This window comes from Hemiscyllium ocellatum, chromosome 29 (genome assembly GCF_020745735.1).
Source record: "Hemiscyllium ocellatum isolate sHemOce1 chromosome 29, sHemOce1.pat.X.cur, whole genome shotgun sequence".
NCBI lineage: Eukaryota > Metazoa > Chordata > Chondrichthyes > Orectolobiformes > Hemiscylliidae > Hemiscyllium > Hemiscyllium ocellatum.
Window position 1 is genome coordinate 23,527,574 of NC_083429.1, and position 144,179 is coordinate 23,671,752.

Here is a 144,179-nt window from a genome sequence, read left to right on the forward strand (position 1 = left end):
TGTCATTTAAAAAGTTTCAATTGATTATTACAATATTTGCAATAAAATTCAGCGCTGCATCTAGTCGATAAGAATAGACTTACAATTTACAAAATATATTCTATGGCAGACTTACAACCTAAGGGCAAAAAAAGGCCCATATTTCACTGATGTGCTTCTTTACATTTTCAATACTGTTGTCTTACAACGTGCATTCTTTGTTAATATTTTGATTTTTTATTTCAAAAATATACTTCATAAAAATCATGTTAATATTTTGATTGTATTAGAGTTTGGGGGGACGGTACCCCCAACTAGTTTCAATTCTGGAATTTGCTTTCTTACCTTGAAGTCCGTCTTTAAAACCAACCTCTGACTAAAATTCGAGTTAGTTGCCTGTAATTGTGTGGCAAATATTGTCCGATTGAACAGGCTTCGACTCTCCTTAAGGGCGCTACATAAATGCACGTTGCTCCTTTCTCTCTGCAAGTTAGCAAAATGCATTGGAAAATTTGCATTTTAGGCATGTCTCTGAGAACCTGGAGGACGGGGGAAGGGGTGTTGGAGCTGACAGCTTTGGGGTTGGAACTCCAGTGAGCGTCAGTCGGACGGATGAGGAAGTAGTGGAGTAAGCTGGGTTGGCGTCTGCCTCGCCAGTGGATATGTGCGTGTGTGTATGTGTATCCGGCTCCGGATCCTGCCCGGGGAATAAGCGGATGGGGTGATACCGACAATTCCCCCTCTTCCCCAACCCTATGGGAACCAGCAGCACCGGGCATAACCCCCCGGCGGGGGAGCTCAGTCCGCCCCTGGAGGCGTGGACTTGTGGCTACTGCGGGAAGGACTCGTTCTGCGCTCAGGGTAAGAGACACAGACCGACAGAGAGAGAGAGAGAGAGAGAGAGGTACAATCCCGGTGAAAAGTCTGGTCAACAGGACAAGGACCGTGAGTGGGAGTTACAAGCCAAAAAAAATATGGGCGAGCAATCGTTACATCTTAATTGTATCTGTTCACTTGATACTTTGTATTTTGAAACAAACACAATGTATCCAACAACTGAAAGTGAAAATGCTCCAGTCACTGTTGGCTTGCTGGCATGGATTTGCCCTTGTTGTTAAGATTCTGTGTATTATCATGCTAATGACACCAGGTTATCGGTCTTGTGGACCTGTTGATTTCAGTTGCTACATGACAGGATGTGTTCTTCACCTTTTCCTGTTGCTCTTCTTCAGACTGTCCTCTTTTCTGTTTTGGCATCCGTTTCAGGATAGGAACTGAAGTCTGCAGTGACTTTCGCCCATAGGTCGAGTTCTTTTTTTCTCTCTCTCTGCGAAATGCCAAGAATATTTTCCATGTTTTCTTTTGTACTTATTTATTTTTATTTTTGCTCAGGTTTCCATGAGAACGTGCTTTTTTGTCGCGAGAGTAAACGCGAATGACGGTTTATGGCGTTCCACTGACATTTGCTGGTTGTATTTCAACTATGGGTTGAAGTAATGAAACATTATTTCAAAGCAGTGGATTTGCATCTTTGGTATGTTTGGATTACTCCCATTGTGGTTCTATCTTGTCCCCCCAGCTTTGAGAGCTGCAGATTTTCAGTGTGGAGTGAGGCTTGGTTGGCAGTCATACAAGTAGTGCCCTCGCTGAGCCCTGAACAGCAGTTTTGGTGTTCGTTTCTGTCTAATACTGTCGCCTGTCACGCTCTATCCTCCTAATGTCCTGATTTTTTAAAATCAGAAGTTGTGGGGACATTATCATTTGTACTCACCTTTTGTTGCATTGGCCAGATGCTGATAAATCTTAAAAAAAAGTATCTTTTTAAGGCAGAGCTGTGGAGATTTACGTTTTTTTTCTGAGGGTTGCTAACCTGTGGAATTCTCTTCCTCAGACAGATTAGAGGCTTGCTTATTACATTAATTCAAGGTTGAGTTAGATTCTCATTAGGTGAGAGAGCTATAGAGCTGTTCAGCATGAAACAATCCAACTGGTCCATGTCGATCAGATATCCTGACCTAATCCAGTCCCATTTGCCAACATTTGGCCCATATCCCTTTAAACCTTTTAAATGCATGTACCCATTCAAATGCCTTTTAAATGTTGTAATTATACCGGCCTCCACCACTTCCTCTGGCAGTCTGTTCTATACACATAATCTCTCTCTGCATGAAAAAGTTGCCCTTAGGTCCCTTTTAAATCTTTCCCCTCTCACCTTAAACCTATGTTCTCTAATTTTGGATTCCCCTACTTTGGGGAAAAGGATTTGTCTATTTATCTTATCGTTGCCTCTCATGATTTTATAAACCTCTATAAAATCACCCCTTAGCCCAAAGTTTGGGAGAAGATTTGTAGCTCGGGTGCTCGTTGTGGTTCTGTTCGCCAAGCTGGGAATTTGTATTGCAGACGTTTGGTCCCCTGTCTAGGTGACATCCTCAGTGCTTGGGAGCCTCCCAAGCACTGAGGATGTCACCTAGACAGGGGATGAAACGCCTGCAACACAAATTCCCAGCTCGGCGAACAGAACCACAAACTCCCCTTAGCCTCCACTCCGGGGAAAATAGCTCCAGCCTATTCGGCCTCTCCCTATAGCTCAAATCCTCCAACTCTGGCAACATTCTTATAAATCTTTTCTGAACACTTTCAAGTTTCACAACATCTTTCTGAGATGTATTTCAAAAGTGGCTTGTACAGCCACAACATGACCTCCCAACTCCAATACTCAATGCACTGACCAATAAAGATAAGCATATCAAGTGCTTGCTTCACTATCCTATATACCTGCGACTTCACTTTCAAGGAACTATGAACTTGCACTCCAAGGCGTCTTTGTTCGACAACATTCCACATCAGTCCCACCCTGATTTGCCTTAGCAAACTGCAACACCTCACATTTACTTAAATTAAACTCCATCTACTACTCCTCTGCCCACTGGCCCATCTGTTGTATTCTGAAATATCATTTTTTGCTGTGCATTACACCTCTGATTTTGGTGTCATCTGTCAACTTGCTAGGCATACCTCCTATGTTCACATTCATATCACTTATATAAATGACAATAAGTTGGGGGTTACATGGGACAGGCCAGAAAGTGTGGAGTAAAGCCCATAAGTAGATTGCTCATGATCTCTGTTCCATATATGTTCCTATGATGAGCCTTCATCCTGGTCTGACATTACAGTGGATTACCTGAGTGGATTTCTACTACACATCAGAGCACTGTTCAGATTCAACCACACTGGTTGAGGACTGGAATCACATAGAGGTCCAGACAGGGTAATCATGTCAGGTCACCTTCCTTTTAGAGAACTTCAGTGTTTTAAACAATTCAATATTTTCACTGTGATTTTTTATTGAGACCAGTTTTATTCTGTTCTTTAGATATTTTTCTAAACAACAGTTTAAAAATCTGACTTTAATTGAGTCAGAATTAAACTTGCATCATCTGGATTCTTGGACCTGGTCAGTTAATGTTACCACTGCACTATAATATCCTTCCATTTGTGTTCTTGCATGTTGAGTGTGAATAGACAATTGAACTGTAGTGCAGTGTTGAAGCCAAGCCAAATTCTGTCTCCATTCAATATTTAAATCCTTGCCTCTGTGTTGAGTATTGCTGAAGAGCTATCAGAAATTTTTATGGTTGTTTCACATTCCGCCAGGCAGAACGACTTTAATTGCAGCTCAGCTACTAAAAATAGGCCCATGTATTTGGGGGTTTCTATGGCTCAGTTGCTTGCTAATTGGTACTCTCTAATAAGATGATGCATGACTAATGGGTTGGTATCTATGTTGCCCATTGTTACCCAACCACATCATTCATTAGGGCAAGTGACCCCAATGTGTCACTGCACTGTAAGACCTTCTGAAACCTTACCTTTTGCCAATATGATTTTCATCTCCAATGAAACTCAAAGCTGAGTAGAGTTCACAAGAAATCCCAAGCAAAAACCCACCAAAGGCCTACTGTAAAAGATTGAAAACGGCAAGAACTGTGGATGCTGTAAATCAAAAACCAGAAATTGCTGGCAAAGCTCAGCAGGTCTGGCAGGATCTATGGAGCGAAATCAGAGTTAACATTTGGGGTCAAGTTCTGAGGAAGGAATTCTGATTTCTTTCCATAAATCCTGCCAGATCTGTTGAACTTTTCCAGCAATTTCTGCTTTGATTCAAGTGTAAAAGATTCCTGGCTTTGATGTCCACAAAACATTAAAGACATCTGCACAAACCTTACGCAAGTGTAGACTTTTTTAAAAAAAAAATTCTAGTGTGTGCCTGTGGTCACCCAAAGCAGGCTCTGCAGTATAAAATGAATCAAAGCCTGATTCACAAATAAGGAAACAGTCCACTGTCACTGCTGCAATTATCCAGATTAACCACTGAGCTGGGGGATTATATTAGTTGCTGTAAATTTTATATCAGTCAGAAACAAGGAACAAGACCACTCTGCACTTGCAAACATAAAGTCCCTGCAGTGACAGACAAATACCCCATATTTTGGCTCTAAGTTACAATTATGATTAAAGTGATGAAGTCTGAAATTAGAAAGATATCATGTCAAATACAAAGTCCTTTAATAAAGGAAGCAAAGTTCTGAATTTCATTTCCTTTTGATAGTTAGAAAGTAAAATGTTCATTGTTTAATTTTGAAATTGATGGACAAAAGTTTTGTTGGGAAAAGTGTAGAGTTTTATGTCTTCAGTTGATTTGTATTTTAAACATGTTTTTAATGGTTCTTTGTAATGTTTCATCATTGCTCAATGACATATGGTTGTCTCTCCTCAACCTCATTGATTTATAACAGGGTACACAAGTTGTATTGAGTTCAAAGGGTTTATTGAAACTACTGGTTAAATCTGCCTGTGTTAGACTGATTGCTCATTCTTGCTTCATTTATGTTTCAAGTTCAAGATGTAGTGAAACTTAGGATTATGTTTATTTAGCCTTGAAATATTTTCTTTCCATATTCCTGTACAACATACAATCCAGGCATTATTTGTCAGTGATGATGATCTCATTGAACAGCTGAATAGACCAGGAGGTATCACTGGGCATTGGGTCTCCCAGTTAATTGTTAAATTTTTTTATTCATTCTTGGGATCTGGATGTCAGTGATTAGGCCAGCATTTATTGCCCATTCCTAATTGCCTGGAGGCAGTAGTAAGAGGGAACTACATTGGTGTAGGCCAGACCCACATATAGACATCTGTTTCCTTCCCTAAAGGACATTAGTGAACCAGGTGGTCTTAGTTTCCTTATCCCTGATTGCATTTGACATGGTGGTGATGAACTGCCTTCCTGAACTGTTGTAGACCATTTGCTGAAGGTACACAATGCCATTAGGGTCGGAGTTACAGGATTTTTGCCCAGTGACCCTGACGAAACAGGGACATACTTCCAAGTCAGACTGTTGAGTAGCTTGGAGGGGAACTTACAGTTGGTAGCGTTCCCAAGCATCTACTCCCTTATTTAGATGATAGTGATCATAAGTTTGGAAGGGACACCTTAAGAAACTTTATCTTCTGGATAAGCATCGGTGGTGGAGGGAGTGGATATTTGTGGATGTGGTACCAATCAAGCGGACTGCTTTGTTTTTGATAGTGTCAAGCTTCTTGGGTATTTTGGGCATTGCACTCATTCAGGCAAGTTTTTGTCAGATTCCTGATCATCTTACGGGCAGGATTTGGGGAAATCAATAAGTAAATAACTTTATTGCAGGATATCTAGTCGCTGACATGCACTTGTAGCCACTGTCTTTATATGGCCAGACCAGTCAGTTGTTGATCAATGATAACTCCCAGGATGTTGGTAGTGGAGGATTCGGTGATGGTGATGTCATCGAATGTCAAAGGGCAATGGTTAGATTCTGTCTTTTTGCAGACGGTCACTACTTAGCACTTGCTAGCCAGAACGTTGATCTTGCCCAGGTCTTGCTGCATTCGGAAAGGACTGGTTTAGAAGACAGGCAGGAGGCTGGAAGAACACAGCAAGCTAGGCAGCATCAGGAGGTGCAGAAGTTGCTGCTTTGGGTGTAACCTTTCTTCAGGACCTGAAGTAGCATTGTACAATCTTCAATAAGCATTCCCTTTTCTGAACTTATGATGGAGGGGAGGTCACTGCAGCTGAAGATGGTTAGGCCTAAGAAACGTCCCTGAGAAACTCCTGCAGAGATGTCCTGGAGCTGAGATGACTGACCTCCAACAACCACAGCCATCTTTTCTGCTCGGTACGATTCCCATTGATTCCAGTTTTGCTCAGGCTTCTTGATGCCATTCTCAGACAAATGCAGCTTTGATGTGAAGAGGAATCACTTTTCCCTCACCTTTGGAATTCGGCTGTTTCGTCCATGTTTTGAGCTAAGACTCAATGAGATTAGGAGTTGAGTGATCCTGGTGGAACCCAAACTGAACATCAGCGAGCAGCTTATTGCTGAACCAGTTGCTGCTTGATAGCTCTGTTAATGATACTTTCTATCACTTTATGGCTGAGTAGACCAATGGGGCAGTAATTGGCAAGGTCGGATTTGTTCTGCTCTTTACCGAATCGAGCACACCACAGTCATTTTCCACATTGTTGAGTAGATGCCAATGTTGGAAGTGTTTGGCGAGGTGTGCAACAAATGATGGAGCACAAGTCTTCAGTACTATTAATGGAATGTTGTCAGGACCCATAGCTTTGGCAGCATCTGATGCCTCCAGGCATTTATTGATATCACATGGAGTGAATCGAATTAGTTGAAAACTGACATCTGTGATACTAGTTACCTCTAGAAGTGCACAATGCAATGAACCGCAGATACTCAAAGCACTCAGTAAATAAGAACTTTCTTGGCATCCTCTCAAAAAATAGTCAACAACTCTCTACTGCAGTAGATAGGGGGAGGCAATGGCCTAGTGGCATTATCATTAGATTACTAATCTAGAAACTCCAGTACTGATCTGAGGATCCTGGTTCACATCCCACCATGGCCAATAGTGCAATTTGGATTCCATTTAAAAATCTGGAATTAAGAATCTAATGTCCATGAAACGAACGTTGATTGACTGAAAAACCCATCTTGTTCACAAATGTGCTTTAGAGAAGGAAAAGCCACCCTTACTTAGTCTGGCCTACTATTGAATTTTCAGACCTGCAGCAATGTGGTGGGCAATAAATGCTGACCTAGCCAGTGACATCTACATCCCATGAATGAATTTTAAAAAGAAATGACTCCCTGGATGATGGTTAGTAAACTGGACGAATGCTGGTTGTTTTATGTTCAGCAATTCCTCTATCCTTTCTGCAAATCCTGGGATATATCATGGGTAACCTGGCCTGCTTAAATAGGTCTCCACTCCATTCCCTCACACTCTCTTTTTTTCCATGATGATAACTGTGCAGATGGAAACAAAAATAAAATCCACAGGCTTTTGGTTATTTATTATAGTCTGATTCCATTAAGTGCACACTTTATTTTGTTTGTTCTGTTCGTTTAATTCCTCCTTTGTCCTTCATGTTTGAGAGAAAGCTTCCAGCAGCAGCACAATGGAAAGAGAGGGAAAGGTATGGCTGATTTCTTATGAGTCAAACCTGTTCCTCATTATCTAAAAGCATTCTCACTAAATTTGTAATAAATGCTCCTGGTCACTCTACCTTCTGACTAAGTTTGGTGGTGTTGATGTGCAGGCCTCCTTCATAATTGCGAATAAAAGTCGCATTGTTGTGTCAAAAGTATGTCTTTCTTGGGGGGTGGGTCTCGCCTGTGTCTGAAATGTCATCTGTTAAAATATATAATTGCTAGACCATGGCATTTCACGCTGCCTCCAATGGAGATCTTCCTATTGCAGCCATGTCCTCTGAGCCCACATGTTATAATAGATTAGATTCGCTACAGTGTGGAAACAGGCCCTTCTGGCCCAACAAATCCACACCGACCCTCAGAGTATCCCACACAGCCCCATTTCCCTCTGACTAATGCGTCTAACACTATGGGCAATTTAGCATGGCCATTTCACCTAACTGGCACATCATGGGATTGTGGGAGGAAATCGGAGCACCCGGAGGAAACCTACACAGACACAGGGAGAATGTGCACATTCCACATAGACAGTCGCCCGAGGCTGGGATAGAACCCGGATCCCTGGTGCTGTGAGGCAGCAGTGCTTACCACTGAGCCACTGTGCTGCCCTAATGTCACCCAATATCACCCAATGGGTCAATTTTCGTGTTAAGTGAATTTGTGCTGAATGAGTTAAAATGTCACACAATGCACAGAAACCTATTTGTTCAAGACACACTTGTAGATTTCAGCACAATGTTTTAGGCTGACATTTCAGTGCATTGTGCTGCAATACCTCCGTAATCAGGTGTACTGACTTGTGAGTAAAACTGAGGTTTCGCTTGTCCTGTCGGGTTCCTGAAAGGTCTTGGGTACAATTTCAAAGTATAGCAGGATAATTCCCCCAGCTTCCTGGCTAATCTCTCTGTCTGTCTGTCTATCTATCTCTTATCTCTCTCTCTCTCTCTCTCTCTCATCAGCCAGCACCTGTAAAACCAGCTGATACTGTCACTATCACGTTGCTATTGGAAGCTTGTTATGTGCAAACTAACCTGCTCCATTTCCCACGTTTCAATATTAACTATAATGTCATTGGCTGTGCATGCTGTAATGAATCCTGTGATTGTGAAAAGAGCTATATAAATGCAAGCCTTTCTTCCGTAAACCATGGGAGCATTTACCCCAACCTAGATTACAACGGAGTGAGATAGTCATAGGAAACAGTCCAACTAGTCCGTGCTGAACATAATCTCAAACTGGACTATTCCTGTCTAACTACTCCTGACCCATATCCTTCCAATTCCTTCCTATTCATGTACTTATTAAATGTCTTCTAAATGATGTAACTGTGCCCATATCCACCCCTTCCTTAGGAAGTTTATTCCACATACAAATCACTGTGTTTTTAAAAAAAAATGCCCTCACTTTTTTTTAACAATCTCCCTTCTCTCACTTTTAAAAATGCATTCCATGTATTTTTGAAATCCCCATCTTAGGGAAAAGGTACCTGCCATGGACCCTAGCCGTACCTGTCATGATTTACAAATCTCTATCAGGCCACCTTGCAAACTCCTACGCTCCAGTGAAAATTGTCCTAACGTGTCCAGCTTTTGTTTATAACTGAAAACTTCCATACTCTGCAATATCCTGGTAAATCTCTTCTGAACCAGCTCCTGCTTAATAATATCCTTCCTATAATTGGGTGACCAGAACTGGGCATAATATTCCAGAAGAGATCTCACCACTACCCGGTACAACCTCAACATGACTTCCCAACCTCTATACTCAAAGGGCTGAGCATTGAAGGCCAGCCCGCTAAATGCCTTTTTATATCACCCTACCTACATGTGATGCAAACTTCAAAGAATTATGTGCTTGAACTCCGAGGTGTCTCTGCTCAATAACACTATCCAAGTGTCTAACATTAATTGAAATTGAAGGAGGGAACTTTGCTGGAGAAGACCTCTCTGCATTTCCCAGTGACAATTAGTGTGCATTCCAGTGACATATGGGCCAAACCCAGTTTGTGTGCGTGGGCTCTGCTACCAACAACACAAACTAGTTTTGAGGTGTGATGCTGATAAAATGTTTCAGTTTTTTAGATATAGAGAAACTATTTCCTGTGCTTGGGACATTCTGAATGACCAGGCACAATCTTAAGAATGGAGTTCAGTCATTCAGAAATAAAAGCAGAAAGCTCACTTGGATGCAGTTGCTAATAAGAATCTCCAACTGTGGCTGTTGGATCAATTGAAAATTTCAAAATAGAGATTAATAGATGATTTCTTGGTAAGAATATCAAGGGATATGAAGAGAATAAAATTGATTACAGTTTATCAGTGACCTAAATGATTAATTGCTGGACCAGGTCTGAGGAGCTGTTCTTGTCTCAGTGCCTCTGTGTAGAAATATGGGCTTCTTGCTCTTTTTAAAATAGTGAACTTGAATCTTTAACAGGCAGTTGTGACCACAGAACATAGGGGAAAAAGCGATGACTGCACATGACGGAGATCAGAGTCGGTGGAGGGCTTATGTCAGAAACATCGACTCTCCTGTTCCTCGGATGCTGCCTGACCTGCTGTGCTTTCCCAGCACCACATTCTTGACTGCAGGACAGGCCAAGTTATGGAGTCGTTGGGACCTCTTGTGCATAGTTGTTTTGGATTTATAGCAAGAACGCAATTGTACCTTTTGTTATAGGGTATCAAACATTCTCAACCATTCATTGTAATGCCACATACATTCCTTTGGTCATGATGATGACACGTTACAACACTCCTTTTTTCTGTTACCAACAATTCTGTATTCTGACAGTTGTTTCTGTAAAAGACATTTCTCTTGATCACATTCCTTTACTGTGTCCATTTTTACATCGAAGACCCCTTAGACTTTACAACCAATGGAAATATATTTCCTTATTACCTCCCAAAAGTCTTGCTAATTCAAAAAGCCTCTGAGTCTGCTGTGCCTTCATTTTCTCCTTGAAGATAATCCAGTATTTTGCATCTTTTCTCATAATTGCCAATTACTGTTCTTGATAGATTTAATCAGAATTATAAGCTATCCATTCCCTGAAGTTTGATATCTTTCTAAAATGGGATACCTATCTGTAGCGTAACCATTGTCTATTGCAAGTTTTATCATTATCCTTTCGTAAAATACTCAGCACTTCTATTTATAAAACTCTGATATTATTGATCATTCCATAATCTAGTCGATCTGCACTCTGTCACCTGGGGGAGCTGCGTGGTGGGATCCCATAGAAAATACCTCTTTTGACCATCAGTAGCTTTCCGTTGATTATACCTGTGCGTACGTTTGTGAGAAACAACTTGAATTTATAGAGCAGCTTCCATTATGTCTGCACAGCAGTTTACTGCCAATGAAGTATCTTTTGAAATGTAAACGCTGTTTTAATGCGGGGTGGAAGAAGGGGGAATGGGCCAGCCAAACTGCATGGAGCAAAGTTCACAAAAGCAGACAGGAGGTTCATGTGCAAGTTGGCCATTTTAATGATGCTGGCTAGCCAGGATATTGGTACACTCTCCTCTAAATTGTACCACAGGATGTTTTAATGAGGACAAATATGACATCACTTTCTCATCTGAAAGGTGGTTCCAAGCCCCTGCAAGTACCGGCCAAGATTTTGTTGTCAAGGCTTATAATGTGGCTTGAACACACAACCTACCAAATCCCCTGGGGCAATACTCTAGTGGCATCAAAGACTGATAAAACACAATGTGAGAGTGAATGCGAGAGTGAATTCAGGATGAGCTGTAAACCAGAGAAAATAGTGTCAATGGGAATAGAAGGCTGCTGGAGGGGTTACTCGCTGGTTTGACCCAGTAGGAACCTGCCACTCATTTCCATGGGGAATCAGACTGGTCAGCTTCTTAATGGCAGGAGACCATCTCCAACAACATTAGTGAATTGGATGGGGTTCTACACCAATTAAAGCTTCATTGTCACCATCACAGGGATAAGCTTTCAATTCCAGACTTATTTATTGAACTTCAATTCCAGGAGCTACCAGAGTGGAGTTTGCATCTATATTCTGAGGATATTAGCGTGGGCCTATGGGATTGGGAGCAGCTGCTGCTAAGGTGCTCTGGGGAACGATCATCATCTACTGAAATTAAATGGGGATTATCAGACCTTCTGACTGCCTCAAATATGCAAATATAATCTTGCTGGATAGAGTCAAACTCTGATGTTTGTTTGTTTCTCCAGATGCTACTGTACAGAACTGAACTGTCACTATGTACATACATATAAAGTTAATTTTATGAATAAAGTATATTTTTGAAATAACAAAATAAAAGCATGAACCTTTTGATTGCTCGTCTAATGATAAGCGATAGCTAATAATGATCAGAAATTTTTTTTTCAAAACGTTTTGTTAGTTTGATTGAAGAGAGAAAAGCAGACCACCAATACTTGAAGCTGTATGAAGAGCTTTGTTGTAACTTTCTTTTCTGAAAGGTTGCCATGATCCATACAGCAGGAAATTGTTATGGTTCCATTTCTATGTCACTACTCTGCTGCAGTTAGTCTGCTGTGTATGTACATGTATAGGCCTGTGGGCACATGTGGGTGTGTAGTATTAAAAGCTGTTTCATCTCCAATACAGTTTTTAGATGTTTGAGATGCCATGGTGTCAGTCATCTGTCGGCAGGAAGTACAGGGAGAGATAGACTGTCCCTTTAAGACATATAATTTTAATCTCTAACCACAAAATCGAATCCTTTTTGAAAGCACTTAAGCAGGTGTCATTGCTCCTCCTACTTCTTGCAAAAATCATGTTCTCCTGAAGTTTTGGCTCCCTCATTTTCAATTCCATTTTTTTCATGAACTGGAGGACATGTCTTGATTTTGTTAGTTTCTGAAATAAGCTTTTATATGATTTATTGGAGTCAGTAAGCTTTTATTTTTCAATATCTTCCCAACTTTTTGAAGAGTATTGATCTTGCTGACTGATGTCAAATAAGCAGAATCAGAATCCCTACAGTGTGGAAACAGGCCCTTCGGCCCAACAAGTCTACACCGACCCACCCAGGCCCACTCCTCTAACCTATATTTATCCCTGACTGCACATCTAACCTGCACATCTTTGTGACTGTGGGACGAAACTGGAGCATCTGGAGAAAACCCATGCAGGTACTGGGAGAATGTGCAAACTCCACACAGACAGTCGCCTGAGGCTGGAATCGAATCCGGGTCCCTGGCTCTGTGAGGCAGCAGTGCTAACCACTGAGCCACCAGATGATGTAATGCACGGAGGAGTAGGGGCCTGAGATAGTTGGTGGGGGGGGGGAACTAGGGATAGATTGTGGAGTCCAGTGCCTCAGTGACTTGGCATTTATACTTTGTGGCCTCCAAAAAAAAATTTCTTCTTGTAAGGTCTCTTAACCTCTGAAGTCTTTAGTTCTTTCTCGTGGCTTTAACTCCATACTTTTGATCTCTAGTGTACTTGAACACTTTTCAGCATATAGCACTTTTCAGTGTTTAGAATTGTAGTCATCACTTTAATGTGGGTAATGCAATAGTCAATTTGCACACAGTGAGTTCCTGCAAACAACAATGAGAGAAAGACTGAATAATTTGCATTAAGGTTGTTGATTGAAGGATAAATATTGGCCAGCACGCAGAGGATAACTCTCCTCTGCTTTTTCAAAATTATGTCATTGAAACTTTAACTAGAGAGGATAGATGCGGCTTCAGTATAATGTCATGTCAGGAGAGTCCCTTCCAATTTCGTCACTGGCTGCACAGACCTCCGAGATCCATACACTGGAAGTCAGTGCTGCAATCTGCGTGCTAATGCCAATTGCTGTGCGTGAAGGGAGCATTGACCATCAGGATTTCCAACAATGTTGCACTCCCTCAGCACTACACTGGAAAACCAAATTGGATTATAGGCCCAAGTCTCTGGAACACTGATTGCACATACACTGGCTTATGGTAATGGTCTTTGTTGCTGATCAAGTGGGGAATATCTCGTGAAAATATAAAGTTCTGAATGTAGTGAAAGCAGTGCAGAGTGCCGCTTGATGCATTTTACTCAGTAGCTGTACTTTGTTCTGCAGGTCTCATGGCTCACAAGTTGTCTGTCCACGATTACCAGCTGCTGCTGAACAAAGGCTGGGTCAGGTGAGTGACTGACTGTTGGTGAATTGAAATCCAGAACATTTAAAACCCCGAACCTGATGCAGAGCAAGTTTTCTTTGAAATCAGTCATGGGATGAGGGCATTGCTGACTGGATTTGCATTTATTGCCTGTCGCAGAGGACAGCTAAGAGTCTGGAGTTGCATGTTGTCCAGTCTAGGTAAGGATGGCAGTTTCCTTCCCTAAAGGACACTCGTGAACCAGATGGGGTTTTTATTCAACAATTGAATAAAATTAAACTCTTAATTCCAGATTTTTGTTATTGAATTCAAATTCCATCATTTGCCATGATGGGATTTGAACTTGGGTTCTCAGAACATTACCTGGGTCTCTGGATTAACAATCCAGTGATAATATCACTTGGCCATTGCCTTCCCTATTAAATTAAAGTTACTTAGAGTTGATGTTTCCTAAAACAATGTCTATCTTTATTCTTTCTGATAATCCCACATACTGTCTGGATGTTCAGTGAGAAGCACATTGTCCTGCACAGCACTGAAAAATAAGGGCTGCAGAAGTCTTCTAGTTAATACTCTGTCTATACTCAGCTTGGCAATCTTGGTTGAGATGATGCAGGTAATATCAGTGATCTTGGCAGGATTCCTGCTCTCAAATGAGTAACCTAGCAACCCCTGTGATCCCTTATGATCCAGTACATTGCTAATCTGTATGTACCTTTCTGTCTGTTGACTGTGAATGTTTGGACCAAGCTAGTTTAGTTTCTCACCTAATGTCAAAGATACAAGGGTCAACACGCTGTGTCCAAGCGTGACTAGCATTTGTTGGAAGTGAAATACTCTGAGCGCCTACAGTCATGATCAATGTGACTCATTGAGTAGAACAGATTGTATTTGCATTTGTGTTGCAGCTTAGGGAATTATTTAAGTGTCTTTAAGGATTTTAAAGAATCTGATAAATCAAGCAGAAAGAAACTGGTTTGAATGGAATCCATTAAAAGTAGGGAATTTTAAGGTTATTAAAATGAGAGCTTAGGCGCTTGATGTTATGAAACATTTCTTCTCACAGTGGTGTAATCTGGAACTCTTTCCCACTTTTAAAAACAAATCTCTTATGTTAACTGGAAGTATCGAACTCGGACTTGTACTGTATTAGGGAAGGTTGTTAAAGGACCTGGAACCAAGGCAAGGTAAATGGACATATGAATAGGATCATATTAAGTGGTAGGACAGGCTAGAGGAGCTGAAAAGATTTTCCATTCCCTCCCACACCCAAGAACTTCAGACCCTGGAACAATCTTATTGTTATGTTACAGAGCTGCACATCACAGAACATAAATAGCAGAGTGTGGGCAGACTTAGGGTAGACAGGAACACACCAAGTTATTCAGGTCTGGAAAGGTGGAGAGCACTCCTGGAAATGAACACCAAAAGATAAATTAGTTCTTTGCTTATGTAATTATAAGCTCAGTCTGGTGTATCTATGATTTACCAGCTACGGTAATATTCAGTGTTAATGCACAGTAAAAAGTAACTTTGAAGTCTGAACCTCAAGACCTCCTCCTCATCCAGTCTGTCTTTGCACCAAGCTGTGCTGTTTCAAACCACTCAACAAAATGCCCCTATTCCTATATTCTTGGTTCCTCATGGGATGAACTGTTACTGGAAAAAGAGCTAATCTCTGAAATAAGGAAGAAGTCTCCCTCTCAAATATCTCTAGGCTTTCGTAGGGTTATTGACTGATGACAGACTGGGACAAATGGTTAAGTTAAAATATTTTTAGAAATAAAATTATTATAGGCAAACAAATTTCTGTCAATTAACTGGTGTCCTTTGTGGGTTAGAATTATATGCTGTTCCTGATCTCCAACTTCCTGTCCTAAGTCTCTCAGAATCTTTGATATAGAAAAACAAGACCATATATTTAGTAGAGGATAAATCCTGCGACTCTGGCACCTCATGGTAAAATATGCAGCACCAGACTTTGGGTACACGGTTGTTTTCACTTTTGAGGCTAATTGCTGTCAGACTGTCTTCCTAGTATTTGAGCATTTGAAAGTCAGTTGGAGTAGGGATGTGCACTTTGGGTCTGATGAATGCTCCTTCTCATGAAACTGTGGCCAGGGATGGAGTCTTGCGAAGCAATCTCTGTGGCCTGCTTTAATTCTAGGAAGCTCTGAACATCTACAGCAAACAGTCTGGATTGTGGATTCTGTCTGATTTTTCTCAGTGTGCTGCTAAGCTTCATCCAGTTTCATATCATTCTCTCCTCTTTCCACACCCACTTTTGCCCTTTCTTTCTCGAACTCTCTGTTGCCAGATATTTCTGTTTCCCTCTCTCTGTCTCTCTCCCTCCCTCGCTGTCTCTCTCTCTCTTTTCCCCCCACCTCTCCATTTCTCTCTCTCTCTCTCTCTCTCTCTCTCTCTCTCTCTCTCTCTCTCTCTCTTTTCCCCCTACCTCTCCATTCCCCTCTCTGTCTTTGTCCGTCTCTGTGTCTTCCCCTCTCTCTCTGTCGCTCTCCCGCTCTTTGTCTCTACATCTCTGTTGTTCTCTGTGTCTCACGGCTCTGTCTCCCTCTCTGCTGTGTCTCCCTCTTTTGCAAGTAGTGTATAACTGATGTACAGTGCTTCTTAGATTTTCTAACTTGCTTTACCTTCTACAACCTGACCAGATTTGTTCTACTCCGTAAGAGAGTTTTTGATAATAGGTCAGCAATGATTTTGAAGTCAGAAGCAGACTGTAAATTTTGGAAAGATCAGGGAAAGACCATTTTCCACTGAAACTTGAACATTTTACAATCCAGGTTAACTCATTACAATTGCTGCAGGGTGTTATCTGGATAGGCTGGGAATTTAATTTCCTTGGAGTGTAGGTTGTTGAGGGGTGATCTTACAGAGGTTTATAAATTCATGAGAGTTTTCGATAAGGTGAATAGCAAAGGTCTTTTTCTGAGGATAGGGGAGTTCAAATCTAGGGGGCATTGGATTAAGGTGAGATGAGAAGGATTTTAAAAAGGACCTGAGGGGCAGCTTTTTCAAGCAAAGGGTGGTGTGTTTATGGAATGAACTGCCAGAGGAAAGTGGTGAAAGCAGGTACAATTACAACAAAAAAAACACTGCATTTTACTCCGAGCACTGTTAGTCAGCCAGCACCACGAGAAATCACGACTGAGGAGTTTCAATCCAATTACAAATCTGAAATCTACAGCTAATACCGATGCAATGTTTAGCAATTCAGAAACTGACCTGTAAATCTTTTTGTTACACTTTTATCTTTTTGGACTCCCCTTTCATTTTTAGTCTGTGGATGGTATATTGTATTACTGAACTGTACTTGGCAACACACTGAGAAAAGATAGACAAAATCCACAATCCAAACTGTTTGCTGAGGATGTTCAGAGCTTCCTAGAATTAAAGCAGGACACAGAGATCATTTTGCAAATTGGACCATATGGCCTGTTTCCACACTATAGTGATTCTACAATCTATAAACATTTAAAAGGCATTTGAATATGTCCATGAATATTGGTGGCTCAGTGGTTAGCTCTGTTGCCTCAGAGTGCCAGGGACCCGGGTTTGATTCCATTCTGGGGTGGTTAGCACTGCTACCCCTAGTGCCAGGGACTTGGGTTTGATTCCACCTCTAGTGACTGTCTGTGTGGAGTTTGCACATTCTCTCAGCATCTGCCTGGGTTTTCTCTGGGTGCTCCAGTTTCCTCCCTCAGTCCAAAGGTGTGCAGGTTAGGGTGAACTGATCATGCTAAATTGCCCATCATTTTCAGGAATGTGTAGGTTAGGTGCATTGGTCAAGGGTAAAATATTGGGTAGGGGGAATGGGTCTGTGTGGGTTACTCTTCAGAGGGTCAGTGTGGACTTGTTGGGCCAAAGGGCCTGTTTCCACATTGTCAGGATTCTATGATCTATGAATATTTAAAAGGCATTTGAATATGTACGTGAGTAGGAAAGGTTTAGAGGGATGTAGGCCAAATGCAGGCAAGTGGGTTTAGTTTTTTTCAGGAAACATGTTGACATGTACTGGTTGGACCGAAGGATCTGTTTCCATGCTGTTTGGCTCTATAGTCAAAAGAAGTGGCGCTGGAAAAGCACAGCAGGTCAGGCAGCATTTTTGATAAGGGCTTATGTCTGAAACATTGATTCTCCTGCTCCTAGGATGCTGCCTGACTTGCTGTGCTTTTCCAGCACCGCACTCTCCGACTCTGACTCTCCAGTATCTGCAGTCCACACTTTTTCTGACTCTGTAAGTTAAGACCAGTTCCCGGTGAGATTTCCCAAGTTGTTGTGATGCTAGGCTGGCTACATCAAACTGTAAAGCTCCGGGTAAGGACAGCTGTAATAGGTCCCCTTGGTTATTCACACAACACATCCACTTGGTTTCGAGAATTTTAAAAGGATCCCTTTCCTTTGTGGATATATTTTTTTTCTCCCAGATCCATATGAACCCATATCTTAAAAGAAGCCAATCTTATTGAACTTTCATAAATTAATAAATGTGCATATATTCATTATTTAACATGAGAATCCTTCAGGAATTAGATAACAAGAATCCAGAGAAAGTATATTCCTGTCAGGGTGAAAGGGAAGGCTGGTAGGTATAGGGAATGCTGGATGACTAAAGAAATTGAGGATTTGGTTAAGAAAAAGAAGGAAGCATATGTCAGGTATAGACAGGATAGATTGAGTGAATCCTTAGAGTATAAAGGAAGTAGGAGTATACTTAAGAGGGAAATCAGGAGGGCAAAAAAGGGACATGAGATAGCGTTGGCACATAGAATTAAGGAGAATCGAAGGGTTTTTACAAATATATTAAGGACAAAAGGGTAACTAGGGAGAGAATAGAGCCCCTCAAAGATCAGCAAGGCGGCCTCTGTGTGAAGCCGCAGAAAATGGAGGAGATACTAAATAAATATTTTGCATCAGTATTTACTGTGGAAAAGGATATGGAAGATATAGACTGTAGGAAAATAGATGGTGACATCTTGCAAAATGTCCAGATTACAGAGGAGGAAGTGCTGGATGTCTTGAAACGGTTAAAGGTGGATATATCTCCAGGACCTGATCAGGTGTACCCGAGAACGTTGTGGGAAGCTAGAGAAGTGATTGCTGGGCCTCTTGCTGAGATAGTTGTATCATCGATAGTCACAGGTGAAGTGCCAGAAGACTGGAGGTTGGCAAACGTGGTGCCACTGTTTTAAGAAGGGCGGTAAAGACAAGCCAGGGAATGAGAGACCAGTGAGCCTGACCTCAGTGGTGATCAAGTTGTTGTAGGGAATCCTGAGGGACAGGATGTACATGTATTTGGAAAGGCAAGGACTAATTAGGGATAGTCAACATGGCTTTGTGCGTAGGAAATCATGTCTCATAAACTTGATTGAGTTTTTTGAAGAAGTAACAAAGAAGATTGATGAGGGCAGAGTAATAGATGTGATCCATATGGACTTCAGTAAGGTGTTCGACAAGGTTCCCCATGGGGACTGATTAGCAAGGTTAGATAGACAATAGACAATAGGTGCAGGAGTAGGCCATTCTGCCCTTCGAGCCTGCACCACCATCAATATGATCATGGCTGATCATCCTTAATCAGTATCCTGTTCCTGCCTTATTTCCATAACCCTTGATTCCACTATCCTTGAGAGCTCTATCCAACTCTTTCTTAAATGAATCCAGAGACTGGACCTCCACTACCCTCTGGGGCAGAGCATTCCACACAGCCACCACTCTCTGGGTGAAGAAGTGTCTCCTCATCTCTGTCCTAAATGGTCTACCCCGTATTTTTAAGCTATGTCCTCTGGTTCGGCACTCACCCATAAGTGGAAACATGTTTCCTGCTGCTAGAGTGTCCAATCCTTTAATAATCTGATATGTCTCAATCAGATCACCTCTCAGTCTTCTAAACTCAAGGGTATACAAGCCCAGTCGCTCCAGTCTTTCAGCGTGAGATAGTCCCGCCATTCCAGGAATTGACATCGTGAACCTACGCTGCACTCCCTCAATAGCCAGAATGTCTTTCCTCAAATTTGGAGACCAGAACTGCACATAGTACTCCAGGTGTGGTCTCACCAGGGCCCTGTACAGTTGCAGAAGAAACTCTTTGCTTCTGTACTCAATCCCTCTTGTTATGAAGGCCAGCATGCTATTAGCCTTCTTCACTACCTGCTGTACCTGCATGCTTACCTTCATTGACTGATGTACAAGAACACCCAGATCTCTCTGTACTGTCCATTTACCTAAATTGATTCCATTTAGGTAGTAATCTGCCTTCCTGTTCTTGCCACCAAAGTGGATAACCATATATTTATCCACATTAGACTGCATCTGACCAATCACCTAGCCTATCCTCCTCACATTTCATCCTGCCACCCAGCTTAGTATCATCAGCAAATTTGCAAATGTTATTACTAATACCATCTTCTATATCATTAACATATATTGTAAAAAGCTGCGGTCCCAGCACTGATCCCTGCGGTACCCCACTGGTCACTGCCTGCCATTCCGAAATGGAGCCGTTTATCACTACTATTTGTTTCCTATCAGCCAACCAACTTTCAATCCAAGTTAGTACTTTGCTCCCAATACCATGCACCCTAGTTTTGCTCACTAACCTTAAATGTGGGACTTTATCAAAAGCTTTCTGAAAGTCCAGGTACACTACATCTACTGGATCTCCCTCGTCCATCTTCAGAGTTATATCCTCAAAAAATTTCAGATTAGTCAAGCATGATTTCCCCTTCATAAATCCATGCTGACTCTGACCTATCCTGTTACTACTATACAAATGTGTCGTAATTTCATCCTTTATAATAGACTCCAGCATCTTTCCCACCACTGAGGTCAGACTAACTAGTCTATAATTTCCTGCTTTCTCTCTCCCACCTTTCTTAAAACATGGTACAACATTAGCCACCCTCCAATCTGCAGGAACTGATCCCGAATCTATCGAACTCTGGAAAATAATCACCAACGCATCCACAATTTCTCGAACCACCTCCTTCAGTACCCTGGGATGTAGACCTCCTTCAATACCCAGGGACTTATCGACCTTCAGACCGAACAGTCTCTCCAACACCAATTCCTGGCAAATATAAATTCCCTTCGGTTCAGGTCCTTCAGTCACTGTTACCTCGAGGAAATTGCTTGTGTCTTCCCCAGTGAACACAGATCTGAAGTACCAATTTAATTCTTCTGCCATTTCTTTGTTCCCTGTAGTATATTCCCCTGTTTCTGTCTTCAAGGGCTCAATTTTAGTCTTAACCATTTTTTTTGCCTTTCACATACCTAAAAAAACTTTTACAATCCTCCTTTATATTTTTGGAATCTCATGGAATTAAGGTAGAACTAGCTATTTGGATACAGAACTGGCTCAAAGGTAGAAGACAGTGGGTGGTGGTGGAAGGTTGTTTTTCAGACTGGAGGCCTGTGACCAGTGAAGTGCCACAAGGATCGGTGCTGGGTCCTCTACTTTGTGTCATTTACATAAATGATTTGGATGCGAGCATAAGAGGTACAGTTAGTAAATTTGCAGATGACACCAAAATTGGAGGTGTAGTGGACAGCGAAGAGGGTTACCTCAGATTAGAACAGGATCTGGACCAGATGGGCCACTGGGCTGAGAAGTGGCAGATGGAGTTTAATTCGGATAAATGCGAGGTGCTGCATTTTTGGAAAGGAAATCTTAGCAGGACTTATAACTTAGTGGTATGGTCCTAGGGAGTTTTGCTGAACAAAGAGACCTTAGAGTGCAGGTTCATAGCCCCTTGAAAGTAGAGTCGCAGGTAAATAGGATAGTGAAGAAGGCGTTTGGTATGCTTTCCTTTATTGGTCAGAGTATTGAGGTCATGTTGCGGCTGTACAGGACATTGGTTAGGCCACTGTTGGAATATTGCCTGCAATTCTGATCTCCTTCCTGTAGGAAAGATGTTGAGAAACTGGCAAGGGTTCGGCCCATTGGCCCATCTGGTCAAGATCCTGTTGTAATCTGAGGTAACTCCATTGGTCACAGGCCTCCAGTCTGAAAAACAGCCCTCCACCACCACCCTCTGCCTTCTACCTTTGAGCCAGTTCTGTATCCAAATGGCTAGTTCTCCCTGTATTCGGTGGAATCTAACCTTGCTAACCAGTCTCCCATGGGGAACCTTGTCGAACACCTTACTGAAGTCCATATAGATCACGTCTACTGCTCTGCCCTCATCAATCTTCTTTGTTACTTCTCAAAAAACTCAATCAAGTTTGTGAGACATGATTTCTACACACAAAGCCATATTGACTGCCCCTAATCAGCCCTTGCCTTCTCAAATACATGTACATCCTGTCCCTCAGGATTCTCTCCAACAACTTGCCCACCACCGACGTCAGGCTCAATGGTCTATAGTTCCCTGGCTTGTCCTTACGACCTTTCTTAAACAGTGATACCACGTTAGCCAACCTCCAGTCTCCAGCACCTCACCTGTGACTATCCATGATACAAATATCTCAGCAAGAGTCCCAGCAATCACTTCCCAAGCTTCCCACAGAGTTCAAGGATACACCTGATCAGGTCCTGGGGATTTATCTACCTTTAACCGTTTCAAGACATCCGGCATGTCTTCCTCTGTAATCTGGACATTTTGCAAGATGTCACCATCTATTTCCCTACAGTCTATATCTTCCATATCCTTTTCCACAGTAAATACTGAAGCAAAATACTCATTTAGTATCTTCCCCATTTTTTGCAGCTCCTCACAAAGGCCGCTTTGCTGTTCTTTGAGGGGCCCTATTCTCTCCCTAGTTACCCTTTTGTCCTTAATATATTTGTAAAACCACTTTTGGATTCTCCTTAATTCTATTTGCCAAAGCTATCTCATGTCCCCGTTTTGCCCGCCTGATTTCCCCCTTAAGTATAATCCTACTTCCTTTATACTCTTCTAAGGATTCACTTGATCTATCCTGTCTATATCTGACATATGCTTCCTTCTTTTTCTTAACCAAACTCTCAATTTCTTTAGTCATCCAGCATTCCTTATATCTACCAGCCTTCCCTTTCACCCTGACAGGAATATACTTTCTCTGGATTCTCGTTATCTCATTCCTGAAGGCTTCCCATTTTCCAGCCGTCCCTTTACATGCAAACAACTGCCCCCAATCATCTTTTGAAAATTCTTGCCTAATACCATCAAAATTGGCCTTTCTCCAGTTTAGAACTTCAAATTTTAGATCCGGTCTACCCTTTTCCATCACTATTTTAAATCCAACAGAATTATGGTCGCTGGCCCCAAAGTGCTCCCCCACTGACACCTCAGTCACATGTCCTGCCTTATTTCCCAAGAGTCGGTCAAGTTTTGCACCTTCTCTTATAGGTGCATCGACATACTGAATCAGAACATTTTGTTGTACACACTTAAGAAGTTCCTCTCCATCTAAACCTTAACACTATGGCAGTCCCAGTCGATGTTTGGAAAGTTAAAATCCCCTATCATAACCACCCTAGTATTTTTACAGATAGCTGAGACCTCCTTACAAGTTTATTTCTCAATTTCCCTCTGACTTTTAAGGGGTTGCTTGTGCATCTTTTATTGAAATGGGAAAAAGTGTAATGAAAGTTCAATAGACTCATAGATCCAAGGGAATAATAGCATTCAAACTGATGGAAAATGAAACTGGTCTATTTTATGTCAAGAGATTTGAAAATTGAAAGGTTGTTTTTGCAACCAATGTGAGGGAGCATTAGTAGTTCTGTGAGGATGTGAAATGTTTACAGTCTTCTTCATGGCATGATGTTTCACATCAAGGTGAACTACAAACCATTCCATAAGTATCAAAAGGGATCTTCATGTATTCAACTACTCAGGCTCAGTCTCATGGGATATGACTGTGGAATATTACAGGCAAGGTGCAAATAACATTGGGTACACTCTCTCAAGGGCACCAGTGGATTGAGTAGCAAAAGAAGGTCTTATTCTTCTGGTGATAACTAACACTGAGGAAAATCTCAGGGATTTTTGTGCAGCTCTGTAATCTGACCAGGAGTGGACAATGGTCAGAAAATGCTGTCAACAAAGGTGGTTGAAATGTGTTTCAGGCCAGAAGAAATGCTGGACAATAGCCAAAGGCTTTATCGAAGTACAACTACAATGGTCATTCCACAGTCAATGCAAAGTGAAATCCTACAGAAACTCCATGAGGTGATATCTCCGCTATTATAAAGTATAGAGCAAAACCTCAATGATCAGTGTGGTGACCAGATATTTCAAATAACGTTACAGCATTATATTTTGTCTGATGGACGAAATGCCGACAGAACCAATGGATTCATCAAAATTTTCCAAAAGGCCAGAAACAGAATCTTTAGAGCAAAGCTGTGTTTAGTTCTATTAACGATGGATTGAGGTAGCAAGACTTTGTTCAGTCACTGCAGTGACCAAAGTGCGGCAAGGACTTTAGTGCCCAGTTTCCTGGAAGAGTCGAATATCAGACAATGTACCTCAATTTGTGAATGAACATTTCAGGAAATACATTTTGGATGCTGATATCAACCCAATGACAAGTTCTCTGCTCTATCTTCAGTGGAGTGGAGAGATGGAAAATGCAGTCAGTCTGTGAAATTAATTTTATAAGAATCCAGACTGGGAATTAGCTCTTCTCCATTTATTGAGTAATGGGTCCCCATTGGCAGGACTGTTAAGGGAGACAAGATTAAAAAACATGTACCAGTCTTAGATTGCGACCTGAAGTCAAACACAGCCTCTCAAGACTGTGAGACAGTTAATCCATTGGAGAAAAGCAACAGTAAAAAGCAACTGAGCTGTCGGTTGAAAACCCCATCAAACTCCAAGCCAAGGCAGAAAATCTGGTTGAGAGTGTGGAAGTCCAGAGGTCAGCAGAAAATTAGATCAGCCAAGACATTTTATATTGTCAGAATGCCCAGAGGGACAAAAGGAACAGGAAGGCATTGATCTCACTTGATTTAAGAAGTGAACCAGCATGATTATTACAGAAACCAGAACAGAAATTGCTGGGAAAATTTGAGCAGATCCGGCAGCATCTGTGGAGAGAGATCAGAAGTAATGTTTCAGATCGAGTGACCTTTCTTCAGAACTGATTTCCAATATCTGCAGTTCTTTTGCTGCTTTCTTTTTAATGGTTATTGCAGAATATGGGACAATCCGATCTAAGCGACGTTGGGCAGTGATACGTACAGAGTGGTACGACCAATCCAGACATGGTCTACAAGACCAAAATCTAGAGCCAAACTCCCTTCAAAATCCATTCATGACATTTCAGCTTGGCAGCTCACCTTGACATGTGAGATTGTAGGGAGAGGCAAATGGGGATAACATGGTAATCATAAGACTACTAACAGTCTGTGTAATCCTTGACACCATAAGTAAATGTTTGGAATAATGCCCACCAAGTAGAGAGAAACATAGAAGAAGATGTGGTGTAAAGAAATTAAGGGAGGGATGGTGTGGTTTGGGAATTTCAACTGACTCCCTCCATTGCTGGGAGAAAGTGAGGACTGCAGATGCTGGAGATCAGAGTCAAAAGGTGCAGCACTGGAAAAGCACAGCTGGTCAGGCAGCATCCGAGGAGCAGGAGAATCGACGTTTAGAGCGTAAGCTCTTTAAAAGGAAAGAACATTCCTTATGCTCAAAACGTTGACTCTCTTACTCCTCAGATGCTGCCTGACTGGCTGTGCTTTTCAGTGCCACATGTTTTGACTCCTTCTATTACTGCACTCAGCATTACTTAATGACAGTGACAGGTATGGTACTGTGCTGATTCAGGGTGCTCAGGGTCACAGCACTGCGGTACAAACTGGAATTCATCACAAGGGTGCAAGTGCTTTCTTCTGATTTACCTCCGAATGAGGCGGAGGGGTATAGGTAATACCACGATTTATGTTAAAGGGCAAACTCTTCAGAGAAACAGTGTTCCAGTTCTAGAATATCTTTTAAAATATATTTTTGAAAAATGTTGAATCTGCAAAAGGGCCAAACAGCTTTTAGATTGGAATAAAAACGCAACTGGTTCCCTAATGTTCTGTTCAATATACTTTAGATTAAAAAAAATCCCAAAGTATACCTAAAAGGACCATGGTTAATTTCTAACTACTCAGTCAACCACAACCTTCTCCCATTAACTAGTGATTGACAGTAAATATCACCAATGTCTGCATTCTTAGACTAAACATTTGTTCTAGATTGGGATAAGAAAGTTCAGACAACTCATAGATGGGAAGAATTAATTAATCTGCCCGTTCTCACTGTAGTTTTATTTCTTAACAAAAAAGGGATTTGGTTTGTTTCATTGGCAGAATGGCAGGTTTGTGATGCAAATAGCATTTCGCCCCTTTGCCTAAGGTGCTGTCCCCCTCAGGTTAAACCACTGCTAGTTGTTTCTCACGTGAGAGAGCAATCCTACGGTCCTGTAAGACTATGGTGACTTTGCCATTTTTAATAAAATATTATATAATACTAGCTTTATAAATAGTAGTACAATATTTAAGAGTATGATATTAAATTATTTTCTACTTTGTCTAGGAGTGGAAAATATCTGTACAAAGCCGCGATGCCTATTACATGTTGTCCTACCTACCCCATGAGGTAAGCACAGATTTAACCATCTGTATCTGTGTTCTCACTCTCCAGCCTTCTACACTACTTTAAGAGATCTTTTTCAGTTGGTCTGAATTTTCAACTCCTCAAATATGAAGCACATCGATGCTAGAAAGTGAGACAGTTATTTCAACAAGTGAGTCAACCAACTCTCTCCCAGATTGGTGGCATGGTGGCTCAGTGGTTAGCACTGCTGTCTCACAGTGCCAGGGATCTGGGTTCAATTCCAGACTTGGGTGACTGTTTGCCTGTGTGGAGTTTGCACATTCTCCCTGAGTCTGCGCAGGTTTCTGCCGGATGCTCCGGTTTCCTTCCACAGTCCAAAGATTTTAAAGTTAGATGGATTAGCCAGGCTGGAAAAAAAACTTGCCTCATCATGTCCAGGGATGTGCAGAATGTCAGGGTTAGCTATGGGAAATGCAGGGTGATGGGGTGTGGCTCTGGGATGGGATGCTCAATGGGCTGAATGGCTTCTTTCTGCATTGTAAGGATTCTAGGTCAAGGAAGTTAAAGATCACACAACACCAGGTTATAGTCCAACAGGTTTATTTGGAAGTATTAGCTTTCAGAGTGCTGCTCCTTCAGGTAGTTATGGAGCAGCATCATTAGACAGAGTTTATAGCCAAAGATTACAGTGTCATGCATGCAACTGATTTGATATATTGAACAAACCTGGATTGCTTTTAAGTCTTTCATCTTTTGGAATGGGCTGCAGGTTTCGGTTCATTAATATGTAAATTCCAGAACTACTTTCAAATCACATTCTCGAGATAACTAAAGGCTTTATAATAAAAAGTGACATCTCAGCTCAGACAATGCGTTAAAGGTGTGAGGTTAGAATCTGTCTGTCTCCCAAAGTAGGAATTTATAAAATGTTACTTGGATTGACTGCCTGCAAATTGTGTGTTTTTTCAAACAAAGTAAAATGAATCTGCAATCTCTCTCTCTCTCTCTCGCTCTCTCTCACACACACACACACACACACACACACACACACACACATGCTTGCACACACACAAAAGTCTGTTGGGTGAATTTATATTTGCAGAATTGAAATTGCAGATGCATTCTATTTTGTTCAAAAAACATATAATCTGTAGGCAGTCAATCCATGTAACCATTTATAAATTCCTACTTTGGAATTGAACCAGTCTGATTCAAGATTGGGGTACAGACAGATTCTAACCTCACACCTTTCATGCGTTGCTTGAGTTGAAATGTCACCTTTTTTTAATAAAACCTTAAGTTATCTCGCGTATTCGATTTGAAAGAAAGTTGTGAGATTTACATATTAATGAACCGAAACATGCAACCCAGTCCAACACCGGTACCTCCACATTAACTCAAGGGAAATAGAATTAATGTTCAAAATGTCCTCTTTCCACATTGCTACATTAAACACTCATGAGTCAATTACCCTGTTTATAGCCAATTCCCAATAATGTGTTTCTACTTTTTAATGTGGTTTGTAAATTAGAGAAGTTCCCAAAAAAATGTATTTTTGGTTTTGTTCAGTTCCTGTGAGTGCCCAGTCTGTTTGAAAACATTGTTATCTTATCCACCCCCCCCCCAGTCTCCAATGTCCTCTCCTACTCCCTCTCTCTGCTTCCTGCTGTCTCCCTCTTCAACCACTTCCTAATTCCTGCTTGGCAGCGGGGTGGGGAGACAGAGTGAGAAGGGCCACAACTCAGATGGAGGGGAGTACAGCTGTTTTCAGAAAGAGGCTGTGATGTTGGGGAAGGAGGGAAGAGCAAGAGGATCGTGGGAAATTGATGAGTGGCAAACCAGAAGTAAGCAGAAACTGCTCGTTGATAAGAGGCCAATAGGTCCGAGATATGCTCGAGTACTTTAATGCAAAATCTACCCACCAGAAGCACAACTCACTCTCTATTTGCTTAAGGGTAAGTGATTGTTTAGCATGTCTTTTTAGGAACACAGTAGGAATACTAACTAAAGGATAGGTTTATAGCACAGTAACTGCAGAGTAAGGACTCCTGGTACATTGTTCCATTAGCACTTTCACAATAGGCATAGCAATGACTAGATATAGAACAATCCTCTCTCACCATCAAATATTGCAGGGCACAGATAATGGATAAAGTTCCAGTTGAGTATATATTGAAAATTGTTTTGAGACAACGATTCGGTCTATTGAATATGTTGAACTAATTCTGTTCTCATTTTGATTCATGCAAATTTTAGAGATTTCCTTTCCCTCCATATCAGCTGATGACTTCTTCCAAGTAATAAACTTTCAAAATGAAATGAATCTCTTCATTTAAATTCCAGAAAGGTAAATTGGTGACACCCTCCCTGGCCTTTGGTAACCACAGAGTAGAGATCCCCACTTTTCAGAAGCAGAAACTGTCCATTGGTGCAGCATATAGAGTGGTTTGCTCATGGGTCCATCTACATTGTGGACTGAGCAGATACAGCAGCAAGGGAACAGTGTTTTATGTGATGGAACCATTTGGTCTTTCTATTATATAGGTAGGTGTGAGCAGAGCTACAGTTTGAAAATTGTGGAGCTGATTCTGCCATGTCTGGTGATTGAACCATTCAGTTGTTCCAGGATATTGACCCAAGTCTTCCAATCAGCGTCAGAACTGACATTGATCACTGTGCACTTATATTTAAATGGATAGGGTATCGGCGTTCAATGGAACAACAAACAGCCCTCTCAGCATTGCAATCCTCGCAAGAGGATTGAAGCAGAAGCTGTACCTCATTTTTCTGACACTAGCTGCCATCATTAAGCTTTAACTGTCCTGAAGTGCCTGCTGAGATTGCCTCTTTGAGCTGGAGATTGATCATCTCCTGATTGAGATGTTAAGATCTGCCGCTGAGCCACGATTAACACACTAGCTTCATCAAAGCCCAAACAGTGCCAGAATAAAGTATGCTTCCTCTTCCCATCCTCAGGAACAAGCTGGGGGTCGTTGAGTCATACAGCGCACAGACAGACCCTTTGGCCCAACCAGTCCATGCCAACCAGTTCTCTAAACTGAACCAGTCCTGTCTGCCTGTATTTGGCCCGTATTGCTCTTAACTACTCCTTTCCATGTACCTGTCCAAATGTCTTTTAAATGTGCCTGCTCTGAGATTGAATTGAGTGAATGGGTGTGGATGGCATGGTAGGTATGACAGTGGGGGTTCCAGGGAGTTGTGGGCTTGGTGAGAATCACAACTGCAAATGGGAAACTGGGACTCGGGGAGACTGGAGGCAAGGATTCAGCAGACACCGAGGCAAAGTTCAAGGGGGTGGATGAGAACCGAGCTACAAATTTGAGAATGCAGGCTTAAAGGGACAGTGCTCAGTTCCAGTAATATAACTACCCTTGGGACTGCAGACTCATCACTCAAATATTTTTTGATCCAATTTTCAGTCTGATTTGTTATATTTTGACAGTGTGCCTGAATCCATTACTGAGATAAATGGATCAGATAGAGACTCTGTGCACAGTGAACAACAGATCTCCATGAACACATTACTACTTAGTGGCTCAGCCTGACTGATTTTATTTTCCCTGAGTTTAATTGGCATAACTGTTGGTTATTCTTCATAGAATCCTTACAATGTGGAAGCAGGCTATTTGGCCCATTGTTCCACACCGACCCACCAAACAGCTTCCCACCCAGACCCATCCCCCTACCTTATCCCTGCATTTCCCATGGCTAACCCACCTGACTTGCACATTCCTGGATACCAAGGGCAATTTAGTTTGGCCAATCCACCTAACCTGCACATCTTTGGACTGAGAGAGGAAACCGGAGCACCTGGAGAAAACCTGCACAGGGAAAATGTACAAACTCCACGCAATTGCCTGAGGGTGGAATTGAACCCAGGCCCCTGGCATTATGAGGCAGTAGTGCTAATCACTGAGACACCATGCTGCCCATTCTCTAACTTACTGTAGATAGTTAAAACAGCATTAATGGTCTGCAGGACACCATTATTTCTGTTCAATTACAATTTACTTGTTAATAAGGCTGTTTCTCAGTCTATTGCGTTACCCTTAGTCCAATAAAGTATTGGGATATTAGTTAAGATTAATTGATTACAGTGTGATGCAGAACGCTGTTAGTAATGGAAGTTCAATCCCTGTAGCTTTTTTACTCCTGGCTTCCAAGTTGAGAAATGTCCATCAGGACAGTTTCTGGATTGCAGGACCCAAGATGTGCCCTGGGAAGCCCCAATGTGCAGATCCCCATGGGGGAATTGCCCTAATTACTATTAGGCAAACACCCTGCTCCCCAGGACCCTTTACATTAGTGAAAAAAATTGAAGAGACTGCTTTGTTTAAACACTGGACTTGCTTCACATTCCTGGAAGTTGGGAAGGTCAATGGATTAAGGGCTTGTTACCAGACTGGTTGAAAGTGCTAAAATTGTCAAAACTTTCAGTAAGGCATTCGATAAGGTTCCCCACAGTAGGCTCATTCAGAAAGTTAGGAGGTATGGAATACCGGGAAATTTGGTTGTCTGGATACAGAATTGGCTGGCCCATAGAAGACAGCAAATGGTTATGATGGATGATATTCTGCCTGGAGGTCAGTGACCAGTGAGGCAAGGGCCTGTTCTTGGGCCTCTGCTCTTTGTAGTTTTAATAAATGACTTGGACAAAGAAGTGGAAGGGTGGGTTAGTAAGTTTGCTGATGACACAAAGGTCGGTGGTGTCTTAGATAGTGTGAAGGGCTGTTGCAGGGTGCAGAGCTGCAATATTGAAGGGATGCAGAGCTGGGTTGAGAAGTGGCGAATGGAGTTCAACCTGGATAAATGCGAAGTGATTCATTTTGGAAGGTAGAATTTGAAAGCTGAATGCAGGGTTAAAGGTTCTTGGCAATGTGGAGGAACAGTGGGATCTTGGGGTCCATGTACATAAATCCCTCAAAGTTGATAACCAAGTTGATAAGGTGAAGAAGGCATATGGTATTTTGGCTTTCATTAACAGGGGGATCGAGTTTAACAGCAGTGAGATTTTGCTGCAGCTCTACAAAACCCAGATGAGACCACACTTGGAATACTGTAACCATTTCTGGTCGCCCTATTATAGGAAAGATGTAGAGGCTTTGGTGACGGTGCAGAGGAGATTCACCAGGATGCTGCCTGGACTGGAGGGCATGTCTTATGAAGAGAGGTTGAGTGAGCTAGGTCTTTTCACACTGGAGAGAAAAAGAGAGGTGACGTGATAAAGGTGTACAAGGTAATGAGAGACGTAGAGTAGGTAGCCAGAGACTTTTCCCCAGAGCAGAAATGGCTATCACAAGGGGTCATAATTTTGTGGTGATTGGAGGAAGGTTTGGGGGAGATGTCAGAGGTAGGTTCTGTATGCGGGTGCGTGGAATGTACTGCCAGCAGCTGTAGTAGAGTTAGATACATTTGAGATATATAAGCGACTGCTGGACAAGCACATGGATGGCAGTAAATTGAGGGGTGTGTAGGTTAGGTTGATCTTAGATTAAGATAAATGTTAAGCACAACATCGTGGGCCGAAGGGACTGTACTCTGCTGTACTATTCTATGTTTACCACAATGTAGGTGACCCAAACAATTGAAGCACACCAACAATGGTAAACCCCAATTCAGCATAAGGAGCCTGGAGCTAATTTACCTACAACAGAAAAGGCTGCAAGACCCCTGACAAAGGCCTTTAATATAATGACAGGATTCAATAAAACATACAAGGAGTTTCCACTTGCGGGAGAATCCCAAACTATAGAACCTATAAATATAAGAGTTATCACTAACAAAGCAGAAACCTTATTTCATTCCGAGGTGACCTTTTGTAGAGGTTTATAAAACCATGGGTGTACAGATAAAGTGAATGGCAGGTGTTTTTTCCCAAGAATGAGGGATTTCAAGTCTAGGGGGACATATTTTTAAGGTGAGAGGAGACAGGTTTAAAAAAGACATGAGAGGCAACTTTTTTTTATACAGAGTGGTTTATGTATGAATGGACTTCCAGAAGAAGTGGTAACTGTAGCAGATTCAGTTACATCATTTGATAGACATTTAGAGAAGTAGATGAATAAGAAATGTTCGGAGGATGATGAGACAAGAGCAGGCAGGTGGGGCTAGTTTAGTTTGAGTCTTATGTTTAGTCAGCATGGACTGGTTGGACTGAAAGGTCTGTTTCTGTGCTTTATGACTCTAAGTAAGATAAATGTAGGACTAATTCTCAAGCAGAATGGTTAAGGCAAATGGTAGTTGTATAAGTACATAGAGTCATAGAGATGTACAGCATGGAAACAGATCCTTCGGTCCAACCTGTCCATGCCGACCAGATATCCCAACCCAATCTAGTCCCACCTGCCAGCACCCAACCCATATCCCTCCAAACCCTTCCTATTTATATACCTGTCCCAAATGCCTCTTCAATGTTGCAGTTGTACCAGCCTCCACCAAATCCACTGGCAGCTCATTCCATACACGTACCATCCTCTGCGTGAAAAAGTTGCCCCTTAGATCTCTTTTATATCTTTCCCCTCTCACCCTAAACCTATGCCCTCTAGTTCTGGACTCCCCGACCCCAGGGAAAAGACTTTGCCTATTTATACTATACATGCCCCTCATAATTTTGTAAACCTCTATAAGGTCACCCCTCAGCCATGTAGCAGAAAGGACTAGAGGTAAGTCTGAGAGGCAATGAAATAAGGTCAGAGGGGATTGGTCTAGAATGCACAGACCAGTTGGGCTGATGGTAGAATTTGTAACAGAAACTATCTAATAGAAACATAGAAGCCAGGAGGAGGCCATTCAGCCCTTCAGGTTTGCTCCACCATTCATCACAATCGTGGCTGATTGTCCAGCTCAATAGCCGAATCCTGCTTTCTCCCCATAATCTTTGATCCCATTTGTCCCAAGTGTATATCTAGCCACCTGTTGAATACATTCAATGTTTTGGCATCAACTACTTCCTGTAGTAATGAATCCTACAGGCTCACCACTCTTTGGGTGTAGAAATGTCTCCTCATCTCCGTTCTAAACGGTCCACCTCAAACCCTCAGGCTGTGACCCCTGGTTCTGGACACACCCCACCACCAGGAACATCCTCCCTGCATTCACCCTGTCTAGTCCTGTTAGAATTCTATAAATCTCTTAGATCCCCCCCCATTCGTTTGAACTCCAGTGAAAACAATCCCAACCTAGTCAACCTCTCCTCCATACATAAGTCCCGCCAACCCTGGAATCGACCTGGTGAACCTTCGCTGCCCTCCTGAGAGAGAGAGAGAGAGCGAGAGCATCCTTCCTCCGAAAAGGAGACCAAAACACCTCCCTGTCCCTCTAAATGTACAGTCAAGTTTCCATTGCCCCACGCTGTGAGTCATTTTGCTACTGTTTCAGGTGCCATGTCTTGGACTTTCGGATATCCAGATCACAACGGCGAGTTCTAAAGAAAATGAGGAAACTTTTAACAAGTACGGGTGGTTTAGTGAAGGAAACAGCTGGTAAGTATGCCACAGACGTTTGTACGTTCCTGTGTAACTGGAAACCAATGCCCAATCAATAGGAAAGAATGATCTGTGTATGGGAAGTGTTGTGTGCAATGCAAAGACTTCCTGATTGCATTTTTGATTCATTTAGCCATTCTGATTATTTCAATAACTGCGGTTATTGTGTTATCTCCCTCCTGAAGCAGCATCTTCATTGCTTCCATTCAACTGTAGAGTGGCTCAGTCCCCAGCTGGAGAGCCGGTGGTAATTCCATTTCCAGGTTCTCCAGTGACATTGAATCCCAATCACTCCATTGAGCTGCCCAGCTTCCCGTCTCCAAACGCCACCTTGTTCTCAGCAGCACCACTCGGTGGCTACTGCTGGGAATGCACAAAACTCCGGGTCAGGAGCAGACAGGGGTCCCACGGCAGATATAAGCAGGGTGGGCTTTATCTGGGGCCAGTAGGGCATCCCTAAGCAAACAGGAAAGTGGGTGGGGGAATGATGAGTAGGCAGGATTCTCTCGCAAGTATGTTTCATTCTGCCTCTGTTTGGGTGATGATGAAGCAATCGCGTTAACTCTTGGCTCAGTGGTTGGTCTCTTGACATGTTGATCAGGTGTTTGTCGGTCTTGGGCACCACTTAACTCGAACAGGCACTTCACTGCACTGCACTGAGGGTCACTTTGCCAAGCCTGCTGTCTTCCAGACAAATGCAAAACCAAAACCACGTCGGCTTGTTTCAAGGGAGGCTCCGTATCCCTTGGCACTGTTCAGAGAAAAGCAGGAAATCCTCCTGGTGCCATGAATCTTGACTAACAACATGAATTGTTTCTTATTTACTGTCAGTGGAACCTTTACTTATTTACAATGTAGCTGCTGCAGCTATTTATAATCACGAGTTTGTTCTTCCATGCTCGGTAGGTGTAGGAAGCAAAGGAAGGCTAACGTTTAGACCATGACTTCAGGATATTCCTGAACATTAAATTTTGTTACAAATGTACAGTTTTTAAAAATCGGGCAATTTGTGCAGAGCAGCTCCCACAAGCATGATAATCACAAGATCATGTTTTTATCAAAATCATCATAGAATCCATACAGTGTGGAAAGAGGCCATTTGGCCCATTTGAGTCCCCACCAACCCTCTAAAGAGCATCCCACCCCCTACCCTATCCCTGAAACCCTGCATTCCCCTCAGCCAATCCACGTAGCCTGCATATCCCTGGGCACTATGGGGCAATTTACCATGACCAGTCCCCCTAACCTGCACGTATTTGGATTGTGGGAGGAAACCAGAGCACCCTGAGGAAACCCATACAGACACAGGAAGGCTGTGCAAACTCCTCACAGACAGTCACCTGAGGGTGGAATCGAGCCTGGGTCCCCAGCGCTGAGGTAATGTTGGTCAAGAGATAAAAGGTTGAATGAGTGTTTTTTTTTAAATGTCAACCTGAGATGGCAAAAGGGGTCCCAGTTCGATATTCATGCCAGAAAGTGTTTTCACTAACAGTGCAATACTCCCTCAGTGCAGCATGGAGTGTTAGCCTCAAATCTGTGCTCATGGCTCATGACTTGGAACCTACAGCCTTCCGAATCGTAAGTGAGAGAGGAAAGCTGACATCTGATTGGTTTAGCAAGTAGTGATTCAAGGGATGCCATTTGATGAATCCCAATACATGGAGTAGGACGTCGCACTGATTCTCCCCTACAAGAGGCAACTTTGATTTTTGTAACATGAATGAAACTGAATTGGCAGCTATTTTGACATCTCTCCCCAGATTTGTCTGTTAAAGCGATCTGCTGATTTTTACATTGCCATGTTGCCACGATTCACAGGGGTGGTGCATTGGAAAGCAAGCCCTGCTATTCTGAGTCCTCATAAATATTTATATATTTGAAGGGAAAACGTAAAATCCCTATGACGATGCTGCTCCTTTAACAAGGTTATGTTGTCCTTTGCTTCTTTTTTCCCAGAGGTTGTAAAAAGCAGTGATTCCACAATATCTAAGTTTGGAGCGTTTTCGGGCCAATTTGAAGATAGCTAACAAATACGGCCCCAGACAGTATTTGTACAATGAAAGGGGAATGGCCAGTTGTCCCAGCTCAGCTTTTCTCCGGTTTGGTTTGGTTTGGTTTTTAGTAGTCTGGCTAATCATTGAGAGCAGGCCGTCTTGAGGCTGCTGGTCTAAGAAACAGCTTATGAAAGGTCTCTGACTTAATTGAAGTCACAACTTGCAGCATCTGCTGTAGAGAAGGTCCACCACTTTACTTCGTGTTTAAAGTGGCTTACTGCAGAAAACAGAGGGGGAGAGCAAGAGTTTTTTTTGCTGCAGGACATAATTTTCCTTTTGGACACTGGATCCTACTGGACTCAAACCTCTATTTCTCTCTCCACAGATGCTGCACACCTGCTGAGTTTCTCCATCATTCTTTTGTGTTTAGGGCAGCACGGTGGCACAGTGGTTAGCACTGCTGCCTCACAGCGCCAGAGACCCGGGTTCAGTTCCCACCTCAGGCGACAGTGTGGAGTTTGCACATTCTCCCTCTGTCTGCGTGGGTTTCCTCCGGGTGCTCCGGTTTCCTCCCACAATCCAAAGATGTGCAGGTTAGGTGGATTGGCCATGCTAAATTGCCCGTAGCCTTAGGTGAAGGGGTATGTGCAGGAGTACGGGTCTGGGTGGTATACGCTTCGGCGGGTCGGTGTGGACTTGTTGGGCCGAAGGGCCTGTTTCCATACTGTAAGTAATCTAATCTAATCTAATTCCTCCCCTTCTTGACCCAGCAGAGTCCAGAGTGAAACTTCTGTGTGGCTCAATCTCGCCACTGTACTTTGCATTTCTCCTCTGCTAAAGAGACCCACATAAACAAGCACCAATTGAGAGCAGATTTTTAAATGTTTATGAATTAATACATTTTTTTAAAAAGAAAACTCCTTAAATTTACATTGACTGAAGAAACATTATGTTGTTTTCTCTTTTGGAAGACTCCAGTGCTGTAAAAAGAGGCAATAGAGAAAATATCAACCAAGCCGTTTAATGTCGAAGGGAATAAAATCATTTCGATGTTTAAAACTGGCATCTGGATTGCTATCACATTAAGTCAAAATGATCTCTAAGTTTTCACTGCAAGTATAACCAATCGTAATTTCTAACTGTAAATTTTATTCCAGGAAACCAAATGACAAAGGAGCATGTATTAGAATTTTTTTGTTAATTATTGCTACATTGAAAGAGACTTCTCATGTATTTGCCATGGTTGTGACTTTGTGTGTTTATTCATTCTTTCCTATTCTCACTGTAATCTGAACTGCCATTTCTTTGTGAAGGGGTTAGCTCCGAGGAGGATACCAGGTGCCATAATGGGAAGCAAGTCCCTGAAGCTGCACCGGGCAAGTCGAGCACTGGGCAGACCACGTTGGCATTGGCCGACAGCGCTGAGGAGCAATGGTCAGAGGGAAACAGAGTGTCAGACCAGCGGAGTGTGAGCAGCAGCCAGACCTGGCCTGGTAAGCTTCAGTCCATCATAAGCAGGCAAATGGGACTAGATTAGTTTCGGAAACTTGGTCAGCTTGGACAGGTTAAACCGAAGGGTCTGTTTCTGAGCTGCGTGACTCTCTGTGCAAAATGAACTGCAACAGGGGAATGGGGTGTCTACCTCCATCTTAACAGACATCAATGAGCTGGGTGTAAAGGAAATCTTGCAGGTGAAATCTGACTGGAAGCCTGTGACCAGTTGTGTGCCGCAATGATCGATGCTGGGTCCACTGCTCTTTGTCATTTATGTAAATAATTTGGATGTGCATATAAGAGGAAGGGTTAGTAAGTTTGCAGATGACACTAAAATCAGTGGTGTAGTAGACAGTGAAGATGGTTATCTCAAAGTATAATGGGACTTTGATCAGATGGGCTGATGGGCTGTGGAGTGGGAGATGGAGTTTAATTTTGGTGTTTGTGAGGTGTTGCAGTTTGGAAAGGCAAATCGGGGCAGGATGTATACACCTAATGGGAAGGTTTGGGGAGTGTTGCCAAACAAAGAGACCTTGGGCTGCAGGTTTCACTCCTTGAAAGTGGAGTGGCTGGGTCGTGAAGAAGGCATTCGGTACTTTCCTTTATTGATCAGTGCATCGAGCATAGGAGTTGGGATGCTACGTTGTGACTATACAGGACATTGGTTAGGCCACTTTTTGGAATACTGCATTCAATTCTAGTCTCCCTGCTATAGGAAGGATATTGTGAAACTTGAAAGGGTTCAGAAAAGATTTACAAGGATGTTGCCAGAGTTGAAGGGGTTGAGCTAAAGGAGAGGCTGAGTAGGCTGGGGCTACTTTTCCTGGAGCATTGGGGGCTAAGAGTTGACCTTGTAGAGGTTTATAAAGTCATGAGGGGCATGGATAGGTTAAATAGTCAAGGTCTTCTCCCAGGGGTGGGGGAGACCAAAACTAGAGGGCATGGGTTTAAGGTGAGAGGGGAAAGATTTAAAAGTGACCTAAAGGGCAACTTTTTCACCACCATGAGGGTAGTGCATGTTTAGAATGAGCTGTCAGAGGAAGTGATGGAGGCTGGTACAATTGCCCAAATTTAAAAGACATCTGGATGGGTATATGAATAGGAAGCATTTAGAGGGGTATGGGCCAAATGCTAGCAAATGGGACTAGGTTAATTTAGATATCTGGTCGGCATGGACAAGTTGGAGTGAAGGGTCTGTTTCTGTGCTGTACAGCTCTGACTCTTAAGTCAGAAGGTTGCAGAGGTTGATAGATTTGGTGAGTGGGAACTTGGAGCTTGATTTGGAGCAAGCACAAGGTATCCCACTTTGAAGAAAGGAGAGGCAGATCAGAATATATTCTAGTGCTGGGAAGTCAGGAGCTGTAGTTTAACAGAAATCCAAGGGTTCAATCACAGATATCAGTCAAAGCTCGTAGCCAGGTAAAAGGAAACCATTTGGTGGGTTACAAATGGTTGGAAGCTACGTTACAGCTGTATAGGACTGTGGTTAGACCCCATCTAGAGTTCTGTGCTTAAATTTGGTACCACAGCTCAGGAAGGATATATGATCTTCGAACAGGTACAGTACAAATACATCAGAATGATGCAGAACAGATTGCAGAGACTAGATTTGTATTCCCTTAGTTTAAAAAAGAATTAAGTGATTTAATTGACTTAAATCTCCACTTGTTGGATTCGTGCCTATCCCAAAGGAAGAGAGTTGTAGTCTTGGGGTCAGTCATCTCAGCTCCAGGACATCTCTACCCCGAGGAACTCCTGCAGTGTCTTAGGCCCAATCATCTTCAACTGCTTCATCAATGACCTTCCCTCCATCATAAGGTCAGAATTGGGGATATTCACTGATGATTGCGTAATATTAGCACTATTCATGATTCCTCAGATACTGGATACATGTCCAAATGCAGAAAAACCTGACAATATCTAGGTTTGGGCTGATAAGTGGCAAGTAACATTCCTGCCAGACACTGACCATCTCCAACGAGAGAATCTAACCGTTGCCCCTTGACAGTCGCTATTATCACTCAATTCCCAATATCAACATTCTGGGGGCTTACAATTGACCAGAAACTCAACTGGAATAGCCATATAAATATTGTGGCTACAAATGCAGGTCGGAGGCTATGAATCCTGCAGCAAGTAACTCCCCAAAACCTGTCCACCATCTACAAGGCACAAGTCAGGAGTGTGATGGAATGCCCCCCACTTGCCTGGATGGGGGCAGCTCTAAAAACACTCAAAAAAAACTTGACACAATCCAGGCCAATTGGCATCTCATCCACAAGCATGCATTCCATCCACCACTGATACTCAGTAGCAGCAGGGTATACTATCTACAAGATGAACTACAGAAAATCATCTAGTCTGCTTAGACAGCACAGTCCAAATTCATGACCTCTGTCATTTAGAAGGACAAGGGCCGTCAGCTGCCTGTTAACTTCCAAGTCACTCACCATCCAGACTTAGAAAATATATCCCTGTTTCCTCACTCATGGGATGAAAATCCTGGAGCTCCCTCCCTAACGGCATTGAGGGCGTACCACTGCCACCTTGAGGACAATTAGGGATGGGCAACCAAAACTGTTTCAGCCAAGAAAGCCTACATCCCATGAATGCTTTTTTTAAAAAATAAAATGGTCAAATTCAAAACCGTTTTCCTGATTTACGATTACTAATTTTCCGGATTCCATCTGTAAAATGCTCACTGTTTGAAATAACTCCACAGAGGCCAGTATCCTATCACCAAGTCATTCGTTATTTACACTTGGAGAGCCCTTGACACTGGTCCGGCTCCCTCAGAGCCAGCTCTCAAAGTGAACAGAACATCTGATACTCCTGTTTATCTTTTTTTATTATTGAATTTCCACCACCAGGAAGATAGGAAAACACCCGAGTGGCCAGTGAAATCTCCTATTTATTTATTTTTTTTCCTGGTTTTTTTTTTCTCCTTTTTTTTTGCTTTTTTTTATTTTTCCCCACACTACCGCCTAACTGCGGTAGTGCTTATTTTCCCCAGCACCCATGGTGTATGTGTGCAGGTGTGAGACACAGTGAGAGACACAAAGTGCACAAATTTTAAATTTCCACCACCAGGAAGAAAGGAAACACCCGAGTGGCCTGTGACAAGCAGTGCCCTTCACATCAAAGGGCATCTCCTGGTTATTTTTTTTTTACCCCCACACTACCGCCTAACTGCGGTAGTGCTTATTATTTTTATCCCCAGCACCCATCGTGTGTGTGCAGCTGTGAGACACAGTGAGAGACAAGGTGTACAAATCTTTATTCAATTTCCACCACCAGGAAAAGAAAGGAAACACCCGAGTGGCCTGTGACAAGCAGTGCCCTTCACATCAAAGGGCAATGCTGTGTGAACTCCTGTTTATATCTGTCAGCCAGGGCTCCCTGATTGGGGCTGTTAATCTGGTCCAATCAGGGAATCTCATTCTATAAGATCCACCTGGCTGACCTCATTACAATCACGACAGTGTTAACTTTACCATTTTAAATAATATGTATAGAAACGTTTTTCACCTGTAGCTAACGTTCCCTGGCACTTTAATTTTACCCTCTTTATTAATTTTTGTCATTCTTTGCTTTTTTATATGTTGTCTAATATTCTCAAATGCCTCCATTTGCAAGTTGTACACCTTTTTTCTTTTAATCTTTTATTTATATAATCCCTACAGTGTGGAAGCAGGCCATTTGGCCCATTGAGTCCATAACGACCCTCCAGAGAGCATCCCACCCACGCCCACCACCACCCCTTTCCCCAACCCCACCCCCCACCCCCCATCCTATCCCTGTAACCTTGCATCTCCCATGGCTAACCCACCTAGCCTGCACATCTCTGGACTGTGTGAAGAAACCAGAGCACCCAGAGGAAACCCACGCAGTTATGGGGAGAATGGACAAACTCCACACAGATAGTCACCCAAGGGTGGAACCGAACCTGGGCTCTGGAGCTGTGAGGCAGCAGTACATACCACTGAGCCACATTATTATATTTAACTTTTTAAAATAACCACGGATGGTGGATCTTCCTGCTAGAATGGCTCTTTTTTGTTGGAATGTACCTATTTTGTGTAATCTGAAAAACACCTTAAATGTCACTACAGTTTCTATTGATCTGTTTCTTAATCTAATTTGCAAGTTAAGTCTTTTCACACCCTCCTTATTGCCCTTGTTTAAGTTGAAAATGCTAATCTTGGACCCACTCTTCTGTTTACTGAAACCTGAGTTAAAACAGAAGGTATTACCTAGCAGCACTTCAAGATCATTAATCCTACCTTATTGGGCACACTATCAGATCTAATATAACCTGTTGCCTGGTTACTTCTAGAATGTGCTGCACTAAGGAGCTACCCTGACAATATTATTGGAGCTTCTCATCTAGGTTTCGTTTTGCACCTTCATCTATGATTGTGTTTCATACCTTCCTAACCAGATCCAATTATTTCTCCCTCTATCTTAACGTGTTGTTACTCTTGGGGATCTGTACATCACTCCCTGAAGTCACTTTCTTGTTTTTTTTAATTTCTGTACTTGACTAAAACTGCTGCTACAATGTGGTTTACTGATGTTGGGCTGTCCATCTCTATTGTATTAAGGCATCATTTGCAGCGTGTTCATTCCCTCCACTGAACTCCTGTCCTCTTAAATGCCATGCACTCTTCATTGTGTAGGTCTTAATCCATGTCTCAGTAATTATACTTATTTACTGTTCTTTGCACGATATACTTTTTATTTTGTTTTGAGTGCTGTGTAAGTTCAAATACAGAATCTTAAACCTTGTCCTTTATTATTTTTGAAACCTCTAACTTTATCTATAATGTTACTTTTGTACTCTGTTCCCCTTCCTAACATAGTCCCATATTAATACCTTTCTCTCTTACCTTGTCTCTATTCTTTGATATACCACCCAAAGCTTCCCAAATGTTATCCCACCTCCTGTTCCGTGTAAGCTGTATGCCTCACTCTGTCTAAGAAACCTATGATCCATATGTCTTTGCTTACTGTGATCTGTCTATATTGCTCGCAAACAAAGCTTTTCACTGTACTTGGATATATGTGACTACGATAAATCTGATCAAATCCAATCAAAATCTTGTCCCCTCATTTTAGTTTAAAACTCTTTTTTTTTTCTATTTTCTCAGTTATGAGGCTTTCTAGAACATTGTTCCCAATGCAGGTCAGGTGTCCACTATCCCAACCATATGGTCCTTATTCTCCCTACTGCTGATGCTAGTGTGTGAAAAGCCAAACTCCACTTCTGCTGCACTAGTCATTGTTTCGTGCTTTCATTTCTCTAATCATATTTACCCTATTCCAATTTGTACGCAGCTTGGGTAATGGTCTGTTTAGTTTGGTGTGTAGCCGAGATGAAGTGTTTCTTGCCTCTGACGCACTGTTCCTCAGGAGTTGCTGCATACAAGCAAGGAGGAGCTCTTACAGAGAAGTGACTGAAGTGTCTTATTGTAGCCTTTCAAATCAATGAACCCAACAGCATTCTTTTTCTCTTCCCCAGTTGAAGATGAGGACTCTCCAATGCATACTTGCCACAAAGCCAAAGAGAGCCGGACAGAGCTCCTACAGAGCCCGGAGAGGGGCCATCAGGCAGAGCTGGACTCCACAGAGTCGGAACTGGTGGGACTGACGGAGCGCAAGGCCCCAGGTCAGGAACCAGCTCCTTTGCCGGCTCTGCAGCCATCCTTGTCACAAACCTCCATGAGCACTGTGCACCCATCTCCCATCCCACCTCCACTCCATTCCAAGCCTGCGCCTAGCCATACTAGATCATTAGAGGAGCTCATAGTGGACAACACGCCTGTCACACCATTGCACCAGCTGGAGGTAAGAATCTGTATTCCAGCTCCCATCCATCAGCGAGACAACCTGTTTGTTCATTGTAGTCAGAGGGGATCACAGGGCAGTTTTTAACACCTAACTCAAAACAAAAGAACAGGATAAGGCCATTCAGCCTTTCAAACCTGTCCTGTGATTCTTTAAGATCATGGCTGATCTGCCTCAGGCCTCAACTCCATGTGATTCAATATATCAGAGGTTTAGACACACAGTACCATATGGTTAGACCTGTCTTTTGTGTAAAATCGGTGATGGTCATTCTACAACTCATTTTGAATTTCTCTCCAATTTTTTTTATTCATTATTGGGGTAATGGCGAGGTCAGCATTTACATAATTGCCAGGGACCAGTTAAGAGTCATCCACATTGCTGAGAGTTGGAGTCACATGTAGGCCAGACTAGGTAAGGATGCCAGATTCCCTTCCTTGGACAGCATTAATAAACCAGATGGGCTTATAGTCTTCAGTCACCATTGGGCTAGCTTATTCCGAATTTAAATTCTGCCATCTGTAATAGTAGGATTTGAACTTATGCCTCCAGCATATTAACCCGGGGTTCTGGACTACTGATCCACTGACGTTACCATTATTCCACCACCTTCCCTTTTTAAAAGAAACTGGAGAGATGTGAAACTTTCTGTAGACTCCCTGAAACCAGTTTTGTTTAATGCACTCATGAGACATGACAACTCTGTTATTGGTTAGCATCCCTTTGAGTCGCTTGCAGAGGCAGCTCAATAAGAGTCAGCCACATTATTGTGGATCTCGAGTTGAACATAGGTCAGATTTCAGTCTCTAAGGGATATCAGTGAATTGGGTGGGTTTTTACAGTAATCAGTATTTGTTTCACGATCACCATTAATGGGACTAATGTTTTCAATTTCAAATTTAATAGAATTTAAGGTCCAGCTTAAATGGTGGGATTTGAAGTCATATCACCTGACCATTCCATAAGACCATAAGACATAGGAGTGGAAGTAAGGCCATTCGGCCCATCGAGTCCACTCCGCCATTCAATCATGGCTGATGGGCATTTCAACTCCACTTACCCGCATTCTCCCCATAGTCCTTAATTCCTTAATTCGCCTAAGCCTCTGGATCCCTAGTCCAGTGAAGTAATCACGTGCCTCCATCTCCCTTGATTTCATCCTAAAATCCATTTTATTGTGACCTTGGAGAAAGTGAGGACTGCAGATGCTGAAGATCAGAGTCAAGAAGTGTGATGCTGGAAAAACACAGGCAGCATCCGAGGAGCGGGAGAGTGAGCATCATTCCTGATGAAGGGCTTATGCCTGAAATGTCCGCTCTCCTGCTCCTTGGATGTTGCCTGACTGGCTGTGCTTCTCCAGTGGCACACCTTTTGACTCTCGATATGACCTTGTCAGATATTGGCTCCAGTGATTAGATTAGATTACTTACAGTGTAGAAACAGGCCCTTCGGCCCAACAAGTCCATACCGACCCGCCAAAGCACAACCCACCCATACCCCCACATTACCCAGTACCTAACACTACGGGCAATTTAGCATGGCCAATTCACCTGACCCGCACATCTTTGGACTGTGGGAGGAAACCAGAGCACCCGGAGGAAACCCACACAGACACTGGGAGAATGTGCAAACTCCATACAGTCAATCGCCTGAGTCGGGAATTGAACCTGGGTCTCTGGCGCTGTGAGGCAGCAGTGCTAACCACTGTGCCACTGTGCCACCCAGTGCTTTGGCTGTTTACAGGGTGAAGTACAAAGGCCAAATAGGATTGCAGCTAGTTTGTAAAAAGTAAACACTGAGGGAAGAACAATATTAAAGAGCACAGGTACGGGAGGATTGTAAATAGCAGAGAAATAGGAAGAATGAAGTTAGCTCTGCCGTACACTTTATGATGGATCAAGATGAATCTTTATGTTCTTTGCAGCTTCTCCAAGCTACTCCTTTTGTGGTCCTGGTTTTTAGATAGTTTACCTGACACATGCTGTAAGTGGAGACAGAATGATCTGCCCAATTACAGATGAGAATGTCTTGAACTAAGATTTAATCAAGTGAATCTTCTTCAAATGTGAGACTGGTCAGTATTATTTGACCGGAGGGGTCAAGACCAGACCAGACTTTTCCTTCACACATGTTCGCGCTCTGGTAGACTTTGCTGGGTGACCACTGAGACTGAGATCCCAGGATAAGATATTCTTTCCTCACTTTAACCAGGATCACTGGGACCAGTTGTTTGTTTCAGCTGAGATCAAATGTCTGCGACTGAACTTGGGATCCAGTGTCCAATAAGGATCCAAGCTGCACTGTTTGATGCACTTATTTGACAATCCTTTGGACCCACCTATCACCTTCAATATCCTGTTAAGGTGCAAATGCTTTGAGGTGCAAATGATGGAATCCAGCTATAAAAGTCCTCAGGGGACAATCAGGCAGTGATGTTTTTAGGCATGTCGTTACAGTGTGCTGTGAACATTCATTACATTTCCATAACATTGATCATTATCAAAAAAACAGGACAACCCTGTTTTTTTGATAATCTCTGCCCTAATCATTAGCAAACTGCTATCAAATGATGCTTTCTCACTGATGTCCCGATCACCGATGCATAGTTTGTGTCCACTGGGACCACTCACCTCCTGATTCCAGTACAGCCTTAGTCCAAACATGGACATAAGCTGCATTGCTCAAGTCAAATTTAATTTAGGGTGATCTGGGAGATGATTGGGATAGAATGAAGGTAGATGCAGTTGTTGGAATTCCCTGACAACCATTTCCAGCTTTGTCTATTATCTTTGGCAGCTTCATCAATGATTTCTCTTCATCATAATGCTAGCAGTTCATAGATGTGTGCTTTATTCGATTCCTTTGTAATGGTTGCAATAATGGAATTGGCTATTCCTGCAGACAGAAATGCCTGGTCAGCATCCAGCCTCGGAGTGATAAGTGTCAGGCAACATGCTACATCAAATGCAGGTGATCCTCTCAAAAAGGAAAGCCTAACTATGTTCACTTGACATTAAATGACATTACTAGCAATGAGTCCCTGAACAACAACATCCTGGGTTTTGCCATTTGACCAGAGGTTCAAATAGTCCAGGCATGTAGCTACCCGAGCTGGTCAGAAGCTTGGAATTCTGTGGTAAGCACTGTTGTGGATTAGACCAGACCGCTTTAAAATATTTTAAGAAGATAGCTTAGACCCTAACTTTTTCTAGATGGGTAAAACTTATGGTTGTAACAGGCTGCTGCTTTTAGTTTTGAGGTATTTTAGGTGTTGGAGATGATTCCCTCGAATTCCAGGAGCAGCAATCACTGTTTTATACGCTGTTGCAATTGTTTTGGAACTTTGGAAAAAAAAGTCAAAACAATGGCATTTTTAAAAGAGAGAAAAGCAGACGAAGGCAGCAAGCACATGGTCTGTAAGGGAGAGAGAGGAAAAAAAACACACACTGCTAACTGACACAGCAGTGAATCGGCGCAGTTGCTGCCTTTGCTGTTTGAATTCCTGTATCGTGGGACATCACAGTGCGTCCAGGAAAATTTAACAAATAGCAAAATTCACAACTGACCTTGAAGGAACCAGCTTGGGAGAGGTCACAGCACAGAAACAGATAAGTAAATAGTTTTAAGTATAGACATGCTGTAAACCTACAATAGTGAATAGAGTGGGTTCTTTCTTGATTATATGTTTTTATTGGGATTTGTTTCTTGACCAAATTTTGAAAATGTAAGCTTTAAGTATTAAGTTAGGCTGGAGCAATGTTTTGGAGAGCAATAAGATGGTGCTATTTTCTGGGTCTGTAGATTGGAAGGAGTACAATGGCCTTGAGGAGAGTGATGTGCTCTTCTTGTTGGATATGGGAATTTTGGGAGAGCTTAAAAAATTACTGAGGATTATATCTGCAAAAAATGTCATTGGTTGCAAATCCTGTCAGATTGGATTGGTTGGAGTAACAGTGAGAGGCAATAAGCAGTTTACAAGAGCTAGAGGCTGTGATGGATGGCAGTTATAGGGAGAAAAGCTGCAGATCAAGTCAGGTAAATGAATTAACTCCAAGAGAGGTAGGCAGGTAGTACAGGAGTCTTCTGTGGCTATCCCCATTTTAAACAAGTATGCTGTTTTGGAAAGTTTAGGGAGTGGTGGACTTTCAGGGGAATGTAGCATATACAGCCAAGTTTCTGGTATCAAGGCTGGCTCTAATGTAATGAGGGGTACATTGGGTTCAAAGCCATTGATTGTATTAAGGGACTCTAGTCAGGGGCACGGACAGCAGCGAAAAATCAGAATGGTGTGTTGTCTCCCTGGTGCCAGAATCAAGGATATCTCCGAGAGAGTGCAGAATGTTCTCAAGGGGGAGAGGGACCAGCAGGAGGTCATTGTACACATTGGTACCAACATCATAGAAAGGGAAAAGGATGAAATTCTGAAGGGAGGATATGGAAAGTTAGGTGGGAATTTTAAAAGGAGGTCCTCAAGGGTAGTAATATTTGGATTACTCCCAGTGCAACGAGTTAGTGAGGGGAGGAATAGGAGGATAGAGCAGATGAAAGTGGGGCTGAGGAGCTGGTGCATGAGAAAAAGGTTCACGTTTGTGGATCATTGGAGTCTCTTCTTAGATAGAAGTGACCTAGACAAGAAAGATGGATTGTACCTGAATTGGAAGGGGACTAATAGACTGGCAGGGAGATTTGCTAGAGCTGCCCGGGAGGGTTTAAACTAGTGGGGGGAGGGGGTGGGGTGGGGTGGGGAGGTGGGACCCAGAGAGGTAGTGAGGAAAGAGATCAATCTGAGACTGGTACAGTTGGAAAAAGGAGCGAGTCAGGGCAGGCAGGAACAAAGCAGAAAACAAGGTACAAACTGCATTTATTTCAATACAAGAGGCCAAACAGGGAAGGCAGGTGAACTCAGGGCATGGTTAGGAACATGGGACTGAGATATTATAGCAATTACAGAAACATGGCTCAGGGATGGACAGGACTGGCAGCTTAATGTTCCAGGATACAAATGCTACAGGAAGGATAAAAAAGGGAGGCAGGAGAGGAGAGGGAGTGGAGTTTTTGAGAAGGGATAGCATTACAGCTGTACTGAGGGAGGACATTCCTGGAAATACATCCAGGGAAGTTATTTGGGTGGGACTGAGGAATGAGAAAGGGATGATCACCTTATTGGGATTGTATTATAGATCCCCTAATAGTCAGACAGAAATTGAGAAACAAATTTGTAAGGAGATCTCAGTTATTTATAAGAATAGGGTGGTTATGATAGGGGATCTTAATTTTCCAAACATAGACTGGGACTGCCATAGTGTTAAGGGTTTAGATGGAGACGAATTTGTTAAGTGTGTACAAGACAATTTTCTGATTTATTGTGTAGAATCCCTACCAGGGAAGGTGCAAAATTTGACCTCCTCTTGGGGAAAAAAGGCAGGGCAGGTGACTAAGGCATCAGTGGGGAAGCACTTTGGGACCAGCGACCATAGTTCTATTAGTTTTAAAATAGTGATGGAAAAGGATAGACCAGATCTAAAAGTTGAAGTTCTAAATTGGAGAATGGCCAATTTTGACGGTATTAGGCAAGAACTTTCAAAAGCTGATGTTTGAAGATAAAGGAATGGCTGGAAAATGGAAAGCCTTCAGAAATGAGATAACGAAAGTCCAGAGACAGTATATTCCTGCTAAGGTGAAAGAAAATGCTGGTAGGTGTAGGGAATGCTGCATGTCTAGAGAAATTGAGAGTTTGGCTAAGAAAAAGAAGGAAACATATGTCAGGTATAGACAGGATCGATCGAATGAATCCTTAGAGTATAAATGCAGTGGGAGTATACTTAAGAGAGAAATCAGGAGGGCAAAAAGGGGACATGAGGTAGCTTTGGCCAATAGGATTAAGGAGAATCCAAAGGGTTTTTACAAATACATTAAGGACAAGAGGGTAATTAGGGAAACAATAGGCCCCCTTAAAGATCAGCAGGTGGTCTTTGTGTGGAGCCACAGGAGTTGGGGGATATACTAAATGAATATTTTGTTTAATGTGGAGAAGGACATGGAAGATATAGGATGTAGGGAAATAGATGGTGACATCTTGAAAATTGTCCATATTACAAGGAGGAAGTGCCGGATGTCTTGAAACACATAAATGGATAAAATCCCCAGGACCTGATCAGGTGTACCCGAGAACTCTGTGGGAAGCTAGACAAGTGATTGCTGACCCCCTTGCTGAGATATTTGTATCATCGATAGTCACAGGTGAGGTGCACAGCCTGGAGGTTGGCTAACATGGTACCATTATTTAAGAAGGGTAATAAGGACAAGCCAGGAAACTATAGACTAGTGAACCTGAAGTCAATGGTGGGCAAGTTGTTGGAGGGAATCCTGAGGGACAGGATGTACATGTATTTGGAAAGGCAAGGACTGATTAGGGACAATCAACATGACTTTGTATGACATGGGATCTTGATCAGATGAGCCGATGGGCTGAGAAGTGGCAGATGGAGTTTAATTTAGATAAATGCAAGGTTCTGCATTTGGGAAATCAAATCTTAGCAGGACTTGTACACTTAATGGTAAAGTCTGAGGGAGTGTTGTTAAACGAAGAGACCTTGGAGTGCAGGTAGATAGGATAGTGAAGAAGGCGTTTGGTATGCTTTCCTTTATTGGTCAGAGTATTGAATACAATAGTTTGGAAGTCATGTTGCGGCTGTACAGGACGTTGGTTAGGCCAATTTCGGAATATTGCACGCAATTCTGGTTTCCTTCTTATCGGTAGGATGTTGTGAAACTTGAAAGGGTTCAGAAAAGATTTACAAGGATACTGCCAGGGTTGGAGGATTTGAGCTACAGGGAGAGGCTGAATAGGCTCTCTGGAGAGTTTTCCCTGGAGCGTCAACGGCTGAGGGGTGACCTTATAGAGATTATAAAATAATGAGGGGTATGGATAGGATAAATTGATAAAGTCTCTTCCCTGGGGTGGAGGAGTCCATAACTAGAGGGCATAGGTTTAGGGTGTGAGAGGAAAGATATATAGGGACCTCAGGGGTACCTTTTACGAGCAGAGGGTGGTGCGTGCATGGATTGAGCTGCCAGAGGAAATGGTGGAGGCTGGTACAATTGCAATATTTAAAAGGCATTTGGATGGGTATATGAATAGGAAGGATTTGGAGGAATATAGGCCAAGTGCTGGCAAATGGGACCAGATTGGGTTGGGATATCTGGTCGGCATGGAGGAGTTGGACTGAAGGGTCTGTTTCCATGCTGTACATCTGTATGACTCTGTGACGTATTTACATACTACGGTTAAAACACAAACAAAAACAGGAGGAATTTAGAATAACTTAACAATTGGAAAATTTTTCTGAATAATAAATACAGTACCAATTACTAATCAGGTGTTCCAGTATAATAACATCCCATACACAGTCCCATAACATCCCTTGGCAAAAAGGTAAATTCAGACAGGTTCTTACAAACAATTCTCCCATCTAGAAGGAAGCAACATCAAGAACAATTTATGAGAAAGTAGCAGCTAGGAATCATTTACTGAAGTTGTGACTTTGCTGGGACCCAAACAGCTACAGCTTAAAATAAAACTATTTTTAACTGGCCATTCCTCTTCCATTGTTACAACTGTTTTTTTAAAAAAAAACCTGAAGGTCTCCTAGCTGAAGCCATCTGCAGTAGCCACTTTGTCACCTCTGCCTTTACAACCTCTCTTCAAAAAAAAAATCCAGGTCAAAATAACTTTTATTTAAAGTGACAGCATCATCACCGCAGCTCTCTTCTTAACATGCTGAGGGAACCCCATTATCTACAAGGTGCAAGTGGGAGTGTGATGGAAGGCCCTCCATTTGCCTGCATAAGTACAATTTCAACAACATGCCAAGGTCAACAACATGTGGGAAAAAGCAGAGGTGATTAGCACCACATTAAACAGTCACTTCCTTAATTACTGGCGCACAATGGCATGGACCATCTCCAAGATGTACTGCAGCAACTTGAGAAACCTTTTTCAGCAGCCTCTCTCGAAACGGTGATCTTCAGGTAGAAGAACAACGGCAACAGATTTTTGCAAAAACCATCACTGCGCATCACACCATTGTAGCTTGGTCAGACCTCTACAATCATAAATCACTGATGGGTCAACATTTTAGTGCTCTGGGCGCACCATCTCCACGTGGGCTGCAGCAACTCAAAGCTCTTCATCAGCCTCTTGAGGATAACTTAGAATGGGCAATAAGTTCTAGCTTTCCGAGTGTTGTCTCTGTTTCTAGGAATTAATCAAAAAACCTGTTAAAAGTCAAACAGATGAATCCAATGGTTTCATGGGACAATGCCCGTGCTTTTCCACATGTTCAGCTGGAGTCATTATCTCCCATGGAGTGGATGTTGAGCAGTTACCACATCAAAAGTGGTGTACCCCAGTTGAGAGCCAGGCCCAGTGCAGTGTTGACAATGATATTGAGCAGGATCCCCACAAGTCCAATGAGAATAAATAGCTGAGGTTTATTCAGAAATAGAGGTACCTCACTACAGGTGGGGGAAAAAATTCCCAGAAAAGTTGGAAGATTCTAGATTTGGAAGATTTCAATTTTTGTTTTTTTAAAAAAAAATGTTTTCATCCCATTTTTATTTTAATCACAATTTTCTCATGAAGTCTGGTAAGATTTTTTTTTGTAGATATTTTTATTGAAATTTAACATTTTTGCAAATTTACAAAAATAAACAAAACTCTCAAATACAAACATTGATGTACAATTAAATCATATATACAATAGTCATAATTTAACAAAGAAAAGAGAAAGAAAGAAAACAAAAAAAGAGAAAAAAAAGAAACGAAAAAAAGAAAGGAAAAAAAAACTCAACTTTCTACTAATCTAACCTATAACTAACCAGAGTGTATACCTAAGTCTCTTACATGCTCGGAATGTATAAACATCAAATATAATAAAACCCGTATTCGCGCAGGATTCCTCTCCCAAGGGGCCCCGGAGCAGCCCGGTCTGAAATCTTCACTAAATAAAAGCCCTTGTTAGGATAGCCGAAATATCTGCATTTATATAATTCAAAAAGGGCTGCCATATTTTATAAAATAATTCAGTCTTTCGGTGCACCATATTTGTGAGGAAGTCAAGGGGGATATATTCCATAATTAATCTGTGCCAATTTGAAAGTCCAGGGGGGCCCTCAGCCACCCAGTTCACCAAAATATTTTTCCTTGCACAGAAAGAGAGAATAGAAAATAGTCTCTTCCCATGCATATCCAGAGATGAGAGGTTCGAAAAGCCCAAAAGGAGAGATACAGGGTCCACCCTAATGTCCGTTCCTAAAATTTCTGTCAGGGTATTTGCCACTTTAGTCCAGTATCTGCGGATTTTCTGACAAGTCCACAGACAATGTACAAGAGTACCCACCTCTATTTTGCATTTGGGACACATTGTAGATGCTCCTGCCTTAAATTTTGCCAGTCGAGCCGGAGCTATATGGGCCCTATGAAGTATCTTTAGTTGGATAGCCTGAGTTCTGTTACAGATAGCAATTCTTCTAGCATTTTCCCAAATGTCATTCCACATATCCTCAGAGATTTCTAGCCCCAAGTCCTGCTCCCATGTTTTAAGCAGGTCATCCATGTCTCCTGAGACTCCATCATGTAGCAAATGGTATATAGTACTAACGGAGGATGCCCCCGCTGGTCGTAAGACATTACGTTCTCTGTCTGATTTATAAAGACTATCTATTAATGTAGTCTTCCTCTGTATATAATCTCGAACTTGGAAGTATCGAAAGAGATCCCCATTAGGTATTCCGAATTTCAGACGCAGCTGCTCAAAGGACATCAGGATCCCATCTTTAAATAGGTCCCCTAAGCATGAGATGCCCCTGGATCTCCAGAGTTTAAAGGTGGCATCTGTAATCCCCGGTTGGAATCCCCATGCGCCTACTATTGGTGCATGGGGGGATGTTTTATGTGAGTTACCCTCATTTTGCCGCATTATATTCCAGGCCTTAATTGTGTTTAATATTATGGGATTTTTACAGTGGTCTGTAATGATTTTCCTCTTATCTGAAAATAAAAGGTTAATAAGTGGGTATTTTACTTGGGAGGCTTCGATATCCAGCCAAATTGATTGTGGATCAGATGAAACCCAATCAGCTATGTAACTTAGTAGGGAGCTTAACTGATATTTCCTAAAGTCTGGGAAGTCCAGTCCTCCCCTTGCCTGTGGAAGCTGTAGCTTCTTCAGCTTAATAAGGGGCCGTCTATGGTTCCAAATAAAGGAGCCCAACCAGCCATATAATTTACGTAGGGCTAGCCTTGGCAGCATCAGCGGGAGCATTCTCATAGGATATAAGAGACGGGGCAGAACATTCATTTTAATTAATGCTATTCTCCCTAGCCAGGAAATCGGAAGGTCTCTCCATCGCTGGAGGTCCTGCCTTATCCTTTCCATTAATTGTACAAAATTAGCCCTATACAGCTGATCAAATACTGGCGTGATAAAAATACCTAAATATAAGAAGCCCTCCAGGGACCAACGGAAGGGAAAAGGGGATCCGTCCATTAAGTGGGGTATCATAGCCAGACCACCCATTGGCATGGCTTCCGATTTTGAAAAATTAATTTTATAGCCTGAGAATGCACTAAATGTATTAATAACTTGAATTAGACGAGGCACTGACATTAAAGGATTACTGAGGAATAAGAGAACGTCATCTGCATAGAGGGTAATTTTGTGTTTACCTGTACCAATCCTCGGGGCCATTATATTAGGATCAGTCCGGATGGCTTCTGCTAATGGTTCGATTATCAGTGTAAACAACAATGGTGAGAGAGGACATCCTTGACGGCAGCCCCTACCCACACTGAAGCCATCCGATCTTAACCCATTAGTAATAACAGCTGCTTTGGGGTCATTATACAATGTTGAAACCCATTTGGTAAACACCTGTCCAACGCCAAACCTTTCCAATGTGTAAAATAAATATGACCATTCAACCCTATCAAATGCCTTTTCCGCATCCAATGAAATTATTACTCCTGGTATCTTTCCCTGATGACAGGCTTGGATCATATTCAAGACCCTTCTGATATTATTGGATGATCTGCGGCCCTTAATAAATCCCGTCTGGTCCTCCTTTATAATATATGGCAGTACCCTTTCTAGTCTTAGTGCTAACATTTTTGAGAGAATTTTAAAGTCTACATTTAGTAAGGATATTGGTCTGTAAGATGCACAATCTTCTGGGTCTTTTCCTTTTTTGAGGATAAGAGAAATATTTGCTTCTTTCAGCGTGGGCGGGAGACAGACCTGACTATGCGCAAAATTATACATATCCATAAGTGGGTCAACCAATATTCCTGTAAATTCTTTATAGAATTCAGCTTGAAAACCATCCGGGCCCGGTGCTTTTCCGCTCTGAAGTTGCCTAATTGCCTCAAGTATTTCTTGGACTGTTAAAGGGGTATTTAGGGCCGACACCTGTTCCGGAGTCAGGCCCGGGAAGGTCAAATTTTTAAAAAATGACTGCATCCTCCTAATCCTATCTTCACAATCCTGCGATCTATATAGTTCAGAATAAAATTCTTTAAAGGTCGCATTGATCTTTTTACGATCATGAGTCAGGGTACCTGTACTTTCCTTGATGGTCGGAATAGTTTGAGGGGCTTTCTTTTTCTTTGCAAGAAATGTTAAGTATCTACCCGGTTTGTCGTCATATTCATATAATCTTTGTTTCGCAAATAATATTTCCCTTTTAGCCGTTTGAGTAAGCACGGTGTTTAAAGCTGTCCTAAGAGCTGTAATCCTCTGCAATTTTGTGATAGAAGGTCTATCAGCGTATGCTGTTTCGGCTGTTTTTAGGCGAGCTTCGAGCAGACGCTGTTGCTCTCCCTTCATTTTCCTCTGGGTCGCTGAATAGGAGATGATCAAACCTCGTGCATAAGCTTTGATGGTCTCCCACATCATTGACGGATTGCTAGCCGTACCAGTATTAATTTCTAAAAAAGTTTTAAGTTCTTGGGAGAAGTACTTTAAAAATTTGCTATCTTTTATCAGGAAGGGGTCCATACGCCAATGCCGAGCAGATGTCCCATTGTTCTTTACCTTAGTTTCCATGTATACAGCGGCATGGTCAGAGATTGCTATAGTACCTATTTTACAGGTTGCTATAGAGTTTAGAAAAATCGATGGGGCAAAAAACATATCAATTCTTGTGTGACATTTATGTGGATTAGAGTAGAAAGAAAAATCTCTACCCTGTGGATGGAGACATCTCCATACATCTACCAATCCTAATTCTTTATTCAGGTCCGCCAGTTGTCTAGATCTGGGAGATACTCCAGCGGCACTCTTGGGAATCCTGTCTATTTCCGGATCCATAATACAATTAAAGTCTCCCCCTATAATTGTATGACGGGCACCAAAGGCCATCAGTTTTGAAAAAGCTTCCGTTATGAATTTAAAGGGGTGTGCCGGGGGGCAGTATACATTTAAGATCCCATATTCCTCTCCATTTATGAGGGCTTTAATCAAAATATATCGTCCAGATTCGTCTTTTATCTGATTTAGAATTTTCAAAGGGAAGTTCTTCCGGATAAGGATAACGACTCCCCTGCTTTTTGAATTAAAAGAGGAAAAAAAGGCCTGATCAAATCCGCCCTGTCGTAATTTTAAGTGTTCTTTATCCGACAGGTGTGTCTCCTGTAGGAGAGCTATATCAACTCTCTCCTTCTTAAGATTTGATAATATTTTCTTCCTTTTAACTGGCGAATTACTCCCCCTGACATTCCAGGTGCACCACTTAACCGACTGTTCAGCCATAATCATCTGGACAGATCCGAGACCCCTCGGGAGGGGAAACCCTATCTAGAACATCCCGAGCATGGAGCATACAAGATTTACAAAAGTAAAGATTCTCTGATACACTCAAAACAATATAACAAAAAACTCTTTCTAAGTATAAAAAATATAAAACATTCCGAATTGGAGATTTTCTCCCTTGTTCCCAGGGAACGTCACTTCCTCTCCCACAGTCCATCTTACCCTCTTCCAACCAGTGCCCCACCCTTGACCCAGGTGTTCCTCAATAAAATGAGGAGAATTCAAATATAATATAAAGCTAGAGTTAACAGTGAACACCCCACCCCCACCCACACCCACATCTAAATATATTTGGGAATATTAATACCATATATAACTATAAGATTACAATCTCAACACGTAATACTTAAATATAATACCACAAAATAACAGGGGAAAGAAAAACAACCCCGCTCCTAAAAACAGAAGTAAAATAGAATAAGGTAACCACCTCCCCCCATCAACATTAACCAAACGCCCCAACATATATATATATATATACACACATACACACATAGGGGGAAAGATAAGAAAAGATGAAGGGATATAAACCAAAATAATGGGAAAGGCAGACCAGCGTCCACAATCTCTTACAGCTTATTTAAGAGAGTCCAAGAATTCCTTAGCCTTCTCTGGTGATCCGAAGTTATATATGGATCCTTCGTGGCTAAGGCGTAGCGTCGCTGGATATCGTAAGGAGTACTGGATATTTAAGTCCCTTAAACGCTTCTTCGCCTCATCGAATGCCTTCCTCTTTCGGACCAAAGCTGGGGAGAAGTCCTGGAACAGCATGATCCTGGATCCTTTGTGGGTCATAGCTTGGGGATCTTTTCCCAGATTTCTTGAGGCTTCCAGGAGCATCTGCCTCTCCCTATAGCTCTGCAGCTGGAACAGGACCGGGCGTGGGCGCTGGGTTGAGCCGGGCCCACGTACTGCGACCCGGTAGGCCCATTCCACCCTTACCTGGCCTGATCCATTATGCAGATTTAAAAGTTGTGGCAGCCAATGCTCTAAGAATGCTGTCAGCTGGCCTCCCTCTTCCTGCTCGGGAAGGCCCAACAACCGAATATTTTTTCTACGACATCGATTTTCGAGGTCATCAATGTGGTTTTCTAGGTTCTGGACTCGATTCTCGAGAAAACGGATGTGGTCGGCTGTTGATTTTATCGCAGTCTCTGAGGCTGCGGCCTTCGACTCCACCTCTCTGACTCGGCACTCCAATTCCTGAATGTCTCTGCCCTGCTTCTGCAGCTCGGCTGATAGTGCTTCTTTGCTCTGCCGAGACTCATCGATAAAAGCATCAATCTTCGCCTCCCACCTGGCAAACATCTCTTCAAAGCTCATCTTCATTGGTAAATCTCCTGAAGCAGCTGAAGACACCTTTGCTGCAGATGAAGAGGGAGAGGGTGGGGGAGGGGTCCCTGCTTTCTTAGAGCTGCCTGTACCCTTCCCTTTACTCATTTTCCAGCTAGTATTAGACTATTTAAATGTACTAATAGGTAACTATTTAAGGTTAACAACTATTATAAATGGTTTAGTGAGTGTGGTGGGGGTGGATAGCCCACTTTTCCCAAGTTTTGGGTAGAGCACTGTGGACTCAGTCTTGCTGGGTCGCCGCCATCTTGGATCCCCCCCTGGTAAGATTTTTGATTGTGGGGGTATCACACAGCTCTCAGCTTAACCTGATGTGTAGTTTCCAGCAAAGCCACCCAATGGTTGTCAACTGCAGTAACCCAAGAGATTTCTCTGTTTCACTTTGTGCTGAGGTATTGAGGCCTGCAGTAGGGCCCCAGATCAGGGGGAGGGTACTATCCCAAGGTGCTTACTACCAATTGTCACCCAGTGGGTTCTGGACATGTTGATGTTGAGCAAACAGTCTAGAACAAGGTTCTCGATTAGAGTGGTGCTGGAAGAGCACAGCAGTTCAGGCAGCATCCAAAGAGCAGTAAAATTGGCGTTTCGGGCAAAAGCCCTTCATCAGGAATACAGGGATCGGGTTTATTTAATTCAGAACTGGACTTGGGATCTCCTGGCTTACAGGACAACAAACATCAGATATCTTTACTTACCTAGCCTTCATGGCCTGGGAGAGGTTAAGATGCTGTTTAATTTCAGAAAGAGAACCCTTTTCTTCTGTTGTTTCTTGGAATCTCTCCTTTTATGTCCTGACAGGTTAGCCCCCCAAAAAATGGAAATTGTTCATGCTTGGTGGATGCGTCTCTGGTTACGTTGGAAGAAATTTACAGGAGAATTTCACCTTGTTTGACAATTTTAATGTGTGCATGTTAACATTGTTTACATGAACAAAAATAATCAAACAACGTGTGCTATATTTCAGGCTTGGTCTTGTGAGGTCCTCCTGGTTGCATTTTTGCCGTTTGTTTAAAATGAGATTAATGATTCATCAGGATTGATACGGTCAAGTGATTCTATCCAGAGGCAAAGTCAAAGGAGCAAAGGAGACAAAATATTAAAAGTAGAGTCATGTAATCTTTCCACATAAATGAAAGTGAAAATATGAAATTCTATTCCCAATGGGTATGTGGGTGTTTGGATCGAAACTTTTAACACTGGAAAATGTTTGTTATTTTTCTTGTTGTCATTCATATGTTGAGTGTCGCTGGCTGGACCAGTATTTATTGCCCCAACTTTAATTACCCTCAAAGATGATGATGAGTTACCTTGACCCTCTGCAGTCCATCTGGTATAGGAAGGTAGGGGAGGGAGTTCTAGGATTTTGATCCAGTGACACTGAAGTAAAGATGAGTAGAGTTTCAAATTGATATGGTGTGAGGTTTGGAAAGATATGTGGATCTGCACCACGTAGGCTGCAGTTAAGAACTGGTTCATCACCACATCCTTGAGGATAATGAGGAATACTGGATGGAGTTGAGGAACAGAACAGCCATGAGCTAATAGGAGTTAGAGCACTCTCTAGAAGGAATGAATGGCCCACTTGTGCAACAATGCTCAAGTGTACATAGTTAATTTCCCAAATAGGACAGCATTTGAACATCAGGCACGGGTAGTTTGCTGGTCTCTGTTGTATTCAATGAGAGTCTTTTTCTTCTTCCTGTTGCACTGTCAGGTGAAGCTCCTGAGACTTTCTCCTCCAAGCCCTGAGCTACATGCTACGTTTGGTGAATCATACAAAGTCTACAGGCGGTACCAGATGCACGTGCACAAAGACACTGAAGTGATGGCCTCGGAGGCAGAGGTAGCTATCTGGACTGACCTGTTAAAGCTGTGTAGTGGCATTCTAAAGTTTGGGGATTGTATTTCTGTGAGAGATCCCTGGGATCGCATTGTGCACTGGCATCAGGGAGCCTCTGCTACAGGTTTCCTCCGGGTGCTCCGGTTTCCTCCCACAGTCCAAAGATGTGCAGGTCAGGTGAATTGGCCATGCTAAATTGCCTGTAGTGTTAGTTAAGGGGCAAATGTAGGGGTATGGGTGGGTTTCGCTTCGGCGGGTCAGTGTGGACTTGTTGGGCCGAAGGGCCTGTTTCCACACTGTAAGTAATCTAATATTAAAAATATTAAAGTAGATGGCTGCTTCTTATAAACAAAAGATTCCCGGAGTACATTACAAAAAAAAAATCACTCTCAATTTCAATATCTTAAAACAAAACTTGAAACATGATGCAGATTATCTCCTGGGAGTCAGTATTCACATAGAATATGAACCTTTTAGTCATTTTTGAGTCAAGACCCTATTAGAATCCCTAAGTTAGAAATTAGAATCCTTACTGTGTGGAAACAGGTCCTTCGGCCCAACAAGTCCACACTGATCCTCCGAAGAGTCACCCACCCAGACCTAATCCCCTACTCTCTGTTATCCTATATTTACCCCTGACTAATGCACCTAGCCTACACATCCCTGAACACTATATGCATAATTGAGCATGGCCAATTCACCTAACTGCACATCTTTGGATTCATTTGGGTCAACCAGTTGAGAGTGACTTCTGAATGTCATCGCTAATTAACCTTACCATTAACAGAGAAGTGAAGTCATGTGTTAGTCCACAAAATTCAAGACCTAAGTTGTTTGCTATTGTATCACCAATTTTGTCAGAGTTTTTATTTGTTGTGTTGCTTATCTCTTTTTAACAAAATTGCCAAATGCTTCTACAGGGTTTTGATGTATGATTTCATCTTCAATTCTTCCAGGACTCTTAAGTTAAACACAAAATCCAAATAAACTGGAATAATCCAATTACGCAGCATGTATAATTCGTCTCCAACTCACATTTGTTATTTAAAACAGTGTATGATGTCGATCAAAGGTATTGATCCTTATAATGATAAACAAAAGCAGACTGTAAATGTTTCCTTATGTATTGTTGAATTGACATAGCAACCAGTGAGTTTTGAGAAGATTTGTAGCTCAGATTGAGGTTCTGGATGTAGCAACCTCATTATTTTGGGATGGAAGGTCTGCACATTAACTGTTAACCTTAACCCAGAAGTAATTGTCATTGACACTGGACATCCGAAACTGTTTTGTCATCTAACCACTGCCAGCTCTTACTTTGCTGAGCAGAAATCCACAGAAATCTAGACCTGGTGCTAACTTGCTTGCAAGTTATGCCAGGATTCGATCTCAGGGGGAGCTTTGCATGATGGGAAATTCTGAATTGGGTGCAAAGTTCTTTATCCTGGGACTGAGGCTTGTTGACACCCATGGCTGGTTTAGTTTTTATTTTTGGAAGATACTGCAAAGGGTCTCCCAGCAGTGTGGAAGCACCCAGTATTGTAGAAGCAGGATGATGTAGCAACTGGGCACAGCATTGTTTGATTCATTGTGTCGTGTTGTATTGTGTCTTACAGTACAGAAGGTTTTTCTGCAGCACTCCACTCGTGGTGAGTAGATTCCCTCATCTGTGGCTTGCTTTCTTCCTTATCTGATAGCAACTTTGTGAATCCTCAGCAAATCGCTGGTGTTAGCTGGCTGTGTGTTAATAGCTTCACCCTGGTTGTTTTGTACACTAGTACAAACCAATCATGAATTATGGGAAAAAAATGGAAATCCCCTCTCTGTGTTTCATAAGTTATCAATCAGAAACTAATGAAACAGAAAGAAAAACTTCATATATGCATGTTTACCTTTATAACTTGTCAAAGTCTGCCTTGACATTCCAAAAAGCAACCCACCCAATCCCCATAACCCAATGTGGGTTTTTTTTTAACCGTGGCTAAGGTTTAAGGGGAAAATTCTCTATGAAATTAGTTTATCTGTTGCAATAAAGTGGGCGGCACGGTAGCACAGTGGTTAACACTGCTACCTCACAGTGCCAGAGACCCGGGTTCAATTCCCGACTCAGGCGACTGACTGACTGTGTGGAGCTTGCACATTCTCCCCGTGTCTGCGTGGGTTTCCTCCGGGTGCTCCGGTTTCCTCCCACAGTCCAAAGATGTGCAGGTCAGGTGAATTGGCCATGCTAAATTGCCCATAGTGTTAGGTGAAGGGGTAAATGTAGGGGAATGGGTGGGTTGCGGTTCGGCGGGTCGGTGTGGACTTGTTGGGCTGAAGGGCCTGTTTCCACACTGTAAGTAATCTAATCTAAAGTTAGTACTTCAATCAGATAGAAGATTAACAGTTAGTGCTCCGCAGACAGGTCAATATTAAAAACCTTAAAGCAGTTTATAGTCATACAGCCTTTCTAAACTATCCCAGCGATTATATTCCATGCAAGACTGCCCACAGACCACAGGCTCTCTTATTTATCAATTATTTTGATGGCCAAATGGCAGTCAAACATTTAGACGTGTTTTAACTGTGTTCTTCCATGATTTCTAATAGTCCTTTGCTGTGTTTAACCTATTTTGGGCGGCACGGTGGCACAGTGGTTAGCACTGCTGCCTCACAGCGCCTGAAGACCCGGGTTCAATTCCCGACTCAGGCGACTGACTGTGTGGAGTTTGCACGTTCTCCCCGTGTCTGCGTGGGTTTCCTCCGGGTGCTCCGGTTTCCTCCCACAGTCCAAAGATGTGCGGGTCAGGTGAATTGGCCATGCTAAATTGCCCGTAGTGTTAGGTAAGGGGTAATGTAGGGGTATGGGTGGGTTTCGCTTCGGCGGGTCGGTGTGGACTTGTTGGGCCGAAGGGCCTGTTTCCACACTGTAAGTCTAATCTAATCTAATCTATTTTCATAGAACATAGAACATAGAAGGATACAGCGCAGTACAGGCCCTTCGGCCCTCGATGTTGCGCCGACCGAGTCCTACCTAACCTATACTAGCCCAATAACTTCCAAATGCCTATCCAATGCCCGCTTAAGTGAACATAAAGAAGGAGAGTTCACCACTGATACGGGCAGGGCATTCCATGAACTCACAACCCGCTGTGTGAAGAATCTACCCCTAACATCTGTCCTATACCTACCACCCCTTAATTTAAAGCTATGTCCCTTAGTAACACCTGACTCCATTAGCGGTAAAAGGTTCTTAGTATCTACCCTATCTAAACCCCTAATCATCTTATACACTTCTATCAGATCTCCCCTAAACCTTCTCTTCTCCAATGAGAACAGCCCCAAGTGCCTCAGCCTTTCCTCATAAGATTTTCCTACCATTCCAGGCAACATCCTGGTAAACCTCCTCTGCACTCGTTCTAAAGCTTCCACATCCTTCCTATAGTATGGCGACCAAAACTGCACACAATACTCCAGATGAGGCCTCACCAGAGTCTTATACAACTGCAACATGACCTCAGGACTCCGGAACTCAATTCCTCTGCCAATAAAGCCCAGTACACCATATGCCTTCCTCACAGCACTATTTACCTGGGTGGCAACTTTCAGAGATCTGTGTACATAGACACCAAGATCCCTCTGCTCATCCACACTACCAAGTAGCCTACCATTAGCCCAGTAATCCATCATCTTGTTATTCCTACCAAAGTGAACGACTTCGCACTTAGCTACATTGAATTCCATTTGCCACATTTCCGCCCAGCTCTGCAACTTATCTATATCCCGCTGTAACCTACCACTTCCTTCCTCACTATCCACAACTCCACCGACTTTCGTGTCATCCGCAAACTTGCTTACCCAGCTTTCAAGTCCTTCCTCTAGATCATTTATAAAGATAACAAAAAGCAATGGTCCCAAAACAGATCCTTGTGGTACACCGCTAGTAACTGCGCTCCAAGATGAACATAATCCATCAACTACTACCCTCTGTCTCCTTCCAGCCAGCCAATTCCTAATCCAAACCTCTAATGTATCCTCAATGCCATACCTCCGAAGTTTTAGCATTAGCCTACCATGGGGAACCTTATCGAACGCCTTACTAAAATCCATATACACAACATCTACTGCTTTACCCTCATCCACTTCCTTAGTCACCTTCTCAAAGAACTCAATAAGGTTTGTGAGGCACGACCTGCCCTTCACAAAACCATGCTGGCTATCCCTGATCACGTTATTCCTACCCAGATGTTCATAAATCTTATCCCTTACCATTCTCTCTAAGACTTTGCCCACCACTGAAGTCAGACTCACTGGCCTATAGTTACTAGGGCTATCCCTACTCCCTTTCTTGAACAATGGGACCACATTCGCTATCCTCCAGTCCTCTGGTACTATTCCCGTTGACAATGACGACATAAAAATCCAGGCCAATGGCTCTGCTATCTCCTCCCTAGCTTCCCATAGGATCCTGGGGTAAATGCCATCAGGCCCAGGAGACTTATCTATATTCATCCTTTCCAATATTCCCAAAACCTCTTCCCTGCATATTTCCAGGGCATCCATTCTAATTATTTGTGATTCCATATTCACATCAGCAACAGTGTCCTGTTCCTGAGTGAATACTGATGAAAAGTACTGATTTAATGTCTCTCCAATCTCCTCCGCCTCCACACACAACTTCCCACTACTATCCTTGACTGGACCGGTACCTACCCTAGTCATCCTTTTATTCTTGACATACCTATAGAAAGCCTTTGGGTTTTCCCTAATCCTACCAGCTAAAGACTTTTCATATCCCCTTCTCGCTTTTCTTAGCTCCCTCTTTAGCTCCTTCCTGGCTACCTTATAACTCTCAATCGCCCCTACTGAACCTTCACGCCTCATCTTTACATATGCCGCCTTCTTCCCTTTCACAAGGGACTCCAATTCCTTACTAAACCACGGCTGCCTCACAAGGCCCTTTACACCATGCCTGACTGGTACATACCTATCGAGGACACGCAGTAGCTGCTCCTTGAACAATCCCCACATCTCATTAGTGTTCTTCTCTTGAAGCCTGTTTTTCCAATCCACACAACCTAAGTCATGCCTCACTGCATCATAATTTCCCTGCCCCCAGCTATAGCTCTTGCCCTGCGGCGCACGATTATCCCTCTCCATCACTAAAGTAAAAGTCACCGAGTTGTGGTCACTGTCCCCGAAGTGCTCACCTACCTCCAAGTCTAACACCTGGCCTGGTTCATTACCTAGAACCAAATCCAATATAGCCTCCCCTCTTGTTGGCCTGTCGACATATTGTGTCAGGAAACCCTCCTGCACACATTGTACAAACACCGACCCATCTAATGAACTCGAGCTATAGCTCTCCCAGTCAATATCTGGGAAGTTAAAGTCCCCCATAACAACCACCCTGCTACCTTCACTCTTTTCCTGAATCATCCTCGCAATATTATCCTCTACTTCTCTAGGACTATTAGGAGGCCTGTAGAAAACACCTAACAGGGTGACCTCACCTTTCCTATTTCTAACCTCAGCCCAAACTACCTCAGATGGCAAGTCCTCTTCCATCGTCCATTCCACTGCTGTGATACTGTCTTTGACAAGTAATGCCACGCCTCCCCCTTTTTGACCCCCATGTCTGATCCTACTAAAACATTTGAACCCTGGAACGTGCAACAGCCATTCTTGTCCCTGTTCTACCCACGTCTCTGTAATGGCCACAACATCGAAGTCCCAGGTACCAACCCACGCTGCAAGTTCACCTACCTTATTCCTTATACTTCTGGCATTGAAGTATACACACTTCAATCCACCTTTCTGGTTACAGGCACCCTCCTTAGAGATCGCTGCATTATTCCTAACCTCCCTACACTCAAGGTCCTGTACCCTAAAGCTACAGTCCTGGTTCCCATGCCCCCGCGGAGTTAGTTTAAACCCTCCCAAAGAGCACTAGCAAACCTCCCCCCAAGGACACTGGTGCCCCTCAGGTTCAGGTGTAGCCCATCCTTTTTATAGAGGTCCCACCTTCCCCAGAAAGGACCCCAGTTGTCCAGAAACCGGAATCCCTCCCTCCTGCACCATCCCTGTAGCCACGCATTTAACTGCTCTCTCTCCCTATTCCTCGACTCTCTATCACGTGGCACGGGTAACAAACCAGAGACTACAACTCTGTTTGTTCTAACTCTGAGCTTCCAACCTAGCTCCCTGTAAGCCTGTCTAACATCCTCACCCTTCTTCCTACCTATATCGTTGGTGCCAACGTGGACCACGATCTGGGGCTGCTCCCCCTCCCCCTTAAGGACCCGGAAAACACGATCAGCGACATCACGTACCCTTGCACCTGGGAGGCAACATACCAAACGTGAGTCCCTGTCGCCCCCACAAAACCGTCTGTCTGTACCCCTCACTATCGAGTCCCCAAGAACTATCGCTCTACCTTTCTCCACCCTACCCTTCTGAGCAACGGGGCCAGGCTCCGTGCCAGAGGCCTGAACCTCGTTGCTTGCCCCTGGTAAGTCATCCCCCCCACAAGTATCCAAAACGGTATACTTGTTCTTGAGGGGAATGACCGCAGGGGGTCCCTGCACTGGCTTCCTCCTCCCACTCCCTCTCACTGTCACCCATCTATCTTGAACTTTCGGAGTAACTACTTGCCTAAAGCTCCGATCTATGACCTCCTCTGCCTCCCGAATGATCCGCAGTTCATCCGACTCCAGCTCCAGTTCCCTAACACGGGTTTGGAGGAGCTGGAGATGGGTGCACTTCTTGCAAGTGTACTCAGCAGGGACGCTAATGGCTTCCCTCACCTCATACATGTTGCAAGAGGAACATTGCCCTCTCTGCACTGCCATCCCTCTAAAAGTAAGCTTTCCTTAAAAAAAAACAACAAAAACCAACTAAATCTAAAGAAACAAACAAGGAAAATGCAGCACTTACCCGCTAGTCACAATTGGTCTTATTATTAGGTTAGAGGAGGTGGAAGGGTGGGAGGCACTACTCGTGTAGTGCCTCGGGTGACTCGCCTACGCCTTTAAATAAGGGGAGGAAAAAAAAACCTTACCCAGGTAACCTAGCGCGCCTTCCGGGTCTGCTACCGCTTTTTTAAAGGAAAACTTTAAATTTACAACTATTAAATAAACGACCAAACTTACCCACCAGCCGTCGCGAAGTCTTCCGAGAGACTGATGTCTGTTTTGAAGCAATAGGGGTTAGTGTTTGTAGTGGTGCAGTGGACTGAGGTTCAAGCACAATGTAGTTGGTATCCTGTTATGGGAACCTCCCTGAATTGGTTTTCTTTATTTTGCTGACAGGGGGAGGACCCAGCAGATGGCCCAGACACCGGCTATGGCTCCTTCATTGAACAGTTCCTGCTAGATGGGAAAATAATAGCTCTTGGCCTGTTGGATATACTACCAGAAGGAATAAACTCCCAGTACCTGTGCTATGATCCAGATTACTCTTCCCTCTCATTGGGAGTCTACTCTGCACTCAGGTAGAAATATAAAAATAAAAATTAAGGTACGGGGATGAGGGGAGTACATTTTGCAGGTTAACATTTCCTACTACACTGTGTGCTCCTATAGGAAATTCAGGTTTTGTGATCCCAGTTTACAACCATTCATTTTCAAACTTCAGTCGGACCACCTTGATTCCCAATCTGCGTTTCTGTTCCCACAAGCTCCATTCCATTTGAGCTAGTCTGGTTTTTCACCACTTCTGTTCTGCTAATCTAATGCGGTTTGTGTTTTTTCAGTTGTGACTCTGTTTCTGGTTTGAGTCAGAAAGACGTGAGATCAAAACCATAATGGCAGATTTTCTTTCTCCCCGACAGGATATCTGAAGCCTTTACCATAATCTTTGATTGTTACTGAGACTAATTTTCAATGCCAGATTTTGTTAATTGAACTTGAATTGTACCAGTTGCCATGAATTTGATGCTATGATTACAAGACATTGGCTGGGGTGTCTCTATACTAATCCAGTGACATTTATTGCTACCTCTATCTCTCCATTGGTGACAGGTCAAACACATTGTTGTGTATCTAAAGTCATATGTAGACTATGAAAGGATGGCAGAGTTCCTTCCCTCTTTGAAGAAATTCAAGGGAGCACTCCCCACGTCCTGGCCAACACTTTGGGTTTGACAAAGGCATTTTAAAAGAAAACTGATCATTATGTCATTGGAGTTTCTCAGAGCTTGAGTCACACCTGGAAAATGCTTGACTGACTGTAAAGCACTTTTTAATCCTGTGGTCCTGCAAAACACTATATAAATTCAAGTTCAGTTTTACACTGTGTCTGCAAGAAAGCTAGGAATTTAGTAGGACCTCTCACTTACAAAGCTCCATTTTTGTAGCAGCATAACAACTACATCAGAAATGGTCCTGGCACTGATAATAGTAAAATGTCTGGTGTTCCAACCACTCCCAGACCTTGTGACATGCTGAGACTATACAGTCTCTTGGATTTTATCATCCTGGTTAACATTGCAAAGTCACTTCCCCAATCCACAGGAAACCAACAAGTGACAAACAGCATTAGGATAGACAACCTCACTGAACTGGGCAGATGGTGGCAGTTTGGTAATGTCATTGGATTAGCAAGCCAAAGCTCCAGAGAGACTGGTTCAAATCCCACCATGGGAACTGGTGGAATTTAAATGAATTAATATATTCAATTAACACAATTGGAACATAACGCTTTTCTTCATTAAAGTTGACTGAAGTATTTGTTTTTAAAAAAGGAAAAGTCCTTTAGGAAGGACAATCTACCATCCTCACATGGTCTGGCCTTCTTCAAACTCTACAGCAATGTGCTTGATTCCTAAACAGTCTGACAAAGCCACTTAGACCCTGAGGGATGAGCAGCAAATGTCGATGGACTATCTTCAGTTTCTCTCCCATGATCCCTACTAGCTGTATTCCACTGCTGAGGTCAGCCTGAGAAGTTGGTGGGGTTCCGGGGCGTGTCTTTGCAGTTGCTGAGTCAGCATTCCTTCTTCATATTCAGCTCAGTGCACTCTCCTGCTGACTCAGCAAATCCTGACTGATTCTTCTGCCATTCCCTGCCATCCCATGAAATGTTAGGTTCATGGAAATAATTACTTTATTGTTTGGTTTGATTCCGCACTGAGTTCGAGTTTAAGAGAAAACCAATCAAGGCAGGGTTGCAAACTATCTTCAGGCTTGGACTTTGATGCAAAATTACTTCTAGCAGTATTTAGCATTAATGTATATGTGCTTATAGATATACCAGGCTATCACCTTACATTAGATAGGAACTGATTTCTGTGTGCATGTCCATATGCTTATGTGAACCTTTCGGGGAGAATGTTTTAACTCCATCCACACTGTGCTATTCATGCTCGGTGATGTGCGACTTTGTGACATGATCGCAAAATTGCTCCAGGATCCGAAGCTTTTATACAATTATGCCTCCCCTCTCTTGTTAATGTCATTGCAATACTGGTCTGATTATGAAACAGAGGAATTAATTTAGATTTACAAACATTTAATGCTATTTTTAAGAGTTGGAGAAAAATATTTCCTGCTTTCCATTTGTAATTACACTTGGAACACACTAAACTTTGAAAAGTTTATGAGGATGGATTGGGCCGAGATCCATTGCAGGTTAGGAGAATGAGAGTTGATCTTACTGAAACATACATAAACTCATGAGGTGACTTGGAAGGGTAGTTGCTGAAAAGATGGAAAGGGTGATTAGATTTTGGGAACCATAGTGATTAGAACCAGGTAGATCCTATTGATCACCTGATCCTTGATATGCCCAGGTTAACCACTCCAATCAGGAAACCCCTGGCTGGCCAGTATTAACAGAGAGACTCTCACTAACCAACCCCACTGCCCTGTGGCTGAACACTTCAACTCCCTCTCTCACTCCACCAAGGGCATGCAGGTCCTGGGCCACTTCCTTCACCAAACCCTAACCACCCAATTTCTGGAAGAAGAACAACTCCTCTTCTGCCTTGGGACCCTTCAACTACACAGGATCAATGTGGATTTCACCAATTTCCTCATTTCCCCTCTGCCTACCTCATCCCCGTCCCAAGCCTCCAACTCTGCGTCGCCTTCTTGACCTGCTCATCTTCCTTTCCATCTATCCGCTCCACCCTCCTCTCCGACCTATCACTGTCACCCCCACCTACATCTACCTATCACATTCCCAGCTACCTTCTCCACCACCCACCCCCCACACACAATCCCAACCCCCTCCCATTTATGTCTCAGCCCCCGGTGCCCCCAAGATTCATTCCTAATGAAGGGCTTATGCCCAAAACATCAATTCCCTTGCTCCTCGGATGCTGTCTGACTTACTGTGCTTTTCCAGAACCCCACTCTCGACTCTTATCTCCAGCATCTGCAGTCCTCCCTTTCTACCAATATTAACGGGGGACTTAAAATCTCCTCAGTTCAGGGAAGTGACTCTGAGCTGGTTGGTCACAGCCAGTGTATTGTATACAAGTAAATAAAGGGTGACTTGGTGACAGGACACTGGCCTGTGTGCAGTTATTTCAGGAACACATTTAAAGAATAAGGGCTTTTACAGTAAACCCTGAGGTACGCCTTTATTTCCTCTAAGGCTTGTTAGTTTGTGGAATTCTCCTCCTCAGCCAACAGTGAAGACTGGGTCATTAAATCTAGTCAAGGCTGGGTTAGTAACATTTTCTAGAGAGGAGTCCAGGGTTATGGGCTGGGAGACAGAAAAGTGGTTTTGAGACCACAGCCATAATTGCTCTGATTGGTGGAGCAGGCTTGAAGGGATGAATGCTGATTCCTTTTCCTACGTTTTTAAACTGTGGTACAATTTCACAGGGATGAATCTGTGCACCATTAGTGGGCCACAATAACCAGTAACATTTTTGACTTGATTTGACAGAATAGCGCAGTAACATTTGAATCCTCATCGGTGTTTGTAGCTGAGCAGGAAGATGCAGAGGAAGTGGAACAGTATTTTACTGTTGACCAATGAGATATCGGCTTTAAGAAGTGGACAGTGGTTCCTGAAGCGTGCTAATTAACACTATAATTACTACCTTCTAGGGAAATAGCACTAACTCAAAGGCTGAATGAGCAAGTTCCAAGAATGAAGTATTATTACCTGGGTCCTTACGTACACTCCTGTGTGAAAGTGAAATATAAGGTAAGCACCTGTGCAGGTCTGTCTGTCTGTCTCTGGCACTGTTCGAGTTTGGAATTTGTGTTGCAAATTAATAGTTTATCATTTGTCTTTTGTACATCTGGACGATGACTGAGAGGAGAACCCCCTCTGGTCTAACCATAGTAGTCCACACCGTTGTAGCCTCTTGTGTCTTACAAACTAGAAATAACCCATCATGCCCCACAAAACAAGTGCCCGATTGGAGGAGATTAAAAAGCCAGGTTAATTTCGGGGAGGTGGGGGGGTGCGGAATTTCACCAAATGCCATTTATCATTCCCTTCCATTTTGGCCTGATAATTCCCTGCAATAGCTACTCTGTGCTTTCACTGGATTTTCCATCTGAACTAGAAGCTGGCCCAGCTCTGATTTGAAATGAGCAACATTCCAACATCTGAGACAGCAGCCTGTTTCCGAAGGTCACTCTTTTCTGGGGAAGGGACCATCTTCTGAGGATCACCCTAGATCTGGCCTTGCTCACTTAAAGCTACGTGGCCCCTACATCTCCTCCTTAATAATATTCAGGAGAAACAAACGGTCAACATGAACACCATCCATTCCCTTTGCCATCTATTAGACCTCATTGTCCAGTAACATTTTTGACTTGATTTGACAGAACAGTGCAGTGATGTTAAGATGGTCAGCCAGGTGGACCTCATAGAATCTTAGAATCCCTACAGTGTTTGACAGGCCCTTCGACCCAACAAGTCCACACCATGCCTCCAAAGAGTATCCCACCCAAACCTATTCCCCTACCCTATTATTCTACATTTGTCCCTGGCTAATGCACCTAATATACACATCCCTGAGCACTACGGGCAATTTAGCATGGCCAATTCACCTAAACTGTATATCTTTGGACTGTGGGAGGAAACTGGAGCACCCGAAGGAAACCCACGCAGGCACATGGAGAATGCGCAAACTCCATACAGTCGTCAGAGGCTGGAATCAAACCCGGGTCCCAGGCGCTGTGAGGAGCAGCGCTAACCACTGAGCCCCCATGCCATCATGCTATGAGTTCCCAGATTGGGACTTCTAATCTGATCAAATCAGGGAGCCCTTGCTGACAGATTAAGAAGAGGAGTGTCAGAGGTTCTGTTCACTCTGAGAGCTGGCTCTGAGGGAGCTGCATTAGTGCCAAGGACTCTCCAAGTGTAAATGAAGGGTGACTTGATGACAGGATACCAGCCTCTGTGGAGTTATTTCAAATAGAAAAACACAAAAATACCTTCCTGGAGCACAGGGTCTACACTTCTAATATTCCAAAGAACTATGGGCAGGAGCAGGTCATTCAGGCCCTTGAGCCTGCGGTGTCATTCAATGTGACCCTGGCCTCAACTCACTTTCCTGCCCACTCTCCATAACCCTTCAACCCATTAAAAATCTGTCGATACCCTCCATCTGTTTCTCCTGGAATTGACCACAATCTGGGGGAGTGCATTGCACTGATTCACTTTGGTAGAACAGAAAGAACTGTGGATGCTGTCAATCAGAAGCAAGATCAGAAGTCTGGCAGCATCTGAAGAAAAACCAGAGTTAACATTTAAGAACCAGTTCTGACGAAGGGTCGTTGGACCCGAAATGTTAACTCCATGGATGGAGAGAATTGCCTGTAGTGTTAGGTGAAGGGGTAAATGTAGGGGAATGGATCTGGGTGGGTTGCGCTTCGGCGGGTCAGTGTGGACTTGTTGGGCCGAAGGGCCTGTTTCCACACTGTAAGTAATCTAATATAATCTTAACAATAAATCCTCTTTTATTCAATTAAATGAATTTTGAAGTTGTTCATCCTCCGCAGTCGATCTCTGCTGCTTGTGCGTCTTTGATTTTCCTTTTATTACCTGGCATGGCGATGTGAGCTCATATCCATTGCTGAACCACAGTGAAGAGCATCTTGTTACCTTGCAGTTGTCCAACCCTTGTTCTGTGTTTAAACACAAACCTTTTTGCGAGCGTGAGAAAAGAATACAGCAGGATTTCTAGTTAATTTGTACATCAAGACAAAATTAATTGAAGTATTTGCTTTTGGTCATTTGTATTGACCATCATGCCTAACCCCAATGTTTTTCATCCCAGCTTCTGTACCAGCCAACAGAGCTGCTGTGCCCAGTGACTGGGCATTGGGTACCTGTGGAACAATGTTTGCCCAAGCTGGAGATCAGTAAATATTCCAGGCTTTACGATGGTGAGGAACCAGGTTGGTACCTCCAGCGAAATTACATATCACTTTAAAATGCTGTGTAAACCTCATTCTTCCTGAATTTAAGACCAGATTCTAGTTGTCCCCACTTTACTTTTGTCATGCTTTGATTTGACACTGGAATGGAGGGTTTGAGTTATTAAACTGAGCAGTCTGGGACTTTTTTTTTCACGGGAGCATCGAAGGTTGAGAGGTGACCTTGTAGAGGGTTATAAAATCATGAGGGGCACAGATGAGATGAATATCCATAGTAATTTCTCCATGGTAGGGGAGTCCAAAACTAGGGGCGTATTTTTAAGGAGAAAGATTTAAAAAGAACATGAGGGGCAGCGTTTTTATACACACAGTGGATCATGTGTGGAGTGAACTGCCAGAGAAAGCGGTGGTTGCAGGTACAGTTACAATGTTGAAAAGATATTTGGATGAATTCATGAATAGAAAAGGTTTGGCGGGATATGGGCCAAGTGCGGGCTGGTGGGACTAGCTTAGTTTGTCCCCAGGCCATGTATATATTACTTTCAGGAATTTAACATACAAGTTGTTTCAAATGGTATAGTTAATTATATTCGTGTTTAGTGTATCCAGTGGGTGGTTGAGTTCTTGTTAGGTACTTGCTAACATTTACTGAGATGTTACCCAAGATCTGGTAACACAGAAGGTGTCACTGGCTGGGCCATGTATTTATTGCCTGCCCTTGAGAAAGTGGGGACAACCTGCCTTCTTTTCTTTTAATTTAACCTGTTTTTCTAAACCACCTGTTGAGAGATGTTATTCTGGAGCAGGTGGGACTTGAATCTCATCGTCCTGGTCCAGAGTTAGGGAGACTACCACTGTGCCACAGAGGTCCTTACCTTCTTGAACTGCATCAGGCAATGGGGTAAAGGGACACTCAGTGTTCAGGTGTAGAATGTGGGAAAATTTGCACTTCGCAGGGAGAGTGTTTGATCGACAAAGGTATGAATAGAAAGCGAGCAAAGATATAGATCAGCTGCAATTTACTCAAACCTTTGTTTTAACTGTCATCTTATCAATTGGCACTCTCAATAAACTGGCAAAAATTGTATACCTGAAATTAATAATCTAAAGTTTACTGTAATATCGCAATCACTGAACAGTCAGTTGAGGGTGAGAACTGAGGAGGCTGTTTGCTGCTAATTTTAATTAAGGCAAAGTTGCATTATTATTGAAGTAGTTTATGCTGTAAATAAAGTATAACAGTGATGTGTATGCCCCCTGTTACTTAGTTTATGTTTTTACATTGATTATCAGGACCTCTTGATCAACCAGAATATCAGATCAATCAGCACACTCCTGGTCCCATAAGTACCAAATAATAAAAAAAAAATTGCTGTACTTGAATAGCGGAGTAGGTTTAAGGGGCTGAATGGTGGTCTATTATTAGGATACATGATGGAAGATGAGGAGAGCCCCTTTGGAAATTATAGCAGGAAAGTATTTTCCACAATGTGGAAAAATCAGTGCCACCATCTGACGAGCTATGCAGAGAAATCAAATTCATCTTTCATTTGTTTTTGTTTCAGCTGCTGATCCTGGCTTGTCAACTGAAGGCCTTTGGTTTCTGCGGAATTTCCGTGAGGCTCTGGTCCCCTCTGCCTCCCCCTCTGTTCAGACTGAGGAAGCCATGTTGGTGGTTTCGCAGGAAGACCTCGTCTCGACCCACTCTTCCTCGGCTGCTGTCTGTTGGGGGCGCTGTTCCTGCTTCATCCAATTGTTAAGCTGCTGCTGCTGTTGTACCAATTACTGCAAAGACAAGGCAGAGAGCTGACCACTCGCACTGAGGGACTGCGATGTGGCTATTCCATTTGGCAATTGGGTGCTTTTCATCCAAGGCTCTTGGGATCAGAGGTCGAGAAAGAGAGAGAGAGAGATAGATGTGGGAGAAAGCTGGGAATATCTTTATTGTGGGTCTGGGAATGAAAGGGGAGAGAAAGAGAGAGGGAGAGAGAAAAGGGGACCAGGAAGGGAGGAGGATACCTTCCAATGGACACTTTAACAAATTGTGTGCACTCACAAGGTGAACACAGAAAGCACAACATTGCACAAGTCTAATGTTTACTCTGCTCCTCACAGTCCCTTCATCTCTTTGTTTTTTCTCCCCATTTCAGTGCAATCTCTCTGCAAAGCTCATGGGATGTCCTAATCAAGAGTTATAATCATTTCAGAGTTCACAGGTAATGAGCTTGTGCCATTAATGAAGCCACTGTGGGCACAGTGTTTTCTTTCTGTGATAATGTGCAAAAGGATGCAATCAAATGTGGGTAAAATTAGACTTTCAAGGTGGTCACACAGGAGACTTCATAGGTGATGAAATCCCACCGCTCTCAGGTTATTCCAAAGAACTATCTTGATGTAAAATCACTCGGTAGTTTTGTGCATGTCAGTCATTCCAATGGTAAGTGTAATTTTCTGACCAAATCTTCCAGTGAACCCGGGTGACAACAGCCACCACTTTGCCATGTTGTGACACTTATGAAAAGTCTTTGTTTGCAAATCTAGCTAAGTAATATCAGGCAATACTGTGCTGCTGAAGGAAACAAGCTGGCATTCTCAAACTGAATGTGATGGCACCTGGATGGTATTTTGCATGAAGCAATAGATTTTGGGTGGGGGCAAAATTCTGATTCAGCTCAAGGAATTCTATCTAATGGAGAATGATTTGGTTTTGGGAATCAATGCAATGCCACAAAATGGCACTTTGGGTGTCTCTACCATGGGATTGAAAGGGGATTGGTTCTGAACTCTTGGAATTCAGGACACTGACCTTAATCTAAAGCTGGGTCCCTGTAAAACTGTTGAAACCATCACTTTTTTTGGTACAAATTCCTGGAAGAATATTAGTTAGAATCTTCTAAGGGGAGGTAATCATGCTCTGATTACCTGATTGCCCTTCTCCTTCCTCACTCTGCTCTAATGCTTTGCGGTTCTGGCCCAAACATGTGATTTGCTCAGAAATATGGAGCATTCCTGATCTGGGTGCAGTGCAGGGTCAGTGCTAGTGGTCAGATGATACCACCTTGTCCCAGCAGTAATGGCTGTATTCTGACATTTTAAGATCCCTTGAGTGGGTGAGTGAGGGAATTGGGTGTCAAATGAGTGAATGAGGAGTCTAGATTCTGGTTTGGTATGCCAGGTGTTGGATGGGGGACAGGGTGGCAGATGAGTCTGCCAGAGATGGGTGAGGGAGTCAGTCTGCCATGTGGATGGGTGAGGGGGTATGTGCTAGAGTGCCACATGGATGACAGCAGGTGAATTTAGGATACCAGTTGGGTGCATAAGGGGGTCGGGTGCCAGAAACATGGGTGAGGGCAGGAGGAGTGCGAAACGAATGGCTGTGGGAGCCAGGGTGGCAGAGGCTGGGCCAAGGTTTGGAGTGGGATTGGGGAGAGACATTGTCAGGCATCATTGTGGGGGCAGATTTATTTTTGAGGGAAGAAGGCTTTGGGTCACTTTCAGTATGGGTGCATAGGGGCCACTTTTATAGTTAGGAGTTGGGCAGCATGTTAACCCTTCTAACTTTTGTTGGATGGCTACTTAAGTAAGTCAAATTCTCCAAATTCTGACTCTAATCAAAGTTGCAGCTATTTTTGGAGGTTTGAGGCACTAATTATCCAACAGAAGATTAAGCTGCTTACATATTTTCACATAGCCAATGCATCAAGACTTCTGAGAGATTCCAGACAGAAATCTTTCAGAGTATGCCTGGTGTCTGATTATCAGGAGACCAAAGGACTTAGATTAACATGTATTATTAAATATGTGGCAATTATTGAAGTAAGTAGTCAGTGATTATAATACAGTCTCCCACTGCCTTTGCTGTAATATGAAAGACGTCACCTATCAATACATACTCAGGTGTTCACCTGCACTACAGGAAGACTAAAGATGTGCCTGATGGAAATCTGTTCATAAACAGAACTATATTGTGTCACAATTGCACACTTTACACCTGGTGGCAGGAAACTAGTAATGACAGCTGAATGTTTATTTATTTTTGAGAAGTTCCAAAATGTCCCTGTCAGATAGACCAGACCAATTGGAGATAGCAAATTTCCTTCCAATATGATACAAGTGAACTAGATTTTATTTTCTAAAGCCAATCTAATGGTGTCATGGTCACTGTTATTAAGGTTTATCCCAGATAATCAAATTGTTTGAATTCAAAATCCACAGTGGCTCCAGTAGGATTTGAACTCTTATTTTTGAGAGTATAGTCACAGCCTCTGGATTACCAGTTCAGTACATACCATCATTAAACAAACGTTGCCGTCAATAAGAATCCTTAAACCTAAAAGGGAAAATAGAAAGAGAAATGTCCTGTGGGAAATAGGTGCAGTTTTGTCTCTTTTCATGTAAAATAAATGAACAACAAAATTTAGCGATTTTTTTCCAGCAACTCTATCTGAGCTATTTGTACTATTTCTTGTCAGCCCCTTCACACTTATTGTAACACTCAAGTTTGAACCTGCCTCTAAGGGATTGTACTCATTTACAATAGTGGGTGAAACATCAGTGAAAATGCAGGATATTGGGTCGCTCCTATGCAGTAGTTGCAATCTTGACTTTTGACCTTTGACTATTTTTGGCTTCTCAAAATTCTCCATCTGGAAAGTTTACAACGGTGAGGCAATCCTTTTATTGTTTATTCTGTAACCAATGAACATCATCACTGACTCTGGCCGAGGGGGTGTATCTTTAAGCAGTGCCAAACTCCCCCATTAGCCAGTCAACAGGATTACTTTCTGTAATATGGTGGTTACCATGGTTACTGGACAAAAAGAGAAACAATGAGTCTTAAAATTCCTTTCGGCTGTGCGTGGAGTTAGTCACAATTTCCCCACGGCGGTGCTATAGTGGGGGTTCCTTTTTAATTCTTTTATAACTAATGCTCCTTTATACTCCCAGTACCAAAGGTTCAAATCTATTGGAAAAAGGTGCTGCACCTGATCTGGAACACACAGGAATTATTTTGTTCAAGGTTCCGACTGCTGATTGCTACAAATGGCTCTGGAATAAGAGGCACACCCAAGTCGGAGATAGGTTTGATCCATTTGCAGATATCAGCTTAGAATTACTATTGGTGTCCAATTGTGCACAGCTTTTATTTGTTGTGTGCTTCCTTCAAAAACGATATGAGAGAATGTTTACAAAGTACCTGCACTTATATAGCACCATTTTGATGTGGTAATAAATCCCAAGGAAGTTGACAGGAATGTAGCCATTGTCATTGAGACAAAGAAAGCAGGTATGAAGACTAGTGATCAAAACCTTGTAGATTTTGAGGATTGTCTTAAATGAGACCAGCAGGCAGGTGAAGAGGGTCAAGCATTAATAATCCTTTAAAATAAAACTTAATTCCAAAATATCTGGGCTGCAAACCCAAGTTTTAGAATTCAGTTGCTCTGATGCACAAAATGGGATTCAGCTCATTTGCAGCCAAGCTGTGTAATTCAAATTCCACTGATCCACATCTCTCTGCTCACCTCTTTGTGGTTTTGACTAAAATATCAGCTTCTCAAAACTACAACTTCATTGTGAGAAAAAAATAACTCCAGTATATTGTGAACTGCTCCACTCTACAAGCCCCAGGGATATTGCTGGTGTATGGGTTAAATGATTTAAGCATTAATTTGATAGGGAACACCCTCTTAAAGGGGTAAGCACAAACCTACCACATTTGCTCATTTCAAATGAAGCTCGGGTTGTAGACTTGATAAAGTGCCTTTAGTAATCTTTCTGTCATGTTTTATTGTCTAATGATTCAGACTTTTGCAATACATTCTTTTCTAAATGTTACTATTTTAGCCTTGTGGTAAAATGAATGAATAAAATGGAAAGTGCCTATATTTTACGATGGCTGTTGGGGGGTCTTTTATTGTTTGTCAATTATGAAGGGGAGTTCTAGCCTTTCAAGAATTAGAGCAATCCATTCAGCATTTTTATGGTTGGCATGGAGTCAAGTGTAATTGTTTCATTTAATTGGCAACTTATACAATGGGAAACAACCCTAAGTACTTCACTGTCATTGAACTATCTTTTGAACAATCCAGGCATAACAAGCTCCAAACACCAGCATTGTGACAATAACCAAGTAATCTGTTTTTATGATGTTGGTGGCAGAATAAATATTGACCAGGTGTTATACAAAAGCAAATACTGCTGGATATCTGAAATAAAAGTGTAAAAGGCTTTTGGAAGAGAAAATATTGTTGTGGTTCTGTTCGCCGAGCTGGAAGTTTTTGCTGCAAACGTTTCGTTCCCTGGCTAGGGAACATCATCAGTGCTATTGGAGCCTCGTGTGAAGCGCTGCTTTGATGTTTCTTCCGGTATTTATAGTGGCAGCGCTTCACAGGAGGCTCCAATAGCACTGATGATGTTCCCTAGCCAGGGAACGAAACATTTGCAGCCAAAACTTCCAGCTCGGCGAACAGAACCACAACAACGGACACCCGAGCTACAAATCTTCAACCAGACTTTAGAGAAAATGTGGTAACCATTCAGGTTGATGACCTTTTTTCCCTAATCCCTGCACTGCAGAAAGAGGCCATTTGGCCCATCGAGTGTCCCTCTGAAGGGCGTTCCATCCTATCCCTGTAACCCCTCACTTAACATGGCTAAACCATATAGCCTGAGCTCTCCAGGGCAATTTAGCAAGGCCAATCTACCTAACCTGCACATCTTTGGACTGTGGGAGGAAACTGAAGCACTTGGATAAAACCAATGCAGTCCTGGGGAGAACATGTAAACAAGTCACCCCAGGGTGGAATTGAACCCAGCTCCCAGGCTGGGTGAGGTCATTGTGCTAACCAATGAGCCACCCTTTCACCAGAGTGGCTGGTCTCGAATATTGCAAAAAAGACATTGTGCAAAATCAAATCACTTTGTTGAGGTACCAAATTTGAGAGATTGCAGCCAAATGGAAAGGTTGAACAGCATTGGCCTTTTGTCTTTTGGATATCTCTCAGCTCTCCCCTAAAATAATAAATGGGTTGGACAAGGTGCATGTGAGGGGCATGTTTCAATTTATGGGGATTCCAAGGCGACAGGTGATTAAATAAAAGATGCTTGTTAAGCTTTTCCAATAGGGCAATGTCTTCATTCCAGAGAATAATAAAAATGTCATCTTCTCAAAGAACTCAATAAGGTTTGTGAGGCACCTTACAAACCTTAAGAACTCACCACCACAGGAAGTGGTTGAGGCAAGTAACTTGCATACTTTAGAAAGGGACGAGGTGATTACAGAAAGTTGTGGAAGGTGCCAGTGTTGGACTGGGAAGTCAGAAATCACACAACACCAGTTATGGTCCAACAAGTTTATTTGAAATCACAAGCTTTTGGAGCTTAGCCCCTTGGTCAGGTGAGGTGGGAGGGAAGCACACAGAACGCAGAATTTAAGGGCAGAGAGATCAAAAGATCATTGAAATGTTGTGAGTAAAGTGTGAAATAGTAAGTCTTTGCAGGTGACCAAGAGTGTTAGATTGTGTGAGTAAAGTGTCAATAGCTGACTAACACTCGAAGGGATGACCTATAATCTGATGAAATGAGGCAGACAAATAATTACAGAAAAATTTGAAATAAGGTGGTGCTGGAGATGATCCAAATGACTGGAATAACCTGGGGAGGGAAAACACACAGAAACCTTGCCTGTAAATTATGTATTCTGTGTGCTTCCCTCTCATTTCACCAGATGAAGAGGCTATGCACTAGAAACTTATGATTTCAAATAAACCTGTTGGTCTATAACCTGGTATCGTGTGATTTCTAACTTCATTGGAGAAAGAGAAATAAAAAGATTTACTAAAAGGCTGAGATAAGGTATATGTAATGGAAGGAGTCTTGTGTGGATTATAAACATCAGCACAAATTAGATGAACTAGTGAAACTTTTACACTGTCCCTTCTCTGCAATGTTATGTAAATTACATATTATCTTAGTCTCTCCAATTTAACTATTGATTGAAGTCTGGAAATTCACTTGCCCCAATGCATCAGCATCCTTCCGTATTATGGAGCTCATAATCCCTTAGGTTCTATGTGACTTTTAAAATAACTTCACAACATCTGAATTCCGTACCCTTAGCCATAAATCAATGGGATTTATTTCTTATTAATTTATTGCCTGTTGATGTGTGCGCAGGGATTATCTTGATTTCATCGATTGCAGCTGGGTCAACTTGAAATTGACCTGAAAAGAATGGAAAAGTGCATCATGGCTTGTGTTTTGAGATCATTACTGCTGAGGTATAATGTTCCAGATACAAACCCTATCCCGGAGGCTTACAGGATAATCTAATCTAACAAAGCAGCACAGCACTGAGGGAAATGCATGGATCGGAGTTGAAAAGTGTGGCGCTGGCAAACCACAGCCGATCAGGCAGCATCCCAGGAGCAGGAGAGTCGCGTTTCGGCATAAGACCTTGCTCATGCTTGAAACATCATTTCTCCTGATCCTTGAATGCTGCCTGACTGGCTGTGCTTTTCCAACACCAAACGTTTTGATTCTGATCTCCAGCATCTCGCTTTGTCCCAGATTCATGTATCCAATCATTTTATTCTTCCAATAAACAATCCTGTCTGTATCTAGTGGATATTAAAAGTCCCATCGAAGTAAGGCAAGAGAATTTTCCAGTGGGTTATAATGAAACAGCTTTTAGTGAGCCCTCATTTTTTACATCTGCCCGTATTGATTTCAAAGATTTAATATCGGCTGTGAACTTACTGTCAACGTTTCTTCCACTTAAGAAGCTGAGCCCACAAATTCAGCACTGAACCTCTTGAGATTTTGCTGAAAGCTGCTCAAAAAATTTTCACTATTTAAAAGTGGTGGAATGTGATTTACCAACGTCATGTATGATTTGTCCATTGTTAATTGTATTTTGAATGTTAGTAGTATTCACATTAGAAAAAGACAATGTTGTCAAGGAGTACACTGAGATACAAGCTATTAGAGTAGACAGGATTGAGGTTCACAAGGAGGAGGGGTTAGAAATTCTGGAAAGTGTGATAATAGATAAGTCACCTGGGCTAGATGGGATTTCTCCTAGGATTCTCTGGGAAGCCAGGGAGGAGATTGCAGAGCGTTTGGCTTTGATCTTTATCTTATCATTGTCTACAGGAATTGTGCCAGAAGACTGCACGATAGCAAATGTCCTCTTGTTCAAGAAGGGGAGGAGGGACAACCCTGGTAAATATAGGCCAGTGAGCCTTAATACGGCTGTGGGTAAAGTGTTGGAAAAGATTATAAGAGAGAAGATTTATAATCATTTAGAGAGCAATAAATTGATTATGTATAGTCAACACGGTTTTGTGAAGCGTGGGTCGTGCCTAACAAACCTTATTGAGTTCTTTGAGAAGGTGCCAAAACAGGTGGATGAGGGTAAAGCAGTTGTTGTGATGTACATGGATTTCAGTAAGGCATTTGATAAGGTTCCTCACAGTAGGCTATTGCACAAAATATGGAGGCATAAGATTTAGGGTGATTAAACGGTTTGGATTAGAAATTGGCTAGCTGAAAGTAGGAATGTTCATCCTGGAGTTCAGTCACTGATGGTGTACCGCAAGGATCAGTTTTGGGGCCACTGCTGTCTATCATTTTTATAAATGACCTGGATGAGGGCACAGAAAGATGGATTGGTAAGTTTGCGGATGACACTAAAGTCAGTGGAGTTGTGGATAGTGCCAAAGGATATTGTAGGTTATAGAGGGACATAGATAAGCTGCAGAGCTGGGCTGAGAGATGACAAATGGAATTTAATGTGGAGAAGTGCGATGTGATTCACTTTGGAAGAAGCAACAGGAATGAAGAGTACTGGGCTAAATGGTAAAATTCTTGGTAGTGTAGTTGGGAAGAGATCTTGATGTCCATGTACATAGATCCTTGAAAGTTGCCACCCAGGTTGATAGGGCTGTTAAGAAGCCATAAGGTGTGCTATCTTTTATTTGTAGAGGGATTGAGTTTCCGAGCCATGAGGTCATGTTGCAGCTGTATAAACTCTGGTTCGGCCGCATTTGAAGTACTGCGTGCAGTCCTGGTCACCACGTAATAGGAAGGGTGTGGAAGCTTTGAAAAGGGTTCAGAGGAGATTTACTAGGATGTTGCCTCATATGGAGGGAAGGTCTTGTGAGGAAAGGCTGAGGGATTTGAGGCTGCTTTCATTAGAGAGAAGAAAGTTGAGAGGTGACTTAATTGTGACATAGAAGATAATCAGAGAGTTAGATAGGGTGGATAGTGAGAGCCTTTTTCTTCACATGGTGATGGCTAGCATGAGGGAACAAAGCTTTAAATTGCGGGGTGATAGATATACAACAGATGTCAGAAGTAGTTTCTTTAATCAGAGAGTAGTAGGGGCATGGAATGCCCTGTTGCAACAGTAGTAGACTTGCCGACTTTAAGGGCATTTAAATGGTCATTGGAATAGACATATGAATGAAAATGGAATAGTGTAGGTTAGTTGAGCTTCAGATTGGTTCCACAGATTGGCGCAACATCGAGGGCCGAAGGGCCTGTACTGCACGTAATGTTCTGTGTTCTAATGTCAAACCAGGATGTACCCTCTCATATACACTGGTCCTTAAATATATTACCTCTGTGAGTAGTGAAAACTATTTTTAAAAAAATATACTTGAGACAGAGATACAGGAATCTGCAATAAATCTTTATTGATATTTTGTCACAGTTTCTTGACATTTCTCCTGTTTTGTGGTGTCTAAATTACTAACACACAGGTCGGTGCCTCAAAAATGTGAGGCTGAGTTGTCCCAATATTAACCTGAACAAAATATATTGTGTTCAGGTCCTAGAGCAGGAGCAGGCTGAGGAGACATTAGTGATCAGTCCACACGATTGGGGTCTATAGCAATGCAAAGGCTGCTTGATAACTAACGCAAGCAAAAAAAAACATTGGTTCTATTGGATCCACTTTCACAGGCTGACAACAAGCAATGGGAGTGTGAGAGGAGAATATCTTGCCCAGTGCATGATGATGTTCATGTTGATGCATGTCACTGCTCACCTCTATGATGTGGACAGTAAATGAAAGACTCCAGATTTCAACAAAATCGTTTTACTGACATCTTTCTCTTGGGCTGAGCCAAACACTATAGGAGGAGGAGGAGGAGTAGACCATTCAGCATCTAGATCCTGTTTTGCCATTCGATTAGAACACAGCTAGCCTGTACCTTCACCCACTTTTGTTCCTTGTCTCTTAATAGCCATACCTAGGAAGCATCCATCAAATTCAGTGTTGACATTTTCTGTCAATTTAGCTGTTTCTTTATTCATAAGTAAGAAGTGGGTGTCACTGGGTGGCCCAGCGCTTTTCCACCACAGGCAAGTAGGGACAGGTGCTGGGAGGTGCTTTCTTGAACTGCTGCAGTCTGTTCGGAGTAGGGACAATCCTCCAATGCTGTTTGGACAGGAGTTCTAGGAATCTGGTGCAAAGAGAGTGAATTGCTCAACCCTTTAAAAATTAACGTGATCTCCTCTTCATAATGTAAAACCGCTCCTAAGGCAATGATTTGCTCCTCAGTGCTGCAGTGCCTAGGTGTGGCACAGAGCATAGCTCAGTGCTGAGAGGGGCCCTTCCTTCCAAAACCCGTAGTGAAATTGCTGAACAAGTGCCAGCTGCTTCCCCCAGCGTTGGGTGGGCAAACCAGAATCTGAGGTGTGTGTGAAGGCTGGGGAGAATTCACCCGCCCTAAGTATTGTCCAGCAATCACTGCATGACATGCACAGGGGAAACTCAGACGCAGATATTAGGAGAAAAGAAAGAGTTTACAAAAGCAAAGTTATGGCAGCAAGGAGCGAGTCATTGAAGGAACTCCCCAGGGAGGCACAAAGTTTGGACACTGTCCTGCAGGAGTCAGAGAGATTGGACTTTGTCTTAACACCACTGTACCCAAGGTAACATTAAGCTGTAAGTAAATACAAAGCATTTATTGACTTAAAAGGTTTATGTTAAAATTAAAACCGCTGCTGACAATTGAAAAGCGATTAGATGCTGTGATGTGAATTTGGCTCCTAGTGTAATGCATGAATAAGTTCAAACAGTACCAACTGAGGAGTGCAGCATTTTCTTCTCTTACTTCAAACAAACCTAACCTGTCAGAAAATTCTCCACAATGTTCGTGGCATTCAAAGATCAGAGCTGTGAGAAACATCAGGTGCGGTCTGATAAGTCAAGGATCTAAGCCCGAGCTCTCAGCATCCTGTCGTGGCTGGCTTATAGACAATGGAACTATCTGTGTAGAATAACACAGGCTGGGACAGGCAGTCACGTCAGAGACAATGTGAGTTGGAAGGATTGGATGTTCAACAGAGACAAAGGAATGGACAGAGCAAGCTTTAGGGGAGAAAGGGATGGACAGAGTGAGATACAGGAGAGACAGAGGAATGGACAGAGTGAGGTTCAGGAGAGATGGACAGTGTGACGGTTAAGGAGAGACAGAAAGATAGATGGAGAGAGGCTTAGGAGAGATAGATGGACAGAGCAAGGGTTTGGAGAGATAGAAAGTCTGGAAAGATGGTAGAAGTAGTAATGGTACTCCTAGGCTAATGCAGACTCCTGGTACTCACTATTGGCTGCAGAGAGTTTCTGGGGAAGACAAGCTCTGGATGTTTGAATAATTAATGGTACCAGCCACTGATGGGACTGAGAACTATCCAGGTAAAATGGTTCCAAATGATTTTAGGTTCCTGATTGTCTCTCTTCCTCTCCTGTATGTGTGGAAAAGGGCCAAGCACCAGCACCTCTGCAGTTCCTCACCAAAATGGACATTCTTCATGCGGGAGATGACTGTTCGACCAGAGAAAGCATCACAGCCTAGTCCGACTCTCATGTTCATTTAATGGGTTTTCACTTTGTTGGTGAGGGAATTACAGGACAGTGACCAGAGGTTACCATCAGCAGTGACCAATTCCCAGAAATCTACCTAGTGTCTGTGTTTAGCGTACACTTCTGTTGTTTTATATTTACAAAATAATGAATTACACTTCCTGTTTACATCAGAAATTTAAAATTCCATATTAATGGTGTCCTGTCAAGTGCGCCTTCTCTTGGTTGGATTGAATTAACTGAGTTAGTGATGGGTTTGAGTCTAACTAGTTCTTGCTGATCTACTCCATTCCCAATTAACAAAACTCCAACCATCAAAGACTGTTTTGAATCCCCACCTGCTTTCTACTGTGTTGTATTTTTGTACCTGATTAAGTTGTGATTTCCCTTTGCTTAAGGGTGACCGACCATGTTGAAATCTCTGTGATAGCCCTGATTGGACCAATCCCTGGTTGAGCAATCCTGACCTCAGAGAGAGCACTGGTTCCAGTGGATTATTAATTAACAGGCAGCACTGTGACCTCTGCTCTGTTGACTGAAGTTTTGGATCTCAACCTTGAGAGTGTGTGAGTGTGACTATCCAGGAAACATGTATTATCAAGTATCCTCAGCCCTAGGGCACAGTTTAAATATCTGCACATCTCCAGTACCTGCCTAAAGTGGCAATTTTCAGGCATGAGCAGAATACTGAGACATCAAAACTGAGTTCAGTTCAGGTTGACGCACACCATTTTGTTTTTAACAGGGTAATGGTTAGCTGCAAAAACCCAATTCTCCTTTACTTTTATCAACCCAAGGAAACCCAGCCCAATTGTGGTATCCACTCAAAGTCACTGATGTTGAGAGCTGCTAACTCAGTACCAAGAATGGGCACCTTTCTTATCCACATGACTGGGCCTACTGGACCATTGGGAGCATCCAGGAAAGTATTTTATGCTCATGATCACATTGCTAAAATCAATCTGTGGCACTTCCATATGATATCCAAAATAAAGGAATTAAAAAGTCCTCCCCGAAAACATCAATGACTGAAATGGGATGCGTTTAGGGATATTTTATATACTCGTTGTTAGGGGTCTGACCCTGACTTGCATTCTAGGAGCTAAGGTAGCTGTGGTAAACTCTGGTTAAGGGAAAGAGGGTTATAGTACTCTATGGTAGATATATTCAGAAAAAGCAGGAATGGAGGTCAGAACCCTGGATATATTCCAGGATTTGATACTGATATTTCTGCACCTACAGTATCTTTTACGTCCATGGACAATTACAGGGTCATTGAAGTGTTAATTTTCTTCCACACTAACTTCATCTTGCTCCATGATCATGTGGACCCCTGTTGGTCGGACAACGCGGTTAGCACTCCTTTGATGTGCAGGTGAGCTGGATGATCTACTTGGAGACTTGTGTGATCTGGTAGAGCCAGGGGATCGGACAGGAGACCTGTTGTACCGTCTGGGTGATCGACCAGCTGGTCTTGGTGATCTAGTAGGAGGTCCAGAGGAAACTATGAATCCAGCTTGTTCAGCTGCACTCTTGGAAACACTTAGGGAATCTTCCTCAGCTTCTGGAGAATCCTGGAATACATATGGAATTGAGTGAGATTATTTCTGGCAATTCTATGATTCAGAGGCAGGGACTCCCTTTCCCAATTTCACTGCCATGTCTCTACCTTTTCTCTGATGACGTACAATCCTGCAGGGCTCTTGCGTTCCCATTCATGCTCCACTGTTTTTGGTAGCAGTTCTACTTAAAAAGAAACAGAATAACTATGAAGTCACTAGTGACTGTTATTAACTTGTTTTGTATCCTTTTTATTATGCTTGCTGTGTTCTGTACTCCCTATTCTTTTCCAAAAAGCGAATGATGTGCTATGTGATAGCAAAGGCTTTCTGGAAGTCCACATACACCATATCCACTGCAATTTCCCCCATCTGCCATACCAGTTGCTTCCTCAGAGTAGTCAATTCAATGCAGTCTTTCTTTTTAAAATCATTTTGGCTGCTTCTAATTATTTTGCCTTCCTCTCAACATTACTATTTCCATCATTGATGACAGCACCCAAGAATGTATGAGGCACAGTACTAAATTAACTGGCCTTTAGTTACTTAGATTACTCAGCTTTGTTTCATGTTATGAAGGAGGTTTTTAAATTGGTCACTCATGTCTCCTAGTACACATTCAATCTTAAAAAATCCCTGCAATATACAATCCTGATTTTAATATCTAAAGCAATGGGAATTAGGGAACTATTGCCTGTTATCCATTCACTGATTTACACCAAAGAACTGAGTTCAGTTTAAAATGCTTGCAATAGTAAGTTCCTGCCACAGGATGTCAGCTCAACATCTTTTGAAAACAATAAATTATTCTCATTGAAGTGAGCAGTAACAACACGAGGGAATGTAACAATTTCCACCACTTACAGACATTGAACCTGTTGATTTTCCTGCTCCTCGGATACTGCCTGACCAGTTGGGCATTCCCAGCACCATTCTAATCTTGACTCTAATCTCTAACATCTGTAGTCCTCACTTTCGCCTAGTAGGTTTGAACCTGTGCTCTGTCCCCAGGGGAAGGCTCCAATTTATTATATTAATTAACTATACAGCTCAGAAAGAGGTCATTTGGTCCACCTTTGCTGTGCTATTCTTATTCCTCTATCATTCCCTGTTCTTCCAAATAAACCTTTTGGACAATAACCTGGTGTGTAAATTTTAACTTTGTTCACCCCAGTTCAACACTGGCACCTCCACATCATTCCCTGTTTGACAGCCCTTTATATGCTATCTACATAGTTCCACTTTCAAGCCCTTGTACCATACCACAGATTCACAGAATTATTACAATTCAGAGTAAGACTATTTACTCCATGGTGCCAGTGAAGACTGGTTCACCGAATGTTCATCATAGTTTAATGACATCCTTTTCCCCTTGACTCGGCACGTTGTTTCTATTTAAATGATCATCCAATACTGTCTTGACTGGGTCAATTGAACCTGCCTCTGCCACAGTTTCAGGCACGATGTTCTGTGTCCAAAACCCTCGCTACATGAAAACATTCTTCTTCACATTGTTTTGTTAATCATTTTAAAATCTGTGCCCTCTCACCCTTAATCTATTTACAAGCAAGAACAGTTTCTCCCTATTAACTCTGTCCAGGCCTGTCTTGCTTTTGAAAGCTTCGATCAAATCTCCTCTCAGAATTACAAGGAAAATGGTCTCAAATTCTCCGGTCTATCATTGTAACTGATGTTTTTCATCCCTGGAACCATTCTTGTAAGTCTCTTCTTCACTTTCTGCAATGCATTCGTGTCTTTGAGGTTTAACTAGTGGTTTATAGCTTTAGTATAATCTCCCTGACTTGTCTTCTATGCCACTACTGATACATTCTTGCATGCTGTATGCCTAATTAACTATACCGTCTACCTGTCCTGCCAGCTTACAAACACATACCCCCAGGTCTTGCTCCTCCTGCACATCCTTAGGAGTAGTACCTTCTCTTTGATAGTATTTCTTGATGTTCTTTCCAATGAGATGCATATCTCACACTTCTCTGCACTGAAACTCATCTGCCAACTCTCGCCCACTCCACCACCTTCTCAATTTCCTGCTAAACTCCTACACTATACTCTTAACAAATTAAAATATTTCCAGGTTTTGTATCATTTGCAAACTTTGATATTTTCCCTTACACTTTAAGATCATTGATGTAAATCAGGAAAAGCAGGACTTCCAATACTGACCCCAGGGGAACACCACTTCAAACCTTCCTCCGGCTTCAAAAAATATCCGTGAAGAATTACTTTCTGCTCCTTATACATGTTGCTAGTATCTCCTTCCTTCCATGACCTTTAACATTTCACAACATTTCTGTTGAGCACACTGTTTCACATGCATTTTGGAATCCATGTACAACATCAATAGCATTACTCTCATCAGCCTGTTATCTCTTCAAAGAATTCCAGTAAGTTAGTTAATCAAGATTTTCCCTCAAGGAATCCATGCTAGTTCTCCCTAATTAACCCACGTTTGTCTGCTTGGCTATTAATTCTATTTAAAATGATTGTTTCTAGATGTTTCCCCATACCAAAGTCAGACCTGCTGGTCTGTAATTGCTGGATTTCTACTTATGAGTTCTTTTTTTTTTATCAAGGGTGTAATAGCTGCACATTTCCAGTTCTCTGGCAACATTCCCATGCCCAGGGAAAGTGGAAAAATTATTGTCAGTGCTTCTGCAATTCCTGCTTTCATTTTTCCATCAGTATCTTTGGATTCATCTTATCTGGTCTGAGTATTTTGTCAACTCTAAATACCAACAACTTATCCAATACCTAAACAGAAAACAAAAAAAAACTGTGGATGGTGGAAATCTGAAACAAAAACAGAAATTGCTGGAGAAACTGAACAGGTCTGGCAGCATTTTTGAAGAGAAGGCAGAATTAACATTTCTGGTCCACTGAGTCTTCTTCAGAGTTGTCTGTGGCCAGAAAATGGTTGGGGGTGATGGTGGTGGAGAGAAGGAGGTGGAGTCCAGAGAGAGAGAACAGCAGTTGGGCAGATAAAGGAATAGTTTGCTCATTCCTCAGTGACTGTTCGGATTCATCTCACGTGGATTCCAACTTATGTTTCATCCTTCAAATTTCCTAGGATCCCATGAGATACAAAGCTCCTCATACAGCTGTTTGTGCCACACTCTGAGACCAACACTCAGTGTCATGCACTGCCAGAAGCGCACTCTCAACCTTTCCCTCCATTACCACTGCCTAACGTTGGCTCAGAGCTGCCATGTCCTCAGTTCCACCTCATTTTCCGGCTTAATTGATACTCTAACAAGAAACTTGTTCTCTTCCTTTCAGCCTTTAAGGAACACCATTTATCACAATGCAGAGGTACCCATGCCCCCCTGGAACCTCCCTTCCCTCCCTTTCCTTCTGTCTCCATTCTCTCTCCTAATCTTACCTCCTATTGAGTATTTACTATCCTTTCTGACCTTCTGCTCTCTGATGTTAAACTGTACTCAGCATAGCTTGTAGTTTTATCTATCTGCACCCTCAGCACAATTAAGTTCGGTCACGGCATGATGTTGAATTTTTCTTCCATTGTCTTCACCTCTGTGCCCATTTTTTTTTGGACAAGAGTCCTCTTCCAATCCCACACATCCTTTCACCCATGTCTAACAGTGTCCGTCCACCTGGACCACTTTATCTTCCTCTGAACTGATGCACTCTGTGCCCTCAAATCCAGCCCTGATTTTGTCATCAAGCCTGCTGACAAGGGTGGTGCTCATGTCGTCTGCCAGACTGACTTCTATGTTGCAGAAGCTGAGCCCCAGCTCTCATTCACCTCCTGCTATCTCCCCTGGACCATGACTCCACCATGGAACATCAGGCTATTGTGTCCATAATGGTCACTTATCTCATTTCATCTGATGACCTCTCCTGTGCTGCCTCATGGAATCCAACCGTAAACAGCTTGCTTCTCCCTCCTTTCCAAACTCCATTAACGTGACTGCCTGGTTGGACACATTGTTTCTAACTGTTCCTTCCCCATGGAAGTCACCTCTCTCTACCCAGGCTCCATTTTTTTCCCCCTCATGTCCAGTCTCCTCCCACTTACATCCACGATTCTTCTAACACTTTACGTCAGTTTCAGAATTTCCAGTTTGTGGGCTCTATCTGCTGCCTCCTCACCATGGATGCTACACTCCCTTTACACATCCATCCCCCATCAGGCTGATCTCAGGGCTCTCTGTTTCTTCCTGGAAAAAAAAGTCTGAATCATCCCTACCCATTACCACCCTCCTCTGCCTGCATTCTCACTTTGAACAACTTCTTTAATTCCTCTCACTTTCCTCAGGTCAAAGAGTTGGCCATGGGTACCTGCATGGGACCCAGTTATGTCTGTCTCTGTGCAGCATGTGGAACATTCCTTGCTCCCTCCCACAACTCTTACTCCAGTATATCAATGACATCATTGGCACCGCTTTCCGCTCTCATCCAAAATTGGAAAAATTAATCAATTTTGCTTCTAATTTCCACCCTGCCCTCACCTTCACCTAGTCCACCTTTGACTCTTCCCTTCCCCTCCTCGACATCTCTCTTTCCATTTCTGGGGATAGGCTGGCCACAAATAATGCTACAAACCCACAGATACTTGGATTATACATCCTCACACCTTGCTTCCTGTCAAGATTCTATCCCTTTCTCCTGATTTCTCTGTCTCTGTTACATCTGATCCAATAATGCCATCTTCCACAAGGGGGGCTCCGAAATGTCCGTCTTTTTCTGGAACTGAGGATTACCCCCCTGTGGCTGACAGATCCCTCAGCTGTGTCCAAGCCATTTCTCACACTTTGGCCCTCACCCCTTCTCTTCCCTCCCACAACATTGATAAGGACTCCTTGTCTGCACTTTCCACCTCCCACCCCCCGTATCCAAAGGATCATAAGTTGCCATTTCCATCATCTCCAGAGGGATACCATCACCACACACACACAGTTTCCTCCCCTCTCTTGTCAGTATTCTACAGGGATTGTTCCCTCTGGACAACTTTGTCCGCTCCTCCTCCCCTCCCAACACCTCCCCACACCCCCATGGCATCTTCGTCTTGTTATGGACCAAACCAACCCCCTGCAAATATATCAAGGTGATAGCCTAGATCCTACTTTGTTATTTACGTTCTCTCTTCCTGTATAACGTTTGTATTCAGCTAAGTTCTCAATTATCCTTGGTTTGAATCTTTCAACCTAACTCATCACGCTCTTTCTGAGTTTGATGGTGCCTTTTCTGAGGTCATGTGGCACAATGGTAGTGCCCTGCCTTTGGTCCAGAAGCTCTGAGTTCAAATCCCACCTAAGGACTTGATGGCCATAGGAAATGTAGCATTGTGTGGCTAAGTAGGTTGACTATGACTCTATAAATCCTTCTGATACATTCTATGGCTGGCTGTAGGAGGGGGAGAGTTTCCTGGTCAGCCAAGTTGCGTTGTAGCTACAGGGTACCAGCATCCACATTTTAAAAATCCCACACGCAGTTTCTTGTGATGAGCAAGCTTCATCCTCATTTACAAAGATTACCACATACTCACTTTGTCAGTATTAAATGCTCTAATCCATTCTTAAGTTTCAATGCTCATTTAGGAGAGGATGTTGGTCAATGAATATGTCTAAGTTTTCACCAGTTGGTAGCATCAAGTACACCAATTTAACTATTGTCTAGTTTAGGCACGAACTAAACCTCTTCTGTTATGATTCTGTTGCACAAATGATCAGCGCGTTTGGCTGTTAATTGAAAGTTTTGTCATTTCAGATCATCCAGCAAAGAAACCCTTGCTGTTTCATGCTCTGTGGCACAATGGTACTGTACCCACCTTTGAACCAGAAGGCCTCTACGGATGTGTCAGAACACATCTGAACAGACCGATTACAAATCTACTATCTAAAGCTCTCTCTTCCCTGACCTGAAGGGAGTACCTATTTGTGTAAAGTTGAGACTTTTATATCCCACAATTGTCAACTGAGTCGATTTGCCAAATGAAGTTGTCGATTTGTGGTCAAGGTATTTGCATATTAATGGTTCAACCTGGCCAATCCCCAGTCCGTCAGGCTTCAGTTAAATTATTGGCTCTTTGTAAGGTTCTCAGTCGCCCACATGTACACTTAGCCCTTTACCAGAAAGAAGTCTACTACCTATTTAGCATGCTTCGTGAATGGAAGTCTCTCTTCAGGGGAATGGAGTCATCTTTGACTGGCAATGCTCCAGACAACACTGCTCTCTGCTTTTTATCCTTCCCTCTCACCTGGATTTGAAACTGGGGACCAGAGTGATGAGCTCCACCCTCCAGCCCTGTAACATACACACCATTCAACGACACTCATGTGACACATTACCTTCACGTTTACCCTGATCCTCATTCCGTTCTGCAGAACGTGAAGAGGTTCCTTTCTCTCCTTTGCCTTTATTTCTGAAAACAAACCAGGCAAAACGGTAAAGTAGAATACCCTTCAAATTGATATATTTGGAGATACACAGTGGACATGAGTGGAAGTATCCACCCTTTTACAAACCAGGCAGTCAGAAAGAGATAAAACGAACAGTACAGGAAGCAGATAAAATTGTTTATGCTTATGACAATGTTAATCAGGAACTAACCTGAAAACAATCAGATTGCGTCCAATACAGTATGGGATAATAACTTGTGCCATCTTTTGAGTTTGGGAACTACAATTCCTAATTTGTCGATGTCTGGTGAAGCAGAGAAGGAAGTTGGAGCTGCCTCCTCATTTAATTGCTGGGCTGTAAGCACAGCTGGAAACCAAACAGCATGAAAAGTATTATACAAGGCTTGTGCAGCTGTCTCCAGCACTCAGCAGCAGTCTGTGCCTCTGAAGGGGAAGCTACACTGGGTAACTAAAGGCTACAACTGTCTGATATTGCAACAGTTAAACAGTGGCTATGAAGAACATCTGGACAGTGAGTGAGTCCCGAGACTTTTATAATGGAAAAACAATTATCCTACAGGAGGGTGGTGGGATGCAGGGAAAACCCTCCAAAGGGAGTGTAAGCATGGAAACATACAAAACTGGAGCAGGAATAGGCAATTCAGCCTATTGTGTCCGCTCCACCATTCATCATGATCATGGCTGATCATCCAACTCTTTCAGTCTGTTCCTGCTATTCTTCCATATCTGTTGATCCCTTTAGGCTCACTTGCTATATCCAACTCATTCTTGATATCATATAACGTTATGGTCTGGATTGCTTTCTGTAGTAAATTCCACAGACTCATCAGTCTGTCTGGGTGAGTAAACTTCTCCTCATCTCAGCCCTAAATGGTTTACTCTACATTCTTAAACTATGACCTCTGGTACTGGACTCCCACATTATTGGGAACATCCTTCCTGCATCAAACCGGTCTCGCATTGTCAGAATTTTAGAGACTACTATAAGATCCCACAGGACTGGCAGCTTACTATTCCAGAATACAAATGCTTTGGAAGGATAGAAAGAGGGGCAAGGACAGGAGAGGTAGTGGCACTTTTGATAAGGGATAACATTACAACTGTACTTAGGGAGGATATTCCTAGGAATATGTGCAGGAAAGTTACTTGGGTGGAACTGAGAATTACGAAAGAGATGATCACCTTTTTGCAATTATACTATAGACACTCAAATAGTCAGCAGAAAATTAAGAAACAAATTTGTAAGGCAATCTCAATTATCTGCAAGAATAATAGGGTGGTAATGGTAGGGGACTTTAACTTCCCAAACATAGACTGGGACTGCCATAGAGTTAAGGGTTTAGATGGAGAGGAATTTGTTAATTGTGTGTACAAGAAAATTTTCTGATTCAGTATACAGATATACCTATTAGAGAAGGTGTAAAACTAGACCTATTCTTGGGAAATAAGGCAGGGCAAGTGACTGAGATTTCAGTGGGGGAACACTTTGGGGAAAGTGGACATTATCCTAATAGTTTTAAAATAGTGATGAAAAAGGATAAACTGGATATAAAACTTAAATTTCTAAATTGGAAGAAGGAAAATTTTGATGGCATTAGGCAAGAACTTTAAAAAGTTTGTTTGGGTTGGATGTTCGCAAGTTAAGGGATGACTGGGAAATGGGAAGCCTTCAAAACCGAGATAACGTGAGTCCAGAGACAGTATGTTCCTGTTCTGATGAAATGTAAGGCTGGTAGGTGAAGGGAATGCTAGATGACTAGAGAAATTTAGGTTTTGGTCAAGAAAAAGAAGGAAGCATTTGTCAGGTAGAGACAGCAGAGATCAAGTGAATTCTTAGAAGGGTGTAAAGACAGTAGTAGAGGGAGATCAGGAGGACAAAAAGGGAACATGAGATAGGGCTATTTTGGCAAATAGGGCAGAGAAGAATCCAAAGGGAAATTATAAACATGTTCAGAACAAAAGGGTACCTAGGGAGAAATAGGGCCCCTCAAAGTTCATCAAGGTAGCCTATGTGTGGAACCGCAGGAGGTGGGGCAGATACTAAATGAGTACTTTACTATGGAGAAGGACATGGAAGGTATAGAATGCAGGGAAATAGATGGCGACATCTTGAAAAATGTCCATATTACAGTGGAGGAGGTGCTGGATGTCTTAAAATGCATTAAGGTGGATAAACCTCCAGGACTTGCCAGAGGAAGTGGTGGAGGCTGGTACAATTGCAGCATTTAAAAGGCATCTGGATGGGTATGTGAATAGGAAGGGTTGAGAGGGATTTGGGCCAAGTGCTGGCAAATGGGACTAGATTCGGTTAGGATACCTGGTCGGCATGGATGAGTTGGACCGAAGGATCTGTTACCATGCTGTACATTTTTGTGACTTTATGACCTGATCAGGTGTACTCTAGAACTCAGAGGGAAGCTAGGGATGTGGTTGCTGGGCCCCTTCCTGAGATAGTTGTATCATCAGTAATCACAGGTGAGGTGCTGGACGACTGGAGATTGGCTAACGTGGTGCCACTATTTAAGGAAGGTGGTAAGGAAAAGCCAGGGAACTAAAAATCAGTGAGCCTGATATCAGTGGTGGGCAAATTGATCTATATGGACTTCAGTAAGGCGTTTGACAAGGTCTCTCATGGTAGACTGGTTAGCAAGGTTAGGTCACATGGCATTCAGGGCAAACTAGCCATTTGAATACAGAACTGGCTTGAAGGTAGAAAACAGAGGGTGGTGGTGGAGGGTTGCTTTTCAGATTAGAGGCCTGCAACCAGTGGAGTGACACAAGGATCGATGCTGGATCCACTACTTTTCGTCATTTATATAAATGATTTGGATGTAAGCATTAGAGGTATAATTAGTAAGTTTGCAGATGACACCAAAATTGGAGGTGTAATGGACAGCATAGAAGGTTACCTCAGAGTACAATGGGATTTTGACCAGACTGGCCAATGGGCTGAGGAGCGGCAGATGGAGTTTAATTTAGATAAATGTGAGGTACTGCACTTTGGAAAGTCAAATCTTAACAGGACTTATACACTTATACACCTAGGTAAGGTCTGAGAGAGTGTTGTTGAACAATGGAACAGAAAACTCAAAAAAGGATCATGCCGTAAGGTCAAGTGAAATAGTGATTGACAGGAAGGGTGAGGGGAGTAACAAATTAAAAATATTATATATGAATGCACGAAGCATTAGAAATAAGGTGGATGAGCTTGAGGCTCATTTGGAAATTGGCAGTTACGATGTTGTGGGATAACAGAGACGTGGCTTCAATTGGACAGGGCCTGGGAAATGAATATTCAAGGCTATGCATGCTATCGTAAGGACAGACTGACTGGCAGAGGGGGTGGGCAGGCCCTGTTGGTAAGGAATGATATTCAATCCCTTGCACGGGGGTGGGGGGGGGGACCTAGAATCAGGGGATGTAGAGTCAGTGTGGATAGAGCTGAGAAATTCAAAGTGCAGGAAGACCCTAATGGGAGTTATCTACAGGCCCCCAAACAATAGCCTGAATGTAGTGTGTAAGTTGAATAAGGAGCTGAAATTGGCCTGTCACAAAGATATTACTACAGTTGTTATGGGAGATTTCAACATGCAGTTGGATTGGGAGAATCAGGATGGTACTGGACCCCAAGAAAGAAACTTTGTGGAGTGCCTCTGAGGGGGATTCTTAGAACAGCTTGTGCTGAAGCTTACCAGGGAGAAAGCAATTCTGGATCTGGTGTTGTGCAACGAACCGGATTTGATCAGGGACCTTGAAGTAAAGGAGCCATTAGGAGGTAGTGACCATAATACAATAAGCTTTAATCTGCAGGTTGAAAAGGAGAGGGTAGAATCGGAAGTGACACTATTTCAGTTGAATAAGGGGAACTATGGAGCTATCAGGGAGGAGCTGGCCAAAGTTCAATGGTGCAATACCCTAGCAGGGATGGCAGTGGAGCAACAATGGCAGGTATTTCTGGGTATACTGCAGAAGATGCAGGATCAGTTCGTTCCTAAAAGGAAGAAAGATCCTAAGGGGAGGCAGGGGTGGCTGTGGCTGATGAGGGAAGTTAAGGACCATATAAAGACAAAAGGGAAAAAGTATAACATAGCAAAGATGAGTGGGAAATTGGAGGACTGGCAAGCTTTTAAAGAACAACAGAGGATAACTAAAAAGGAAACACGCAAAGAAAAAATAAGGTACCAAGGTAAACTGGCCAAAAATATAAAGGAGGATAGTAAAGGCTTTTTTAGGAAAAAAAAAATGGTTAAGACTAAAATTGGGCCCTTGGAGACAGAAATAGGTGAATTTATTATGGGGAACAAAGAAATGGCAGAAGAGTTGAATTAGTACTTTAGATCTGTCTTCACTGGGGAAGACATGAGCAATCTCCCAGATGTAATAGTGGCTGAAGGACCTGAACTGAAGGGAATTCAAATTCAGCAGGAAATTGTGTTGGAGAGACTGTTAGGTCTAAAGGCTGATGAGTCCCCAGGACCTGATAGCCTGCATCCCACTGAAGGAGTTGGCTCTAGAAATCGTGGATGCATTGGTGATCATTTTCCAATGTTCTGTAGATTCAGGATCAGTTCCTGCAGATTGGAGGGTGGCTAATGTTATCTCACTTTTTAAGAAAGGAGGGAGAGAGAAGACAGAATTATAGACCAGTTAGTCTGACCACAGTGGTGGGAAAAATGCTAGAGTCAATTATAAAGGATGAAATTACAACACATCTGGATAGCAGTAACAGGATAGGTCAGAGTCAGCATGGATTTATGAAGGGGAAATCATGCTTGACTAATCTAGAATTTTCTGAGGATGTAACTCTGAAGATGGACAAGGGAGATCCAGTGGATGTAGTATACCTGGACTTCCAGAAAACCTTTGATAAAGTCCTACATAGGAGGTTACTGAGCAAAATTAGGGCACATGGTATTAGGGACAAAATCCTGACATGGATTGAAAATTGGTTGGCTGACAGGAAACGAAGAGCTGTGATAAACGGTTCCCATTCGGAATGGCAGTTGGTGACAAGTGGTGTGCTGCAGGGATCAGTGCTGGGACCGCACCTTTTTACAATGTACATTAATGATATAGATGAAGGTATTAAAAGTAACATTAGCAAATTTGCTGAGGACACAAAGCTGGGTGGCAGGGTGAAATGTGAGAAGAATAATATTAGGAGAATACTGGGTGACCTGGACAGACTTGATGAGTGGACGGATGCATGGCAGATCCAGTTTAATGTGGATAAATGTGTGGTTATCCACTTTGGTGGCAAGAACAGGAAGGCAGATTACTACCTAAATGGAGTCAAGTTAGGTAAAGGGGCAGTACAACAAGATCTAGGTGTTCTTGAACATTAGTCAATGAAAGCAAGCATGCAGGTACAGCAGGTAGTGAAGAAAGCTAATAGCATGCTGGCCTTCATAACAAGAGGAATTGAATATAGAAGCAAAGAGGTCCTTCTGAAGCTGTACGGGGTCCTGGTGAGACTGCACCTGGAATACTGTGTGCAGTTTTGGTCTCCAAATTTGAGGAAAGACATTCTGGCTATTGAGGGAGTGCAGCATAGGTTCACGAGGTCAATTCCTGGAATGGCGGGACTATCTTACGCTGAAAGATTGGAGCAACTGGACTTGTATACGCTTGAGTTTAGAAGGCTAAGAGGGGATCTGATTGAGACGTGTAAGATTATTAAAGGATCAGACACTCTGGAGGCAGGAAGCATGTTTCTGCTGATGGGTGAGTCCCGAACCAGAGGACACAGTTTAAAAATAAGGGATAAGCTACTTAGAACAGAGTTGAAGAGAAACTTCTCCACCCAGAGAGTGGTGGGTGTATGGAATGCTCTGCCCCAGAAGGCTGTGGAGGCCAAGTCTCTGGATTCTTTCAAGAAAGAGTTGGATAGAGCACTTAAGGAATCAAGGTTTATCAGGATAAGGCAGGAACAGGATACTGATTGAGGATGATCAGCCATGATCATAATGAATGGTGGTACTGGCTCGAAGGGCAGAATGGCCTACTCCTGTACCTATTGTCTATAAAGAGACCTTGGAGTGCAGGTTCATAGTTCCTTGAAAGTGGAGTCTCAGGTAGGTAGGATAGTGAATAAGGCATTAAGTATGCTTTTCTTTATTGGTCAGAGCACTGAGTATAGGATTTGGAAGGTTACATTGCAGTTGTACAGGTCATTGATTAGGCCACTTTTGGAATATTGTGTGCAATTATGGTCTCCCTCCTCGAGGAAGGATGCTACGAAATTTGAAATGGTTCAGAAAAGATTTACAAGTGTTGCCAGTGTCGGAGGATTTGAGCTACAGAGAGAGAGACTGAGCTGAGGCTGTTTTTCCTGGAGCGTCAGAGGCTGAGGAGTGTCTTTATAGAGGCTTATAAGGGGTATGGATAGGGTAAATAGACAAGATCTTTTCTGTGGCATAGGGGAGTCCAGAACTAGAGGGCCTAGGTTTAGGGTGAGAGAGGAAAGATTTAAAAGGGGTCTAAGGGGCAACCTTTTCGTACAGATGGTGTTGTGGATATGGAATAAGCTGCCACAGGAGGTGGTGAAGGCTGATACAATTACAACATTTAAAGGTATCTGGATGGGTATATGAATAGGAAGGGTTTGGAGCGATGTGGGCCAAGTGCTGGCAAATGGGACTAGATTAATTTAGGTTATCCAGCCGACATGGATGAGTTGGACTGAAGAGTCTGTTTCCATGCTGTACATCTCTATGTCTCTATGACATATGTCAGTCATGTCATCCCAGGAATCAGTCTGCTAAACCTTTGCTGCACTGTTTCTATCACAACAACATCCTTCTTCAGATAAGGAGACCAAAACTGCACAAAATATTCCAGTATAGTCTCACCAAGACCGTATATAATTACAGAAAGTCATCCCTGCTGTTACACTCAAATCCTCTCACTATGAAGGCCACCATACTATCTGCCTCCTTTACTACCTGCTGCTCCTACATGCTTACCTACAGCAGCTGGTGCACAAGGGCATGCAGGTCTTGTTACATATTCCACTGTCTCAATTTGTAGCTATTGTGACAATAATTTGCCTTCCTCATTTTGCTTCCAAATTGGATGACCTCATATTTACCCATGTTATACTGCATTTGCTCACTTGCTTGGCTTGTCCAAACCTCACTGAAGCACCTCTCCATCCTCCTCATGGCTCACCCTCCCAGCAGGTGGCCAGGGAAGTCAATGTTGGGGGTCTGGCAGCAGAGTGAGAAGATGTTTAATGACTTCTCACACGTGGTCAATATCAGTGAATACACCCTCACTTCACATCACAGGCTGATGTAACACTAGCCTCCCTGACTGCACATAAACATATCGCTTGTCAGCATCTTTCATTACCACTCAGAACTCACATCTGACATTCACATCTTACCCATTTATACTCTCACTTCCTCTGACTCTGTGTCTCTATGTCCTTTTATTATCTAACTTTCACGTGCATTCTGCTGATTCGATCATGTTTTACTGTATATTCATTTCTTTGCTGCTAGCACTTTCATTTCACTGACAAAAGTGCTGCACTATCACAGGCACTGTCTATCACATGAAGTATTAACATGAAATATTGCCTGTTCAGGTGGATATGACACAATTTTATAATGAGCCACAATAATACTCCCAGAGTCCTGGGCAATATTTATTTCTTGTCGCACATCAATAAACATATAAATAGATTCTTTGATCATTTATCTCACTCCCATCTTTGAGACCTTGTTGCATGAAAGTTAGGTACCGTGTTTCCCTACAATATACAGTGACTACACTTCAAAAGTACTTCATGGTTTGCAAAGGTCTTCAGCACATCCTGAGGTTCTGATAAGGGTTATGTAAATACAAATTCAAATTTTCTTCCACTACAGGTGTTGGAAAGTCAAGTTTGAGTTGATGTAATCATTATTTCTCATCTTTTAAGTCTTAATGGCCATCAACGTTCACCAAACTTCTCAATTAAGGAATTATTCAAATCAGTATGCGAACATATTTAAGTCTGATTGTATGTGTCGCTATATCTGTCAAAATTACACAGAGACAGGGCATAGCTATTCTTTCAGATATTCCACTTTGCAGCATGTAATTTCAAATGCAAATTATTAAAAACAAATCCAATCTCAGAATAGAACATAGAACATAGAAAAATACAGCGCAGTACAGGCCCTTTGGCCCTCGATGTTGTGCCGATCCAAGCCCACCTAACCTACACTAGCCCACTATCCTCCATATGCCTATCCAATGCCCGTTTAAATGCCCATAAAGAGGAAAAGTCCACCACTGTTACTGGCAGGGCATTCCATAAACTCACGACTCGCTGAGTAAAGATATGGTTATCATTAACAAGAGTGGCATTTATTAATAATACCCCGAGAAGATAACAGGCTTCCTATTAGAAACACTGTCTTTTGTAGCAGTTTAATACAACCAATTGCTCTGCACTTACCCTACTTCAGGGGTAAACATATTTTAATTAGGCTGCACTTACACTCAGAATAAACTGAATAAAGAGAATAAATGTCCTTCTCTAAAGGATACCAGTGCACAACTTAGGTTTATCTAACAATTGGACAGGTTTTTAACTTCCAGATCTTTAAACTTTACATAAAATTTTACAACTACTATTATGAGAGTTCAACTCACCCACGCTAGCATACTAATCTTGTAATAAAACTACAATATGACCAAACCATTTAATGTGGAGTCATTTACAGTAAGTCATTCTGTATGCGCAATGATAAACTGGCAAGATATAAAAACCAAGAAGCTCAATTCAATCTTACTTTTTGGAAGGTTTCCAGCAGGCACACACAGTTACCAAGGTAATCAGAAGGAAAATCCCGCCTGTAGAAAGGATGATATATAAGGAACTCCGCCCTAGAAAAAAACACAACAAGGTCACTGTCCAATCCTTCAGTTTCTGAATTTTAAGTGGAAGTATTCTAGTTATGTTTAGAAGAATAATAAGCCCACCACCCCCTCCTCCACCTTGTGGTGTAGTGGTAGCATCCCTACCTTGGATAGAGAGATCCAATAACATCTACACTAACATCTCTAAACAGGTTGATTATAAGAATAGGTTAAAAAAGACTAACACAAGAAATGGTTTTCTGCCCATAAAGCCTCTTTTATTCACATTGTCATAGAATCTTTAAATTTTACAGCATAATGAGAGCTCATTTGGATCACTATGTTTGCGCTGCCTTCATCAAAGTTGGCCTCAAATATTGAAAGATTGATCCATTTCCCATCAAAAAGCTTTTAGGTGCCTGATCACAAGACTGCTTTTGATAAGGCCCTGGTTGGTAGAATAAAGTTCTCCTAATATGTTAGAGACATACAATAGGAACGTAGGTAAAGGAGTAGGCCAATCAGCCCTTCTAGGAGCAATTCAATGTGATCAAGGCTGATCCGCACCCTAACTCCATATACCGACCGTATGGTCCATATTGCTTAATACCTATGCTTAACAAAAGATAATCTATCTCATTTTAAAATTAACAACTGATTTAGCATTCACTGCCACTTGTAGAAGAGAATCCCAAACATCTACCACCCTTGGTTTGTAGAAATACTTCCTCCCTCTCCTGAATGGTCTTGCCCCAATGTTTAGGACTTTGCTTCCTAATTCTAGAATCACCAACCAGTGGAAATAGTTTATCTTTATCTACCCTGTCTTTTCCTGTTGATATCTTGAAGACTTTGATCACATCACCTCTTAACTTTACAAATTCTAAAGAAATCAAGCTTAATTTGCATACTCTTTTCTCATAACTTAACCCCTGAAGTCCAGGTATCATTCTTCTAAACCAAATAGCCAAATAAACCAAATTTATTGGCAAGAGCAATATATCCATCCTAAAGTGTGGTACTCAGATTTGCTCACAGTACTCCAAGAGGGGTCTAACCAGGGTTTGCATAACTGTAGCATAACTTTTGCATCTTTATACTTCGGTCCTCTAGATATAAAGGCCAGCATTCCATTAGCTTTACTGATTATTTCCTGTACCTGCTCATGGTATTTTAAAGATCCATGCACCTGAGCCCCATGCCTTTTTGGACATCCACTATATTTGACTTCATTCCATCTAGAAGTACCCTGATCTATCTTTGTTGGTTAAAAATAGATAATCTCACACTTGCTTATGTTGAACTCCATCTGTCACAGTTTTTTCCATTCACTTAGTCGATCAACATCTCTGTAATTTTCTACTATCATCTACAGTGCTGCCCAGCTTTGAATCATCAGCAAATATGGATGTGTGACTTTCTATTCATTATCTGAACCATTAATAAATAATGTGAATAATTTAGGTCCTAGTATAGATTCTTGTGGGACAGTGCTGGTCCCCTCTCTGTATTCAATTTCCCAGTCATTTGCCCTCAATTCCATTGGCTTCTACCTTAGTTAACAGTTCCTTATGTGAAACTTTATCAAATTTCATCTGGAAATCAATGAAAGCACAATCCACAGACATTCCCCTATTCATTATCTCAGTCACTTCTTCAAAAAAATTAAAAGAGGTTTGTCAAGTATGACCTATTTGTTATGAATCCATGCAAGCTCTCCCGAATTAACTGAAAATTTTCATAACATTCAGATACCCATTCTTGATTATAGACTCAAGAGTTTCTCCACCACAGGCTAATTGGTCTGTAATTCCCTGGTTTTTGCCATTTCACCCTTCTTAAAAATGAAGAGGAATGCACAATTTTCCAATCCAGAGAGACAATTTAGGGAACTATGAAAGATTATATCTAACGTAACTGCAATGTGCTCCCCTATTTCCTTTAACACCTTCGAATGGAAACCATAAGGTCCTGTGAACTTCTCACTCTTTATTTCCATTAATTTCCTTTTCAATTATGTTTACTTGAGATAATTTTATTCAGTTCCATCCTCCAATTCACTACTAATATCCTCAGGACTTGCAGTTAGCTATCCTTCCTTTCTGCTGTACAAACGGAGACGAAATAATTATTCAATATGGCTGCCATTTCCCCATACTCATTGACAATATCTTCCAGTCTATAGTGGGCCAACATTTGTCCTGATCATCCACTTACCCTTATGTAACTATAAAATTCCATCTTAATAATTTTGATGTCCCTGGCAAGTTTCCTTTAATAATCTCTTTTAGTAGCTCCTATAAGCTGCTTTGTGATCCTTTGCTGGTCTTTGTATCTTTCCCATTTAGCAGGATCTATGCTGTTCTTTGCATTTGTGCAGTTTTATGCTGTCCCCTCTCTCTTTTTTTCTCTGAAGACCAACTTTTCCCTCTCAGGGATGTAAACTAGCTTTGTGTTGTGCTAAATGTTTCTTTAAACATCCTCCACTGTTCTTCAGTTGTTTTACCCACTAACAGATTTTCCCAGTTTTTTATGTGGACAGTCTCTGTCTGATTTCATTAAAGTCAGCCTTACTTAACTCAAAAAATTCTTGTAGCTGATTCATGCTTTTTGCTTTCAAATGCTACACTGAACTCGATCATGTTGTGATCACCATTTGATAAATATTCACATGATTATATTACTAATTAATTCCAAGTCATTACTAATCGTTACTGCTTGCTCCTTGTTGCATCAGGACATATTGCTATGGAAAACTACCCTGGACACACTCCAGAAATTCACTACCTTTCTGACAGGTGCTGGCTGCCTCTCTCAAACTGTGGCAAAGTTAAAATCCCTCATTATATTACTCTAGCTTTGCTACAAACTTGCCTAATTTCTACATTTATAGCACTTCAGAACTGCTACCAGGGGGTCTATACACAATATTTATAGCAGCTTTAGATCCAGTAGTGTTCCTCAGTTACACCCATACAGTCTCCAGTTGATGTTTTCCCCTCATTATATCTTCCCTTAACATTGAAGTAATTTTATTTCTAATCAGCATGGCTATTCCACCTCCCATGTCATTTTCTCTGTCTGTTCTGTAAATCAAGCCTTATTTAGTTCCCCGGTCCTGAGAATTCTACAGCCACACCTCAATAATGGTTACTGGATTATAATCTCCAATTTGAACTTGGGCCTGCAGCTCATTTAATTTATTCCTTACACTCAATGCACTTGTACTTAGAACTTTTACTTAGCCTATACATTGATGCTTTATTCACCTATTTATTATTTACTTTTACCAGTTTAATCAATACATTTCTTATCGTATTGCCATTATCTGCCGTAGATCCTAATGGTCTTAAATTCTGCTAATTTGCTAATAGTCTTAAAGTTTTATGCCCTTTACTTATTGATGTACTGGGAGAAAGTGAGGAGTGCAGATGCTGGAGATCAGAGTCGAGAGTGTGGTGCTGGAAAAGCACAGCAGGTCAGGCAGCATCCGAGGAGCAGGAAAATCGATGTTTCAGGCATGGGCCTTCACCAGGGGCTTATTGATGTATTGACCTAGTAATATTCTTTATATATTTATCAGGATATCTCAAAGGTTTAAACACTTCCACCCATTCTACTCTTAAACTACTGTTCCAATTGAAAGGGTTTATGAAACTAGTTGAGGCACCAAACTTCTTCCAACAGATTCTGGAGGAAGTCTCTGTTAAGGCCTTGAGGGAGGACTCGCCTCCTGGTTCCAAAAAAGCAAACAATGTAAGAGATCAGGGTGGGGGATTTCTAAGCTGGATATTCTTGCTCTTAAGTGCTCAATCAGAACCCAGTGCTTGACTGCACAGGCTCACCTGCTGTCACCTGACGTTTCCATTCAATATTAGTGGAGGTAGGGTCAGATCCTGGATCTTGGAAAATATAAGATTAAAAATAACTTTTGAAGGAGATTTAAGTTTCTCACTTCATGAAGGGACAAGGGGCATCCAAATTATGGGAGTTGATGGCTCTCACCCCCAAACCTGTTAATTACCACCTCATATTTGTGCGTGGAGTTGGAGAGGCTATCTCTTACCCCTTAAACCCAGCAATGTTTGTGGCAGATGGGTCATGGTGGATCCTTCTTCATTGACCTTTTAGGCCACAGTCTTTTGAGAAATGGTCTTACAATGTTCCCTGCAACCTCACAGGAAACTCAAATAAGACTGCACACTTAGCTAACCTTTCTATTCATCAGCTCAGAATCTGTTATAACTTACATGCAAAATCTCAGAAGTGGTATCTACATCTAAACTCTCTGTGGGATTTGTAACTTTTGATAATAGTACAAATGGATGATATAGGATTGGTTGCTATTATACACACATATATATTGCCTCATCTTACATTCAAAAGTTGTCCCTTCTTTAAGATCCATTGCAACCAGTTGCCCCCTTTTTTAAACTGTATCCCACTGTTACCTCTGTAAACATTCTACTCCACCTCGTGGGGATGAATGTTATGTTTTGTTTTAGGCTAAGTGTCAGTTTTGTCAAGTTCCATGGTGGGTTTTTCTCCACGAGGCCTAGCGTGTTTTCACACTGCATCATCCCAAACTCTCCTTTATGATGATCTTCTTCTTGACTCTAGCCTTATTCTACTTGGAACAACTTACAAAGGCCATTGTGCTCCAGGACAAGTACTGTCAATGTGGTGCTGCCCTGCACAGTTTCTAACATTTGCCCCAGAAAATTGGGTTCCTGCTTTGTGGGCAGTGTCCTGGAATTTCTGAGGATGGAAAGGTGTAAATGTGGAACTTCCTCTTGCCCCAGCGGAGGCGATGACACCAGACCATGGTCCAAGGTTGCCTTCTGGGTCAGTGCAGTTTCATCCGGCTGAAGGAATGAACAGCACTGTAGGAAGAAGGTCAATGTGCCATCATCTTCTCTCTCCAATACCTCATACTCACTCAATAAGGCTCATTCCCTACCACTCTCACTATTGCTTGCAGCACCTTCTGTCACTCGCAGTCATCCATCCCAATCCCTGACATAGCTAATCCTGCATACTCTCTGTGCTGCCTGCTCAATTACTTGGGCACCTCACCACCTTCCCCACCTACACCAGCACTAACAGCTGGGCTCCCTGTTTCCCATAAAACTTGCCCCTCTTGCATTCCAGGAAGAAACAGACCACAATAGGGTAGAAGGAATCAAAATGGCAGTTGCGCTGCCTGACAGTCAATTGCTCACCCCTTAAAGAGGAGAGGATTCTGACTCTGACACATCCCAAAGAGCTGACTGACCATGTCCGAGCCTTGGACTATATCAGAAACAGCCCTTGACCTACTGTGCAGAGACTCCTCCGACTGAAGATGATCTCCGTTGATTTGATTGAGAACTCCTAACAACTTGACAAGCTTCCTGGCATTGTGTCTTCAATAAATGTCAACGCAATCCAAAGTCCTGTGAGCCTGGCATCTCCAAACGAAGGACAAGGTGCAAAAAAGTAATGCAAGGAAGAGGTGCTGTAAACATCCAGTCAGATTCAAAATGAGTGAGAGTGAAGAGAGTGAGCGGACAGCGCAAAGATTCCATCTGGTCCAAACCCTTAGCCGGGTATGCGTCCCTCACCATGCAATATTCTTACTGCAGCATTTTATTGAGGGTTGCGATTGACCCTAAAGTGCAGCATTGAAGTGCAGAAGTGCATTGTAAGTGGATAAAGAATGTACTCTGAGGGTTCTTAGAAGTTACACATCTCAGATGCCAGTGTTGTTGAATGTGATGCATGTGAGGCTGGAAAATAGTGCCAGGAGATGTTGGTGCTTGGTGTTCAAATCTGGAGCATGTGATGAGCTGAAACTGTCAGACTTCCACATCCACCTTGGTGCCTACTTTGCTTGCAGCCAAGAACAGGATGAAAAGCTGCATATTAAAGAGGAGGGACATACAATGAATAAGATTGTTAATAAGTGATGATCCCCTTTAATACGATATTCATGCCACTAGGCAAGAATAGGAATATAGGAATATTAGGAGCAAGCACAGGCAATTCACCCCTCTGAATCCACTCTGCTATTTAACATGATCATGGCTGATCTTATTCTGGTCTCAACTCCACTCTCCAGCCTGCTCCCAAAGCTCTTTATTCTGCTTTTCTTCAGGAACATATCTATTTCTTTCTTGAATCTGTTGATTGATTCTGCCTCCACTGCACTCTGGGGCAGTGTGTTCCACAGATTCAGAACCCTCCGGGAGAAGTAGTTTCTCCCCATCTCAGTTTTGAACCGACCTCCTCTCACTCTATATCTATGACCTCTTGTTTGAGACTGTCCCACAAGAGAAAACATCTGTTCAACATCCACCTTATCAATCCCCTTTAGCATTTTATATACCTCAGTCAGATCCCCCCCTTATTCTTCTGAATTCCTGTGAGTACAAGTCCAAGCTATTCAACCGTTCCTCGCACACAGCCCTTTCATCCCTGGAATCAGTCTGGTGAATCTCCTCTGAACTGCCTGCAGTGCCACCACATCCTTCCTCAAGTAAGAGGACCAGGACTGGACACAATACTCCAGGTGTAGTCTCACCAATGGCCCATATAACCGTAACAACACTTCTTTATTTTTATCATCCATCCTTTTGTAATAAATGCTAGGATTCCATTTGCCTTTTTTATTCTATGCTGCACCTACATACTCACTTTCTGCGATTCATGCACAAAGATGCCCAGATCCCTCTGCACTGACAGACTTTGAATCTGCTTCCCTGTTAAATAATCATTTGCCCTATTATTTTCCCAGCCAAAATAGACAACCTCACACCTATCCACATTAAACTCCATCTGCCAGATTCTGGTCCATGCTCATATCCATCTTTAGACTCTTATCTCCTCATGACAGCCTGCTTTCCCACCTATTTCAGTATAATCTGCAAATGATGCTATGTTACACCCTGTCCCTGCTTACAGATCATTTATATAGAATCTTGCCTTGACACTCAGAACTTACTTCAAAGATGCACAGGTTGTTTCTGACTTTGAGAAAGGCCTCACTGGATTTCTGGTGCGATTCTACCTCATTGCACATCACAGCCCATGTCACTCAGGCTATGATACTGCCTTAGTTTTTGTACTTTAAATGTCATTGTCCTCCCTTCACTTGTAATAATAATCCTACTTTACCACATTATTTCCTACCATTCCCCCTTGGTTGTCCCTTATATGTACTTACTGTATACAGTCAGCTTCACTGGTATGCTTCGAGAGTTGCTGATAGGGTTCTCCACCATACAGCTGTAAAGGTCATCATCAGTTATGTGGACCCGTGTGATGGTCAGGGTTTTCTGATCACTTGACAAAGAGAATCTTTCATCATCGTCTAGGGGCTTCCCTCCTTTTAGCCATGTATATATCGGTTTGGTTCCATTTTCATGTGAGCAGTTCAGTGTGACGTATTCACTCAGTTCCAGGACAGTAGAGGATGATAGCACCACCACAGGTTTTGTCACGGGGACTGGATAACACAAATAATAAACTCACAAGAGGTGCCAGGGTTATAAAACACACAACAAAGATGTGCTTGTTGAAGACCTTCTAAGCTCGTAAACCTTAGTCAGATATATATTGATGCAAAGGGAAAGATGGAGGAATTAGGGCAAGTGAGCAAAACTTGATCAAAGTCTTGCGAAAGAGAAACAGTTTGGAGAATTTTAAAGAATGAATTTCAGAAATTCAGATTTAGACATCTAAAGGGACAATAACCAATGGCAAGATGAACATAGCTTAAGCTTTTGAAGGACTTGGAGTTGGAGGGGGTTACAGAGACTGGGAGGAAGCAACCACGGTGGATTTTCAATGAGGATTTTAAAAAATATATTTAAGGCACTGGTGGATTAGGAGTTAATGCAAATCAGATTGCACAGGGGTGACAGTTGAACAGCAATACAGGCAACAGAGTTGAATGAGCTATAATTAATAAAGGGCGGAATATGGGAAACCAGCCAGAGAAACAGATTCTTTGGACCAACTACTTCAGCAACAACCTGTGTCATTTGGGAAAAAGATACAGAGTTACCATGCTCTGGCACAGAAGGAGTGGTGGGACGGTGGGATAATTACCGGCAGTGATTTTATTGTGGTCAACCAGAAAGTTGCAAACATGTTGTGAGAAACCGCAAATTTTCCAACGACCTCAGCCATGATTCTTAGGGAATTAGCAAGTGGGTTTGTGGAAAAGGTATCTTGTAAAACATTTTGACAGATCGGTTTTCCTTGCTTCTTTTGGTGCTATTGTTTGGTGCTGATGAAGTTAGGGTAATCACTGCACATTGCTGATGCTGTCTGGCAGCCTTTCATTTCAGGCATAGTGGAACTTAGAAATCCAATCCATTTCATCTGCTAGTGTCTGTACATCTTCAAAGAACAAAGAACAAAAAAAAATTTAGAGCCCAGGAACAGGCCCTTCAGTGTCCAAGCCTGAGCTGATCAAAATGTAATGTCTAAAACTGTCGGTCAATTCCTAAGCATCTGTATTCTTCTACTCCCCACCTACTCATGCATTTATCCAGATGCATCTTAAATGAATCTACCGTGCCTGCCTCTACCACCTCTGCTGGCAATGTGTTTCAAACACCCACCACCCACTGTGTGAAGTACTTGCCGCGTGTATCCCCCTTAAACTTTCCACCTCTCACCTTGAAAGCGTGACCTCTCGTTATTGAATCCTTCACCCTGGGAAAAAGCTTGTCTCTATCCACCCTGTCTTTAAGAAGGAATCATAGCCTGGTAGTCAAGAGAAGAAGCCAGAACCAATTCACGTTCACTTATGAATTCAACAATAATAATAACAATGAGAGTTCCCAAATCATCATAAGTGTAGCAGCACCTGAGACCAAAAAGAATTATAGTGAGCACTCTGAGCTGAGTTAGCTAGTCTCAGCTAGGGTGATGTTAGTCAGCATTAAAATTATCCTGTCCCTGGGTAGAAACGGGGAAATCAGACCATATTTTGGCATCTATGTCAATACAAATCAATTCTTCTTTCTTCCTTTCTATTTACAGAAGTTATATTTTGTAATATTTGGAGTGAAATGACCTGGATGAAGGGATTGAGTGCACTGTAGTCAAATTTTCTGATGACAGGGCGGGAGGGAGTTGTGACGAAGATACAAAGAGTCTGAAGAAGGATATGAGAAGTTTATGTCGTGGGTCAATATGGCAAATGGAGCATAATATGGAAAATATGAGGTTGTCCACTTTGGTAGGAAGAATAGAAAAGCAGATTATAATTTTAGCAGTGGGAGACCAGTGTTCTGCAGGACAGAGGCATCTACATGTACTTGTACATGGAATCACAATGAACCAGCAAGCAGGTACAGCTTGTCATTAAAAAACTAAATGGAATGTGTCCTTTATAATAAAGGGAAACAGACCCTTTGACCCAACAAGTCTATGCTGACCCTCTGAAGTGTAACCCACCCAGACCTATTCCCCTACAACTTTACATTTACTCCTGACTAATGCACACATCTTTGAGCACTATGGACAATTTAGCATAGCCAATTCAACTAACCTGCATACCTTTAGATTATGGGTAGAAACTGGAGCACCCGGAGGAAACCCATGCAGTCACAGGGAAAACACGCAAACCCTACAGACAATTGCCCGAGGCTGGAATGGAACCCGGGTCCCTGGTGCTGTGAGGCAGCAGTATGAACCACTGAGCCACCATGTAGCCCTTAAATACAAAAGTATGGAAGTCTTATTATAACTGTAGAGGGCATTGATGAGACCACAACTTGAGTACTAAGTGTAGTTTCCTTACTTTATCTGATGTAAGTAAGTGATATAATTTGGACAGATATAATTTGGAGACCCAGGACTTTTAGGTATATTCTTTTCACCTTCCTTTGAACTGGGCACTATCTACTCTTCAGCTTGTGTGTGTTTGAAGTTGCATTTTTATTATTTTTCTCATGGTTACAATGCAATTGTTCTTTCTTTCATTCAAAGAAACTTGTAATTGACTCCTGGGTTCCAGCAACTACGTCTTAACTGGCGAGATGTACAGTCTCATGCTAAAATGAACACCAGTTTTTTCTACTGGGCCCTGAGCATTAAAATTCTAAGAGGAGTTTTTTTTGTGTATTGGAGGGAGTTCAAAGAAGATTCATCAAGGGATGAAGGAGTTCTCTTATGTGGAAAGGTTGAGCAGCTTGAGCCAATAATCTGAAGTTTAGAAATATAAATAGCAATCTTGTGGAAATACATAAGATTATGTAGGAAGTGAAAGATGTTTCCCCTTATGGAGAAACTTGGAACTAGGAGCATAGATTCAAAACACCTAAGCAGGAACCAAGAGGGTCAATAGCATTTGGAATTGTCTCTCCCACAGGATTGGTAAATAACTCAGTATAAGTCAAGCAGCCTGTTACTTACTATCAACAGTTAAATTGAGCGTCTTCACTGCAGTGGAGGCATCATCTGTGATTGCGATCTCGACTTCATACATTCCTTCGTCGGTTGGCTGCAAGTTGTGGATCAACAAGGATCCGTTGCGGAAGATCACAATCCGATCCTTGTACTCTGGCCGTAGCTTGCCCAGGATGCGTGTCCCAAAGGATTGGACCAAAGGAATGGGCTTGTCCCTCTTCAGCTGCCACTGGATGACTGGAGTCTCTGAGCTGCTAGCTGTGTATTGTATGGAAAGTAAGACTGATCCTCCCACGATCCCGTGCGTAGTGAGCTCTTCTGCTGTTATATTCACTCCCTCTACTGACGCTGGAACAGCAAGAATATGTAAAACATGAGAAAGGAGTATATTCAGTAAAAAAAAAATCAGGAGTTGGATTGGATAATTGTTACCTTGCCCATTAATTGTTGCTGTCCAGTTTTGAGACAGATACAAACTTGAAGAGGAAGAAAGAATATGCATTTATATCACATCTTTCACAACCTCAAACCCCTTAAGTTCCCAGGAGATACCTTTTGAGGTGTGGTTGCTAATCCAATATCAGAAACATGATAATTTTGTGTGCACTGCAAGCTCCTTCAAACATCAGTGTGGTTAATCACCACAGCATGTGCTTCAGTGTGATTTGTTAAGAAATGATTATAAGGAGGACACGCCTGCTCTTCAAACAGGAGCACAGATCTTTGTCACTACCCTGCACCCTCCTCTCCAACCTATCACCATCACCCCCCACCTTCATCTACCTGTCGCATTCCCAGCTAACCTCCTCCCAGCCCCACCCCCTTCCATTTATCTCTAAGTCCCATTGGGCCTCCCTCACATTCCTGATGAAGAGCTTATGCTCAAAACATCGACTCTCCTGCTCCTCGGATGCAGCCTGACCAGCTGAACTTTTCGACTCTGATCTCCAGCATCTGCAGTCCTCACCTTCTCCTGTTACCCTTCAGTGGCCTGGTAGGGTCAGTGTTTACTATCTTGGCACTTTCAGCAATGAAGGAACAAGATGTTGAAGAACATTGGGAAGGAAGCAGTATAAAAATCATTGAATCCCTCCAATGCAGAGGCAGGCCATTCAGCCCAAGAACACTAGCTGTCATATGAGCATCCCACTCAGACTCATCCCATCCCATGGCTAACCCACCTAGCCTTGTATACTATGGACAATTTAGCATGGGCCAATCCACCTAACCTGCACAACTTTGGACTGTGGGAGGAAACCCATACATACACACACAGGGAGAATGTGCAAACTCCACGCAGTCACCCAACGGTGAAATTGAACTTTGGTGCTGTGAGGCAGTAGTACTAACCACTGAGCTACTGAGCCATTTGCAAGCTTGTTTTTGTTTGAAGGAGAAGACAGATCTCAAGGGAAATGGCAGCCACCAACATTCCCTCTACATTTCTTCCACTGTTCTGTATGTGACCCCTTTACAGCATTCCTGTGCAACTGCATGTGTGCATAAACCACCAGGCAGTCAACTCCATGCTAAAGGAACCACAGTTTGCCTCCTGTGCTGCACATTGCCAATTAGGTTGCGGCCATGCACCCACACAGTTTAGAGACAATGATGGACAGAATCTGAAGAGAAAGAATTAGTGACATACCAGCAAATACAGAGACTAAGAAGGGAATCTGGCTGGTCAGCAGTCTCATGAAAATAGGATCAAGGGAGCTGGAGCTGATTTTGTAGAGGGGTGTTTTATTTTAAAAGTATCAATCTATAAAACCCAGGATCCCATTTATTCTATGCAACTATTGTCAGAGCATAGGAATGCAATCAGTCTATGAATGGGGTTGAGCATGTTTCCTCATGTCCGATATAGTAGGCATGTAACTATCCGTGAGAGACTGTAGGCATCAATCTCTAATAGCGTGAGGCAATAGGTTATAAAGCTTGTGGGATGCCTCTTCACATCAAGCAAAGGGCAAGCAAAGAGAAAGGTCTCAAGTTTACTTCAGCTAGAACAGGGATTCAACCTGTGCTGCTGGGGGCATTCTGAAACATGTAATAATATCTAAGCTTACCAGCTCATTAAGCTTCATAAATATACAAATAGACCTGTCATAGAATTGTCCATTTCACTGACCCACTTGTGTCTCCTTGCAACCTTCCAGACAGTTTACAGTCCAGCCAATTTGTTATAATCACCAAGCTTGAAAAGGATTCTTTTGTGCCTGTATCTAAAGCTGTGGACAGGGAAGCTTATTAGAGCTCAGGTTGGTGGGCCAAGGCAACTGGGTTTGGGAATGGGGTCCTCAGTGTTTATATCCAGGATGGAGTTGCTGTACTTGGGCTGGGGGCAGGGCTGGGCATCTGGACCAGGAACATTACCAAGGCCCACGATTACAGTCCCTGGCCCAGTCTGGGTTTATCCTATTCACATAAATAGAAAACAAAAGAGACAACAGAGGGTCAGATCCATGGGTACACAGTCTCGAAATTCTGTGAAAAAGTGAAGCATCCTTCGAAAAAATGGGGTGCTATGGTTGAGACATTATTTAATGCATTAGTCAAGATGATGATTTCCACAAAGATATGACTTCCGTAGCTATCATAATTATATGGCTAGTCAAGTTCAGTTCCTTGAAAATTGCCATCCTCAAATAATCCAAGATTGCAGTGGAGTAGGACTCTTCAGCTGGAGCTCATCCACTCTGTCCGTTACTTTTCTTATCTCTCTCTTTCTTTTCTCTTCGTCCTTTCTTTCTCCTCTTATGTCATCTTGGTCTCCCAGCCTTGGAACTACTGGCCTCCAGTACCACAGCCTTGGTGCTTCACAGTCTCCGACCTTGTGGCCTTTGACCTCGGAACTGCGGGCCTCTGACATTGCAGCCTCCAACCTCATGACCTTGGAACTCATGACCTGTGACCTCATGACCTCCGACCTCCTGGCCTCCATGTAGACCAAAGCGGCATCCTCTAAGCTTGATTTGGAGATGCCGGTGCTGGACTGAGGTGTACAAAGTTAAAAATCACACAGCTAGTGTGCTTCCAATTAAACCTGTTGTCCTCTAAGCTTGGCATAGCAGCCTGGCATGAAGGCCTCTGTGCCCAGTGTGGAATCCTCTCAGCCCAGTGAGGCAATCTCCCTTCCTGACATGCCCTCAGCACGGACTTGCAGTCTCAAGGTAATTCCAGAGCGATCTTCTGGCCTGTGAACCCTGAGGTGAAGTTTGACGCAGTATCAAGTCAAGCCCCAGTGTAGACAGGAGGCTAGGTGGATTGGGTTGGAAAACTATTGTACTGAACTTCTTTTTCCTCCATTTTATAAATTATTCTTAAAATCTGCAATGCTGGATTGTTTACTTCTCTATTTTTCTGAGCACTGTAACTGAAGAAGTTGTACCTAAGAACCTTGTATCTAAGATGGCACCATAAGCAGCGTCTTATACATTTTTCACTGTACTCATTTGAGTACACGTGACAATAAAGCTAATTCAATTCAGAATATTGATATTGGGGCATTCAGTGAAGGTCATGCCATTGAATGTCAAGGGGTGATGGTTAAATTGTCTCTTATTGCAAATGGTCACTACCTGACATTTGTGTGGCACGGGTATTATTTGCCACTTGTCAGCCCAAGCCTGGATATTATACAGGTCTATGTTGCATTTGGACTGCTTCAGTATCTGAGGAGTTGCAAATGTTGCTGAACATTATGCAATAATTGGCAAACATCTCCACTTCTGACCTTATGATGGAGGGAACATCATTGATAAAACAACTGAAGATGCTTGGTCCTAGACACTATCCTGAGGAGCTCCTGCAGAGATGTCCTGCAGCTGCAATGACTGACTTCCAAAAATCACACTATATGTATTTCTTCAATAGGGCAGCATGGTGGCTCAGTGGTTAGCACTGCTGCCTCACAATACCAAAGACCCAGGTTCGATTCCTACCTCGGGTGACTATCTGTGTGGAGTTTGCACATTCCTCCTGTGTCTGTGTGGATTTCCTCATGCAGGTCAGATGAATTGGCCATGTTAAATTGCCCATTGTGTTAGGTGAATCAGTCAGGGGTAAATGTAAGGAAATGGATCTGGATGGGTTAAACTTTGGAGGGTTGTTGTGGACTTGTTTGCCACACTGTAGGGAATCTAATCTAAACCAGCAGAGATTTTGCCCACACTTAGTGCTCAGCACTTACTTGGCCAGTTTTCAACATTATCGGGTACATGTCAGTGTTGTAACTGTATTGGAACAGCTTGGCAACAGCATTAACAAGAAAAGAATATTGAATAAACTCTGCCATATTAACCCACTGTTGCCTGGATCTAACATTAAACTTAATCATGCAGGGCCTAGAAGGTGACCATGATATTAAATGGCAAACCAGAAGTTAGAAAACATCATATCCATCTGAAATATTAATGAGTGTCACTAAATGATTCCTCTGGTCCTCTGTGAAAGTTAGGGAGACCCTTATCAGAGACTGCAGCCCATGGCAAGAACCTACACATCAAGTCCGTTACCACGGGGAGGCTATTATGTTGCAGATTTGACTGACCAGGAAACCTTTACGCTCTTACTGTCTGCTATGAGCATGTTTAAAGGTGTTCCAGGTTAATGCTCAGCTTGATTGACCAAATTATAAATGTAGCATCCTTTAGCATAAATCCCAGGGCAGGCCATAAACGCTGAGCTTCTGGCTCATGGATAGGTACGGCACCACAAGGCAGCCCTCAATAAACGGTTCGCAGAATTATTGATGTGGAACAAAATGCTGCCCTTTCATGGTGTAAAACATCAGAAGGTCAGTCTGTAAGCGATTAATGTGGCCTTTTTCAAACATCCAACTTACTGAAAATGAAACAATGCAATAAACTCAACACTAGTGCATTCTTTCAATTCTTGTGTTTCCCATTGTGGGAATTGATATAAAGTACACTTTGTTATTGAGACACTTGCTTCCGACAGAGTCAAGCTGGAAACACAACACACTATTAGCGGCACGTTGCTGTTTGTAGCTGGGATCATCAGCCACGCAGATTTATCAGTTTGTACATCGATTTACAATGGAGCTTGTTTGTGCATCTGGTCTGAGGACAAATGATCATATATGTTCATTAATTAATTCCTAAATAATTGAATATTGACATTAGCAGCAAGCAACTGAAAAGCTAACATGTTGGATGGATGTGACTGAGCACCCTGACATCAGAACCCTATTGGCACGGTGAACCGAAAACTTGCGGACAGCCAGAAAGACTGTGATATATTCCCACAGCTGACCTCCTTACTGGCCGTCTCTGGGCTTGTTGGCTTTGAGAAGGTGCCAGTACATCTAAAGCCTTGTCAGCTGTACTGGTTAAGGTGGCTGCTGCTTAAACAACTCAAAAACACAAAGCTGCTTCAAAGCTGAGGTACCGTTGGAGAGCTTAGTTTCATTCAAGTTAAAAATATTAAGTGGTCAAGTGTGGAAGGAACCATGGAACTGAAAGGCGGGTCCTGGAAGGGGGAGGTTTCGGCTTCATTTTGGCCTTTCCTACATGCAATTCCTTCAATGGTGTTATGGGCCAGGCCAGACTCCCTCAACATATTTTAAGAAGGAGGCCCAGACCCTAATTTTCTAGTTGTTTTGAGCAGGTGTTAAGTGGATATTCCAGGAGTGATGCAGCTGGTCAAAACCCCTCAGTTTTAAACAAAATAGACTTTATTTATAAAGTAACTTTGGAGAAAAGAAAAGACAAAATAACAGCAGTTTTAAAAGGGAGAGAAATAGACAAAGGAAGTACATGGTCAGTCTGTGCAGGGGAGAGAGAGAAAGAAACTGACACAGCAGTGAACCTCCACAATTATTGCCTTTGCTGTTTGAATTCATGTATCACTGGACATCGGAGTGCATCTGGGAAAATTAACAAAACAGTGCAGAGGGTAGTACGTGTATGGAATGAGCTGCCAGAGGAAGTGGTGGAGGCTGGTACAATTACAACATTTTAAAGGCATTTGGATGGGTATATGAATAGGAAAGATTTGGAAGGATAATGGTCGGGTGCTGGCAGGTGGGCCTAGATTGGGTTAGGATATCCGGTCGGCTTGGACGGGTTGGACCAAAGGGTCTGTTTCTGTGTTGTACATCTCTATGACTCTACCAAATGAAACACAAACAAACGAGAACAGAATACAGAATAACATAATCTATCCAAAAACCCAACAGACCATCCCAACTTAATGATGCTGTTCCAAATGCCTGCAACAGTCCCCATAAACACCCCCTTGGCAAAAAGGTAAAAATCAGACACTGGTTCTTACAGGAGACAGAGATGGCAGAGAGATTTAACATGGAACCTCCTTCCACTGTAGCTGTTTCTTTGGATTTCCTAGCTTAAACTGACGAGCAGCCCCTGAACAGCCAGACCGCTAAATGCAAACTAAATCAGAGAAAAGCTTAGTTGGGCAGAATTGGCCACTCCCCTTGCATTGTACAAGTGTTTTTCTTTAAACTTGAACGCCTTTTTCCTGAGGCAGTATCTGTTAGCTACAAACAAATTGACACTAAAACCCATCCAAACCAGACACCTTAGAATCTGTGCATTTACAACCCCTCTGAAAAAAAATACCAAGGACAACCTAACCTTGTGAAGGAGCAGCATCATCACAATGGCGCTTGCAGCATTCAGCTCCTGGGTTGCTATAGGCCTCTCACTTTCAGAAGAACTTGGACAGACCAGCATAATGGGCACAGAAGTGGCATATGGAATACAATGTGGGAAAGTATGATGTTATGCACTTTGGTAGAATGAATAGAGGCATTGACAAAAAGCCAAAAGAACTGCTGATGCTGTAAATTAGAAACAAAAACAGAGGCTGTTGGAAAAGCTCAACAGGTCTTGCTGCATCTGTGAAGAGAAATCAGAGTTAATGTTTTGGATCTGGTGACCCTTCCTCAGAGACACAGACTATTTTCTATATGGGGAAAGGCTTTGGAAATCTGAAGCACAAATAGACTTGGGAGTCCTTGTTCAGGATCCCTTTAAAGTTAACATAAACTTCAAAGTTCAGCTGGCAGTTAGGAAGGAAAATTCATTCATTTCAAGAGGGCTAGAATACAAGAGCAGAGATGTACTGCTGAGGCTGTATAAGGCTCTGGCCAGAGAGTATATGCAATATTGGGAGCAATTCTGGGCTCCTTATCTAAGGAAGGACGTACTGGTGTTGGAGGAGGTTTACAAGAATGATTCCAAGGATGAAGGGCTTGGAATATAATGAGTGGTTGAGAATTCTGGGTCTACTTCAATGGGGTTTAGAAGGATGAGGGGGTTGGACCTCTTTGAAACTTACAGAATACTGAGATGCTTGGATAGATTGGTCATGGAAAAGACATTTCCATGAGCAGATAAGACTCTGACCAAAGGCACAGCCTCAGAATAACGGTTTAGAACTGAGACGAGGATGAATTTCTTCAGCCAGAGGTAGTGAATATGTGGAACTCATTGCTGCAGCAGGCCAACTCATTGAGTGTCATTAAGACAGTGATAGGTTCTTGATTAATAAAAGGATCAAGGGTAAGGTGGGCAGGCTGGAGAATGGGGTTGAGAAACATATCAGATATGAATAAATAGTGGAGCAGATGCTTAGTCCAATGAACTTAATTCTGCTCCCATTGTTGTCTTATTGTCTTCTAAGAGGCTGGTAGCCATGGAATCCCAAAGAGGGCGTGGTCATTCCACCACTGGCAAACTCCCAATGACTCTTTTAAGTTCTTTCTTGTAGGAGCCTTGCACCTTGAGATGGACCACATCCCTCTACTCAGCAGGCAACTGATCCCATTCAGTTCTATCACTGAGTAACCATCCTCTGTGGTGGGAAGACATCAGGCAGCCATGCTAATGTGGTTTTCCAGCTGTGGTTCCAGCCCCAGTCCATAAGTCCAACACTGGAAAATTCTTCCAACTATGCAGAGTAAATCACGGAGGATAAAAGTAGATGGATGCAATTGGAAGAGACCAATATGCCTATTTAAATATCGATGCCTTAAAAAATGAAAGGCTTTTCCATTACAGTTGGCTAGTTGTTCAAGTGAGAAAAAAAAGGAAGCTCATAAGAACACTCCTGAAATACCATATTAAAGTGAACATCTGCAGTTTACAGAATGACTAATTGCATAAATCCAAGATTACAACCACAAAACTGACTTATTTGCATTTATCCAACCATTCTGCATTCCTCTCATTCCTTTTAGATACTGAAAATGTGTTGCTGGAAAAGCTCAGCAGATCAGGCAGCATCCAAGGAGCAGAAGAATCAATGTTTCTGGCATGAGCCCTTCTTCAGGAATGAAGAGAGTGTGCCAAGCAGGCTAAGATAAAAGGTAGGGAGGAGGGACTTGGGGGAGGGGCGTTGGAAATGTGATAGGTGGAAGGAGGTTAAGGTGAGGGAGATAGGCTGGAGTGGGGGTGGGGTCAGAGAGGTCAGGAAGAAGATTGCAGGTTAGGAAGGTGGTGCTGAGTCCGAGGATTGGGACTGAGACAAGGTGGGGGGAGGGGAAATGAGGAAACTGGAGAAATCTGAGTTCGACCCTTGTGGTTGGAGGGTTCCTAGGCAGAAGATGAGGCGCTCTTCCTCCAGCCGTCGTGTTGCTATGGCCTGGCGATGGAGGAGTCCAAGGACTTGCATGTCCTTGGTGGAGTGGGGAGGGGGGGGGAGTTGAAGTGTTGAGCCACGGGGTGGTTGGGTTGGTTGGTCCGGGTGTCCCAGAGGTGTTCTCTGAAACGTTCTGCAAGTAGGCGGCCTGTCTCCCCAATATAGAGGAGGCCACATCGGGTGCAGTGGATGCAGTAAATGATGCGTGTGGAGGTGCAGGTGAATTTGTGGCGGATATGGAAGGATCCCTTGGGGCCTTGGAGGGAAGTAAGGGGGGAGGTGTGGGCGCAAGTTTTGCATTTCTTGCGGTTGCAGGGGAAGGTGCCGGGAGTGGAGGTTGGGATGGTGGGGGGTGTGGACCTGACAAAGGAATCACGGAGGGAGTGGTCTTTTCGGAACGCTGATAGGGGAGGGGAGGGAAATACCTGGTGGTGGGGTCCGTTTGGAGGTGGCGGAAATGACGATGGATGATGTGATATATCTGGAGGTTGGTGGGGTGGTAGGTGAGAACCAGTGGGGTTCTGTCCTGGTAGCGGTTGGAGGGACGGGGCTCAAGAGTGGAGGAGCAGGAATTGGAGGAGATGGGGTGGAGAGAATCGTTGATCACATCTGGGGGGAAATTGTGGTCTTTGAAGAAGGAGGCCATCTGGGTTGTTCGGTATTGGAACTGGTCCTCCTGGGAGCAGATGCGGCGGAGACGAAGGAATTGGGAATATGGGATGGCGTTTTTACAGGGGGCAGGGTGGGAGGAGGTGTAGTCTAGGTAGCTGTGGGATTCGGTTGGTTTATAGTAAATGTCCGTGTTGATACTGTTGCCCGAGATAGAAATGGAGAGGTCTAGGAAGGGGAGGGAGGAGTCTGAGACGGTCCAGGTAAATTTGAGGTCAGGGTGGAAGGTGTTGGTAAAGTGTTCAACCTCCTCGTGGAGCATGAGGTAGCACCGATAGTCATTGATGTAGTGGAGGAAGGTTGGGGGGTGGTGCCAGTGTAGCTGCGGAAGATGGACTGTTCCACCTATCCTACGAAGAGGCCGGCATAGCTGGGGCCCATGCGGGTGCCCATGGCTACTCCTTTGGTTTGGAGGAAGTGGGAAGATTGCAAAGAGAAGTTGTTCAGAGTGAGGACCAGTTCAGACAGTCAAAGGAGGGTATCAGTGGAAGGGTACTGGTTGGTACGTGGGTTGGTGGGTACTGGTTGAAAGGAAGAAGTGGAGGGCTTTGAGGCCTTCGTGATGGGGGATGGAGGTGTATAGGGACTGGATGTCCATGGTGAAGATAAGGCGTTGGGGACCGGGGAAGCGAAAATCATGAAGGAGGTGGAGGGCGTGGGTGGTGTCCCGAACGTAGGTGGGGAGTTCTTGGACTAAGGGGTACAGGACCGTGTCGAGGTATGCAGAGATGAGTTCAGTGGGGCAGGAGCAGGCTGAGACAATGTCCCATTCCTTTTAGATAGCAAAATGTTCCAAGGAGCTTGGAAAGTATTGGCACCAGATGAAAGAGGCAAGATTGGTACAAAACTTGGACAAAGAAGCAGATTTTGAAGTGTATGTTAAAGGAGGAAGAGATGAAGAGGCAGTGAAGTTTAGACAGGAAATTCCAGAGTTTAAGACCTAAACAGCTGAAGGTGCAGCTTGCAATGGAGAGTCCCCAAGGTTGTGTTCCCTGTCTGGTGGTTGACTTCGGGATATCTCATCTGGGCTGCAGAGGAACTTTAATTGGGAGGGTAAAGATCCAGTGGTTGTGATCAACAAATGTACCAATGACATAGATAAAACTAAGGGAAAGGTTCTGCTAAGGGAGTATGAACAGCTAGGAGCTAAATTAAAAAGCAGAACCAAAAATGTAATAATCTCTGGATTACTACCTGAGCCACGAGCTAATTGACACAGGGTTTATAAGATTAAGCAGGTAAATGCATGGCTCAAAGATTGGTGTGGGAGAAATAGGTTTGAATTCATGGGACATTGGCATCAGTACTGGGGAAGAAGGGACCTGTTCCGATGGGATGGTCTTCATCTCAAACTGTGCTGGGGCAAGAGTCCTAACAAATCGCATAACTAGGGCTGTGGGCAGGGCGTTGGGGAATGGTGCAGGTGGGGAGATGGGGGGGGGGGGGGGGGGGGGGGGGGAGGTGGGTGGGGTGGTGGTGGTGGTGGTGAGGGTTCCGTTACAGGGGAAGTTAGAAAACCTGAATTAAAGAAGGAAGAAACACTGCAGAGCTCAGGAGAGGTTATTAAATTCTCCAGCACAGTCACAAATAGGACAGAAAGTGTGGAAAGGGTTAGCACTCAAATTTCAAGCACACTGGACAAACAAATGACAATGAGAAGAGGGACAGTAAATACAGTACTGAAGGTATTATATCTGAATCCACGCAAAATAAGGAGTAAGGTACATTGTCTTGTGGCACAGATTGAAATTGGCAGGTACGATGTGGTGGGCATCACAGAGACATGGCTGCAAGGGGACCAGGATTGGGAGATGTATATTCAAGGATAAATATCCTAACGAAAAGATAGACAGGTTGACAGAGGGAGTGGGACTGCCTTACTAGTAAGAAATGAAATTAAATCAATAGAAAGAAACAAAATAGGATAAGATGGTGTAGAATCTGTGTGGGTAGAACTGAGGAATTGCAAGGGTAAAAAAAATCCATAGTTATGTACGGGCCTCCCTCTGAAGAGATAGTGGAGGCATTAGTAGTGACCTTTCAGGAATGGCTAGAATCAGGAAGGGTACCAGAGGACTGAAAAGTTGCTAACATGACACCTTGTTTAAAAAGGGAGTGAGAAAAAAGTTGGAAAATTACAGACTGATTAGCCTAAGCTTGGTCATGGGTAAGATCCTGGAATCTATAGTGAAGGATGAGATTTCTGAATACTTGGAAGTGTGTGGTAAAATAGAGCAAAGTCAGCCTGGTTTTCATCAAGGGGAGTTCATGCTTGACAGATCTGCTAGAATTCTTTGAGGAAGCAATGAGCAGGTTAGACCAAGGAGAGCCAATGCATGTTATCTACCTGGACTTCAAGAAGGCTGTTGACAAGATACCGCACAGGAGGATACTGAGTAAGATGAGGGCCCATTGTGTTAGAGGTAAGATGCTAGCATGGATAAAAGCCTGGCTGTCTGGCAGGAAGCAGAGAGTGGGGTTAAAGGAGTCCTTCTCAGGGTCCTTCCGGTTACAACTGGTGTTCCGGGAAGTCTCATTGTTGGGACCACAACTTTTCACTTTATATATTAACAATCTAGATGAAGGAACTGAGGGCATTCTGGATAGGTTTGCAGACAATACTAAGATAAGTAACAGGAACAAGTAGCAGTGAGGAGGTGGGGATTTGGACAGGTGAGGAGAGTGGGCAAACAAGTGGCTGATGGAATACAACGTGGGAAAGTATGAGGTCATGTACTTCAGTGGGAGGATTACAGGCATGGACTATTTTCTAAATGGGAAGAAAATCCAGAAGTCTGAAGTGCAAAGAGACTTGGGAGTTCTAGTCCAGGATTCCCTCAAGGTTAACTTGCAGGTTGAGTCAGTAGTTAGGAAAGTAAAAACAAGAACTGCAGATGCTGGAAACCAGGACTGCTGTGCTTTTCCAGCACAACTCTGATCTAGTTGTTAGGAAGGCAAATACAGTGATGGCATTTATGTTGACAGAACTTGAGTATAAAAGCAGGGATGTACTTCTGGGGCTCTGTAAGGCTCAGGTCAGACCACATTTGGAGTATTGTGTGCAGTTTTGGGCCCCATATCATTGGAAGGATGTACTGGTCCTGAAGCATGTTCAGAGGAGTTTCACGAGAATGGTCCCAGGAATGAATAGCTGATATGAGGAACATTTGAGGACTCTGAGTCTATATGGAATGGAGTTTAGAAGGTTGTAGGGGAATCTAATTGAAACATACAGAATATTGAATGGCCTGGACAGTCTAGATGTTGGGAAGATGTTTCCATTGATAGGAGAGACCAGAACCCGGAGCAGAGCCTTAGAATAAAGGGAAGACCTTTTCGAACAAAGTGGAGGTGGGGCTTGCAAGGAGGTAGCTGGGAAGGTGATAGGTTGACGCAGGTAGGGGTGAGTGTGAAAGGTTGGAGGGAAGGGTGGAGCAGATAGGTGGGAAGGAAGATGGACAGGTAGGACAGGCAAGAGTTTGGTGCCAAATTGGGGCGTTGGATCTGGGATGAGGTGGGGGAGGGGAGATTTGGGAACTAGTGAAATCGATGTTGATGCTGTTGAAGGGTTCCAAGTTGGAAGATGAGGCGTTCTTCCTCAAGTTGTTGGGTGGTTTGGATTTAGTAGTGGAGGTGCAAGTTCTGGGCCTTTTTTTTGGGTCTGGAAAAGGTGTAGAGAACAAATTGCATGGATGATGCCACAAGTAGGAAAATAGAACATAAAAACTAGGAACAGGAGTAAGCTATTCAGCCCTTTGAGCCTGCTCCACCATTCAATATGATCATGTCTGATGCTTTATCTCCATTCCATATTCCATTCTGTCCCCATATCCAATGATGCCTTTAAAATCTACAGGTTAACAACCTCTTCCTTGAATATACTCAGTGACTTGGCCTCACAGGATTCTTTGGTAGAGAATTCCACAGGCTCACTAACCTTTGACGGGTCTTCCTCATCTCAGTCAAAAATGGCCTACCCCCCTACCCTGAGACTGTGACCCTGCTTCCAGACTCACCAGCTGGGATAAACATCCTCCTTGCATCTAGTCTGTCCAGCCCTGTTAGAATTTTACAGGTGAGGGGTCAGGAAAGATCACACAGGTTAGAACTTTTTTTTTCCCTATAGGAAAGGGAACTGCCGAGGAGTTTAAAGTTATGAAGTTTAGAGAGGATGTATTCACTTGTGGGGAAGAACAAAACGAGAATCATAAATTTTAAGAGTTGCCGATAATAATGAAATTGAGGGAGAAATCCCTTTACACAATTAATGTCTACAGTATGAGACTCACAACTGAAAACGTGTTGCTGGAAAAGCGCAGCAGGTCAGGCAGCATCCAAGGAACAGGAGATTTGGCGTTTCAGGCATAAGCCCTTCTTCAGGATGCTGCCTGACCTGCTGCACTTTTCCAGCAACACATTTTCAGCTCTGATCTCCAGCATCTGCAGTCCTCACTTTCTCCTCCAGTATGAGACTCACAACAACGTGGAAGTTTTGGGGGTCAATAGCACAGCTGCCTACATTAAGTGCAAGATAGAGAAGCATGTCGGGGAGAAAGGAGTAGGATGATACACAGGGAGGGCTAGCTTGTAAGAGGTACAATGAGGCTCCTATAGAACTGAACACCAGTGTACATTAGTTAAGCCAATGCTGTAAATTCTACATTATTCCAATTATAATCATCGCTCAGTCACCATTTGAAGTGACAGGACAGCATTGTATTAACATGCCTTGGTTTGCAAACACACGTATACACAGGATCACAGTGGAGCAATAAGTAAATTAGCCTCTCTCACAGGAAGTTCTTCTAAACGTGCACTCAAGTTGAATAAACTGAAAAGAACTGGTTGGCAGCTGTGCTTCTTGGCATCAGTGGCTAATTGCATCCAATAATAACTGGCAAACCAAGAGCGATGACTCTGTAAATTCACCCAGCTTTACACTGGCTCGGCATGGGAACTCATTCTGGATGGTGCAATGGCCACATACAATAAAAACAGAAAATCAGTGCACAGATTTGTAAATTTCAATTTCTAGACTGAAATGGGCAAAGACAGACTAAATTCAAATAAAGGCTTGATGTTGGAATATAATCAAACAATTGAAAATTTCAAAATTCTACTCTTTCTTTGGGTGTGCTGCTCAGTAAATCAGTGTTTATTGCCCATCACTTATTGCTGTGGGGAAGGTGCTGATTTAAAAACAGTAACAGTATAGGAGCAGTGATTTTGTTTCAGGTCTGGATGGTGGTGGTATTCCCGTGCATCTGCAGCCCTTGTCCATCTAAGTGGTAGGTGTCACAAGTTTGGAAAGTACTGTCAAAAGGACTTTGGTCAGTTACAACATCGTGATGACAGGGTCCAACCTGATGTGGAATTACATCGAATCTATACACAGAAAGAAAGCATTCAGCTCAGGTGTGTTGTGCTCCTGCCTACATTTCATGTGAACCTCTTTGTACCCTTCTGCATCAAACTCTGGCCCTTTTCAAGAGACAGGCCACAGGCTGAAATGTGAACTGCCTATTTCCTCCTGGCAGCCCCTGAAGGAATCTACCAGCGGCAAACACGGAAGAGAAAAGGTCTCTGTTTGGAAGAGCAGTGAGCTGTGCCAACATCCTCAACTTAATTCAGTTTGAGGTGTGGTTGCTGTGAGCAGAGGCAAGTCTGCTGGTGATAGGGAGACTGCAAAAAGATAGGAGACTGGGGAAGTTTTTAGGGCTAAAGGGGTCAAAAGTTATGGAGAGAAAGCGAGAATATGATACTGAGTTTGAAGATCAGACATGATTATGTTGAATGGTAAGTAGGCTCAAACAGCTGAATGGCCAACTCCTACAACTATTTTTGATGTTTCTATGTCCTTGAGTAGGTGAGGACACAAGACTCCTGTTGGCAAGTAAATCACAGAATATACTCAATATTGGTGAGCAGGTTAGGGGAAGAGGCAGCAAGCAGGTCTAGGGACGATTAGATTGTCTCTTTCATGCACTGGCCTTGTACTCTTGAAGGACCTTGTGCAGTGTACAAAGTTAAAAATCAAACAACACCAAGTTATAGTCCAACAGGTTTAGTTGGAAGCACTAGCTTTCAGAGCGCTGCTCCTTCAGCAGGTGGTTGTGGAGTGTAAGATTGTAGGATCATATGATCTTATTCTCCACAATTACCTGATGAAGGAGCAGTGCTCTGAAAACTAGTGCTTCCAAATATACCTGTTGGACTATAACCTGGTGTTGTGTGATTCTTAACTCTGTACACTCCAGCCCAATATTGGCACCTCCAAATCACGATTGCACAGAGTGTGTGTGTGTGTGTGTGTGTGTGTGTTAGAATGTGCGTGCGTGTGAGATGGACAGAATAATGAAATAGACAGGGCTAAGTGAACCTACAGCCAATGTATCAGATCTATATTCTGCAGTCTGCCACAATGAATTGAAAGTGATGGACAAGTAAACAACCAATGGATGTTCAACATTGGGGAGGTCAGCACCTTGGAAGACAGGCCAAAAGGATTTGCATTCTTCTCAGATTTTCTGAATGGAAGCCCACTTGAGGACAAGAGCAGCACAAATGTCAGTCTTCAAAACTTCAATTCACTCCACATAATATTAAGGAACTATTCAAGCTATTAATACTTGCAAAAACTATGGGTCCTGACAACTTTCCAACAATGGCACTGAGGACTGCGATGTCCAGAGTCAAGCTGTTCCAATACAATTACAATACAATCAGCATCTACCTGACAGTGTAGAAAATTGCCCAGGTATGTCCTGTACACAAAAAGCAGGACAAATCCAACCCATACTGTCAAATCCATCACAAAAGTATGGAAGAGATTGTCAACAATGCGATAAAGAAACATTTGCAAAAGAATAACCTGCTCACTGAATCTCAGTTTTTGTTCCCCAGGGCCACTCAGCTCCTGACCTCCTTACAGCCTTCGCTCAAACATGGACAAAAGAGCTGAATTCCAAAGGTGAGGTAAGAGTGACTACCTTTGATGTCAAGGCTACATTCAAATGTGTGTGGCATAAGGAGCCCTAGCAAAACTGGAATCAATGTATATCATGGGAACAGATCTCCATTGGTTGGAGTTATACCAAACACAACAGAAGAGATTGTGGTTGTTGGAAGTCAGTCATTTCAGCTCTAGGTCATCTCTGGAGGAGTTCCTCAGGATAGTGTCCTGGACATAAAGCGAACTTCAGTTGCTTTATCAATGATTTTCCCTCCATCATAAGTTTGGAATGGTGATGTTTGTCAGTGATTGCACAATGTTCAACACCATTCATGACTCCACAGATACAGAACAGTCCATATTCAAATGCAATAAAACCTGGACAATATCCAGGTTTGGGCTGACAAGTGGGAAGTAACATCCACACCACACAAATGCCAGCGAATGACCATCTCCAATAAGAGACAATCTAATCAGCGTTCCTTGACATTTAATGGTGTTATCATCATTGAATCCTCTACTATCAACATCCTGAGGATTACCATTAACCAGAAACTCAATTTGACTCACAATATAAATACAGTGGCTATAAGAGCAGGAATTCTGTGGCAAGTAACACACCTTCTGACTCCCCAAAGCCTATCCATTACCTACAAGGCACAAGTCAGGAGTGTGATGGAATACTCCCCACTTGCCTGGATGAGTGCGGCTCCAACAACACTCAGGAAGCTTGACACCATCCAATGCAAAGCAGACCACTTGAGTGGCACTACATCTACCAGGTTCAACATTCACTTCCTTCAACACGATGACAGCAGTGTATATCATCTGTAAAATGCATTCCAGTGACTCACCAAGGGCAACTAAAGATATGGAAGGGAAGCTGAAAACTTGATCAAAGTCTTGATATAATTTTTAAAGGTAGGTAGTCAAGAGGATTAATTGGAGTGAAGTTTTAAAGAGTGTAGGCTGAAGTGGTTGCTGTAACAGGTGGGGCAAGGGATGAGGCTGAAGATGGACAGAAATCCAACAATTAGAATTCAAGAAGGGCAACAATATTAGAAAGCACACGTGCATGTTTCAATATGGTCTCACTTTCTAGCAATAGAAGACTGCTCAGTCCTAAGTGGGAAGGATGGATCTATTCAGTAAAGGATGCTGGCAAATACTTCCAAGTCTTTTCTACAGGAGGTTGTTCTTACTAAGTTTAAGAAATGGGCTGAGACTAAATAAACATATCAATATTGGGAAATGGATTGCATGAATAGCAGGCAATAATAAGAATGAGCTAAAGGGAACAAGATGAAGTGTGTGGTCACCCTGTGAAAGCAAAAGTTTGTGAATTTGAAGAGACTGCCAAGTTACTCCAAACAAAGCATCTGATTCCTTTGTCTGGGCTCATTTCCTATCCTTGGCTCTGGTTAAACAGTAGCTCTGTGAAAGGCAATGTTTTTGTCGTGTAGAAAGTGCTGAAGGCAGCTCAGTGAACACACTAGTATCCAGGACAATAAGTCCAGGGGTTGGAATGTTCCACACACTAACTGCAGGCATTTGACAATGCTGTTCTCTGGGGGTTGCATAACGCAGGGAGTAACTCTATGTTGATATTGCACAGTTAGGTTTCCCATTCATTACACATCCCCTTCTCTTGAAGACACAATCCCTTCTTGTAGTAAATAAAGCAGATGTTAGATGGCTGTGAAAACACCATTCACCCAGTCTGCTCCACGCCCTAACCTCAGCACCAAAGCAGATTAAACAGTGAGAAACAGTGATCACTTTTTTTTGAAACAGTGATAATGTTACAAACTGTGAAATCACCAGAGTGCAAATCAGGAAAATTACATGATACATGACACACAATTCTTTTGCTCTTAAACTTCTTCAATGACACAAAAAATCTCCTAAAATGCAATATCCCTTTTTCAAAGAACTTGGACACATTTTAATTTCTGCCTAATTCCTCCAGTCAACATAATTGTGTTCCTAAACCTCCGGTTCCTTGATTCCACACCATGGCCAAAGATGCCTACATAATAACATGGACCAAGGGGAATCATCTTGCCCTGGCCTGGAAATAGACATAAGGTTGGCTGAACCTGGTGCCACATCCGTTTCAGACGCTGGTCTGGATCTGACGGTGGCTGGTGAGCTGTGGGTACCAGATGGAAACCACACTGTGACCTGCTTCAGAGGGGAACAGGGGGACAGTGATGGAACAGAATAGCTTTGTGGAAGCAGGAGGAATGCCCCACAAAAATAAAAGACAAAGTTTGGGGTCTTGTTCTGAGAGTAGCCACATTACCTTTAAATACCGCAGGGTAGACCAGCCGATGGAAACCAGCCAGAATATTTAAGACTCAGATTCCACTCTTAGAGATTAAAACATTGAAAACGAATGCTTGTTTAGCAAAGGACATTCAAGGTGCATATTAAGCATCCTCCTGTCCAACAAAGGTATCCCTGCACCTCTACACATACTGGCCAAACAATAAGATTAGGCAGACATTGAGCTGGAAAGGGATACCGTTTAAATTCAATGAGTACCATTTAAATTCCTTATCACACACCACAGCCACTTGTTCACTCATCTCTGATGTTCTTTTAATAAGGAATGGAAGGCTAGCATTTGCCCCATATAATTTACCTGGCATTATCAAATGCAAATGCTTACTATCAGGATCATCTGGTTTAAAGACCATTGAAAAAATATGAGATAGAAGCAGAAATAGGCCATTTGGTTCATCAATTCTGCCCCATCATTCAATGAGATCATATCTAGTCTGATAATCCTCAACTCTACTTCCCTGCCTTTTCCTCACAACCTTTGATTCCCTTAATAACTAAACGTCCATCTATCTCAGCAACAGTACTCTGTGGTAAAGAATTGCACAAAGTTGCAGAGAAGAAATTTCTCCTCATTTCTGTCCCAAATATGCGACCCCCTAACCCCCTCTGGTCTGAGACTCGCCCACAAGGGGAATCAACCTTTGTGCATCTACCCTAATTAAACCGAGTGACCTCACTGCCACAGTTCCCCACAGAATTCTGAAAAACAAACGTTTGCACAGATCTATCACATTTCAGGCAGTAACTCTAGTATTATATAAAATTGTGGTATCAATTAAAGAGGGAATAAAAAGCCATTCTCCATTGATTTCTTCCTACTTGGAGGTTTACAAGCAGCTGTCGACTCACAGAGAAGCTTTGCAAGTGTTTAAGTCTAATTGAACTCAGGATGAGTCTTTAAAAACAAGTGGACCTTGAACCATTTAAGTAGTAAGAACATTTTAAAAAATGGTAGCTTTCAGTCCTATATAAAATCCTTTTGGAATTAGCTCTCATAATAAATATTTGCCCTCTCGAGAAATATATAAACAAATGCATGACACTTAAACACCAAGACAAGGTGAGACAAGTGTCACAAAGATTGTGTGCTGTGTACTGAGGTAACTTTACAGACATTGGGGATACTGAGGGGTCTTCTGATGCTGGGTTTGTCCCTTTCTACAAACCAGTGATTGGAAAGGGTTAGCAAATAATTTCCAACACAAGGATATGCCAAATTCTAACCCCTCGAGCAGCCAAGATGCACAATGGAGCAGAAGTGCTTATCTTGCTATATTCAGCACCCATCTTGTATTCATACTTAGAAGGGTTCAAACAAGTATTTGACAGAGAGTTAACTACCAGCTCCCAGAAATACAGAGAAATAAACCCAATGTCTCTGAGGCTGTTTTAGTGGAGACAAGAAATGTTGTTTGTTTTGTCTAATCTATGGAGTGTCCCAATAGCTTAAATTTTTTTTTGCTGATGAATTTGAGCATCTGCATTTTATTAAACTTGTTTACACTGACTTCCATCACCCTAATTTTCTGTTTCCTTTCACATTTCTGAAGAGTTTAATCGGATTCCTGGAGTGGGTTTTTCAAGATGGGTTTCAAAATCTGGCAGATTCTCGCACTGTTCTTGATCAACGTACACAGTTCACCAGTTTTAAACTGATGAGATCCAAAAGCAAATTTATCATAAAATACAATGTACAAGTCGGCACAGCATATCAGGTGACCACATTTGTTTTGCTAAATTTTGCTGTACCCTTATTTGGAGTTGGGTCTCGATTTTTTACCTCTGAAATGCACATTTTCTGCACCTTATAATTCAGCATGGGAATCAGTTTAGCTCAGTTGGCTGGATTACTGGTTTGTAGCACAGTGTGATGCCAACAGTGTGGGTTCAATTCCCATCACCGGTTTGAGGTTACCATGAAGGACTCTCCTTCTCGGCCTCTTCCCTCGCCTGAGGTCTGGTGACCCTCAGGTTAAATCACCACCAGTCGCTTCTCTCTAATAAGAGCGCAGCCCCTATGGTCTGATAAGACTATGACCACACACATAATTCAGCACATGGCACCAAGTGGGTCCCATCTCCAAGAGCTTGCATGGGAGTTTAAGATACTTCCACAAAGATGGATGAACAATGAAGATGAAGATTGGTGAACAATGAACAGAAATGTGTCCTTTGGCAAAGAGAATGAAGTACAGAGTTGGCTTCATGTTAGAACTCATAACATTTGTTAAGTAGTCAAATAACTGTGCTGCTGCAAGGGAGATTATGTAATGGAAAATGATGCAAGAATGGACAGAGAAAGAATCTGCCCTGATAAAGAACTGCAGATCCAACACACCACGAATACTGAGACTAACCAGTGGCTCATTACTGAGAAGCATGAATCAGATCAATTTCTTGAAAGCTGTCATCATAGTTACACCGCCTCCAGAAATGCAATGCGTATACATGCACTTCAAAGAAACCCTGAGTTCAGCAAAGATTTAAGAACAATAGCTCTTTGGTGTAGCCACTTCATGGAACAAAAATAATGCTGTGGCAGAAGACCAAGGTTGCTCAGAGACCATTAAAAGACCTTGTTGATAAAATTATCAATTCATCACCAGACAGCAGTAAAACACAAAGACTTTGGCCAAGATCTTCCAGCCACAGGATAATTGGAGATCAGATGGACAACTCAAGATGCAAGTCAGCACCCAGAGAAGCTCCAACATACTGACTTCCACGGGAATTGCCTGGGAAATCTTAACTTCTAATGGGCAATTTTTTTCCTCCCCCAAAACTCTTTATGAAAGTTAGAGACTCATAAACTGAAGACAGTTTCCACGGGATCTTAATAGTGACCCAAGAAGTGTTAGACAGAAAACTCCTGTTCAAATTCCTGTGTAACTTTACAACTGACATCCATTCAGCCTCCCCTCCCCAACCCCCCAGCAACAGCCATGCCACTCCCTGAAATATTTCGAATGTCCTGATTAAATCTTGGCTACTTCCTCCTGACTCCCAACCGACCATCCCTTTTGACTATGCTACCTTTGACCTCTCAAATAATCCCTTCCTAACCTTGTTAACCCACCATCAACCAGTCTACACTCACCAACCTCACTTGAGTATCCCTCCTCACCCATCTACAATACCATCCAATTGCCATTTTATAACCTGCCACCTTACTCACCCTTAAATCTGCCTACCTACCAGCCTACCCACTTACCTCACCCACCCAACACATTCATTCACTCATTAACTCAGCCATTTATCGACATTCTCATATTTGGTCATGAACTGACATTCACACTGAACATGTACATTTACCATTTGGCAGACAGTGCTACAAAAAAGGAGTTGTATCTTATCTTCTCATTAACACTATAACACTGTGATGGAACTCTCCAATGAATACTGAGCTCTGCATTTCTGGAGAAACTGAAATCAGAAGACCTGGCAAGCCAGGCTGAGCAGCAGCAAGGTGTGAAAAACTCAAGCAGATCAACAACCTGACAAATGTTGCTACTTCACAGAAGATCCAGTCCAATATGTCACACTGACAACATGGATGTACTTCGATATTCCCAATACATGATCACTGGAGTGAGAAGGTTCAAAACAGCTCAAATTAAAATTAATGGACGTGGGTAGATTAGATTACTTACAGTGTGGAAACAGGCCCTTCGGCCCAAGAAGTCCACACCAACCCACCGAAGTGCAACCCACCCATACATTTACCCCTTACCTAACACTATGGGCAATTTAGCATGGCCAATTCACCTGACCTGCACATCTTTGGACTGTGGGAGGAAACCGGAGCACTCGGAGGACACCTACGCAGACACGGGGAGAAATGTGCAAACTCCACAGAGTCAGTCACCTGAGTCGGGAATTGAACCCGGGTCTCTAGTACTGTGAGGCAGCAGTGCTAACCACTGTGCCACCGTGCCGCCCACAGGTAGATAATATTCACATTGATGCTAGCTTGCATGGCAAAATTATGGTGTGTAGTAATTTTCAAATCAAAACCATACCAAAAATCAAGTTCCCTGCTGGAGCTTTTGAGCATTTTCATGATAATGGACAGATGGATAAGGAAGGAGTAAGCTTGCGGATTCATAATGTGTGGAAATAACACAGGGAATGTGTAAGGGATATGTTCAAATACAGCATAAAAACTGAAATGAAAGGTATGTCTTCCAAGTTACAATTATACCTGGGGTTAATGTCTCGATATCAACCTTGGGATGTGTGCCTCAACAAGCCATTCAAGGATCCCGACTGCGATGAATGGAATGGACAGGTGATTGATAGAATTAAAAATGGTCAAAAATGGTCCCATGTGGTGTTCTGTGCTTTTTTCAAAATCATTAAATCATAGAATGTTATTGATGCACAAAAAGCATCATTGGATCATTCAAAAAGTACAAAACATCCAATTCAATGAATGGAAATGATGCTTATCTGTTGAGGAGGGATAATTATAAAACCAGTAGCACCAAATCAAGTAGCTCAAAATGAAAACAACGATAAACGTTTGGTGTTGGGTTTTTTTATTCACTCATAAAATATGGGCAACACTTCTGAACCAGCATCTATCGCTCACTGTTAGTTGCCCTTGAGAAGGTGGTGCTGAGATGCCTTCTTGAACCATTGCAGTCCATTTGATGTTGGTACACCCACAATGCTGTTGGGAAGGAAATTCCAGGATCTTGACATGGTTATAGACAATTAATTTGACAGTGTTTAAAACTTTTGATTGTAATTAAAGATAAGGTAATAGAATTATTTCAATAAAATATGTTACATTGATTTAATTTGAATTAACTGTGTCATCTCTCTTCACACTTCAAAATGGCAACCATTTGCACCAACACTGGCAGTTTATATGTTATCGCTGAAAATGTGTTGCTGGTTAAAGCACAGCAGGTTAGGCAGCATCCAAGGAATAGGAAATTCGACGTTTCGGGCATAAGCCCTTCATCAGAAGCCCAGAGCACTACCATGCCTCGCTATCGTGCTAATATTTGAGGTGCTAAGCAACTGAGAGATAATAAAATATGTATGTTGACAGAAGGGAGGTGATTGTATATGAAAAGTATGTAAAAGACTTTTTATCATAATCACACCAGCCATGACTGCTGTGAACTCCTTCTAGAAGAGAAACTAAACTTGTTTATAAACTCAGGTGTTTTCTGAAAAGAATTAAAATTAACTCCCTCAATTCCTAGATTTAGATTAGATTAGATTCCCTACAGTGCGGAAACAGGCCCTTTGGTCCAATCAGTCCACACTGACCCTCCGAAGAGTAACCCATCCAGACCCATTTCCCTCTGACTAATGCACCTAACACTGTGGGCAATTTAGCATGGCCAATTCACCTGACTTGCACAACTTTGGACTGTGGGAGGAAACCGACGTGGACACTGGGAGAATGTGCAAACTCCACAGAGACAGTCGCCCAAGGTTAAAATCAAACCTGGGACCCTGGTGCTGTAAGGCAGCAGTGCTAACCACTGAGCCACCGTGATGCCCAATTCTTCTGAACAAAAAATAAAACTAATGCCCTTATGTATTTATCCTACCCATCATAAACCCAACAATATAAACATCTTTCTATTAATGTCAGAGAGATCTATAATCACCTGTTTTTCTAGTTAATAAATGTTGGATTAATTTACTGCTCTGAAGGACGCTCTGACTCTTTTGTTAAAGACAACTCTTCACATAAATAACCAATATCATTTGTTTATTTTAAATTCCGAATTCTAAAAGTGATATTAATATATAAAAGTTGTACATCTTTTAATCCCAATGGTGTCTCACAGCCTGTCTCGCACAGATCAAAAATATAAGATGGCTGCTAAGTTGACTTTTCTGAATCATTGTCTCACAAAGAAAATGTCCTTCTAGGCCCTTTTTTTGTCTGAGAAACTATTCTCAGACTTTAGAAGGATGCATGTTATGTCCAGGGGTTAACTGAACTCTAAATGTCTCCCTTTGTGGCTGATGCTGCAATAGCTCACCAGACTGTCTGTTTTGTGGCTGACTGTAAATTAACAAGAAAAATCATGTGATATTTGGGAGCCACTCCACAGGATTCTGGGTCTATTTTAACAAACACATCAGCCTTCTTTACAAAATATATAACAATATAATTGCACAATTGTGACAACAGAACGCAGTTGCAGACTTAGGCATCAATCCAAACAGCTGTGCGACAGCATTTTATATTTCTATTAATTCAGCTCTTCTTCATGAAAGCTTGACTTAATGTAATTTTTTTTCACTGCTAATCTGCTACAGAAATCCCCCAACCCTGAGAAATGCCGTTTCCTTTTCTGATCTTTTCACCAATTTCCTCCTCTTTTCCTTTTCTCCTGAACGTCCCTGTGAGGGAATCCACGGATACTCATCAATCTCCAGATTTAGACAGAACAAGATGCTATGGACTGTCTCAGCACACAGGCCTCTGTTACCTCCAAGACATACCTAGTAGGTGACATTGAATATGTTACTCACTCCTGCCCGAAAGATCCACTTGAGTAGATATGCATTGCCTTGATGATCTTTGTGACCCTGGGAAGTGCTGCTATCGGGTTCCATGCTGTGTTAATGAAGTTCTGGCACAATTCTATAACTACCTGTTGGGTGAAGTCAAGGATTACTTCTGCCTGCTATGGGGGTATGAGAATTGACCTGAGCACCACTTTTGGGTGGGGCCTTTTTGGGTAGCAACCTTCTCTTCCTCCACTTCAGAAGGCTTCCTTTTCCTGTAGCAAAATGAGTTCTACATTCAGTTGACTGAAGATTAACAGCCTCTATTGAATTTAACTAGATACAGTGAAGGTAAGAAAGGACATAGTCTTAGGTTCCAGTTCCATATGATCTGAAATAAAAACAGAAATGCTGGAAAAACTCAGCACCCACAACATTTTACCTTTATTATCTTCATGGTTTGATGACACTGTGACATCTACAACATAGCTCCTTACGCATCGGCATAGTAACTATTCTTCAATTAACCCTTTACTCCACACTCTCACAGCTTCTGTTGGATTTGATGCAGACTTACAGAAACAGCATCAGCACCCTAACACAAGCTACAAGCAACAAAAACAGGAAGATGTGCAATTATGTAAAACTTTTCACAACTATGCAATAACCCAATGCACAACCAATGACGTATTTTTGAAATACATTAATTGTTGAACTGTAGAAACTTAACAGCCAATTTACTGCAGTATTGTGGTAATAACCAGATAGTCTGTTTTTAGTGAGGTTAATGAGAGATCAATAGTGGTGTAATGATGTTGGTCCTTTAGCAAAGTTAAGTTGTCCTTAGTTTTTTATCAAGAGGGATCATAAAGGCAGAGGTGCTGATATGTCTGAACTGGTAACTTTAATAATGGCTAAGAGATACTGCCTAAGTCAACAAAGAGAGGGGGCCTTTAGGGTTCTTTTTAAAAACAGTTGTATAATGAAAGGGGAGTGGCCAGTTCTCCCAGCTCAGGTTTTTGTTTCTAGTTTGGTTTAGTTTTCAACTGGGGGCCTAGAGAAACAGCTGCTGGGAAAAGAGGTTCCATGCTGATTCTCTCTCTGACATCTGTCCTGTAAGAACCTATGTTTGAATTTATCTTTTTGCCAAGGGGTGTGTTGATGGGATGCTGCAGGAAATTGGACCAGCCCCTTTTTAAGTTAGATCATGTTGGTCTGTTTTCAAATCGTTGTTATTCTAAATTCGGTTTTCATTTGTTTGTGTTGCATTTGGTAGTCTGTAAATAAATTCTGCTTGATGTGAAACTAAGTGGTTTGACCAGCTGCATCACTCCTGGAATATCCACCTCACACCTGCTCAAAACAACTAGAAAGGTTAGGGTCTAGGCTATCTTCTTGATATGTTTTGAGGGGGACTGGCCTGGTCCATAACAGTGACCACGGGAATAGACATAACTTCCACATTTTTCTTCAATTCAATGCTTTGCAGCCTTTTACATCACTTGAGAGGGCAGGCAGGGCTTTTGCTTGATTTTCACATGAAATTTGGTACCTTCAGCAGTACAGCACTCCCTCAGCACTGCATTGGATAGTCATCCTTGATGTTTGTGCTCAGGTGCTGGAATGAGTCTGGAACCTGCAATCTTCTGATTCAAATGGGAAACTGTTCTCAATTGAGCTATAGCTAACACACCAGCTTTTTCCCTCCCTGAATGAATACACAAGTTCTCCAACCAGTGGGCTATATGCATGATTCCACAAACTTTTCAATAACATAAATCAGCCAACTTTCACACTGGGCACCTGTAACTTCAAATAACAAGGCTCCTCACGCATTTGAATTTGTTCAGCTAAGAATAATGGTGTTCTGTATACTCATACAGGCCGAGTTTGAAAAATGCCCATCAACTCAGCTGAAACAGTTGATTGATATCACCATCTGGACTCTCTTCATTCTACTAGTACACGCATGGCATACCCACACTGGCACCTTACCCAGCATAAGGTGCCATATGAGATGCACAAGAAATGGCCACGAGGTCAACCCATGTACCTTTATGCTTTGAGAGTTGTGCAATGCCATGTTTGAGGCCTGTTACTTCTGCAGTAGCATTCCCATCAACAGAAGACAATACATTCCATCTGATCTGATACAAGGCAAGTTCTGCTCAGGTTTTCCAAAGGTCAGTTCATCTCAGTTCACTGAAATCAATCCTCACTGTCCACCTTAGCCCGTCTCCCCTTCCCAAACCCGGTCTGCTCTTTTGCTGATATGCCACAAAGAGAAAGCATGCCCAGGCCCCTGCCAACTGGAGGTTAAGATCTGATCTAAGAGAGATAGAATCTTTTCAGAGCTGCAAACTGACTCATCTCTTGTAAAATATGATTGCGGCTATCTCAGCAACCTACCTCTCTGTTCACAGTCTGAAGGAGCTGTCTGTGAAAAACTCTTTCTGTAGGACCTTTCTTAACTTGAAAATGGCCCAAAGCACTCTACGGGGAATTTTGAAGTGCAGTTGCTGTTGTGTTAAGTAAAAGTACAGCAGCCAACTTGCAAAGTCCAAACAACAATAAGATAATAACCAAATAGTCTGTTTTTAGTGACGCTGTTTGAGGGGTAAATATTGACCAGGACACAGGGTAAACTCCTGCATTCTTCTTTGAAATCCGCACAATAGCTTTGGGGGGTCCAATGTTAAAAATGTATGACGTCATATTTTAATTTTGAAATTCCAGCTTCCCTACTGTCTTCATGACATTTTTTGGCAGTAGCACAATGCTGATCGAGAGCTCGCAACTCAATACGTTAGTGTTCCACTGTGCAGCCTTTATGTTCATCACTCCAGTCATCTGTCTCATTCTGATTTTAATTAGTTTGGCTGGAACTGTTCAGATCTTGCTCCTGACAGATTGAAGAAGAAGCCAAACCTATGGCTCACATTGGAAAAAATAGATTTTTAAGCTTTTCCTGTTTAATTATTATTAAATACAATTGGCACTAAAATCTCTGAACCTAGTGTCCCCTCTTTTTAGTTCTTTTAGATCTGGTAATAAGTGTAGTTACAGTGAAATGTGAAGAGTAATATACAGAGCACTGGAAGTCTGCGGAACATGCTATCATTGGGCTTGCTTTTTTCCCTCTTCCTCCATTTCCATATTTTAATACTTCTTCCACAATCTGGTAAACTCCTGCACACTCTGTACCACAGCCAGTTGAAAGGTAGTCAGTTCCACATGTCTATAAGTGCCATGTCAGTTGACTAATCCCTTACCCAGTTGATGTGTTAACTGTGTACACATCCCGATGACAACCCAGCTAAGGTCAATTTCCTGATATATTACTTCTATGCGTATTGCTTCAGAACATTTGTAAGCACAGTGTTCAGACAGGCTAAGCTTATTTTCATAAATTATACTTTAATCCTTATCCCTAATATTCCTGAATGGTTCGCCACTAATTCACTATGTTGGGTTGAAGGTTTTGTGCTTGAGATAGAACATGGGACCATTTAGAAAGAGGCACAGAATAACTTAAAAGGAAATTACTGGATATGAAATAGTAACAGAAATCGCTCGACAAACAGGTCTGACAGCATCTGTGGGGAGGGAAACAAAAATAACATTTTGATTTCACAGAATCATAGAATCCCTACACTGTGGAAACAGGCTATTTGGCAACAAATCCACACCGACCCTCCAAAGAGTATCCCACCCTGACCCATTCCTATACCCTATTACTCTACATTTCCCTAAACTAATGCACCTAATCTACACATCCCTGAACACTGCGGGCAATTTAGCATGACCAATTCACCTAACCTGCAAATCTATGGACTGTGGGAGGAAACCGGAGCACCCGGCGGAAACCGACACAAACACAGGGAGAATGTGCAAACACCACACAGCCAGTCACCCGAGGCTAGAATTGAACCCAGGTCTCTGGTTCTGAAGAAGAGTTGTATTGGACTTGAAACTCTATTGCTTTCTCTACTGATGCTGCCAGACCTGTTGAATTGCTTCAGGACTTTCAGTTTTCATGTTAACTTGGAAAATTTTTCCTTTTGCATAAGACAGTGAGGATCTGAAAGAGCTAACCTACATTGTAAGATAGATTTGTGCCTCAGGATTTAAAGGCCTGTTTCTGGGACAGCTAGGCAGTCTTCAATGTGCTGGATCAGTTTTCTATAATTTCCAGTGTGTGCTTTAGGGATCGTTTTTAGCGTTGACAGTGTGTAGCCGAAGTTGTAATGTGTTCTTGTAAGTTAAGCCAAAGTCAGAAGTCACATGATACCAGGTTGTGATCCTTCAAGCAGCACTCCGAAAGCTTGTGACTCAAAATAAACCTGTTGGACTATAACCTGGTATCGTGTGATCTCTGACTTTGTCCACCCTAGTCCAACACTGGCACCTGCATTTCATGATTTCTGACAAGACATGCATTTTATATCTTAGATGCAATGTAACTATTATTAGGTAATATGAAATAAAATTGTACTGTTTAATCAAAGTCAGAGCCTAACTTCTGCCTAAGACATAGTGTGGGCATCGTTCCCCATAGGGTTTCAGTATTGCAACTAATATCAGCAAGAAGGATCAGCGGCAGTGAATCCAAATAGTTCTGGCAGAAATAAGTGTTTACAATATTTTTCATACTTAGTTTTAATCCAATTGTAACAGCGAAGGATGTCAGGTCAGTTAACAGCATGTACATTATAATGAAAAAACATTGTAGAAGCAACACTAAGTTGGGTGAATTAACCTTGCGTTAGCAGATCAAAAACTCTTGGGACACAACCTTGAAAACAGGATATATTTACCTTGAAGTAGATTGTTACAGATTAATGTTGTTTGAGGGATAAATATTGAGTATGAACCCATCACAGCTTAATGAAATCTTTTAATATCTCTTGAGAAGGCTGAAGGCTGGTTTAATGTCTCATGCAACAGACATCACTGTACTCAGTACTACACTACAGTATAAACGTTGAGTTTGCATTTAAATCTCTGGAGTGGAGTGTGAACCCTCAAACCTTATGAATCATAGAGTGCTGCTAACACAATACGCATTAAAACAGGGATCAGCTCCTTCTACATTACCTCATTAAGTGCGACTAGATTGGGTACAGAATGTGATCAGGTCAATGTACAACCTAGCTGCAGCACTAAACTAACCTTTTTGGTTACGTACTATGAAGGAGATTTGCCATTTTCTATTCTTTCTTTTCCTTACACTATCTCTCATGATAATAGTCACATGCCCTCTGTTTCAACATTAAACTGGATACAAAGGAAAGCAGGTTGAATCCTGAGTTAAACGGTTTCAGTACAGCCACAACACTGGCATCTGCTCAATGAAGTGAAAATTTAGCCAGATATGGATTTTTGAGAAAAAGCTGGACAAATCCTCTCCAGAAATTACTATCCTATCATTTACTCCCAATCATCAATGCTCACTACTGCCTTCCTCCAAACATGGATAGATGAGCTGATTCCAGAGGTGACAGTGACTGACCATATCGGGACACACCTTTGACCACTGTGACATTAAGACTTCTGGGGTAAAATCAAAGTCAGCAGGAATCAGGGAAATCTCTGCACTGGCTTTAATAATTCCCAGCAGAAGGAGAGATTGCTGAGGCCTATGATCTCAAGATATTGCTATAAGAATGCCTTAGGGCATGGTCTTAGGCCGAACTATCTTTAGCTGTTACACAATTACCATTCTACTATTCTACAATAAAAGATTGGGATGCTCACATAGGTTTGGATAGTGCTTGGTTCCATTTATAATTCCTTACATATTGAAACAGTCTTTACCTGCTTATAACTACTTTCAGGCTTGGGCTGCTAAGTGACAAGTTACATTCATTTCAAACAAGAGCCAGAATGATTATATCCAACAAGAGAATGTCTAACTACTTTCCTTTGATATTCAATGGCATTGCCATCATGAAAACCTTACTATCAATGTCCTGGGGCCACCATTGTTCAGAGCACCAACTGGACAAGCCACATAAATATTGGCAAGTCAGAGGTTTGATACTCTGCCATGATTGCTTCAACTTCTTGAGGTCTTTTCACCACCTACAATGCACAGTTCAGGAGTGTGACAGAATTCCAGTTATGTGAATGAGTGCAGCTCCAACAACACGCAAGGAGCTCAATATCATACAACAAAAAGCAGCTTGCTTGATGAGCATTCCAACCACTACCATAACCGTTCACCCCTTCCACTGTAAGTAGACAGGAGTATCATTGTGTACCATGTTATAATACATTGACCTACCCGTCTCTCTGAAAGGAGTGATTTTCAGGCGAAGGCTTGAGAACTCCAATTCCCAGGAGACCTGGTACATGCTCAGAATGGCAGCATGAGAGGCTGCACATGCTATGATCCATTTACTATACAATGGGCCCAGCCATCAGAGTCATCAGGAGTACACCTGTGGAGATGTAAAGAAAAGACAGACCACAAGACCAGGGACTGGCACAAAAATCAGACCACAGGATGAACGTAAAAGGTAAGTTATATGACAGGTTAGTGTGTGAGATGGTTGACAGCAAGGAGAAGATCTGTGGGCTGCAG

General features: G+C 42.6%; 2 protein-coding genes across 4 annotated transcripts; one reads left to right on the forward strand and one right to left on the reverse strand.

Moving 5' to 3' along the window:
• Window positions 1–598: 598 nt before the first annotated feature.
• On the forward strand, window positions 599–78,300 carry LOC132829617 (arginyl-tRNA--protein transferase 1-like). 3 transcript variants are annotated; one of them, XM_060846914.1, is made up of 12 exons: window positions 599–840; window positions 13,601–13,664; window positions 26,171–26,233; window positions 33,590–33,693; window positions 37,004–37,183; window positions 42,706–43,031; window positions 58,968–59,096; window positions 60,710–60,742; window positions 66,383–66,564; window positions 70,133–70,232; window positions 72,322–72,442; window positions 73,987–78,300. In XM_060846914.1, exons 1-12 carry the CDS (start codon window positions 735–737, stop codon window positions 74,229–74,231), a joined length of 1,653 nt encoding a protein of 550 aa, XP_060702897.1. In that variant the 5' UTR covers window positions 599–734; the 3' UTR covers window positions 74,232–78,300. The 3 variants fall into 3 exon arrangements, with proteins under 3 accessions (XP_060702897.1, XP_060702899.1, XP_060702898.1); XM_060846916.1 differs by lacking the exon at window positions 72,322–72,442; XM_060846915.1 differs by lacking the exon at window positions 58,968–59,096.
• Window positions 78,301–86,578: 8,278 nt separating this feature from the next.
• Window positions 86,579–115,456, reverse strand: LOC132829510 (hepatic and glial cell adhesion molecule-like). Its single transcript, XM_060846730.1, has 7 exons — window positions 115,317–115,456; window positions 112,519–112,988; window positions 109,313–109,594; window positions 102,042–102,135; window positions 93,184–93,257; window positions 86,965–87,041; window positions 86,579–86,869 (listed from the first exon to the last, which is right to left on the reverse strand). The coding sequence occupies exons 1-7, from the start codon at window positions 115,454–115,456 to the stop codon at window positions 86,579–86,581; spliced, it is 1,428 nt and encodes a 475-aa protein (XP_060702713.1).
• Between the last annotated feature and the right edge of the window lie 28,723 nt (window positions 115,457–144,179).

What these genes read in the sequence shown, in the direction of transcription:
- LOC132829617 (XM_060846914.1), top strand. Translation starts at nt 735, where the DNA reads ATGGGAACCAGCAGCACCGGGCATAACCCCCCGGCGGGGGAGCTCAGT. An exon ending in TGATGGCCTCGGAGGCAGAG is followed by an intron (nt 59,097 to 60,709) that starts GTAGCTATCTGG and finishes TGTGTCTTACAG; the next exon opens with TACAGAAGGTTTTTCTGCAG. An exon ending in TCTGCAGCACTCCACTCGTG is followed by an intron (nt 60,743 to 66,382) that starts GTGAGTAGATTC and finishes TTTTGCTGACAG; the next exon opens with GGGGAGGACCCAGCAGATGG.
- LOC132829510 (XM_060846730.1), bottom strand. Translation starts at nt 115,456, where the DNA reads ATGGAGGCCAGGAGGTCGGAGGTCATGAGGTCACAGGTCATGAGTTCC. An exon ending in TGCTGGAAACCTTCCAAAAA is followed by an intron (nt 93,258 to 102,041) that starts GTAAGATTGAAT and finishes GTTTGTTTTCAG; the next exon opens with AAATAAAGGCAAAGGAGAGA. An exon ending in GGATCAGGGTAAACGTGAAG is followed by an intron (nt 87,042 to 93,183) that starts GTAATGTGTCAC and finishes TTTCTTTTTAAG; the next exon opens with TAGAACTGCTACCAAAAACA.